Source organism: Mirounga angustirostris, unplaced genomic scaffold (assembly GCF_029215605.1).
Source record: "Mirounga angustirostris isolate CCGP_5_RB_7025 unplaced genomic scaffold, mMirAng1.0.hap1 SCAF_11, whole genome shotgun sequence".
Classification (NCBI taxonomy): domain Eukaryota; kingdom Metazoa; phylum Chordata; class Mammalia; order Carnivora; family Phocidae; genus Mirounga; species Mirounga angustirostris.
In genome coordinates, this window is record NW_026991719.1 from 108,272,543 (window position 1) to 108,416,721 (window position 144,179).

Genomic DNA, 144,179 nt, shown 5'->3' on the forward strand with positions numbered 1-144,179 from the left:
TTTCTATGGACACACAGAATTTTGTTGACCTTTCTGGCCAAAATGGTGCAGTGAGCTGAAATTGTTCCAGAAATATCTGCGACTCCTAGATCTCTTCCCTGAGCCATGAATGACAACAGTCTTATCATTTGTATGATACAGTTAGGGTTGTTTTTTTTTTTTCTTTAGAATGCTTTACCTTGCTGAGATAATCTACTGTTCATTTTTTCCCACTCCCCCAATTTTGAGAGACTTTCTTGCCATTTATGCTATGTCAGCTTGGCATTTCACAACTGAGAAGAGCTTAGTGCCAGCTACAAACACAGAAATACCACTGTGTATACCTTATGTTATACCACTTGTAACACATATAAATCTGGGACCAGAGGAGTCTTAATGCTGACACTTCTCCGTCCACAGAAGCACCCACTTTTTCTTACCCTCCATTTCTTTTTTTTAAAGATTTTATTTATTTATCAGAGAGAGAGCACAAGCAGGGGGAGGGAGAGGGAGAAGCAGGCTCCCTGCTGAGCAGGGAGCCCAATGTAGGACTCGTTCCCAGGACCCTGGGATCATGACCTGAGCCAAAGGCAGACGCTTAATGACTGAGCCACCCAGGCGCCCTTAAGTCTATGTAAATTATATCCCCTGGTTCTTCCTCATCCATATGTTATTTACTCTCTTGAGGAGCGCTAATAGATTAGTCAGACGTGATTTTCCCTCACAGAAACCCTGCTGCCTTCCTTCTGAAAGGTCATGTTTGACTATGACTTTAGATTTATTATTTAGCTATAAAACAATTGTTCAGAGAGTTCCAGATTTTGCTTTTTAAGAATTTTTTTTTTATATAATCATTAAATGTCAGTGCTGGAAAGAACCTTACAGATGGCCCAATTCTCTTCCTTTTACAATGAGGAAACTGAGGCCTAAAAAAGTTTCTGCCAAATGCATTTTCCATTTCTTGGTCTCTTAACAATTTGAGTACAATTCTTATTTTGGCTCATGCTAATATGTTTGGGGCTCGATCATACGCGGGGCACGATCACACGTGGGGCTCAATCTCACGACCGGAGCCAAAACCAAGAGTCCATCACTTAACTGACTACACCACCCAGGAGCACCTCCACAGTCCATGTTCTTAAGCACACTATATACCACCTCTCAGATTTTTTTCAATAGCAATGTTACCTGTTTCCTAATCTGATGGCGACTTTGTACTTGACCCTAACTGCACTTATTTTTGTATTTTCCCTTCGTTATATATCACCACTCCTTGCTCCAATGCATATGCACAGGCACGCACGTATACACAGGAAAAGGCTTTGATGACATAATTTCCCTGCCCTTGCCATCTCTTTTTATGCCCCTCTGTGTCCCTCAGAGGTGTCCATGGTGAGTTTCCCCATGAGACTAAAGTATATAAATCCTAACCTGAAACTCTAAGAATATTCTCATTATTAAAGAGAAAAAAAACACCCTAAAAATCCTTGCAATTAATCTCTATGGGCAGAAACCACACTGTAGGGGGCGCCTGGGTGGCTCAGTCGGTTGGGCGACGGACTCTTGACTTTGGCTCAGGTCGTGATCTCAGGGTTGTAGAATGGAGACCCTGGAGGGGCACTGGAGTCTGCTTGAGATTGTCTCCATCTCCCTCTGCCCCTCCCCCTGCTTGTGTTCTCTGTCTTTCTAAATAAATAAATAAAATCTTTAAAAAAAAAATCACACTGTAATTTTTTGTTGTAACCTAAACATGTTAGGGATTCAAAAAAAAAAAAATTACGGGATGAAGGAGAACATTTTAGGCACTCTGGATTCCAACTGACTCGACCCCTGATTGCTATGTAACTTCTGAGCAAGTGAAGATGGTTTCGTAAAGAAGCATTAGATTTTCAAAGATTCACAGGGGTTGCTGAGCACAGTGGAGGCTCTGGGGAGGAGGCAAATGGACAGGGGACGGGAAGTGCCACTATTCATGAACGGTCAGTTCTGTACCAGACAGCACAGTAGAGCAGTTTATGTTCTTCATTTCATTTAATCCTTCCTGTCAGCATTCGAAGGAGGCATTAATAACTCCCATTTTGCAGATGAAGAAAAGGAGGCCCAGACATCAAGTTCACAAAGCTAATAAGGTCTGTCTGGCTCCAAAGCCTGTGTTTATTTTGTCCCCATTAAATTGTACTACCTTTCAAAAAGTAGATGCCCCTTAGCCTGTGTTAGAGTAAAAATTTCAAAGTAAGAAGAAAATGGTGTGAGTAAACAGATCTTATATTTTTCTTTTAGAAAGCTCTTCCTGAAAGAAAGCCCTTACTCTTTATAAACAACACAAAGCTGCTTTGTGAAGGAAGAAAATTGTGTTTTGAACAACAGTACTTATCAGTTAATTCCATTCGTTATAGTGAAGCACAATTTTTCTTTAACCTCTACTATTGGAGAGCATGGAAGGAAAAATTAGTTCAAAATGTTACAAATCTTTTTACTTTTAGAACAAAAATTCTCACTAAAAATGCTGCACCCAAATGATATTAACAATCAGAGTAAATTAAAAGAAATTCAAACTTGTAGACCTGTGATCTTGCCCATGAGGTATTCATTAGTCATGATTTTTTTCAATATTCCACATAGAGAAAATGAAGCTCTCTACCCTCCATTTCTTATGATCAGTAGAAGCATAGTGGTTAAAAGCATAAATTCTGATGTCACACTCCCTTGGTTCAAATTCCAGCTCTACTCCTTAAGAACTAAATGACCTTGGCTTGAAGAGTTGTCAGATTGAGCAAGTAAAAATACAGGACAGCCAGTTAAATTTGAATTTTAGATAATGTTTTTCAGTATAAGTATGTCTCATGCAGGATTATTCATCACTTATCTAAAATCCAAGTTTAGGGGGAGCCTAGGTGGCTCAGTGGGTTGAGCGTCTTGCTTTGGCTCAGGTCATGATCCTGGGGACTTGGGATCAAGCCCCACATTGGGCTCCCTGCTCAGCAGGGAGCCTGCTTCTCCCTCTCCCTCTGCTGCTACCCCTGCTTGTGCTCTCTCTGTCAAATAAATAAATGAAATCTTTAAAAAAAATAAAATTCAAGTTTAACTGGGCATCCTATATTTTATCTGGCAATCCTACCTTGGATGAGATACTTTGTCTCTCTGTGCCTCAGTTTTGTCACCTATAAAATGGGAATGATATGATAGTAGTACCAAGCCCATGGAGTTGTGGTGAAAATGACATGGAAATATATGTAAATTGCAAGCATGCCCGACACAGAGCAAGCATTACATGAATGATAGATAGCTCTTATAATTACCTAATTTTCTAATTACATTAATACAAGTTGGGCTTGGGCTCCTGCTTTAAAAAGGACAACGAAAGAATTACTTCGTATCTCATTTACTAGGTGCAGAACTGGAGTGGAAGAGCAATACTGAAGTGTGTTGTTATGCATACTCACATGGAATACCTTACCTTTTTACTAGGAAACATATTCAATAACTCAACATTTTACAACCCAGACACCGTTTCATCTGTTATTGTTCATATAAATGACCTTTCCATACAGCAATAACCTTTTTATGCTTTGAGGGTCTGGAAAAAAATAAGAAAATATCTTTTTTTTTAAGTATATATTTCATGAACTAAATTCATCCTTCACAACATAGTAAGCACTCATTTCTCTATATTTGCATAGCAGGAATCTGTATATTGTCAGATGCAAAAGTAACATTAAAATTTAAGAGCTGGTATGTTTCAGTTTCTTGCAACACCTGAGAAAAACCCAAACACATAATAAAATGCATTGTACAAAACATTTAGAATATAATCTATTTGTATCTGCTTTCATGATTTCAGATTGTAAATGTCTACCGCTATTTTCCCAATTTATATGAAAAGCATGATTTATCTATGTTAATTTCAAGTTGGCATTTAGCCACTTGAATGCTTACCCTCACATATGGTAAACTACAGGGATGTGTGAAGTTTCATAAAAGGTCAATAGCACAGAAAGAATGGGAGAACCAGAATAGTATGAATGGTTCTGAAAAATTGGGAGAAATATTAACTAAAGTTGCTGTGCACTTTCACAGCAGGCAAATAACATGGCTTTGCCAGTCATCTGTGCTTTAGATTGCAATAAATTCTTCCTGTTTTTCTTTCCACTGTAGAAGACACTAAGTTGGCTTCATGAAACCAGGCATGCATGTCATCTCCCACCTCATTTTCTTTTGAGTGTAGGAGGGGAAATATAATACAAACTGCTCTGGTGCACAATAATCTATTTTACAGTTGCATGCAAGAAAACCATCCCAGAAAACCTGGGAACGTAGCATTCAGATCTCTTCATGTCACTCCTGTCCTTTACTCCACTCTTTTCTTGGCTGTCATTATCGCGCACTGAAAGGGCAATCTATGTATGCAGGGACACAGCAGAAATATTTAGTGATATAATATTATAGAGATGAGATTAATAATCACTACTTTGAAGAAAATGGTATGCTTTCTGCAGATAGATATGAAGTCAGTAGGCACAGGCAGCCTCTCGCTGGACCAAAACATGGGACAATTATTCAAGAAGTGACTCTCTAAATAGGAAGTGAACGGTTCCAACTTGCTTTCTACTTTTTATGTCCTTTATTGATGACTTGCCATCAGGTTACAAAGGATTCTTCTCTGCAATTCTCAATCTATATTTGCAATCTGACCTCTTGTTATTTTTAACTAGCTTCTGGACATCCACGCTTGCGTATCGGACAGACACTTCAAACTCAGCGCATCCAAACTGAACTCCTTATCTTTTCCCCAAACCTGGTCCTCCTCCCATATTCCCTGGCTCAGCTCCAGGCATCAACATTTACCCATTTCCCTAAGCTAGAGGTCTCTGGCAATTTAAACCTCTCCTTCTGGTCCTGGCCACTTCCAATCAATTGAATGCTGTTGATTCCACCCCTAAATTGCTTCTGGAATCTATCCCCTTCTTCATTCTCATAGCCATAAATTTAACTCAGTCCTTCTCCTGTACTATTACACTGGCCTCCTAGTGGCCTCTAAATAGGTCCCTCTGCCTCCAGCCTCTCCCATATCAAATCTATCCTTTATGTACTACCCAGAGAGGCGTTTTGTTTTTGTTTTTTGAACATACCAATCTGGAGCAAATTCCTCTCTTCCTTAAAACCACTCAGTACTCCTAGGAGCTTACAGGATCAAGTCCAAAGTCTTTAACAAGGCACACTAGGCTCACCGTCTGCCCCTCACTTCCCCTTCCAACCTCATTACTAGGATGCCTCATGTACTCTGTATTTTTGCCTGTTAAACCAAACTACCGGCTAGTCCTCCAAGAAAGCTTGTCATTTCTCTAAGCTAGTGATTCATAACCAAGAGGGACACATCATAATCACCCAAAGAGTTGTTCTTTTTTTTTAAGATTTGTTTATTTATGGGGGGGCAGAGGAAGAGAATCTTTCAAGCAGACTGGTCACGGGGCTCCATCCCACAACCCATGAGATCATGACCTGAGCCGAAACCAAGAGTTGTATGCTCAACCGACTGAGCCACCCAGGCGCCCTGTTTTTTTTGGGGGGGGGGTGTTGTTGTTGTTTTAATAAAACACACATGCTCTTTCTCCGCCTCAGATCTATAAAATCAGAATCTCTACAAAATGGAGCACAGTATGTAGATTTCAACTGGATCATCAGGTGATGGGGGATACGCATGCCTGGCTTAGGCATTTGTTTGTGCTGTTCTTTCTATCTGGAATGCTCTCTCTACTCCCTCTCCCATGACTTTTCCTGGCTACCTCCTACCCACTTTTCAAGGCTTAGTTCAAATGTCACCTCTTCTGTGAAGCCTTCCAGGATCTACACAGCTCTAATGTATTTCTCTCTGGTGCCTGTTGCTGTAGCATTTTTAAACGTAGTGCTATGATAATCATGTAACACTCTGAGTGTTCCTTGTTTTTTATGGTGTTCTCCTGCAAGAAAGCACACTCCTTGCATTTCTTTGTATTCCCAGCACTTAGCACAGTCCCTAGCACTGTACTCAAGAAATATGTGAGAAAGAAAAGAACGGAGGAGAAAGAAAAGAAAAAAGGGAAGGGTGGTGTGGCCTCGGCTGTCTCTGGAGCCCAAGTGCAAGTATAAAAAGACATCCTGTCTTCTATTTCTCAGCAAAAACCCCCTGCTACAGTCTACAGTTGGACCCTTGTGGTGGGCCTCATGGGATAACATACTGACTTTTTACTAATCTTAAACTTTCCATTTGGCACAGGAAAAAAAAAATGAGTAGGGTGGAAGCTTTGCTTGTCCACAGTGTTGAGTTTCTGCCCGCAGAAACTTCTGGTAGTCCCTGATAATCATCCTGCAAGGGCTGCCTGTTACTACCCTGCTCTGTTCATGTCCTCTTGAGAACAGCAGCAACAAGACTATGGGAGCTTTTACCACAGGGTGACAGAACCCCAGCAAGCAAGTTGAAGCGTGGTAATTTTACACAACTGCCTTTCTTAGAGGTCCTGGCAACGACTTCCTTTTCCTCAGTGCGAGCTGATGGCATAGTCACTTCCTATTTGGTCTCAACTGCCAGTTTTTTTCCGGTTTTTAACTGCCACCTTTGACTAGAACTGTTTTCTTGAGGAGCCTACAAATTAAAGAACAAGGGGTCAATTCAATCCATCCTAAAAAGTTAATTCAGAGGGGGAAAGTATCACCCCGACTGGTTGTTCAGCATCATTTCATGGTAACACAGGAAGGGTTATCCTGTGGCTAAAACCTGCACTCTGGAGAGCACAAAGAAGTTACCTGACTTCATTACAAAGAGCCCAGTCTCCCAAAGAATCTCTCCTAAGAAACTCCCCAGTCTTCATGTTCCCAATGGCAACACAAAACTATCGTTATGGGATGACTGGTGCCGAAAGCAGTGTCTCCGTCACCACCAAGAAGGTTGAGAGTAAGGGCATGCAGGGTTCTGAGAACCTTCGCCTTACGTCCAACCGTAAAGATCCCCAGGGGAATTCTGGAACAATTTAGACAGGCAGCACAACTGGAACCAAGAGGAAACCTCTTAACGTTCCATCTTTTGACTCCTACCTCGACATGGGAATGACATTGTCTGAGCTGCATTTACCTCTCTCAGTTCTCTAACTCATCGGTGAGGGCAAGAGGTAATGAGCTCGATGCTTTTGGTACCTAAATGCAAATATTTTGAAGTGAGTAAGCACACATGTAAAGAAATATTACAAGCAGGAAACCACTTAAGCAGCATCTGCTTCCACCCACCTCCTCTGTGGCTCTATTCCCCTCAGTAGCATCAGGAAGTAAAGCTAGCAAGAAAATTCAGCCAGGCTGAGTCTTAGACACTAGTTTTTGTTATAAGTGATACTATGGTAGAGTCCTGTGCAAGCCCCCAAAGGCTTAATGCTCCTTGACCGAGAACTGATTCTATAGGTTTTTCTCGAGATACTTTGCTGGAACAATAGTGAGGATGCAACATCTGCAAGAACTATTATGTCCTGATTTCCAGTTTGATACCCACAGAGAGCAAAGAGGAGATTTGAGGTATCACATATGTTTTTACATGTTTTTTAAAAAAGGGACCCCTGAACGTCGTCCTTCCAAATATCAGTCCAGAGTCTAGCAGCTTGAATCAAAATCTTCCTATCCCTGGATGGTGAGCTTCTGAAATTACCAAAATCATTCCCTTTCGTTCCCAATATTCAGATAATTGAAAGACATTCAGATAACTGGATCAATTTGTCCTTGCACTTCATACATTTATACACATTACACATTTCAATGTAGTTTTTTTTTTAAGATTTTATTTATTTATTTGAGAGAGAATGAGATAGAGAGCATGAGAGGGGGGAGGGTCAGAGGGAGAAGCAGATTCCCTGCTGAGCAGGGAGCCTGATGAGGGACTCGATCCCAGGACCCTGGGATCATGACCTGAGCCGAAAGCAGTCGCTTAACCAACTGAGCCACCCAGGCGCCCCCAATGTAGTTATTAAATAAGGCTCAAATTGTCAAAAGTCCAAAATGTGAAACCCTACCTCTAAATTTTGTCAAGTGGAGTAAGAGGTCAAATTTACCTCAACAAGGTCACATATTTAAAGGCTCCTAAGTAATGCCTAGTACATTACAACCTGCTCCATGATTAAATATTTTTAAGCCAATCATTAAATTTTTCTCAAAGTTATTCTCTGTTCAATATTATTTTTCATTAGGTAGTATTCACTCTTTGGAGGAAGATGATCTATGGTTTCATATAAAGGTAAAATAAAAATACTGCTTGGTTTCCAGTACCTCCCTTGATGTGGCCCAGTATCTTTGCGAGTGTTTTTTGTTGGTGGTGGCTTTTGGGGTTGGTTCTTTTGCTTTTGTTTTTTGGTTTTTTGCCCTGGCCACCACATTAAACTGAAATCCTCAGGGAACAGTGTTTCTCAAGTCTGTTTCTTGGTTAGTAACCCTTAATGCAAAGAGTACGGAGCATGATTTCTCAAACCTTGGCACCATTAGCATTTTGGGCTGGGCTGTCCTTTGTGGTGAGGCCTGTCTTGTGCCCTGGAGAATGATTAGCAGCATCCCTGGCCTCTACCCACCCCGGATAACATCCTTTCTTCCCCATTTCTGACAACCAAAATATCTCCAGGAGGTGAAATTGCCCCTCATTGAGAACCAGGACCCTAATACATTATTACCTCACTATTGCCTACATCAAAGTTTGGCCATTTCTATCTACCTACACTTCAGCTATGAACCAGTCCCCTCAGTAAATATTTATAAACATGGGTAAAGTTAAATATTTAATACTGAGGGTATGACACATGTCAGGAAATTGGAATTACAGATCGTAAATTTAAATTATCAAGTTTTGTTGGGCTCAAAGACAATGTCTAACTTGAAATTCACTGACTTTGCTTAATCTGTATACGATCTTACTTTATTTATACAGTTATTAAATATTCATAGCCACTCAGGTCACATCGATCAAGCAGGTACCAAATCCAATCTGAGGCACAATCTTGCACTCTATGGGGCTACTACCAAAGAGCATAAGATGTGGTGTCTCCCCTCAAGGAACTTTTTCCATCAAGTTGTGGGAATATATGGTAACATATTATTGGACTCTGGGCTGACATTTTGAAGTAAAATATTCAAGTGTCCTTTTTGGTGGGGAGTAACAAAAGCACACATGAATTGATTTAAATTAAGAAATATATATATATATGAAAAATCATAATCAAACCACAAGTAACTCCATGTTACAACTCAAGTGATCTCTATCAAATATAATTACAACAGATAGTTTATTTAATAGCAGCAGACCTAAACAAGGGTCGGAAAATTTACTAAGATCTCAAAAGTGGTGTTTTTAAGGAAATGTCTCAATAGTTCAGGTCTCAAAATCTAGCATTCACTCTTCCACATTCTTACATAACTCTGGCTCAGAAGGATGTCAGAGAAAGTCACTTCTCAGATAGGCGTAATTTACCTATTTATTAAAATTACAGAACTCACTCTTGGGTAGTTGAGAAATTAAAGTAACTGGAAAGAATTTAGGACACAAAAAAATTAACAGTGTAACATATAGTAAAGTGAACAACTTAAAGATTCAACAAGAGCAGTGCCCAGGAGTTTAGCCAGGCATCAATAAAACATAGAGTGTACCCATTACTTGCCTAGCACTACACTAAACTCAGTGAGCAATTCAAAGGAAATTCATTCATTCACTCATTCATTCATTCATTCAACAAATACCTACGGAGGGCTTACTATGTGCCACACACTCTTCTAGGCTCTGAGGATACAGCAGTGAACAAACCAGACAAAAATCTTGCCTGCAGAAAGCTGGCATTCTACCTAAATAATTCTTATCTAAGAGAAGCTGGAGCTCTGGCCTCAGGGAGTTAATCATCTTGTTGGGCAGACCGAACAAATGAAATCCATGCAAGAGGAGTATTGAAGGAGGGTTTGGAGCAATGAGGAAGGTTCAATGGGGCTGGGACTTGAGATTTAGACCCTTGCTACTCAAAGTGTCATCTGAGAATCACCAGTATTGGCACCACCTGGGAAACTGTTAGCAATGCAGAATCTTGGGCCCATTCCAGATGTGCTAAATCAAACTCTGCACTTTAAAAAGAATCCTAAGGAACTTCTCTCTTTTTTTTTCTTTAAGATTTTATTTATTTACTTGCGACAGAGAGAGAGAGAGAGACAAGCTTGGGGGGGGGGTGCAGAGGGAGAGGGAGAAGCAGACTCCCCACTGAGTAGGGAGTGGGATGCAGGGGCTCAATCCCAGGACCCTGAGATCATGACCTGAGCGAAAGGCAGATGCTTCACCAACTGAGCCACCCAGGTGCCCCAGGAATTCTAGGGAACTTCTAAGGACATTAAAGTTTAGGTGGCCCTGCAGGTTTCTGGCCAGGCTGGCATTGTTAAGTATGAGCTGGGCTGGTGGGAAATAAAGACTGGATTGGGGCCTACCATCAGGTTAGAGGTTGTGAGGACCTGGAGGTGGGGAACTAGGAGTAAGGAGAATGCAATTATATCCTTTATCATCTGAATGGATAATGAAATGTGATGGCTATACATGCAACGGAATATTATTCAACCATGAAAAATAAGGAAATCCTGCCATTTGTGACAATATGGATGGACTTTGAGGGCACTGTGCTGAGGGAAAGAAGTCAGAGAGAGAGAGAGACTAAATACCGTATGATCTAAAAACTACCAAACTTATAGAAACAGAGAGTAGACTGGTAGTTGGCAGGGGCAGGTGAGAGGGGACACAGGTGAAGGTGGTCTAAGGGTACAAACTTCCAGTTAAAAGATGAGTAAGCTCTGGGGATGTAATGTACAGCATGGTGGCTATAGTTCACAATACTATATTGTATCCTTGACAGTTGCTAAGAGAGTAGATCTTAAAAGTTAGAGGGACTTGGGTTTGGATTCCCAGCTCTACCACTTCTTAATTGTGTGACATTTGGGCCAGATTATTTAACCCCACCAAGGCTTTTTCATCCCCTGTAAAACGGCGGGGGGGGGGGGGGAGGGAGGCAATATGACCTCAGAGGGCCCTTGTAAAGATTCAATCAGCTAACATATATCTAGGACTTAGCAGTCCGGGCACAAAGAAAATGACACCATTAATAATAATTATATTGATAACAATAAAATGCTATCTTTTGAGAAAGATTCAAAACCAGCAAAGGAAACAAAAGAAACTTTTAGTGTCTACTAGAGCCCCAACACTGTGTTGGGTATAGACCTGTAACAACCTGCAATGTAAGGAACTTCATCCTCATCTTAAATTGGCACTTGGATATGACATTTTTAAATGTAATTAACCCTTTTGGTCCCTAAAGGTGCCTTCATGATGGGATTTCTGTAATTGTTACTATTATCATTGTTACTGCTGTTACCATTAGGGTATTCTCAAAAGAACTTGTCTCCGTGCTGGAGTGGAACTTTAGAGGGAGCGGAGGCAGGGAATGCTGAAACCACGGCTGCCTATATGCTGAGTTAAATAAGGCGTACTGCTAATGATCCAGTCTCATTTTCCATGCCTCTATCATCCTCATTAATTTTTCTGATGTACTGTTTTCCAATTTCTCTCTCTCTCTCTCTCTGTCTCTTCCACGTGCAAACTTGGGCAGAGAAGCCCCAGTCTGGCCGCCCTCCACCAACTGACAGCCCAAAAGGCAGGGGTAGCCTCAGGTTCAAGTCACCTGAAGTAGGTCTGGGGGCGGGGAATCCGGAAAGCAGGCGAGCGGCTACGGATCCGCCCAGAGGCGCCGCCCCACCCAGGGGGGACCCGACCGCGGGAATGAGTCGGGTACCGACTCGGCGGCTCTCCGTGCCCCCACCCTCGACTAGATCGGGGAACCAAGAGGGACTTCCAACCCTCCCCAAGTTTCAACTCAAGTCGTCTCTGAAGCTGCGTGTGCCCCAGCCTCGAACGCCTGCCTGCAACGTGGCCGCGTCTGGGACGCCCTCCTACCCCCGGGGTCACCCAAGCTCCTCCATTCCCTCCCCAGGCCGGGCCCTGTGCCGGGTCCCCCGGTCCCCGGCTTCTCCTCTCCGCGTGCGGGGGTGGGGGGGGAGCCCGCCCCTTCGCCGGCTCGGGCGAGCCCAGCCACAGCCCTGCACGGCGAGGAGCCTCGGCGCTCCTGACACCGCCCGGCGGCAGGGCGGGGGCAGGGCCAACGGCGGAACCGCCCCCAACCGCCTCCCGGGCCCGGCGAGCGGGCGGGCGGGTTGCTGGGGCGCCTCCACCTCCTCTTCCTAAAGCGGCGAGGCGCAGACGAGCGGCATCACTCGAGCCCAGGTCCCGGCCACCGCCACACGCTGCGCCCCGCGTTCGGGAGGAGGAGCGGCGGCGGAGGCGGCGGCAACAGCGGCGGGCGGGCGCCAGAAAGGTAGACTGAGTCCCAGGCAGCTGCGCCGCCGACCGCCCACCCCCTCCCCCCGGCCCGGGGCGACGCACCACCAGCCCCGTCACCTCACTTCTGTGTGTCCTTCCAGGCCCCGGTCGAAAAGCCTGGGAGGGCCGCCGAGCTACCCCCGGAGGAGGAGCCACTCCGAGCCCAAGGCGCCACCGCCGCAGGAGCAGCGCGGAGCAGCCGTCGCCTTCATGGCCCACTCACCGGTGGCGGTCCAAGTTCCCGGGATGCAGGTGAGGAAGCCCAGGCCGCCTCCGCCGACCACGTGACTGCCCCGGAGCCCGGTGCGCGGTCCCCGGCGACCAGAGGCGGCCCCGGGACTGCCCTGAGGGCAGGGCCGGGCGCAGGGGCCAGGTGACCCGGGAGTCGGGCTCGAAGCGTTACCCGGCGTTTAGGCTAGCTGGTGCACTGCGCGGGGAGGGTGGGGAGGGCGGGGAGGGACCGGGCGCGCGGCGAGGTGCGGGGGAGGGGGGCGAGGGAGCGTAAAAATAGGCCAGATCCAGACACCTGCGCCTGCGGAGCGTGGTCCCGCTGGGGACTGGAGGTGGGAGGTCTTAACTTGGGAGAGATGGAGGTGTCTCGGAATTTGTGGGGTAAAACGCAAGTCGTGCCCTCCCCGCCCCCCCCCCCCCCCCCGCACACACACAAGTTGGGGCGGAGCAAGACAAGGGGGTGTCGGTGGCGGCGGCATTGAATTGGGCTCTTCCTGTGTGCGTAGATCGAAGAGCGAGGTGGCTTCTTTTCCCCTTTTGGTGTTGCTTCTTAAGGGCGAAGTTCTGTCTCGCTCCCCCCCACCTGGCCCAGCCCATAGTGTGGCGTGAGAAATGCAGGGTCCTGTGTCAGAGTGGCCGAGGTGATGACTCCCCAGCCCCCTCCGCCTGCCTTTCCCACAAGACGACTGTTGCATGTGGTTAAAGGAAGCTTTTTGTCCTGGACAAGGGACTACTGCTTGGGACCCATCTTCTTACTCCAGATTTACCCAGGCCCCTCCCCCCGTTATATTTTCATTTTATTCAAGAAGAAATAAGCGATGTGTGCCTACACTTTTTAGGCGGTTAGGCTTTTAAATTGGTGCATTTCAAGCGATCTACTAAATGTTATCCAGGTCTACTAACTTTCAAGCATTCACTTTTTTTTTCCTTTGCTAGTGAGTCTAAACAACCCATTTATGAACAAATCAGAGACTAGAAACACTAAAGCCTCAGTCCCTCATTATCTTCTAAAAATGTGAAAGCAGACTTTTTCAAGTTAAGAAAAAACGTTTAGAGTAGTAAATATACAGCTTGTGTTTCTAGTAAAAATCAAAGCGCTGTGGATTGGGGCCTCAATTTACTAATTGATGCATGGAATTCATCCTTTTTGTTAGCAATGGGTCATATTTTATGCATGGTCACAAAAAAGTAACTTTAAAAATACTTTCCCACAAAAGGACTATTTGTGTTGAACATATATCAAAAATACTTTCCCACAAAAGGGCTATTTGTGTTGAACATATATCAATCCTAGGACTCCCGTGTGTACTAAGCACCAGGCCTTTTAGCTGCCTATAGGGCACATCTGTGTTGAGTCCCAGGAAGTCGGTGTGTATTTAATAAAAAAAAAAAGAGAGGAAGAAAAAGGGAAATGAGAAATGTTAGGGCTTTTTAAAAGGTTAATCCACTCAGGCTTTACAGAATGCCTCAAACTTTTTTCTCAGACCACCCCCCCCTCCCTGGCTCATTCCCCCATCCACCCTGCCCCACACCCCATTCATTCAGTCTGCCTTTGATTGTAGCAAGAGATTAGTAGTTTGCAATACTAACTCCAATTTTGCTCCGTCTGATGTGCAAAGAAGAGCGAAAAACGACTCACCGTGCTCTCCTTTCCATTATGTGGAAAGTACAACGGTACAGATGGAAAGTTTGTCTCTGAGGGTCTCCATGCTTCTGTCTCCATTGTGTGCGCGTGCGTCAGCAGAGAGAGAGAGTGTGAGAGAGAGTGTGTGCCTCGCGTTCATCAAGTTTGTGATTCTGGGGAACTCTGTGCTGAGGAGAAAATGGTTTCTGGTCCTTATTTGGTTTGTCTTTATTTGATTTATATGGTTTCTGGTCCTTATTTGATTTGTCTTTATTTGATTTATATGGTTTAGGACCTGCTTGCTGTTCAGTATTTCTTACTGCTCCCTGCTTTGTTTAATTATCGGAGTTCCCTATCTCTTGAATTTTAAAATCTTAATTAAGGTGGTTTAGAATGTGAAGCACATCTTTTAATTTACAAGTTCTGCCTTTCACTGTATGCCTTCCCAAAGTTGTGGTTACTTTGTCCCACATAATTTGGGGAGGGCAATAAACTCCATATTAGCAAAGAAGAGAGGGATATTTGTCACTTTCTCCATCTTAATGAAAGGTAAATTCTTAGCTGCCTATTTCCACTTTATTTGTAGATGTGGTTCTTAAGCATTTGATGCAACACAAAAGTTTTCCACTGTTAAAATTGTACAGTACCCTAAAAATAAATTTGATGGCATGCAGTGTGACTCTTGAGCCTAGACTACTTTTACTATTCTTTTGTTCAAAAATATTGCAGATGAGATGCAGAAATATATCACGAGCTTGTAAAATTCTCCTAGACTTTTATTCAAGAGTTAGGAGCAACTTTTAAACCCTTAGAGTAGTAAGAAAACTTGAATTAGCCATGTGTTCTTGAAATTAATGTATAGTTTTCCACAAATCAGGGTGAAGTGGTCGACCAGCCTATAACTTTTTAACAGTTTATTTTAGAGAATTATGAAGATTGATGGAAAAAATGATTTTTCCAGAAATAAAAACAAAATTACTTTATCCACAGTGTTTTTTCCCCCTGAGGAGAGACGTGAAGTAGAAGCCGAGCTACCTGTTCTATCACTTAAGACTTCCAGCATTCCTGACTTTCGAACAAAGAAATTTCTGTTGCCACTAGTTTAAAATAGAAAAGAAACTTGGAGTGATGAAAGAAAACCCAGGATTTGGTCCAGTTCAAACTCTTCCTTATGAATTAGTTATTCAAACTCATATTGTTGATGTTTCTTAATATTGTGGGAATGAACATTTTTGCCCTATTACACCAAATGTTGAGGGTATGAATTTGTTTTGTACTTAATTTGTGCTTACTTTGTTAGTGTATATACCTAAAGGAATTTTCCATACCAGGAGCTAAACTCTTGAAAAATATATAAAGCACAACTTTAAAAAAATAATAAACCAATAAACCTGTTTCTTTCCACTCAAATATTTACTCTTTAATGATTTAAAACATATTTTTTCTTTGAAGTTTTCAGTTATAAGTTATACTTAAGTTTAAGATATTTTCCTTTGGAACCTGCATTAGTATTTATTAAGACAAGTATTCTAAATTGGTTGTTAATTCTTTCATAAAATGTAAGTGGGAGAATAAAGTTAAATGTTGAATTCGAGTACTAAGTGGTATTACGTTATGCTTTATGTTAGGTCTCTTGTGAAAGTTTAAGTTTCTATTAAAGAATTTAAAAAGTAGTATTCATGTATCCTTAAGTATGATAAAGGTGGTACAGTTGGTTTTGTTTTTTTGTTTTTTGGGGTTTTTTGTTTGTTTGTTTGTTTTAAGTCATCTCCACACCCAGCGTGGAGTCAGTCCAATGCAGGGCTTGAACTCACGACCCTAATAAGATCAAGACCTGAGCTGAGATCAAGAGTCAGATGCTTAATCGACTGAACCACCCAGGTACCCCTAGGTGGTATAGTTTTTAAGTGGTTGTTATTTGAGATGTGAAATGGAAATGAAGTTTAAGAATTAATGAATACTTTATTATAAAGACTTTTATCTAAGAGGTAGAAAACAGTGCCTTGCATTGGTGAACCTCGTTATTGGATTCTGGGAAGGATACAGAATTATACTACACGATCTCTAGCACTTGAAGGTCTTAAAATGTTGGGGAGTTAAATCTAGTACATGAAATATAAAATAATGCAAAAAATATGTAGGGCTTATTCTAGAATAGAACTTTCTGACTGGAGGAGTTGAAGGCTTACAGAAGGTAAACTAACTGCTAAGGATTATTGGGGTCCATATGGGGGAGGGCATTTCCAGGCAGGGATGTACCCTGAGCAAAGGCATGTAGATGAGGACAGGCACACCCCCCACAAGTGTGCATGCACACACAATTTCTGTGAGATCAAATCATTTGGATTATGATGAATTCCTCTAAAGTAATAAGAGGTAAGATTGGAAAACATGATTGGGTCTAGATCATGGTGGTTCTTTTTTTTTTTTTCCCTAAGATTTTATTTATTTATTTGAGTGAGAGAATGAGAGACAGAGAGCACGAGAGGGAAGAGGGTCAGAGGGAGAAGCAGACCCCCCGCTGAGCAGGGAGCCGGATGTGGGACTCTATCCCGGGACTCCAGGATCATGACCTGAGCCGAAGGCAGTCGCCTAACCAACTGAGCCACCCAGGCGCCCCTAGATCATGGTGGTTCTTGAATGCTGACGAAGGACTTTGGCCTTTGGACTAGCCATGAAACATTTCTGAGTAAAGGAGGCTCAATGAACAGTTATATATAGCAAGGGAAATCTCAAGATTGGATGAACTGACGACCTGGAGGATTGAGAAGCCTTGAGGCAGTTGAATCTACTGAGGCTATTTCAATGGGATAATCATATCTGTACAGAGGCAGTCGACCTTTCATTGACTGATTGCTTTCCATATGCCCAGTACTGTGAAGAAAAAAAAATATGATTATTAGACTTAATAATTAGCTAATTACAGAAGGAGGAATCAAAGGTTTTGTGGTGTTGAATATGGGAAACTGGGAGTTATGGTTCATATGAAAGAAATTGGAAAATCATGGGGAAGAGCCAGATCTGGTGGGAAGTTAATGATTTCTGTTCCAGAATTGTGAAATTTGAGGTAACAATGAGCTGATGAAGTGAAAATGTGGAACAGTAGTCTATTACCTTGATTGTGGTGATGGTTTCACAGGCATATATGTATGTCCAAACTCATCAAATTGTATGCATTAAATATGTACAATTTTTTTGTGTGTGTAACAATATGCCTCAATAAGGCTGTTTTTAAAAATGTCCAGGGGTGCCTGGGTGGCTTAGTTGGTTAAGCAGCCGACTCTTGATTTCAGCTCAGGTCATGATCTCAGGGTCCTGGGAATGAACCCCGCATCTGGCTCCACGCCCAGCGGAGAGTCTGCTTGAGATGTTCTCTCTCCCTCTCCCTCTGCCCCTCCTCCCCTCAAAATAAATAAATAAATCTTTTTTTTTTAATGTCCAAAAAATATTTGAAGACCTAGATCTGGAGCTTTAGTCATTCATCAGGCATATACTGAGCATTTACTATATGCCAGTCTCTTTACTTGAAACTGAAGAGGAGCCACCGAGAAGGGAGAAGTTGCTAATACCAGAGAGAGTATGTGGAGGTGTGGGCCCTCACGAGACAGGAAGCCTAAGTGGAGGACTAGCTTGTAAGAAAAGGAAGGGCGACTTCAGGATGCATGGGAAGATGAGAAAATGTGTCAGCACCAAGAAGGGGTTAACTGGGGGCAATCCTTTAACTAACTCTGATCATGAAAACAATTGGAGGAGTTCAGTTTGGTGCCACAATCTAGTATGTGGAGTTCTTCCCTCCCTCACACCTTCTGAAGCTTTGCAATTTGAGGTGGAAAGAGGTTTGAAAGCATTGTCTTGCATTGATAAAGCCGAACCATTGTCCTCATTGGTGAGTGGTTGATACAGGGATGCTGAATATGCTAATGATAATGGCAGAAGACCAACTGGAACAGAATAGTCAGAAACAACTGTTAGCTGGGAGAGTTGGAGGTAGTTGAAAGGTATGGGGTTAGAGGGCTTAGGGGCTATAGGGAAAGTAAACAGGAATGGGGCATGGTAGGACGTGTGCCTTGAACACTAATGAGGGTCTGGAAATGGCACTTGAGGACAAAGGTCCATCATGTATCTCCCTTGCTTGAGTCGTAGACCATAAGAGAACATAATTTAGCTGGTACTTAGGAACCGATGAACATCATGATACTGTGGTTTTTTATTCTGCCTTTCATTTATTCAGTGACCTTGAGCAAATCATCTCCAAAATGGGGAATAATAAAAGCTGCATTTCCTTTGCTTCGGTGAGATGTTATTAGGATGAATTAACCATCATCTGTGGAGTATATTTCGAGCCCCTTTATAAAAGGTGTTATGATATATATGGGCAGTTCATCCTGCAAAACAATGCTAGGCTAATCACATGAAAACACTCTCATTATCTCATCTCTCTGCTACTTAATAACCCACATTTTTCTATTGAAATCCTGTCTCCCTCTCCTCTTCTCCACACTACCAGTACCATACCCAAAGTCCTCTGCTCAGCTTTCCAGACTTTTCTGTTATCTGGCTCTGGTCTACAGATGCAAACTTTACATTATCACTATTTCCCAGCAAGAAATCCCTTCTGTTCTACCATGCCAGTTACAATTTAGCAATCACTGGCTGACCAGATCCTACCTGATTTTCAAGGTCTGCAAACTTACTGTCTCCGTGAACTTTCCCTGAGTGGTCCAGGCTACAGAAATCTCTCGTATTTCCAAACACCTATTATATCTCTTGTCAGTAGTAGACTGACAGTCCTTGATTCATACATTGCCTTAGATTTTCTCTAACATACTTGTCTTCCAAATGAGGTTGTAAATTTCTTGAAGGCGGGGACCATGTACTTTACTTTTCTTTATACCACTAGGCATGAATTATATGTAAAAGTGTTGGCTAATGAGTCCCATATAGACTAGACTTTTCTAACTTTTTTTTTCCATTCTGTTTCTCTAAATATATTGTGTAATGCTTGAATTCTTACAGATCATGGAGGCTGATTTACGTGTGCACAATGTAGACTTTTTATACTTACGAAAAAGATTTTAATACATTATATCTAACACGTCTAACAATCTATACTTGTAACTAATCAGCTGTCCACACAAGGAAGCTCTCATTCTCTTTACCTTCCAGGGGCCTTTGAGAGAAAAAAGAGACTCATTGCGTTCCTTGTAACTAGGGCTGATTGCAGACAAATTTGTGTCTTTGTGAGAAATAACCTCTTGTCCCTTCCCTCTGTTCCCATCCCCACCCCACCCCCCCCAAAGCCAATACAAATAAATAAAAGAAACTGTTTTACTTCTCTGTCCCAACTGTCACATTAGAAAGAATCTGATAAATTTCATTCATATTAAGATGTTTTTGATTAATGGCTCAGTGAGTGACCTCTCCCACGGATGTTCACATTTTACAGGGAATAATGTCTGAAAAATAAAAAACGGAAATCCAGTAGTGGAACTTTAGATGGCTTGGTGATTGTTTTTGACTGAACTGTGTCTTCTGAATTAGTGGTGGTTTTACTCATTTTATTTGTTGCTAGAAAATGGAATTAGGAGAACAGAGTTAACAGCAGCAAATTCCTTTTCATTTCTTGTCATTGAGACCCAAACAATTTTCACCACAGGGACATGTAAAGAAATGTCTCTGGAAGAATGCCATGAGGTAACTCGCTTTTCAGAGAACAAAAATCAATAAAATAGGCACAATTAAATTTGGACTCCATCTTACGTACGTTTCTCATTTTGTCATCTGCCGTTTTAGACTACAATGTTATATGGTCAGGAGGGATCACATCTTTGAATTAATGCTTCTGAAATCAAGTATTTTTTTAAAAAATATTGACTAATTCAGGGCACCTGGGTGGCTCAGTCAGTTAAGCGTCTGCCTTCGGCTCAGGTCATGATCTTGGGGTCCTGGGATAGAGCCCCGTGTCGGGCTCCCTGCTCAACGGGGTGTCTGCTGCTCCCTTTCCCTCTGCTTCTCCCCCTCCCCCCCCCCGCTTGTGCTCTCTCTGTCTCTCTCTCAAATAAATAAATAAAATCTTTTTTAAAAGATTTAAAATATATATATATATTGACTAATTCCTCTCAACCGTCCTATGAACTAGGAGGAGCTATGCAACTGGAAAATGCCTTTACATTTGGATTTTAAAACAAAACACATTGCTAGCCAACTCTACCCACCATCCTCTTTGATGTCACTCCCCCAAATCCCATGTAATTCAGGCGGTTTAGTTGACATGCCCGTTCAGAAAAGCCAGGAAACCTAGTGCAGCCTGATCTCATCCTTCTCCTCTATTCCTGCCTGTCTCTCCCCACCACCTGTCACCAGCATTTACCTAACTGGGGATGGAGCTACACACCCCCTCAGCCTGTTCTGGACTTGTTCCAGCATTTCCCTGACTGCACCCTGCTGGCCTTTCTTTTCCTTCATTTATCATACCATCATGGATTAGAATGATCCGTGTCCTAAAATATCAGATTAGTCATTGGTATGGCATAGCTCCGGCTCTTCTAGCAGAATTAGAACAGAATTGTGGTTCATACTTCCTGAGAACTAGCGTAAGCAAAACTGTAGACAGCTTTAGGTGAAAGAGTTGAAAATATTCTTTTTTTTAAGATTGTATTTATTCATTTGGGAGAGACAGGGAGACAGAGCACAAGCAGGGGGAGGAGGAGAAGCAGACTCCCCGCTGAGATGGGAGCCCAATGCGGGACTCGATCCCTGGATCTAGAGATCATGACCTGAGCCGAAGGCAGATGCTCAACCATCTGAGCCACCCAGGCGCCCGAAAATATTCTTTTTTTAAGTGGCTACTTTCCTCCTCTTTGGTCAAGTCACTTCGAAAATGTGCTGCTAAGGAAATGGAAGACATTATGTTTTTGTCTTTTACTCACAAAAAATGTTTACCGAAAAACTTTTCAATCCTTCTTTGCGATCCTGGTAACAGATTATGTGTTCTTTGTGGTGTTTTTCTGCCCTCTCCTCCTTTCACCTGTTTAAAAAATAAGTAGGGAAAAGAAATCTGTAAAACCCTATCAATTTAAAGTGCAGAGGACAGAGAAAAGTAGTGTTCAAATCAACCACCATTGGATTTTCAGTTTGTTCATTACAGAACAATAGAGTGTCTAGCTGAAGAGTAACAGTTGCTTTGAATTATAGAAACAGCTTACCAGTATCTGCTTAACGAAGTTTTACTGGATTTGAAATCCATACCGCACTAGATATGTTAGGGAATTTCTAAGCATACTAGTGAATTACTCTACCAGGTTTCAGTAGTGCCTGGTAACACAATCCTAGGAGTGAATTTTTGGCAGGTGGAAGAAATACTTCAAGGACATCTAGACGCATCCAGATTTTTCTTTGAAAATGCATTTTTGAATTGCTCTGTTAGTGCCTTTTTATCCCCCTCCCCCCAGGTTTCCATTAAACCTTTGGCTTTGCAACTTATCACTTTACAGTATGTTATATTAAGCTAGGACTTCACTGCTTGATGCAGTATGGTATAAATAACACAGCAGTGGGTGACGGGGAAGGGATGGACGACATAGATCATCAGGTGGAGCATAAGTTGTTTTTATAAATGCAAGAAAATTTGGGGGAGCCGAGCCAATAGAAACCATAAAGTCATTATTTCTTCCCAAAGCCTCTGCCTGCTCGGTATCGCTGCCCACTAGACCTGGGAAAGTTTCTAGACTCCCTGGTCTCAATTTCCTGCTGCCTGCCTTCACTCTGAGCAGAAACACAAAAGAAACCAATCAGCAAAGCATGCACACATGCTACTAAGTATGGTGACAGAAAATAGAACTTTGACCTCTTGTGGTTAAGGAGACTACAGTCAGTGTGTCTGGCAGCCTCAGGGAAAGAAGCATTTTTCAAATGTATGCTTTTAAAGTGCTACTAACCCCATGGGAAGAACAGTTAGCAAGCTCATTAATTAGGGTCCTGTTTGCTTCTGTAGTTTTAGTTCAAATCCTTTGTTCGAACTTAACTCTGAGCTTTCCTCTGTGCTAGTCAGTAAATGGTAACGACTTTCCCAAGTTGGACACTGGGGGCGATCCAGGTTTACTGTTTTTCCGCCCTTAGTTGTCATGAAACAACTGGGTGTGATTTAAATTCGAAAATTATCAGCAACCAAGTTTGGAAGGCCTACTTTGTGTAGGACATGGTACTTGAAGCCTATCTTTGAGGTACAAAAAGTATAAAAAAGAGTCCCTGGCCTCAAGAAGTTTTTGCTGTACCTGGAAGGACTAGACGCCTACACATTTAGAAATCTAGCACAATGCAGAGCAGTGACGATGAATCACAAAGGAGAGAGACACTGACATAGAAAGGGAAGGGTCATTTATAGGATACCGTTCAAGGAGAGCGGGAGACGTGCAAGGGAAAAGGTACAAAGGGCTATGCACCAGGTTCCCTCTATCACAGAGATTTGAGGTAGGTGCTCACTGGCTTGAACCCTGAGGCCCAAATAGTGAAAGGCCTTGAATGCCAGACCGAGACATTTATTTATTTATTTATTTATTTATTTAAATCCGTCTACAACAAGGACTTTTTCAGCAAGAAAGTGAACTGATGAAAGCAGTGGTTATTTCGTTTGTTCTCTTTGTTTTGGGAAAGTTGCATTAAGCTTCCAGCCCAACAGCATGGGTTAGAGAAGGGGAAGGTTGGATATAATAAGCAGATGTTGAAATAGCCCAGGCTTTCGTTAGCAAGGGTTTGATTTCGGGCAGTGATGATCCAACTTGAGCATGCATCAGAACCACCTGGAGGGTTTGCTAGACTGCCAGGCCCCATCGCCAGAATTTCTGATTCTTTAGGTCTGCACTGGGGCCTGTGTATTTGCATTTCTAATGCATTCCTAGCTGCTCTGTTGATCTGGCGACCACTCTGAGCACCACTCAAGGAAGACTAACAGACCTTGGTGAGTAATTTGGTATGGAAAGGAGAGAAACTCTATGGGAGGAGCTGAATGCAACTTTGTGTTGGAAGTTCTACAACTTCCAAAATCTCACCGTCGCCCGTTACTTCTGTTTTCCTTGATCCAGATAGGTTTGACCCTCAGTAAATGCTCTTATCTTCAAATGCAAATACATTTCTCCAAAACATGAAACCTATTTATGCCTATAGTTGTGAAGATAAAACTTGGCTGAAGTGAAATAAAATGCCAGTATCCTAAATGCCAGCAAATGGCATTATTTCCCCCCAAAGATTGATAATCTTAAGAATTTTGATGAATTATATCAGTTTTGATTGTTCAGTATCCCTTTTTTTTTATCCTGCTATTACCCCCTCCCCCCAAAAAACCTGCTGGACTTAATAACTCTGGGCTGCTATTATGTCCAAAAATGCCCATTCCTGGTCATGACAGTCCAAAGCCAACTTGTGTTTACATATGTAAATTCCTGGAGGAGAGAGGAAGTTACTTCTGAATCCTTAAGGAAATATAAATTCCTGAATGGCCTTTCTGGGTCCAGCTATTGCTCTCTAAAATGTTCTCTCTACCTGTCAGATTAATATATTCCCATTTGCCAACAGGTACCATGTAGAAAAGCGCAGAGCTTAGTTCAAACAAGGGATTAGGAATGAAAATAAGAGAAGCAAATAGGGCCCTACTTAATGAGTTTGCCAACACCAAACAATGTGAGCAAACTTGATTGCTCACCTCATGCTCCGGCCTTGGATCTTAAATCACTTTTCAATTTCTAAAATGAACACAAGACCAACAGAAACAAAATTATCCTTCAGAATCAAAGATTTGCCCCCAGTGAGCCTGTTCAAAAGCATGTACAGAAGTGTACCTCTGAACACATTTAAAGCAATGATTGTCATGAGGATAAATTCCTTGGATCCCTAGGTAACTTGCTCCCCCTTGAGGGAATTCAATTTCTTCGGGTGTAAAAAGTCTGATATTTTTACCTTATACTTCTTACCTCTTATGTGGTAACTGTCTCTTTTCCAGGATACTCAGTTACTCTTGTGACCCATTTTTTCATTATTCTGGGCAGTAGATTAGCTTTTTTTGAAGAAAATTGATAGGGGGTGTGTATATATATATATATATATATATATATATATGCGTTCACAGTGTATATTGTGCACAAAGTATATTTTGTGTTTGAAAACACTTTTACTCTATTCAAGAAGATAAGGCTCAACGTTTGCCATGGAATTTTTAATCAGCGGTATCAGTTTTAGACATAATTGTTTTTAGAAAGTAGAAAAGTGGGGCACCTGGGTGGCTCAGTCCATTAAGCATCTGACTTCAGCTCAGGTCATGATCTCGGGGTCCTGGGATCGAGCTCTGTGTTGGACTCCCTGCTCAGCAGGGGATCTGCTTCTCCCTCTCTCTCTCCCTCTGCCCCTCCCCCTGCTCATGCTCTCTCTTTCATATAAATAAATAAAATCCTTTTTAAAAAATAATTCAGTAAAATATATGTAAAAACTATGCTCGGTAAACATGATATCCATGGATTTTGCTAAGTATTTTTATTAGATAGAAAATATATAGAATTCTTTACCATCTTTACAAATATTTACTCCAAGGTAAATACATATGTATATATGTGCCTGTGTCTAAATACAAAACAGGCTTATCAGGATGTAACACATGTTATATTTTTATCATGGCTAGTTCTTCTTTCTGCCTTTACTACTTAAACTATTATTATTCCTGAAGAAATTGGGCTCACAGCAGTCTATTCCATATAGGATACAGATCATGGGAAATGACTTTTAATGAAATCCAATACCAGTGTTAAGCTTTTTTAGTGAATTAGAATTGAATTGAACATTACAAAAGATTATATATATCAGGATTCTAATTCTCTGCTTAATTTCTCCCATAGAACAGTTTTACAGAGCATCATTGCATCAAAGGAATTGCTTTGGATAAATATAAATTGGTTTACCTGTGAGTAAAATCAGAGGCATGTGGGTAGTATACAAATGACTTCTGGTTAACAGAAACTTGCGATCATTATGTGCAAGCTCTTATTTTGAAGCTAAAATTGCTATAGGTACTTTGCACTATGATTCTGAGGGGATAGGGAATGGAGGAGACGGGGCATCGGATCCTGTTTCAGTGACAAACAAAATCTTGTACCCAGAGAGCTGCTTTTTTTTTTTTTTAGCTATTTATCTCTTCATGAAAAATGTGACTGTCACTGAAAGATCTTTTTTCCTCTGTCACAGGCTTTCCAAAGGGCACATAAAATGAAAACGTGGGATTTGACTAGTTAAATAATGAATCAATTTGGAGGTTTTAGCAGAGGTGACACCTCCATGGTCGTCTTTTTGGACCGTGATTTCTGGTAATAGCAAGTGAAAAAAAAAAAACTATTACCGCTGTTGCTATGGATCTTCTGTCTGCTGAGGTTCGGGCATCCTTTTGGAGGCTGCAGTGTAAACCCTGCTTGGGGAAGGTAGAATTTCATAATACCAGAGGATTCCTGCTGCCTCATGAGCAAACAGAAAATGTAGGTGAGGGAAAAGGTGTTGGACCTCTGGAAGAAGAGAAAGACAGTGTTTCCAAGGAAGGGGAAAAAAAGTAGCCTCTTGCTTTAAAGATTGAGAATTCTCTCTCTATTTTTGAGAATGGGAAATGTCTCTACTTTCTGCAGAGAGGAGAAAAAGCTAACAGAAAAGGAAATTGGGGAGGTAATAGTCATTCATTTCTTTCTTGTTGCTTATGAATTCTGTGATAAAAGTTGCATTTACATAATTGATTTGCTATGGCAAGGGACCGTATGTAAAGAGTCTTTTGGGTTGGGAGAAAGCTTGTGAAAGATCTGGGGGAAGAGCTGACATCATTGGGATGGGGATTTCAGCTGCTTTTCTGTTTAAGATGTGCAGTTTTGGTGGCGTGTGTACTGGGTCAATAAATTGTTTCTAGACACTTGGAGTCATTTTGCATGACTTTATTTTTTTCCTTCTGTAGGTGAAATGAATACCTTTCATTAACAAGGAAAAGCGCTAGGGCATCACTGGATTATATTTGGCTAATTTGGACTGTTATTTGCGAGGCTAAGGAGAAGGAATCTTTCTTTCAAATGACTGGGTTTAATATTATTGTTACTTTTCCAGTAGGCACTGGCCTTAAAAGTCTCCTTCAGGGAATGATTAAAACAGTTCTTTGGAGCATTGCAAGGCTGAGTAGCATCTCAGATTTACTTTAAAATAAGTTTGCTTAATGACTTTTTAGCACCACTTGATTCTGTCTTGGCTGAGAGAAGAGTCCTAAGTGGTAGGTAGTCCAATTGCTTTTTTCTAAGAACACTTACGGGTACTAAATACTACTAAATACTGTTGGCTTTTAACTTTTCAGGAGTTTAAGAGGTATAAATGTCTTCATACCTGAAAACCCAACGAAGATTGTTTTCTGCTCAGGGATTACAGCCCCCACCCTAGGTTCCCTTGTTCACCCACATGCCAGGGTTCTTTGGGAGAGTCCATCTGTATAACTAGAAGCATTTTCATTTCCCGGGTGTCTATTTTTTGAGCACAGTGTGTCAGGCAGTGATAGTGTAAGTATGATCCTGATTGAAAGCTGAAGCACCGTTGTAGACGATTTTTTTAAAAACTCCTCTAACCGGAAAGATGATCCGTATATTGTGAAGGAATAGTTTTATTTAATATGGACAAGTGGTTCCAGAGCTTGAGAATTTAATTAATTTTTTTTCTGGTAGGACACTAAGTCATTTCCTCCTAGCTACTAGAATGAAGACTGTAGTGTATTCTATTCCTCTATACTATAAAATCATGCCTGCATGCCTCTCCTCAAATGTAAAATGAGGAGATTGTAGAGGGTAACCCGTAAGCTCTGAAACTGTGAATGTGGGGGATTCTGCTCAGGAGTCTGGACTAGGTTATTGTTTACAAAAGATATAAAGCACGTATGACTATGTATATATGGAAGGGATCAAGTACCTGTTCCAAACAAATTTTGAATTAGATGTAATTAATATTCTACTAAGGTGATTAATGTATAATTACTTCTCTACTATGTGTAATTATAGTGAGGCTATAATGTTCAGCCTATGCTTTGGACAAAAGTTTCTGGAAATTGTAGATTTTAACTTCTCCGTAGTAAATATTTTTGAATGCCTGTTTTTTTAAAAAATAATAATGATCACCTTCTTCCAGTAGTGTTTTTGGACCCTTGTTAATCTATTGCAGCCTTTCTCAACCACTGTTGTCATCTGAACCACAAAACAGAGAAAAGGATTTGAGTTAATGTTTTCTCAAGCTAAGGCCATTCTAGATATATAAGAGCAGAGTTTATTTGTTACATATAATGGATTCCTTACAGCAACTGTCAGCAAACTATAGCTAAGGGCTAAGCCCTGCCTGCAGCCTGTTTGTGTGTAGCCTGCAAGCTAAAAAAATATTTTCTGTGTTTTTAAAGAGTCACTGAACAAGAAGAGGAATATGTGACAGGGGCCACAAAATGTACCTGGCCCACAAAGCTTAAGGCCTTTACTATGTGGCCCTTTACAGAATAGTTTGCGGACCGCTGTATTAGGGTATGGGACCACACTGAGAATTGCTGATCTAAATAAAGGAAACGTTTTATAGTATTTGCTCTGAGGTTAGGGATACAGTAAGATAATAGGACAGTTGCTCTTCATGAGAGTAACTGACTTATATATTGGTCCCATTACTGTGATGCTAAGTAGGTAGACATTTTTGTCTGTTTCCTAGACAGAAAGTTTAGTGGTTGAATTATATGGAAAGTTGTATTGGTAATGATAATATGATAAATTATGTGTATACAGATAGATTTTAATATTTTTCTTAGTTTCTAAAGCAAGAAAATAAAAGTGGGAGAATTTTATATAGGAACACAGTAGAAGGCACTGATTGCTTTTATCACTATTTTAAATTAAAGGGTGATATCTATTAGAGAAGGAAGGTGAATAGAGTGCTAAGTGTCAGACATAATCACATTTGTTTCCTCCTTGTACTGAATGAGTGCCTTCACCCTACAATTAACGTCTCAGGTTTGTCAGCAGTAAGGAGAATAGTACTTAATCAAAAATGCATTAAAATTATTAGATCATAGCATATGAAATAATCAGGCTCTACCAAATGCCACTTAACTACTTGACTGAGTGGGGGAGGTGCTATCAGCCATAAAACATATATTGGTAAATCACAAAATTATCAAGGGAGAAAAAGACTAGCAGGCATTATTTGTAATTTGCCGCTGATTTCTTTTATCTCCATATTCAGTTAATCATGAAGATCTATGAGGGTTCCCACCCCCCCCACCCCCGCCTGAAAGTGTCAGACATCATCTCTTCTTTTATCATGGCATTCTAGCCTTTGTCACTAAGTAGGCTTGGGGCTAGGTGCAGACATGAGGGAGCTACCTGAAACACAGACTTGATTTTTCCACTTGTCTGCTGAAAGCTTTCAGTGGCTCCCTCCTGGCCTGTCCAGAAATTCCTAGGAAAGATGAGTCAAGCCAGCCTGCTGGGATGGTCAGGAAAGGCATCACTGGGTAGCTGAGCTGGCTTTAAGACTGGATGAGAAGGGGCGCCTGGGTGGCTCAGTTGGTTAAGCGACTGCCTTCGGCTCAGGTCATGATCCTGGAGTCCCGGGATCGAGTCCCGCATCGGGCTCCCTGCTCAGCAGGGAGTCTGCTTCTCCCTCTGACCCTCCTCCCTCTCATGCTCTCTCTATCTCATTCTCTCTGTCTCAAATAAATAAATCAAATCTTTAAAAAAAAAAAAAAAAGACTGGATGAGAAGAAGAGAAAGAAAGGGAAGGAAATTCACCAAGGCAAGAAAGGACAAAGGGATTTCAAAGTTGTGTTTTTCAGAATGTTCTATGGGTCCTTTCGGGGTGGGCAGTGAGGATTTGTTTGGTGAGTGGTACTTTCTCTCTGGTTAGGGCTGTAAAATGATAGGGTACAAGTCAACTCAAGTTGTAGATCACAGATCTTTTTGGGTAGCACACTGTTCAAAGCATTTTATTTACTTTGAATTGCTCATCAACCTTATTTTGGCTATGGCAGTTCAAGAACTAATTAAGGAACTTTGTTATTTGTCTCCATCCTGAGGTTATGTTTGTTATTGCTCCTCCCCACCCCACCCCCAGCTAGAAATCACTCATTATAAAATCAAAAGCCCAAATATTTTATAAGGGTTCCTCCCAGTTCTAAAATAAAATGACCCTTTAACATTCCCAAAGAGACCATATAGCATATTTTTTTGGAGGAAAAAAATTAAGATTTTCTGTACATGTATTAAAATTTGTTACTGGATATTGATGATCCTTGTTGGAGAATCGCAGTTTTGTTGATTGATAAATCAACAAAGACTATAAATTTTAACTAATAAAATATCCTAGCCCCAGCTGTATCGAGAACACGTAAACAGCCTTATGTTTATAATGGTGTTTGTTAAAAATTAAAAGATTCATCACATATTAGTAGCTATCTCATAATGTCAGTAGCATTTCCCCTCCTTTATTTGAATATTGAATTTGTCCAACGTTGTGCTTTGGTAACGTGAACAGATTTCAGCAATGTCAGCACATATCAATGGGGGTTCAAACTGGTGAATCTGTACCTTTAGGGATAGAGATTAGTATATTCACACTTGCTATTGACAGTGGAGTGTAGGGTAGGACGCGGATGGGTTGAGAAATTTCAGTTTGGGAAAAGTTGGTAAACTTCAAGAGGAGATTAATTCACAACAAAAAGCAGAAGAGGTCTCCAAGCTGGAATTCTTTGGGGAAATTAAAATACGGGGATAATCAGGGCTTTTTTTTTGCACATGAAGTGGTACTCCCTATGCAAGGGAAAAGGAATAACAGTAAGAACATCATCAGTGAGGATGTTGAAATTCAGCCCGTTTTGTTAGTGTAACAAATTTGTTCCTGTAAGCTAATTTCTCATATATGTTGGGTGCACCATGGTGCTGAGCACAAAGCTAACTTTTATGTTCATTTGTAGTAGTTCTTCTTTCCTTAGGTTTTCAGGTACAACTATGACCCACACAGACACCCCATTTTACTTGATTCCTGAATGTATTCTTGTTTATGAATGCACTACTTCAAATCTTTTAAAGAAGTAGATAAGATGTAAAAATAACAACCAACATTATTCTTTTAGCCGTACACACACACATAAATAGATACTCTGATGATATTTTTCACTTTGGGGAACTACAGAGTGGATTGTTGAAAATATTAAAGACTATTCTTTTGAGTATTTGAGAATCTCCTCTAGGCTTTTATTTGCCAAGATTAAAATTCTTTGCTGTTGACACCATCATGCCATCAGTATCGTTTTCTTGGGATCATAGAATGTTAAAGCCAGAAGGACCTAAGAAGTAATTTTCCTTAGTCCTAAGATTCCACTGGGTAACTCCTTGCAAATACAATTTGATTAAATCCGCTCAAAGTATAGATTTGATTAAAGAGAAATGTTGGAGGGAAATTATACTGCAGCCACTTTCTCATTAAGAATGAAAAGGTAAGTCTATGTAAAATTCCACTTTTTCAATCAGTGTTAATTTTCTAAAAGAACTCATGGTGTTAATAATTTAGTGCTGTGCTTACAAGCTTCAAACCTATTGATTTTAATTGGAGTTCCCCATCTAGAAGGAAGATAGGCAGCGAGCAAATCAATTTTGTTTTAATCTGATGCATTTTAATAAGTGTGCTAATGATTCACGGTAACATTATCTGCAATAGCTCGATATTTGCTATAAGGTGTCTCTGCCTTAGATTCTATCCAAAGATGTTTATTTCTGAAAGTAATTGAATGGCATCCTTTTATTTTACCTCCAGGATGGATAGCATAAAATGAGGCTCTCAATGTCTATCATGTTAAAGTGCCCTGTGTGTGGGTTTGATTAAATAATGGCCTGAATAAATTAGGATACCTGTTTTATCATTTCTATATTAGCAGGATCTTTGTCTTCCTTTCACTGTATGGCCTCATCCCCCTTTCCAAATGAATATTTTATAGTAAGAGCTTGTTATCAATCCCAGGCCATATTTATATAACATCCTGTGTAGTCAGTAATAATCCTTTTATTTTAACATTAATGCTTATGGTTAAACCTGATCCCTGATTGAATTGTGTATTTCTATATGTGGTTAGCCTAAGTAAATTAAAAGAAATGTACAGCAGAGTGATATACCGACTGCCACTCTTCGAGACCTTTAGTTTTTGCATTAGAGTATGAAATTGTCCTAGACTCTCCAGGACACACAGTCACATGGTTCTGGTTAATAGTGATTGCAGATGTGCTTCCAGAATCATATTTGCATAGATTAGTGATCTGCATCCTTGTGGGTATAGCTACTACCAACTGTCCTTTGGGTATAGCTCCATATTACATTAAGAACTGCTATTTTGCAACCTAAAGAGCTCTCCAAGTAGAAAGAAAAACCTCTCAAAGTTGTCGCTTTGGAAAGTTTCTATTATGTTAATCACATGCGAGAATAGGGGTTGACTTAGAATTTCATACCTATTTTAACATTCTTCGGTTTATTGAATGTAATCTCCCTTGCACCAAAAGTCAGAAATCAAACTACAAATGAAAGGATAACCTCATGCCGAAGATTGCAGGTAAGTTGTAAACACCCTGCAAACATCCAAGGACTACATCCAGTATACAAAGCATTGCACTGGTGCTGTGAGGGTACCTGGTGCTTACTGAGACGGAGCTCCCTCCTTAATGTGTTTATTCATTTGAGAAAAGAACGATCATGACAATGAAAGAGAACGCAAAGATGGTAAAATGTGTACTGTGTCGGAGGCTCCAGCAAAGAGCTATGGGAGGGCAGGGAATGAAGCAATTGAGTGTTAGGTGATCAGGTTACCCTGGGGAGTTGGGAAGGTGTTTTGCTTGTTTGTTTCTTTGTTTTTTAGAGATGTAGTATTTCCAGAGATGGGGGACAGTGAGGGTATTGTTGACAGAAAAAATGGCATGACTCAAAGGCTCAAAAATAAGAAAGTAAAATTGTTCCCCAGTGGAGCATTGCCTTCAAGTTTGTATGTCCAAGCTACTACTCACTGAAGTGTTGTGTTTGGTACATGATAAGGTATTCCTGAAGTTTTCCCTTTGGGCACTTAGTTTTGTTGGGTGTTCTAGTTCTGTATATGGGCAAGGATAATTACGTTACTTTCTGAATATTACTTTAGGAATGAATTTACAATGAAAGCAGAGGAAGACCAATAGAACCTTAGGTCCTGTGTGAGCTGAACGTCTGGCTCCCCTTGGCTTCCATGGAGCAGTCACTCATCTACACTGGGCCATGGCCTGGACAGTATCTTACCCTGTTGCTCTTTATCTGTCCTTGGCTTCTCAGCCTGCTTCATTGTAGTATCAGAGAGTTGGGACTTGAATGCAGTCTGCTAGAGATTCTGAATTGCTTGCTGCGACGATGGGGTGGTGTAAACTTTCCATTTGAGCCAGTTCATCCCCTACCTTAATGATTGCTTCAAAACTAGAGTTGGCAACAAGGAGGGGGAACGAAGCGACGTGGCTTTAATCCCCCACAAATTTGCAGTGTCAAAACAGGAAGGGATTTAGAGATCATGGAACCCACCTCTTTCCCTCATTTTACAGATGGTGAAGCCGACATCTTATCGCTGACTGCTTGTCATTTCCCGGATAAGCAAAATGAAGGCCATTTTGCCGGACCTCTCTGCTTTCTTTACCTCTGTAATACTTATAAGAAACCAGACGTCCTTTTTCCTCTGGAATGGCTGTAAGGTCAGAGAGAAAGGAGCTAAATGATGCAATGGCATTTGCATCCAGCATTTATTGTGATGATAGCCTTAGACTTTTTGGTTTATTGAGAGAAGAATGTGATTGTTTGCAGGATGCCTCCTTTCCCTTACCCATGGCTATAATTAAAGGTTTAAGGGAACTTCAAATCCCAGAAAGTTAGTCAAAAAGACAAAATTAGTTATTTCCTTCCATTTAAAAGGCCTTCGCCCCGAAGATGATTTACCTGGCTGGACAAAATAATCTGATATTTCTACTTTCAATTAAAATGGCAGGAATTTCAAGATCTATCTAGGAAATAGAGCTAATAAAAGCGCCGCCAGCTAGGAATCTGTTTCTTAAGGATTTCTAAGAGAGGGGAGGTTATGGTGAAATTTCTTCTTGTGCTTTCTGCATTTAATTTTTCTTTCGAAAAATGTGGTACGTGGAGAAGTGACAATAGAATCAAAGAGATGTTTCATTCTTCTTTACCCGGCTGTAAATTGAACTGTCTTACCAACATGTTTAAAGAACTGCATTCTTCACATCCCAGAATGTGTCCTGCTTACTCCATTGTTCTTTCCCTCTGCTCTGAGCTTAAGTACAGAGAAGAAAGCACGTTAGGAGGCCAGAGGAAGCTCTTTCCTTATCCTCTCTTGAGTAGGAGGAATTCAGATGAAGGAATATTTTCAATTATTCTTTTGTTCTTAAAGGTGAAGTAGACTCACAGTTATTAGGCAGGAGAAACTCCTCAAACTGCTATGTTATTCATGCTGTTATGTCAAAACCTTTTATAATAATTTCAATGAAGTTATCCTCTGCTACAATATTTTCCAAGCATTTTTGCTAATGAGGTACATTTAAAAACAGGAATAATAAAGGAAAGATGAAAAAGTACTTATAAACTTAATTTTATTTCTGCCTTATGAACACATTTTTCTTCTTGTTGCTGTGCACAAGATTGCTGGAAGTTTAAATTGTTGCTTAAGAGTACAAAATAATACTGTATGAGACCTTTGACTTCATGCTTTGCTGGTTAAGACCAGGGCTGCCTCATCCATCTCAAAACTGCCTTTTAAGTGGTAAGTAAAGACGGGGACTCCACTGTGAGTTGATAAAATGCTGTGTGATGACCACAAGGAAGACCAGGGTTGTCGTAACTACATTTTTGACCACAGTTCACTTATTTCATTGCGTATACGTAAAACCGGGCAATTTGACATCTGTATGTTGCAAAAGCAAATTATAATAACCTTTGAGAGAGATACAAAAATGTGGCATAACAATAGGCAAACTAGGAACATTTTCTTTATGCACTTAGATAAATATTTTGAGCTCTCAGACATGGAAATACAAACTCAGACGACTGACCACCTGACGGAAATTGACCTCAAGCCCAGCTCTCCATGTTGAATATGAAACACATACAGACATACCAGCTTTACCTTAGTTCTTATTCTGTCATATACAAAATATAGTGAAGCTAAGTATTTTACTTCAGAAATCTAAATCACAGAGGTCTCTTAAGAATTCCATCAATTTTTATCAGATACTTGTAATATGAACCTGAGGTTGTACAAAGGAAAAAAATACTCTGCTAACATCACATCCTTCAAAAGTTTAGAAAAAATTGTGAGTTTGTTTTGTTCTTCTCACTATTAAAGTAATCTGAGTATTCACATGGTCATGTGAACAATTCTCTGCCCATATAAAACCTAACACAAAAATATTATTTTTATTCTTGGACAATTTCATCAACTTGAGGGTCTTTTTAAATGAACAGAACTGAAAGCCTTAGCGTTAAGGGTTACAGAAGTGTTAAGGGTTACAATAAATCACTGATAAAGCTGGAATTGGAGCTCTTGGTTTCCGGACATTGGCTCCTATGGGAATCATGGTATGGAATACCATCACTACCTTGCCTCCCACACTGCAGAGGCTAGCCCATTCCAGATTAATTATTGACATGGAAAAAAATGGGCTAAATATAGTAACCTTGCCAGAAAGTCAAGATTACATACAGGTCACTTCTCTGTGGAATTGTAGTATAAAATATTTGGTAATCATGCATATCTACAGGGATCAGTCAATTGCATAGTGATTCCAAAATTGTAAGAAATCCTATCATTTGGAGGAGAGGAAAATTCTATTTTAAGTTTTTCAAATTCTTTTAGGTTTAAAAGTTTTCAGATTCTTTAAATGTCGGGATATTCTTAAGTAGACATTGGACAGTTATGGGCTCTGTTCGTGATGGAAAAAAACTTTGGTTTTATAGCAAAAGAGTATAATTTAAGTTACAAATTGATCCAAGCTGTAGTGAAAGAACCTTATACTTAGGAGTTAGGGGACCTGGGTTCAACTTCGAGCTTTGCCGCTAGTTAACTACCTTATATCCTTGAACAATTTGGGGTTTTTTCCCCTATAAAAACAGATTTTGGATCAGATGTTTGCTAAGTTCCTATCCATCTCAAAGATCCTATAATTCTTTTAATTTCAGGATTTCTGTTCCCCTTCTTAACCTTTCCCTACCTCTGCCATCATTTTGACATAAACGGCCTTAAATTTCATAGCTTCCATTTGGTGGTATTAGCCATTAGACACAGTGGGCATACAATAAATGCTTGTTACTGATGGTGGTGATAGGGAGTTGGTCTAAATAACCTACACATTTCCTTCCAGCTATAAAAGCCTGTGACTGTTACAGTTCTATCCAGGGAGAAGTCAGTTGTGCTTAGATCATATATAGCACTTTAAAAAGATAGATAGTGTCCTGTGGTCTTGAACACAAGCAGTGCTAAGAGGTATATGGCTGTTGATTTTAAATCATTACATATATTTTTTCTGGCATCATCTTGATTAGGAGACACTCAAACTTTGGAGGCAATGTTTATAGGGCAGTTGACGAATCTTAACATAGGCAGTTATAATAGAACTAATTGCATTTGAGGCTCATGGAGCCCTAGAAAATGATTTCTATGCATTCTACTTGTTAGATGACAGGTAATAGTACAGACACGGAAGTAATCCAGAAAAGTGTTTCCTCTCTAGCTTGGGAGAACTAATCTGAGCAATTTCAACAGGTAGTTAAGTGGGTAAATCTCTAGTCTTTAGTATATTGTTAGGCCACAGTTTTTAGTTACTCTCTGTGACTGTCTGGGCATTCTGAGTTCACAGCAAGTCACTCCTGGTGTTACCACTTGAGACTTTGAGGAGAGTAAGAGGTCTTCCTTTCTAAGCCTGATATCATTAGCACATTCTTTGCTCATCATTTCCTGTATACCCCTTCTTCATGAGTGAGTCACTGGTAGGCCTCTAAACAGATCAGTCTTTGTAAAGTGCAAAAAGTATTGTATAGCCAAGAGCATCCATAGTTTGGATTTTATCAAGGTAGGGAGGCAAGTGCAAAACCTATCTTAAGGTCAGCTTTGCTCAGCTGGGTTCTTAGTTCTTGCAGGTTCTTTCACTTGAGCTCAACCCTTCCTGGTCAAATTCTCTGAGAAATCTACCTTCTCTTCCCTAAATCTGTATGGTTTTACTCTCAGCTCCAGACTGGAGGTTTTACTTTGACTACTTCAGATTCAAAGAAACTAGATTTTGTACCTTTGGTTTTTGACCACCTTTGGCTTTCCAGGTCTCCATTCTGTTAAAACCTCAAGGCTAATTCTAATTCTGTCTACAATTTTCTTGTTTCTCCTGATTCAGTTATTCCTAATGCCCCTGATGGGGTTCAGGATATGCTACCCCAAAATATAGCACCTTGGCATATTGAATATTTTAAGCTAAAGGAGTTTGAGGAAATAGAAGTAGGAAGGTCACTCTGACTGACTCTCCCCCTTCCCTTCCTCACTGCCCCTCTCCCCTGAAGCAGGTCATAAGACCCTCATGTGGGAGGTGTTCTCATAGTACCAGAAAGAAAGGAGCATCCTTATCTCCAAAGACAAAGGGATGCCAAGAAGAATCTGAACAAACAGGCCTTGCTATGTTTCCCCCAGTTTACTACATTTAGCTCATACTCTTTGCCCTTTTCCACAATTTTTTGCTCTTTGTCAAACCTAGCATTAAAACACACCAGTTTAGGGATGCCTGAGTGGCTCAGTCAGTTGAGATCCAACTTTGGTTTTGGCTCAGGTCATGATCTCAGGGTCCTGGGATTGAGCCCCACATCAGGCTCCACGCTCAGCTCGGAGTCTGCTTGTCCCTCTCCCCTCTGCTCCTCTCCTGCTCATATTCTCTCAAAGAAAGAAAGAGAGAGAGAAAGAAAGAAAGTCATTCTTTTTTAAAAAACCCACCAGTGTAGCCATTTCTGAGTCTTCATTTCTTTATGGAGGCTCTGATATCATGTAAAACTTAGATTAAATAAATGTATATGCTTTTCTTCTGTTAATCCATCTTTGTGAGTTTAATTTTCAGACCCAGCCAGGGACCTTAAGAGGGTCAAGGAAACCTTTTTTACCTTCCCTCCACCCCCCTCCACAATTTGTACCCATTTTCTACTAGCTAAACTTTTACTCTTTGCCAATGTTGACTGTTAACTCAAAACTCTCATCAATTAGATCTGAACCTATTATGTACTCTATTATTACATATACCATATTGTGTTAAAAAAAAAAAAAGTGTTCAAAGATACATACACAAAGAGTATCCTGCCTCAGTTTTGTGGCACTTCCTGGGGTCCTGGCCTCCGGGTAGTGAAGGAATAAATGGAAGTAATTACAAAAAAAAAAAAGAGAGAGAGAGAATGAGAGACAGTACGGGATACATTGTGTGTGTTTTGGTAAATATTACTTTTCTGGTCTTATTTGAGGGTAGGCACTAATTTTAGAGATGTGTCCTTAGAAGTATTATAGACTTAATTTTTTAAATACAGCTATATATATATAAATACCAAAGTGGCCTTCAGTTTACTTTTAATCTCTGAGTTGTCTACTTTTAGTGTGCACAGTTAGAAGAGAGCCACAGGCTTGCCTGGGAAAAATAGGGGTGATGAGTTCCCTATAATCAAGGATACAAATTTCAGATGTCTGCTCGGTGGTTCCCAATGCCAATGTCAAGTCTGGTGCCAAAATGACTACATAGGAAGTAGTTTGGAGTACTTTAAAACAAAAATTTATTGCTGGGCCCTAATTTCAGAAGTCCCGGATCAGTACTTGGGGGATGAGGACTAGGTATCTGCATTTTAAACGTTGTACTGGTGACTCTAATGTGTAGCCAGGACCAGAGAGCCCTTAGAGAACCCTTAAGAATCCTTCCAACCCTCTGATTCTGTGATTTAAGTGTGTAAGAAGCCTTCTTGCATCTGCCCCTGGCTTTCCACAGTAAGATGTCCCTTTTGGACATGCTAAGAGTATCTCCACACTGAAAGCTTGTTGCTACTGTTATGTTTTAGTAGTAATGGTAACTTCTAAGACTTAAATTTGTAACAGTGTGCTTAGAGCCGAAGAGTTCAAATCCAAGCACAGTCTGATGAACGTCCTGAGGTGGACCTGTGAGGTTCCCACGTGTACAGACCTGCTTTTGTGGGGCATGTATAAATCATCTACCATTAGTTGTAAATCCATGTGAAGTTAATGTAGCCATCCCTCCCATTTGCTGCTATCGAACTTAGAACTCCATCCTGCGTCAGGGCTTTGAGAAGGCAATGCAAATACGGATCTAGTAGTAAACTGGGATTTTGCAGTAAAGGTGGGAAGATTAGGAGATTTTAATATTCTTTGGAAATTCTTAATATTCTCTAATATTTTAATATTCTTAAAATTGGATTGGGATGCAGAGGGAGCTGACTTGATTTTCTTAGAGACTCTGAAGAAGAGTGATATGAACAGGTGGCCAAATCAGTTTCCTCATATAGATTGTTTCCTAGTGCATTGCTTGAGATGCTTACCATGTATTTGCTTGATTTTGCCCTTGCACAAAAACAAACAAAAAAACCAGAAAGAATACCTGTCCTAATAAAGATTTAGTGTACTTCGGTTTAAGAAGCTAGTGAGATGGTGAAGGGAAAGATAGAACTTCGGTATTATCTATCCAAGATTCAGGCCTTGGTAAACAGGGCAGGGATCTCTAGCCTTCCGGAAGTCAGGGAGGTGAGGTTCTCCTCGGGAAAAGTTGTTTTCATGATTCCCCCCACTCTAGATGTTGGGGTTCTGCATGACAAGTTTTCATCCCAAAATAAAGGAGTAGGAAGTGCAAACATTGTGTAAAAGCTTTCTCTTTTCCTTTGTCCGACTTGGTATTCCTTGATTTAAAATCAGAAACTATCATGAGTTAGGATTCACTTCAGAGCTTGTTTAAAATGCAGTGTGATTTGATGTTTAAATCTTTGTTTACATACTTTCAGGAACCCATTTTATTATAGAACAGCTGTGTTCTCCCAGGGGTTGATTGTTTCAGTGAAATCCTTTTAAAACATGAATTAAGGAGATTAGGATTTAATCTTTGTTGCTTACAACAACAAAAAATCTTATTATAAAGTTAACGAATACACTTCCTAGTCCAGAATGTGTTATCAAAGAGTGCATACTATGTGTTTTTTAATCAATGGTATACTTACAACTTTCAGATTTGTTTTGTGTTTATATCAGAAAAATGGAAAGATTTGTTCCTTTTATTTTTCCAAATCCACTGAATTTAGCAACTTACAGAGAGGTGAACCTATCACCAAGCTTTGGCGAGTATTTTTGCCACTAGGTACTAGAAAGACAAGAACCATCACCAAAAGTAGGAAGAGGTAACTGGTGGGTTAGCTACTATGTGATACTCATCACAACAAAGTATAGTGTCTTGCTAAGGGAACACCAAGGAAATCAATAATGATGGTACTCAAGTTTTAGAGAAGGTATATAATAAAATGTAAGCATTCAAGACGCATTTGCAGCCTACTGGAAATCTAAATTATTTTTAAAAGCCCGTATGGGGGGCGCCTGGGTGGCTCAGACGGTTAAGCGTCTGTCTGCCTTCGGCTCAGGTCTTGATCTCAGGGTCCTGGGATTGAGCCCCACATCGGTCTCCCTGCTGAGCAGAGAGCCTGCTTCTCCCTCTCCCTCTGCCTGCCGCTTCCCCTGCTTGTACTCTCTCTCTCTCTCTGTCAAATAAAAAATTTAAAAAAACAAAAAAAGCCCGTATGGGAAGCTCAAGATATACTTGTTCCATGTGGGTACTGGAGATGGGTGGGGATAACAAGTAGCTTGCAGTATCAAAGAGATTACTACATGGAAAGTACATCTTTTAGAAATGGAAAAAAAATCAAGGAGAATGGAGAAGCTTATAAATTAAGCAGGTCATGTACAATCTGAATTTTGGGCAGGTTGAAAAAAGAAAAATTGGTGAAATTTTTCAAAATCGGTTATAAGCTTTTAGCTACTCAAAGACCGGCAGTTTAATGGAATTGTTAGTGGATCTATTCGATGCTGTTGCTGATGCAAACAACTTAATGAGAAACAAAAATAAACTTTAATGATTTTGTTGTCTAATAGAAAATCTAAGGGAACATGCTAACTCTATAATTGTCTCCTGGAATTGTTGGTTAGGTAAAATTGTAGTAAATGAACAGATAATGTAGGTCCAATTGACAGATTAAACATATACAGCTCACCAGAACTAGATAGCATCCTTCTATTTTTTGAAGCATTAAAGTACAAATTAATAACATGCCTTTTTGGGGAGGTTTGGAAATCTTGTGTTTCTACTTGATTGGTAGTACATATTCAGCAATATGAGTTTTAAGGATATAAATATTGTCTCGTGGGAGGCAAGTTTGAATTCAAAATTGTATAAGGCAAAGGATATTTCTGAATCAGGAAGAGACAGTGAATTTATGAATATCTGAAGCATTTGTTAACCTAAAAACCTATGCTTCATTCCAGATTTTATTGTAGCAAAATGTTGACTGATTCTGGATTCCTACTGTGTGATGAGTTGTGGAAGCTCAACGTAGTACCATTTCCAAATGAGCACTAGCAATTATGATCAAGGCGGAGAATCTCATTTCAGCCATTGATGAGAACGTTACATACAGATAGGATCCCAAGTAAAGGAAAAAAAGACTCATAGATTCTTGAGTCTTTTGCGTTCTGTGTTCGCATGGTAGTTTAGGAGTATAGGTGGGGTGATTGGAATGTCAAAGCTGGAAAGAGGAGAGTGAAAAGGTAATGTTTCGCTGGCAGGATGTTAGAATTTTAAACAATTCACCTACTTACAGCTTAGGTTAGGCGGTCTCTCACCATCACTACCCTTGCATTCATGTGCAAACTGTCTAGTCAGCTGCTTTATACTAAAAAGTGCCTGCCCCCCCTTTTTTGGAGTATAATTCACATACAATGTTATATTAGTTTCAGGCTTACAACATAATGATTCATATGTTACTTAATGCTCACCACAATAAGTATAGTCACCATCAGTCACCAAACAATGTTACTGTAATGTTGTTGACTATATTCCCTGTGCTGGACTTTTCATCTCTATAACTTATTTATTTTATAACTGGAAGTTTGTATCTCTTAATTCCCCTTTGTCTATTTCGCCTGCCCCCCAAACCCCTTCTTCTCTGGCAACCATCAGTTTGTTCTCTGTATTTAAGAGTCTGTTTTGTTTTGTTTTGTTTAGATTCCACATATAAATGAAATCACATAGTATTTGTCTTTGTCTGGCTTATATCACTTAGCATTATACCCTCTAGTTTCATCTGTGTCGTCACAAATGGCAAGATCTTGCTCTTTTTTTATGGCTGAATAATATTCTATCATATATATACCACATCTTCTTTATCCATTCATCTATCAGTGAACACTTGGGCTGCTTCCATATTTTGGCTATTGTAAATAATGCTGCAATAAACATAGGGGTGCATATATCTTTTAGAATTAATGTTTTCATTTTCTTTGGGTAAAAACCAGTAGTGGAATTACTGGATCATATGATATTTCTATTTTTAATTTTTTGAGGAACCTCCATACTGTTTTCCACAGTGGCTACACCAATTTACATTCCCACCAACAGTGCACAAGGGTTCCTTTTCCTCCACCTCCTCGCCAACACTTGTTATTTTTTTGGTAGCCATTCTGACAGGTGTAAGGTGATATCTCCCATTGTGGCTTTGATTTGCATTTCCCTGATGATTAGTGATGTTGAGCATCTTTTCATGTGTCTGTTGGCCATCTGGATGCCTTTAGAAAAAATGTCTATTCAGGGGTCGCCTGGGTGGCTCAGTCAGTTAAGCATCAGACTCTTGATTTCGGCTCAAGTCATCATCTCAGGGTTCTGGGATCAGGGCCCAATCAGTGGAGAGTCTGGTTGAGATGCTCTACCTCTCCCTCTCCCTCTGCCCCTCCTACCTGTTTGTGCGCACGTGCGCACATGGTCTCTCTCTCTCTCTCTCTCATAAATAAATCTTAAAAAAGAAAAATGTCTACTCAGGTCTTTTGCCCATTTTTAAATCAGATTATTTGTTTTTTTGGTGTTCAGTTGTGTAAGGTTTTTTTTTATATAATTTAGGTATTAACCCCTTATTAGGCATATCATTTGCAAATATCTTCTGTTCAATAGGTTGCCTTTTCGTTTTGTTGATGGTTTCTTTCACTGTGCAAAGGCTTTTTATGTTGGTATAGTCCAAATAATTTATTTTTGTTTTTGTTTCCCTTGCCTAAGGAAATATATCTAGAAAAAGTGTTGCTAAGGCCGTTGTCAAAGTAAAAAGTACCTGGCCCTTTGGCAGGCAGCAGAGACAACATTTGCTCTATGGGATTGTTTGTGGTAACAAGATCAGCTAAGCCCAGTTAGTGAGTGATCCCGTAGAATATGGACTAGCTGGCTGTTTGGGATTATAATTGCTCTAACAAAGCACATGTGGAGAATCAAGGGAGTTTGTATGCTTTTAAAAATGTGTTATTGTCTTATGTGATTTATTTTCCTTTCAAGTAAAAAAAAAATTTGATGCAAAACATTTGTGTTCTTTTCTTTCTTTCTCTCTCCGGTCCCCCCTTAGAATAACATAGCTGATCCAGAAGAACTGTTCACAAAATTAGAACGCATTGGGAAAGGCTCCTTTGGAGAAGTTTTCAAAGGAATTGATAACCGTACCCAGCAAGTGGTTGCTATTAAAATCATAGACCTCGAGGAAGCTGAAGATGAAATTGAAGACATTCAGCAAGAAATAACTGTTTTGAGTCAGTGTGACAGCTCATATGTAACAAAATACTATGGATCATATTTAAAGGTAATGTGTGTGTTGTATTATTTAAGTCATAAGGTATTTCCATTATAAGTTTTTCTTTCTTTTTTTTTTAATTCTATTTTTTGAAAGGCAATGTCTTAAATTAGGATTTGGCAGTCTTTGGCCTCCAGGCAGAATCCAGCTCCATTTATAGTGCCAGATAAACTGTTTTTAGATTTAGCAGCTGTATCCTGAATGCATCCCAGCACTCGGCTGCACCGTTATTCCACACCTGAACTTTGGATTGACGGGGGAGCAGAAATGCAGCTGGTCCTTGAGCCATATCCTTTGTCAGGAAAGAGCTTTCCCCCTGGGCTTTCGCACATTATTCTCAATGGTCCAGTCTGTCTCGACCTCAGAATTGATGGAATATGTAAGTATGTCATGTATTCCATTGAGTTACGGTGCTTATTTACACATCTTTCTCTCCCTCCAGATTATGAACTCCTTGATGGCAGGGAGTTTAGCTCAACCAGTCTGGGTTTTTATATCACTTAGCACAGGACATGGCACATCTTAAGTCCATGATAAATATCTGTTGAAGTGGAGTCAAATGGAATACTATCTGTCCTCCCCCCTCCCCAACAGAAGTTGGAATTTTAGTTTCCAGGATTGTGGAATTAGCAGACACCTGAGGTCATGGCAGATGGAGATATGATTGGGTTAGTAAAACCCAAGAGTTCTTGAGTTCCAAAGTTAGAAGTCAGGATCTTGGGGTGCCTGGGTGGCTCAGTCGGTTAAGCATCTGCCTTTGGCTCAGGTCATGATCCCAGGGTCCTGGGATCGAGTCCCACCTCAGGCTCCCTGCTCAGTGGGGAGTTTGCTTCTCCCTCTCCCTCTGCTGCTCCCCCTGCTTGTGCTCTCTCTCTCTGTGTCTCAAATAAATAAATAAAACCTTAAAAAAAAAAAAGTTAGGATCTGTGTCTATTGAAATGTGAAGAATAAATAGAAAAATCTAGCTTAGGTTAGAGTTACAATTATTTTAAAATTAAAAAAGTTTTTTTAAAGATTTTATTTATTTGACAGAGAAAGACACAGCAAGACAGGGAACACAAGCAGGGGGAGTGGGAGAAGGAGAAGCAGGCTTCCCGTGGAGCAGGGAGCCTGATGTGGGGCTCGATCCCAAGACCCTGGGATCATGGCATGAGCCAAAGGCAGACGCTTAACGACTGAGCCACCTAGGCGCCCCCTAAAGTTAAAAATTTTTATCCCCATGTTGAAATTTTTCAAAGGAAGGCAGTATTAGGTCTTTGCTTTTCAGGGTTTACAAGGCGGGAAAGAGTTTTGTTTGTTTGGTTGGTTTTTTGTTCATCTATCTCTAGGCCAAAAAGGGTGTGTTTATAACTCATCAAGCTATTGGCCTGCGTAAGAATTAATGCTATCTTTTTGTATTCTGCTGACCAAATAAACCCTAGGATAATCTATCTATATTAGTTACTACTGATTTAGAAATCATAAATTTCACTGCCTTTTTTCAAAGCCTGTTTATTCTAATATTACATGAATTAGATGAATGTGGAATGAATGTATGGTAGAATAAATCCTTAAACACCTGTCACTATGTGTCATACACTGTATTAGGTGCTGGAGATATAAAAATGAATAACCTGGGTGGCTCAGTCGGTTGAGCCTCCAGCTCCTGGTTTCGACTCAGGTCATGATCCCATGGGTCGTAGGATCGAGCCCCATTGATTGAGCTCCACGCGGTCGTAGGATTGAGCCCCATTGATTGAGCTCCACGCTCAGCAGGCGTCTGCTTGGTGATTCTCTCTCTCTGCTCCTTCCTTCCCGTCCCCTCATAAATAAATAAATCTTTTTAAAAAATGAATAGCATAGAGGACATGAGGAGAAGGAAGGGAAAAATGAAGGGGGGAAATCAGAGGGGGAGACAAACCATGAGAGACTATGGACTCCGGGAAACAAACTGAGAGTTTGAGGGGAGGGGGGTGCGGGGATGAGTTAGCCCAGTGATGGGTATTAAGGAGGGCACATATTGCATGGAGCACTGGGTGTTATACACAAACAATGAATCATGGAACACTACATCAAAACCTAATGATGTACTGTATGGTGACTAACATGACATAAAAAAATAATTAAAAAATTAAAAAAGAGGGTAGAATTCATGCCAAAAAAATGAATAACTCACCCCTGCCATTAAGGAGTGCACAGTCCCACATTGCACTAAAAGGGTGCAGATTTTGTGATTAAGTATGTACAAGGTACAGATAGGGCACAAATAGGCAAGTAGTCACTTCTCTCATTTTAGGGGGAGGGCGGTGGTGTGAATGAAAGGCTTCCTAGAGGAGATGGTAATTCCTGTTCAATTTACTTCTCAGTGTTAGCCATTGCTCTCTTTAATTGTACCCACAATTATTTGATTCTTTGTGGCATATTTTGCTTTTGAATTCTTTCCTACAAAACTTATTTAGCGGGTCAGACTCTTTTTTAAGGAATCCTGAGAGGTCACTCAGTCTCAATACATTTAGGTCCCCCTCCTGATTCCCATAGCAGGCTTGGTTTGAGGCAGCCTCAGGAATTTGTTGTTGTTGTTGTTGTTGTTGTTGTTGTGTGTGTGGTTTATGCATTCTGGTTTACTCTTTCTGGCTTGAATCCTGGTAATTCCAGACCTACTCTAGAGCAAACCTAAACCTTTGCTATTCTTAGGCATCTGTAACAACAGATAAGCTCTTTTTGGTAACTGACTTAAAATATTAAATAAGCCCTATTCCAAATGGGTTATTCTATATTATATTGAAAATGGGTATCAACGTGGTATTGACTGTTTTCATTGGATGCTTATAGCCTTTCTTGATTCAGACTCAGTACTCTCTTGGGAAATGAATTATAATAGCTCTGTTTGTATTATTTATTCCTAAGATTTCATGTTTTTAAAAAATTCCCCTCATGGTGTACATGTACCAGTCACCCATAAATACTTAATATTTAAATAAATAAAACAGATTGTCTTGTCCAAATCTTGATTATAGAATGTTCTCAGACTAGTCAGTGAATCAGGGCCATTATCCATGATGTCTTCTTAAAGGATTAAACTGAATTGTTTTTTATCTCCTTTACCATCATTAATTAAAGTCCACGATATGAAAGACTACTTTGAAAAACATGTCACTTCTTGATAAAATTGTAGAAATTCACAGCTGGCTGATGTTGATTATTTGTATCCTGAATCTATTTACATTAGAGTAAATAAATGTATGTGTATTATCTCTGTATACATGTGCATATATATACACAGAAATAGCTTATGATTTTATAACCTTTTAGTATCATTTATTTAAATTACCAACTTAAATTGACCAACTTGTTTATTTTCCATTTATATTAAAACGTAGTGAGACTCTGTAGGCTTGCTTTTTTTTTAAAACTAAAATCGCATCAAATATAACAGGGTTCTGTTTAATGCAGTCAATATAACTCAAGGCTACATCCTCTAAGTACCATCAGGGACCTGCATTATCAATCGACTTATGTTTTTATTGTGGCGCATCCTTCCATTTCAGATGACATGGGAGATTTTGTGAGTCAAGTTAATTGAGTATAGTAGGATATGGGTTTTTCTCAGGTTCTCTTTACGCAGCATGTCATACATAACCAAGACCTCACTGTAAGCTGGAGGAAAAGTTATTGCATATGAGAGAAAATTATATGCTCTCTGAAACTGTATGTAGTTGTAGTGATTTCCTTGAAACATGCAAAAATGTACAAGGTATTCATTTTGACTGAGCTCACTGTATAACTTCATTTTTAAAAACAAGAGTAAAAACCAGACAAACATCAGTATGACCACAGTATTTTCCTTTAATTTTAGTTCACTGCAGATTTTCTTGAGAGACAAAGTTAGTCTTTATGAAGAATGCTAAAATAAGCAAACCCTTCCCTTCTGATCTCATAATATTGGAAAAATCTTTTATAATCTTTAAATATTTTTCTAGTTCGATGTAAATCTTAAAATGAAGCTCACTCGGGCGTTGAATAGAATTTGAATCATGCCTTTATTTTGCTGCTGAAAATCGCCTTTAGATTTCTGTTTATGTTAAGGAAATATGCCCCCCCCCTCCACATACCACCACCTTGATATTTATCAAAAAAAAAAAAAAAAAAGAATTGAATGACAGAAGTAAAATATTCCAGAATAGAGTCTGTAAAGTTTTGTGACCTTCTCACTGTTTTTCCTGAGACTTTTGTGTGTGTTTAACACTCCCAGTGTATGGTGAATGTTTCTGGAATGTTCCTTAGTTAAAAATTATATTTTGGAGTTGTCTTATAAAACTTGAAGGAAGTTGAGGAGGGAAAAATTTTTTCCTCCTCACAATGTTTTTTCCTCAAAACAAATATAGCTTTAAACTTGAGATAACACACTCTAAGGAGCCCCATATTAGATTCAGTTTAGCTGACATTTACTTATTGAGTGCCCTACTATGTATATTCCTTTCATTCTGCATATTTGCCCTGGTCAGTCTCATCCACCCTGTCATGACAACTTTTTTTTTTTTTTTAAGATTGATTGATTGATTTGAAAGGGGGGAGGGGCAGAGGGAAAGAATCTCCAGCAGACTCCATGCTGATTGTGAGCCCCATGTGGGGCTCAATCCCACAACCCTGAGGTCATGACCTGAGCTGAAATCACGAGTTGGACGCTTAACCGACTGAGCCACCCAGGCGCCCCTATCATGACAACTTCTGAATTCATGTCTTTGGTTCTAGCCTCTCTCCTTAGCCCCAGATATCTAACTTGCTTCGCATTACCCACTTAATGTGGGTACATCAAGTACAATAACCCTAACAAGGAGTAGCATTTGAACAAGAACTTGAGCATAATTTTGGTGAGGGTGGAGTATAGAGAAGCTATTCTAGTTTGGAAGAAAATGACTCAAGGGTAGTAAAGCATGTGGCAAGATGATCTCTCCTCTCCTTTCCCTTGTGATTCTATAAAATTTTACGTGCTGTTTCTTTTTTATTGCGGTAAAATATACATCATAAAATTTACCATTTTAACCATTTTAAGTGTACAGTTCTGTGGCAGAAAGGACATTTATGTTGCTGTGCAACCATCACCACCATCCCTCTCCGGAACTTTTTCATCTTCCTCAACTGAAACTCTATACCCATTAAACTATAATTCCCCATTGTCGCCTCTCCACAGTCCTTGGTAACTCCCATTCTACTTTCTGTCCCTAGGAATTTGACGACTCTGGGTTCCTTATATAAGTGGAATCAGGGGCGCCTGGGTGGCTCAGTCGTTGGGCGTGTGCCTTTGGCTCGGGTCATGATCTCAGGATCCTGGGATCGAGCCCCGCATCGGGCTCCCTCCTCAGCGGGAAGCCTGCTTCTCCCTCTGCCACTCCCCCTGCTTGTGTTCCCTCTCTCACTGTGTCTCTCTCTGTCAAATAAGTAAATAAATAAAATCTTGAAAAAATAAGTGGAATCAGACAGCAATTGTCCTTTGGTAACTGGCTGACTTTAGTTGTCCATGTTGGATTATGTGGTCAATGTCGTGATTGGCTAGGCGATTCATAGACCGGCCCATTTAATTCAACATGTATTTAATATATAGTACAATAATCATCTCTCAAATAGATATAATGGGTATTTTATTTTATTTTATTTTTAAGATTTTATTTATTTATTTGACAGAGATAGCGAGAGCAGGAACACAAGCAGGGGGAGTGGGAGAGGGAGAAGCAGGCCTCCTACTGAGCAGGGAGCCCGATGCGGGGCTCGATCCCAGGACCCTGGGATCATGACCTGAGCCAAAGGCAGACGCTTATGGACTGGGCCACTCAGGCGCCCTGATAATGGGTATTTTAAATGTTTTGTTTTTTTTTTTTCTATGAACAAATGAATTCCAAATTCCACAGTAGCCTTTCTCCCCGCTTTGGCCAAGTGTCTATTTAGCAGCAAACAGTGGGGTTCAGTGGCCTTCCTGTGGGGTGACAGGTGATACTGCGGACAGCAGTAATCTGTTGACACTAGGCTTCAAGTTCTCCCCAGTAAATAGTACGACTCTAGAATCCCTACTCTTTAGGCGTTCTGAATTTTGGAACAGAGAGCCACTTCCTAACCCCTGACCACCCATGTTGATGCAGGACTTTAAACTTACTCCTCCAACCCGTTGTGAAACTGTGTGGGTCACTTTGTAAGTGGAGAAGTGGAGTTTTTTCCTTCGGGGACTTCCTCCGCTTCAATGTGCCGGATGTACGGTTATGGTTTATAGTCCCTGGCTCTTTTGGAATTTTAAACCGGTATGTAGATACCATCTCAGCCTTTTAAATTATTTAAAAGCAAGCCAAACATACTTATTTGCATTCTCCAACACAAACATCTTTTCACAGAAATCAAAGGTAGAAGTTGTAGTCCTCCAAAAGAACATAAACATAGAGTCTAGGCTTTTCGGTTTTGTTTTGTTTGCGATTGGTGTTTTCCCTGAGACCTGCTGTGGAAAGGAGCCTGTGAGAAGAGCCTCTGTGGGTGAAGCTTCCTTGAGCAGGGAAGAGCCCCACTAGCCTGGCTTCAGCCCCCACACCTTCCAGTGAAGGCCTTCCAGTGAGGCTTATCTCCAGAAATGGCGATCAGAAGGAAGCAGGCAGGAAATCTCTCCAGCACCTCTGGTTCCTTCCCTGCCCTGTTTCCGAAGAGTCCTGATCCCACCCAATGGCTTGCTTGCAAGGAGGAAGCCGCCTTTTTCAGATCTGGAAGTTGCTTGCTCCTAACTTTAATAACATTTTAAGCTGTCCATGAATATGCTTTAGCAGAGAACAGACAGTTGGTAAGTTTCTGTTTTGAGTTGGTACCCCCCAAAAAAGGACACACATTGGGGCACCTGGGTGGCTCAGATGGTTAAGCGTCTGCCTTCGGCTCAGGTCATGATCCCAGGGTCCTGGGATCGAGCCCCACGTCTGGCTCCTGGCTCAGTGGGGAGCCTGCTTCTCCCTCTGCCTCTCCCCCACTCGTGCGCTCTCTCTCTCTCTCTCTCTCTCTCTCTGTATCTCTGTGTCTCGAATGAATAAATAAAATCTTTAAAAAAAAAGGACACACATTGTTTCAAACTCGGAAAACAGATGCTTTCCTTCACGCAGAACTAGAAAACAGATACACGTGTTTAATAAGATCTTTTCATTTGCCTTTTAAACATCAGGTGCATGGGAAGCATTCTGAGTTCATAAGGTAGAACATAGGACTTATTAGAAACAAACTTGTGGCAAAAGAAAAAATTCTCAGGATATGTGGCGTTGTGAGAAATGTTTTTTTCTTCTCTTGAAAGAAGGATAAAGACACATCAGGTTGACAAGTCTCAGGTTCCGAGGGCCTGATTTCGAGACATAAAAACAAGTTACCTGAAGCGCTCCCAGAACTTTTTCCCCTCCCCACTGTTATGGGGATGTATGTCCTCTCTTTCCTACCCTAGACACCGCCCCTGGCAAAGACTCTCAGCTCTTTTCTTTCTTCAGTTCAGGCTGTGATAGGGGAGTGGCTGTGGAGACTGGGGGGAAGGTACATTGTTTCCCTCTGCCCGCCCCCCTCCGCCGTGCATCCTACATGGTGTCAGCATCCAGAAAGGAAGGAGGAATCCTTTCATCTTAATTTAACCAAACTCTTCCTCCGTGGGCCCTAACACTAGGCTACCTCCCAGTCCCAACACATGAACATGTTCCTGGGGTCCATTCTCTTGCCATGCTGAAGCCCCAGCCTCATGGGGACACGTGGACATTTTGATTGGAACTCCTGAGTACTTCCCGGGGAGTTTAGAGTTTGACGGCTCCTGGCAGTAGCTGGAGAATCTTCATCCCACAGCTGGGGCTGTAAAGGTAAGAAATATGTCCCTGACATCCCAAGATGAAGCACAACACTGAGTGGGTTTTTCCCCTGGAAACATTGTGAGGGTGTAAATAGTAGTTTGTTTCTCTGGCTTTATTCCTGCTATACTGTGGAGACCTTCGTGTTCAACTGTCTTTTGTGGGGGACTACCCCAGGAAACTTGACATTATTTTTTATGGGAAAAATGCTTGCTTTCCAAATTTGAAACCCTTACTTAAAAATGGACTTTTAGAACACAAGCCATTCATAACTTGGCTCCTTGCCAGGATGGTAAAATCAACTGTTCCACTCATAGTCAAGTCTGTAGTCCCACAACAATGCAGAGAATAGCACTCATGAAATGATTTGGGGAGAGAAGTGTCCCCTGTATTTGAGGCTACAGCTGAAAAAAGAAAAGACTTAATGGTTTATTCCAATTTTTATCTGACATTGCTGAATGGTGTGTGTGTGTGCACCTGATTTGGAATTTATATGCATGTGTGTATGCACCTGATTTGAAATTTATATACATGTACTTGCCCCATTTCTTCCTATACAACTTAACAGTGAAGTTAATTCTGGAGTAATCAAGTAATCCTATGCTTTTCAAGCTACACACTCCCTTTCTCTTAGCCATGAACCTTGGCAGTAGGGGTATGGGGGCGAGGAGGGACAATATCCTTTCTAGGCTCCACATGTTACCAAAAATGCCCATGAATCATGGCTGATAAAAGTGGTACTGTACAGATGAATGGATAAAGAAGATGTGGTATATATATACAATGGAATATTATGCAGCCATCAAAAGGAATGAGATCTTGCCATTTGCAATGACGTGGATGGAACTGGAGGGTATTATGTTGAGCGAAATAAGTCAAACAGAGAAAGACATGTATCATATGACCTCACTGATAGGAATTCTTAATCACAGGAAACAAACTGAGGGTTGCTGGAGTGGGGGGTGGGGTGGGAGGGAGGGGGTGACTGGGTGATAGACACTGGGGAGGGTATGTGCTCTGGTAAGCGCTGTGAATTGTGCAAGACTGTTGAATCTCAGATCTGTACCTCTGAAACAAATAATGCAATACATGTTAAGAAAAAAAAAAAAGAAGAAGAAGAAGAAGGTAGCAGGAGGGGAAGAATGAAGGGGGGGAAATCGGAGGGGTAGACGAACCATGAGAGATGATGGACTCTGAAAAACAAACTGAGGGTTCTAGAGGGGAGGGGGGTGGGAGGATGGGTTAGCCTGGTGGTGGGTATTGAGGAGGGCACGTTCTGCATGGAGCACTGGGTGTTATGCACAAACAATGAATCATGGAACACTACATCTAAAACTAATGATGTAATGTATGGGGATTAACATAAGAATAAAAAAAAAGGGGTACTGTACATGAGAACAAAAGCCAAAAACTCTAATAAGGCAAACCATCCAGTGTACTCAAACTCTAAAATCACATGGGAAGTACCCAGAAGCTCCATTTAAAATTTCTACAAGTCTCCATATACCTCCTCATTCTTTAATGTAACTATCTTTTCCTTTCAAAATCTTCCAAAATAATAATTTAAGGCTATGGCTTCTTTTTTTCTGGGTTTTATAAAAATTGCTATTAGTTCAACAGTAAAAAAAATAATAATAATTTGTTCTTCATTTAGCTAGACCACAGGCTAAATAGGTTGGGAGGAAAAAAAAAAGACTCAGAACTTTACTTTTATTTGTAATGTTCTATGGAAAAAACACATGCTGGGCTTCAAACAACTAATTTGAAACTTGTATTTTAGAACCAGTATGTCAGATTTAACATTTTATGCTAGTATGTTATTTGGCTCAGGTTTATAATTATTAAATTGTTTCATGGCTTTTACAGGGTTCAAAATTATGGATAATAATGGAATACCTGGGTGGTGGTTCAGCACTGGATCTTGTAAGTATTTTTAAATAATTACACACGTACACATCTATACTTTAACTTTTTTCTTTCAACTGGAGTAAGCAGTGGCTTTTGGGCAAGCTGAATGGTTGCTGTAGTTAATATGTTCAAATTAAGCTCTTTATTCAGGACCACTACCCTCATGTAGATTGAGCTAGATTGCAGGATTGGGCATATTGCTGACACTCTTAGAGTGTGTATGAAATGCAAATAGCTTAATGAAATAAAGCTCTGCAAATTAGGACTGTATGTGACAATTGCTATCAGTTTAGAGTTTTACTTTGCAAGCGTTTCCCTGAAAAGACAGAGCGTTCTTGGATTTTTTAAAATATGTGATTCAGGTAACTGTCACTAAAACTGGTTCTTGGGTTCTCACCAAATAGGCCTATGGACCCAGTTCCCTACAGAATTCTCTCTGCCCCCCATAGGCCATTTGGAAATGTGATGGTATTTTTGGTTGTGATAATGACTTGGAATTGCTAGGGCCATTTTAGTGGGCAGAGATCAGGATACTAAAATCCTGCAATCCGGCAGGAGAAGTTTCACCCAATGAAGCAGTGATTGTACACAAAATCCCTTTGAGAAACACAGGTTGTTTTCCCCACGTTGGTGTGATTCTATCATTGCTGTTTCCCCCCTCTTTAAATCTTTATTAATATGACATTGTATTTAAAATTCAATATGCATTCATTACTAGAGGCAACTTTGTGTAGTAGGATGGCCACTGGTCTGGCCTATAGGAGTTTGAGGTTATGGGGCTAGCTATCTTCATAACTAAATCTGTGCCTATGAACCAGACACATAAATTCCTTAGACTTGGATATCCTATAAAACAAAGAAGTTACTGCTAAGTTCCCTTCTGTCTTCAATATTATATGACTTATATTTTCTTAGGATGCTTCTGCTTTTGAAATTATAGAATATGCTGTTTCTAAAAATAAAGTGTTTTGATGATTAAGATCATCAAATAATATTTTAACTCTTATTTTCAAGTGGAGATGAGTTTTCCCAACTGTGAGTGATTAAATATTTCTAAAAGGGTTTAATCCTCCCTGCCAATGACTGCAAAGTTTCAAATAATCCTATGAACAGAAATGACTGTAAGAGATTTTCTTTCCTTTAAACAGAACCATATTTAAAGCATTCTAAAGAAATGGTAATTAAACTTGATGGAGAGTCTCATCTCCTTCTAGGAATTCATCTCATTTTAATCAGTTGCTGAGTTAGGTAATCCTTCCTTGTGTCTAATCTAATTCTTATATCCTAAAGCTTGAGTTCATTTTTTCTTTCTCTCTCCTCTCTAGTGATAGAACACAACTGGTGTTTCTTTGTATAATAATCCTTCATGCTTATGGAGTCAGATCTCATTCTTTTGAAGTTAAATGACCCCATTTCCATTTGTCTTGTCACATAGTTTTATTCCACAATAGTGTTTTCATTAGCTCTACAAGAAGCCTGCCAATTGTGCCATGATCCTCCTTCTTCTACTTTTTAAATATTAAGAGCCCTTTCCAAATTGATCACAGTTCCTCTTATCTGGTCCCCCAAGGTGCTCACCATATCCCTTCCCTGTTCCACAGAAAATCAAGAGACCTAGGTCCTAGTCCTGGTTCTGCCATTGACTAACTGGCTAATATTGGACAAGCCATTGAACCTCTGTGCCTTGATTTCCTCAAATATTGAATGAAGAAATTCGATTAGTAATTGCTCGAGGTTTGTTTCTCTCGCTCACAAATTCAAGAACACTGTGATTGAATGATAAAGTTCATGTAACTGGCCTTTGTAAGGAGGGCCAATGATGAGAAAATGTGCCATACAAAAGAATGCTAGCATTTGGGGAATCTAAGAAAGGATTAGGTTGGAGGGAGGGCACTGCTATTAGGGACAAGAGAAAACAAGAAGGATGCTGGGCAGAGAGTATTTCTCACTTTAAACTGGTGCCCAACTAAAGGAGTGTGATTATGACTTGTAACTGACATCAGCATTTTAGAGTGTATACCTCAAGATTCTCTCCCATTCTTGAAAAAAACTTAGTTGTGTATGAACAGACTTTGTGCATATTGTAGGTTATTTTATGGAATTGATCATCCCTGACTTCTTTCCAGGAAGAATTGCGGTGGCTTACAACAAAAACTCATACAGTAAGGCTAATAGAATAAAATAGGGGCACCAAAGAAAAAAGTTGGAAACAATATGCTAAACATAAGTAAAGGCATAACGCAATGTGCTGCATTAGGACCGGCTGATTAGGACCGGTTGAAAGTCAAAGGAGTGGGGGGAGAGCCCCAGGCCCACAAGTATACAGTCTGTGAAAGAGCAGATGTCCCTCTCTTGCATGCTCTCGGTAGACAATAGAGGCAAATTACCCAAGGCCAGTATGCAGCCCTGGAGGCAGAGGTATTAGCTATTAGAGACACTGGCACAGTCCTCAGTCATTGAGGAGTTCAATTATGCACTCCAAGGCCAATGGACCAAGATTTCAGCATTATCTCTCCCAAGGTTGTACAGCAAATAAAAAAACAGTCTCTGTTCCATCGACTTTACCTTCGTTCTCTTTCCAACTCCCTTTTTTTCTCATCTTCTCATTCTTGTCAACATGGCCAAGGAAATATTTTAACCACAAGCCTTGAAATAGTTTTCTGTCTGATAATGAACCAGGAAAAACTCAGCTGTAGCACCCCATTCCCATTTCCCTGCCATGGAGCCTCTCCCTCTCATCCTCCCCCAGTACCCCATTCATCGAGATTGTACTTTTCCTGAATTTTAAACTGGACCTAAATATACCCGATAAGCCAGTGGGTCTACAGAACCCCTTTTTTGTGTGTTTTTACAGAAATATACTTTTTAAAAATTCTGTATTACATAATATATTGGCTTATCCAGGCCACTTTTGGAAGTCCTTCAGAATGACAAGTAGTATCCCTTACAGACCTTGCCCGATTTCTTAAGTAACTGAGGGTATACCTCCTCTGCCCCTGTCAACATGTTATGATCAGTGATACCAACTACAAATCCTTAGTATGACTTGTGTCTCTCAGTTATTTGGTAGTCCCTCAGAATTTCATTGCCAGCAATCAATAAAATGCCATTTTCACCTTTGAGAACAACTTTAATCACTCCTGTTTAAATAGAAACTTTTGGGGTGGAAGTTGATAGATTTATAAGTAAATAGATAATGTTACCTAGGAAAGGCACCTATTGAACTACGGACATCCCCAGAGTATACTGTATATCCAGGCCACAGTTAATAGTCAATGATGAGACTGAAGTACGGGGTCTATTTTAAGCTGTTAAATTTCAACATGAAAGTGCCCTTTATTCAGAATAAATACGGCATTCATGAAAGATGAAATACACAAGGTGCCAAAGAGCTGTGAATCCCTCCCAGTGTGAGGCAGAATGGGCCATGTTTGATTTTCACCACCTCTTCCCTCCTTCCAGCAAACAGAACTCTACCTCAGCTCTGACTTTAGATTCCCACCCTTTCCTGTAATATTGTACAGTCCACTGTTTGTGCTTTATGAGGTACCAGAATTTTAAAATAACCATTTATTTTAAAGAGAGATTTTCAGATATTCCATTACAAGTTCTCCTGAAACCTAATCATTGCTTTCCTTGTATTCCAGTTGGAACTATTGGCTTTGGTACAGGGATGGGGAAAGAAAGGGAAATGTGTTACATTTATTTGAAAAACCGTATCCCTTTAAGATTTGATTTTTTTTTTTTTTTTTTTTTACAATGAAAGTCTGAATAGATTAATTATCGTATTCCTGGCTAACTTTTAAATTTCGGTCTCAAAAAGGCTCTCTGCTTTCCAAAGTAATTGAGATCCAACAAATGCTAAGAACCGAACCATGCTGTGGGCTGACTGATCTCAAACATTTCTTGAATTTTGTCCCTAAAATCAGTTTAGTGTAAATAGTTAATCATTTAAATAGCCAACGCCAAAATTTAAGTAGCTAATTTCTTTTTTCCTAGCCAAAAAGAAAAGAAAGCTAATTCCGTCTTGTTTAAGCATATTTCTTAAATCTTGGATGTAAATATTTAGGAACCTCGGGACTTGGAGCTGGTACAGAGGTCACACTGCTTCTATTATCTTTCAAGATTAAATCTAATCATTTAAAAACCCTTTCAGCCCTTTGACTTAACTTGTTTACTCTCGTCCCTCACCTTTTAAATTGTTTTCCCCTTTGTTTCAATATTGGCTCAATAAGCAGAATTGCTTCATATATTTAAGTGATTCCCTTGTTTCAAAGATAATACCAAGTTTGAACTAGATTGTTCGGATGTGTGTAAAAGTGTGTGTGTTTTCCCCCCTCAGCTTCGAGCTGGTCCATTTGATGAGTTCCAGATTGCTACCATGCTGAAGGAAATTTTGAAAGGTCTGGACTATCTGCATTCCGAAAAGAAAATTCACCGAGACATAAAAGGTATACAGAAATCTTATATGAACCTGGGAAACATAGCTGCATTCTGAGGAAGCTGAGGGGTTTTTGTTTCTTTTTTCCCCACAGCTGCCAACGTCTTGCTGTCGGAACAAGGAGATGTTAAACTGGCTGACTTTGGAGTTGCTGGCCAGCTGACAGATACACAAATCAAAAGAAATACCTTTGTGGGAACACCATTTTGGATGGCTCCTGAAGTTATTCAACAGTCAGCTTATGACTCAAAAGTAAAGTGTTACCTGTACAAAGCTGTTTTGTTTTTAATAATAGGTTTTATATAGCATGCTAGTCGATGTAAAAAAACTGCCCAAATTTTCCTTCTTTTAAAAGTATTTTGAAAGCTAGTGTTATGTCAAGTGTTCCTGCTAAATCGTAAGTTCCCAGGATGCTGATTAATATTTTGACCCTATTCCCTTCAATAGCCTTCCATCCCACTTAGAATAAAATCCAAGGTCCTTACTATCACATACGTAGCTGTCTATGATCTGGCCCTTGTCTGCCTCTCCAGCCTCATCTCCTTTTATTCTCCTCTATATTCTGTCTCCTTCAACCACAGGGGCCTCACTGCTGTTCCTCAAACATATCAAGTACCACTCTGGCCTCAGGATCTTTGCACTCACCCTTCCCTCTATCTGGAATAACCTTCCTTCCAATCAGGTCTCTGCTTAAACATTACTTCACGGTAGGGGCGCCTGGGTGGTGCAGTCAGTTGGGCATCCAACTCTTAGTTTCCACTCAGGTCATGATCTCAGGGTTGTAGGATCAGCCCCATGTTGGGCTCGGTGCTCAGTGTGGAGTCTGCTTGAGATACTCTCCCTCTCCCTCTGTTGCTCCCCTCTAAAATAAATAAATCAATCTTTAAAAAAAAAAAACAAACCCATTACCTCACAGAGTAGTCTTCCCTAGCCATCCTGTGTAAAATTTGCAGCCCCTTGACCCCAGCATTCATTATTCCCTTATCCTGATTTTATTCTTTTCTTCACAGAACCTAGCACCGTCTGACATCATATTATTTATTTACTTATCTATCTCTTCTGTTGGAACACAAGCCCCTTGGCAGCAGGGATTTTTGTCTGCTTTATTCACCACCTCAATCTTCAGTGCCCAGAATGTGGTGTCTGGCAAAACGTTAAGGAATTTGATAATTTTTTTAAATAAATGAATTTAATTAATAAAAATTTATTACATTTACATTACATTTCTTGGGACACTTTATTTTTTTTTAAGATTGATTGATTGATTGATTGATTTCCTCTCTACCCCCAACATGGGGCTCAAACTCACAAGCCCAAGATCAAGAGTCACACGCTCTTCTGACTGAGCCAGCCAGGTGCCCCTCTTGAAACACTTTAATATCATGTGACACCCAGGCTGTTTCATGGCAGTCTGTTGGAATGGAATTTCGAGCTAATACTTTTTTCTCTCTCTTATTCCAGGCTGACATTTGGTCATTGGGAATCACTGCTATTGAGCTAGCCAAAGGAGAGCCCCCTAACTCTGATATGCATCCGATGAGAGTTCTGTTTCTTATTCCAAAAAACAATCCTCCAACTCTTGTTGGAGACTTTACTAAGTCCTTTAAGGAGTTTATTGATGCTTGTCTGAACAAAGATCCGTCATTTGTGAGTATATATTGCTATTACTACTATTTGTTTTTGATTATTAAATCTATATAAGCAAATGTGATTTTTCTACAGTGAGGAATACGGTGCATGTGAAAATTGTCTAAGATCCTTCTAGGAACCTGGCTCTTCTTCTCTCTTGCTAATTCTGTTCAGTCTTTAACAAGATCCTTACTTCCTTTTTCTCCTTCCTCTGTATCTTTTTCTCTTTCTCATGGTCCCTAGTTCCTTCCTTATTCTATTGATCATTTCTTATTTCAGAGGGAAAGAAATTTGAGAAATAAAGTTCCTGTTACAGGAAGTCATTATTAAAGTACACGTGTAACTACCCACAGTGATTTTTATTCAACTGTGTTTTCATTTTTCATGTAAAGTGATGTGTGCATTTCACTTCTTTAAAAATTTAATGTTGAGAAATTCCAGCATATTAAGTTGTATGCTTTTACTGAAGTCTAATAGACTCCACTCATTTACCTGGCAGATTTGATCACAGTTGCTTTACTGTTTCTAAAATAAAGCTGCCTGGTGACTTCTAGAAGCTAGAAATGTACAAGAACTAAGTTTTGATGTAACTGTTTTTAAATTGAGAATGAATATTCTGATATTAACAAAACCCTAGGGGAGAAATATCCCCCACAGCACCCGGTATTTGCATTTAGATGCACTATGAATAAATGTGTGATGGAGAAAGGATTAATCTGGGGATCATACGATGTGTGCAGATGATAATAAAGTTACAGCCTTGCTAGTTGTCATCCATTTGTCCAACTTACAGTAAATATAATAAGAGTATTTGAAAGCACTATATTGAAATGTTTTTAAATGTTAACTTATTTTCAAAATCCTGTTCTGTGTTTCTCTGCTTTTGAGAGGTCCCTGCCTGCCAGTTTGCTGGTAGGTAGGCCACCTTTTCGCCCCCTGGGCTTGAACAAATTGGTACCAAGGTAGTAAGTTCAATTTGGTTGCCTTGAGCCACTTCAAAAAGTAGAATTAGCTGTTTATTGCCCTACAGCATTTTAGTTGTCCTCGTGTTTATAGGCCTACTTTTCAGATGTACCTTTTCTGCTTAATCATTGAAATAATTTTTTACTACCCCTTGCAATCATAAAGAACCTGGAAGTATTCATGTGTCCTTCCTCTTTTTCCCTAGCGTCCTACAGCTAAAGAACTTCTGAAACACAAATTCATTGTAAAAAATTCAAAGAAGACTTCTTATCTGACCGAACTGATAGATCGCTTTAAGAGATGGAAGGCAGAAGGGCACAGTGATGATGAATCTGATTCTGAGGGCTCTGATTCGTATGTACAAATCATTCAATTTTTATGTAGGTAGCCCACTCTAATATTGCCTATCTTATAACTAGTATCCACTATGCTTTCTCTAGCATAAAATATAAACCTTATTTTAAAGTTTTACTGTAGAAACTGTGGAAATCTTTTTAAATCATAGTCTGTGGAGTACAATGAATTTGGAAACAGGTTTTTTCTTAGAAGTGAATTGCGCTATTTTTAAATGGTCTCGGTCTAACCCCTAGTGGATACTTGAGTATATTACAAAATTTTGGAACAAGATTCGATTAAAAGTGTTATATTAGTTTTCCCAAAGTGATAAGGGGCTGTGTCTTCTCATACTTTGGGCAAACCTGCAAAATCCTTCTGGAAAACTGACCTCCAGGCCTTTCCCACCCCTTGGCCACATACTAAACTGTGATCACACTGATATATTTAAATATTCATCTATATATGATTTCTACCTCCCTAAAAAAGTTCCACCAGTTTTCTAACTGCAGCATTGACATTGACATCTGAGATTCTAAGTCCCTAACTTAATGTAGACCAGGGAAGTCTGTAGGTTACACCAGAATTTACTCTTCCACTGGCTGAATCAGCACAAAGGCAACACAAAATTTCTTTTGATAATACTCTCAGAGTCCTGCATTTATGAGAAATTGCCCTACTTTAAAAAAAAAAAAATACCAGGATGATTTTTGTGCCCTGTTGTAACAGTTTGTTGGCCATGGCTGCCCATGAAAGTAGCCCGTGGAACTTTAAAAAAGAACCAAAAGCCACGCCCCAGGAGATCCTGATCCAGTCAGTGGGGAGGGGTGGGGGCAGGCCTTTATCTATATGGTAAGAGGTCTCTACCTGTGATTCTGATGCACACTTAGGAATTGAAGACCACTGCTCTTCTCCAGTAAATTGTAGTATCCACCCAAAACCAAGATCAAATGCTTTTTTTTTTTTAAAGATTTTATTTATTTATTTATTTGACAGAGAGACAGACAGCGAGAGAGGGAACAGAAGCAGGGGGAGTGGGAGAGGGAGAAGCAGGCTTCCCTCGAAGCAGGGAGCCCGATGTGGGGCTCGATCCCAGGACCCCGAGATCATGACCTGAGCCAAAGGCAGTCGCTTAACCAACTGAGCCACCCAGGTGCCCCCCGAATGCTTTTTTTTATACTCTGATTTTTTTATATATCAGAACAACTCTTCAGAGTCTGGCTGCATTGATTTGGTATCAATGATTTGATATTTTTACCAAGCTGAATTATTTAGGAACTTATATTAGTATTTTGGGCCATCTCTTTAGGGAACCCACCAGCAGAGAAAATAATACTCATCCTGAATGGAGCTTTACCACCGTGCGGAAGAAGCCTGATCCAAAGAAGCTACAGAATGGGGCTGTATGTACATGGCAGTGATCACTTCCTCTTGATAGACTCTTTTGGACTAATGGAGTGAGATTATGATGGCCAAAAATTATTAGAATTTAATACCCCTAAATGCCCGCCTATCTCACTGTGTCCATAGTATGCTTCACTTGCCATTAGTTTTGAGCTAATTAAGTAAGGATCATGGAAGTCGTTTAAGCGGCCATCGGTATGTTTTTAAATGCAATTTACCTAGACATGCGTACACCCAGTGGAATCGTGGATATCTGATGTAATCCTAGAGGTTAGAGGCCTTCTGGATGATGGATGGGTGGGAAGGAAGCATGGAGACGTGCCTTATATTGGGTCTTTTGGGAGGGAGGTTTCAAATTAGTGCTCGCTTGTTATAGAATAAGAACACCATGACTTATTATGTTCATTTCATGGGCATAATCTATATTCTTTGTTCCAAGGAGCAAGATCTTGTGCAAACCCTGAGCTGTTTGTCTATGATAATCACCCCTGCGTTTGCTGAAGTAAGTACGGATCATTAGCTTTGGATATCTATGTTAAGAAGTCTGGTAATTTTAAATGTTATTGCTATTGATCTTTCTCAGCTTAAACAGCAGGATGAGAATAACGCTAGCAGGAATCAGGCAATTGAAGAACTTGAGAAAAGTATTGCTGTGGCTGAAGCCGCCTGTCCTGGCATCACAGATAAAATGGTGAAGAAATTAATTGAAAAATTTCAAAAGTAAGCTTGAAATGTCATTTAAGAAATTATTTTGACATTTTCTGTGGGATGTTTATGATACGATATGATTACCTTGATTCAGTCATTTCAACTATTCCTAATTATTAAGTCACTTCTTAATAGTTGTATGCTTAAAACTGTTTTATTTGTCGCCCATCTTAAACACGAGCTTTTGGAATTATCTTCGGGCATTACAAGGTACTTTTCCCCCTGAAAGAAACGGCCTGTTTTGTCTTTTTCTCCTTCGCCTGCTAGTGGGGGGATAGACGAAAGGTCACAGAGCGTATTTTTATTTGGGCCCTTGTAAATACCATTTGGGAATGCTTTCATTCTTTTTTTTTTTAAAGATTTTATTTATTTATTTGACAGAGAAAGACACAGCGAGAGAGGGAACACAAGCAGGGGGAGTGGGAGAGGGAGAAGCAGACTCCCCGCCGAGCAGGGAGCCCGATGCGGGACTCGATCCCGGGACTCCAGGATCATGACCTGAGCCGAAGGCAGTCGCTCAACCAACTGAGCCACCCAGGCGCCCGGGAATACTTTCATTCTTGCCACTGCCCTCATCACACTACTATTCACATAGTTTCCAGTGCTGAAGTTCTTACGTTTAGCCCCCGTAAGAAAAGTTAAGGGAAGGATTGTAGGTAGAGGAAGTCAATACAGAGTACAGAAGATCCTGATGATTGACTTCAGTTTCCACACTGTCTCAAATTGTTGCTTTAACTTTGTTCCCATTCAATAAAGTTCATACATTTAATTTTTACATTCTCTTTTTAAACCAGACTTTTGTATGCATGCACAAACATACACACACCTCCTTAGCTCCAACAGAATAAAGCAATACTAATTCTAGTCTCAATCCTGTTATATATCGCTTCTTGGTGCATCTTTCTACTTGTTTGTCTTTGTGATGCCACTGGGATCCAGTTAGAACAAACTATACGGCCTATGAAATCACACACTCTGATAGATCTTCTATCTCATGAAGCCTATTTGTCCTCATACACTAAACTAACCCCTCTTTAAAATCCCTTAGATTTTCATGGACAACTTCCGCTCTTCCAATTTGCAAACAAGTCAGCTGGAGGTTGTCAAATCAGATATGGAAGGGATTTTGGTTTTTTTGTTTTGTTTTGTTTTGTTTTAAAGATTTTATTTATTTGACAGAGAGAGACACAGCGAGAGAGGGAACACAAGCAGGGGGAGTGGGAGAGGGAGAAGCAGGCTTCCCGGGGAGCGGGGAGCCCGATGTGGGGCTCGATCCCAGGACCCCGGGATCATGACCTGAGCCAAAGGCAGATGCTTAACGACTGGGCGACCCAGGTGCCCCGGAAGGGATTTTGTTTTTAAGTGGGCCCCACATGGAGCCTGAACTCACAACCCTGAGATCAAGACCTGAGCTGAGATCAAGAGACACTTAAACCAACTGAGCCACCCAGGCACCCCTACAGAAGAGATTTTTGAACTTCTTTATATTTTAATGTCTACCTGATGAGATTCAGTAAAAGAATTTTGTTTGCTGAATCGGTACCTTTATTGCAGAGTTCATACAGATGAGAAATATAAACATGTGTAGTTGTATATAGGTTTAAATTTTTCTTCATTTTATAGGTGTTCAGCAGATGAATCCCCCTAAGGAACTTTTATTATTGTCTTCTATTTCATACGGACCCAGAGAAACCCACCAAAGCTACTTCAAGCTTAACAATGCTTAACTCATGAGCTCCATGTGCCTTTTGGATCTTTGCAACATTGAAGATTTGGAAGAAGCTCTTCAACTATTTTGTGATGGTGTTTATCATTTTATATTTTAAAGAGATTATTTTGTAAGGAATAACTTTTAATACTATAGTTTCGCCTGTATTCTACTAAATGTTGAGATACAGTTTTGCTTTTAGGTATCATTATTACTTTATTATTACATTATTACATTATTACGGGATGAATACCTTTCATGTTTTGATCCTTAGTTAACTGTACACTCATGAAACGTACAGGTCTTTCAAAGTCATCCTAAATATTGAATGTTTGTAAATCATCAAGCCTCAAAACACTTTAAAAAAAAAAAAAAGCACAGCGTATTCTAAAAATGACTGTTGGTGGGGAGGTAGAAACAAGTCATTTCTTTTTAAAACAGAAGTTTTTTAATAAGCTCTTGGAAATGAAACCTGAAAAGTATTGACTCCCTCTACCAAGTTGGGATGATTTTCCAGGCAACTCAATGACAATCCCATTTGAGAGCCCTGTGTTTGAAGCATTTATAGGCAACATGTAGCAACAGAGGTACCTCTTGGTGTGCAGTATTGACCTTCTCTTGCAGAAGAGGCAGTTAACCCTTATTTAACATGGTTGGAAATTTAAAGCAATACTAATGAGCCAAGGATGGGTCTTTGGCAATACTGGAGGAATTTATCAGTCTTCGTTTTTAAAATCTTCAACTCATATAGCATATTATATTGCTTGGATTTGGGGAGCTTAAGTAAAAGCTGATAATCATGTGATTAAGTACCTGATCAACAGGTATGAATATAACTTACACCAGCATATTTTCGTCATGGTGGTGAGATGTCCTATAAACTATTTATACATTTTTGTTCTCCATAATTATCCAGTACATAAGCATCATTTGTTCATTTTTGAAAGGTTATTTAAATAAGCATTTTCTAGTTCATATGAAAATAACCAGAGTACAGGATGATCTGTGTCCGTACAAAAGTCAAGTTAGACTGTACAGTTATTTTCAGTTATATTTATGGTACTGTTACATGGGAAATACCTTTTTTCTTTTAAGCCCAGTATATATATTATGCCTGCCTAAGTTCCAAACTGGGGCTGTATTTCAGTAGTTGTAGAATTATTGATATTAATTAGTTTTGGTAGTTAACATTTTGTTGTTTGGATCTGCACAGTTTGGTTTTTGCACAGAAGTCATTTCTAAAAATCAGAATAATTGCCAAATATTAGAAGAAAGGTGTTCTTCAAGTAAAGAATACAGTTTTTAGTCAAAGTGGCCATTACCTCTTCTCTTTCTGTAGTAATACAGACACTTGAATAAGTCGTGGTCATGTCATATGCCAAGAAAGTTCTTGTATTTTGAAGTAATGGTTCAGTTGAAATTTTCACCTGCTATGTGACTGAAATGCAATTACAGTTTATAATTTGTAGAGGTCTAGAAATAATTTTGCAACTCGTATCATGGGTTGAATGAATATTTTTGTAAAAGCAAAAGCAATGAATTTATAAATGGATTATTTGAAACTTTAAAACACAGCTGCGTCATGGATAGGAATTATATTGCTTATTCATTAGAGTTATTAGTCCTGTAAACTGTTTCTAGGCGAAGCATACTCCAGTGTTGTGGGGGGATTGAAAAATAAATATTTAAATTTCATGGTCCTCAGTGTTTGTTTTCTCGAGGTGGGGGTATGGGGTGGAATTTTAATTGTTTCACATTTTGTCTCCTCTGCTCTTTAATTTGTTATTGGAACTTTAACACCACCGTCTCCATTGGAAACTAGAAGGTGTTCTTCAGATTTAAGCATCGATTATAGCTACCATGCATATCTGTCCCCCTGTCCTGACAGAAGTATTGGTAGAGTCCTCTTTCACTCAGAAGTGCCCTAGGTTGGACAATACGTTGTGTGGTCACCCTAACTATGGTTTTATTAGAAAATCAAATACAGATTTGAACCCTGTAGTTCTCTGGGGAGAACAAATTTCACAAAGACTTCCAGAAATTGAGATGAGAAAGAGCATGTAAGCCTAAAGGAATTTGAGTTTGTCCTAGAGAAAAGGTCAAGGATGAACTTAGTATAGCTCTGAGGATCTATAGGATTAACATATAGGTGACTGGGCTTCAATATATTATTATTATTAAATCGCTTTTTTACATTAATGTTACTGGGTAGGAGCAGGGAAGAAAGTGCTAGAATGTGGGAAAGGCTCGAGAAAGGTATATTAAAAGGAATTTTTCTGATATAAGGACTAAGAAAGTAAGAACATGATGCAAGCTATATATATACGTGTGTGTGTGTGTGTGTATACACATACATTTATGGGGCACCTGAGTGGCTCAGTCAGTTAAGTGTCTGCCTTCGGCTCAAGTCATGATCCCAGAGTCCTAGGATCAAGCCCCACATCGTTGGGCTCCCTGCTCAATGGGGAGTCTTCTTCTCCCTCTCCCTCTGCCCCTCCCCCTCTGCTTCTGCTCTCTCGTTCTCTCAAGAATAGACTCTTGGTTCATGAACTCAGTCTGGTTTTAACACTATCCTTCTCATCAGCTACCCCAATTTACCACTTCTCCCTCCCTGACTCTACATTTTCCCCTGCCTCCTTCCTTTTTCTTATTCTCTAACTGTCCCTTCCCTTGGTAATAGACCAGAACCAATCATTTCTGAAGTTGACTAAAACAAAATGAAGATCATACTTGCAACTTATTTTTTTAAATAAATGGATTTCCATCACTCTTTATTAAAATACCATTCATCTCATTTCCTTGCCTACATACATGCAACAAGAGATGGCAAAAAAATAAAGTCTTGCAGGAGAAAGTAGATAAACCAACATGTTAACTTTTATCTGTCACTACATATAATAGATAGTTAAGAGTACAGAAGTAGTAAGTCAAACATCATCATATCTTCATCGGGCATATATCTGGCTTTAGAAATTGATTAATTCATGAATTTCCAGGGTTTAGAATTCTTCCAAGTCCTAGATGCATTAAAAACTTGTATTCTGATGAGAGGATCTATGCCACGAGCTTGTTCCTGAGGTATAGGAGGGCCACGCTCCCCCTAATAAATGTTATAAAAATTGCAGTCTTTAACACACAACAGGACCATTTTTACTGGAACCTTTAGTCACAGTATGGCTTAAGAACAAAATGAACAACACAGTCACAATCTACTCATTCACTAAAGGACATCAGAGGCCAATGCTATGCCAACCCATACTGTCACCATTATTCAGTGTTGAAGAACCTGAACTTCATCGATAATGTCTCTATGGGGAAACGTATAACGGAGGTGACAAGTAGCCACCTTGCCCGACCACGGTGCTGGTGAGGAATGCATATGTTCCAGAGTCCCTTCAGAGGAAACTGAGGAGGGGAGCTTGAGGAACGAGGCAGCAGCTGGATCTTTAATAAGCTAGGTGCCCCAAAGTAGGAGATCCCCTTAATACCAGTGAATGATAACTAAGAAAATGATTTGTGCAGAACGTTCCTTATATTTTACCTAAGTTGGCAACATGGAACTGGCCCAGAAATGTTCACTGATTGCACACTTTTAAGCTAAAAAGTAATTACATGGTTTTAGCAAAGTCCTGTCTTCAGCACTTGGTGTATTGAAAGAAACACCTTCATCCTCTTCGTCAAGCTGTAGACTACCAGAAGATAAGCGGATTCTGGCCATGGGTAACCTTGTTCCTTTGCCATACAAAGAGTAGTAGTCTGGTTTAAGAATTTCTGATTCCGAATCACTGGATTCACTAGTTACGTACCTTTCTGCTGCTCCCTGATCCATTAAAACTGTTGGAAACTCCTGCTCTGCAAACATGTATGTAAAAAGGTCAGCTTTACGACTCAGAGTAGGACAAGGCCCTAAAGGTCTAAATTCGGACCCAAAAGGAAAACGGATCGTTTTCATGTCTGATTGGCTCTGGGATCGTTTTGGGGTTTGCTCTTGAATGCTATATGCAAATGCATCTTCTAAATTTGGGTCTTCCGCTTCCAGATATACGTTGATGTTGCTCCTACCACTAGTCCTGGCCGTAGGTTCTTGGAGTTCTTGAAAGTCTTGCTGAAAGCTCTTCATTGTGACATTCCTTGGGCTTCTTTTGGCTGGCTTCATTGCAGCGGGCTCTAGACAGCTGTCTGGCCTTTCCCTTTGCTCTGCCATGACTGGGGACCGTTTGGGCACCTGGGGTGGTCTGTCCACATAAAAAAAGACTTGGGGAGGCATAATATCGACCTGCTGACCCGTACAAGGAATATAGGGCACATCTGTGTAAGTTAGCTGCCTTGCTGGACTCACTTTGCTTGCAAGGCCAGAAGATGCGCTCATGTGATTGTCAGCAAACTTACAGCTTGGTTGGAAGGAGCTCAGAAGACTCCTTTCCTCAAAGTAGTCTCTGGGATCTGGGTCAGTGCTAAAGACAGGGTCTGTATAAATAAAAGGGAAAGAGGAACTGCTTTGGGACTGATGTAACAGTGTGGGATCCGCCTCTGGTTTGGAACGCTCTAGCTCGGCAGCAAACATCACCTCCACTGCTGAGTTTCTCCTCCTACGGTCTAGCACTGGCTCCGATGCGTGCACTCCATTCACATTTCGGTAATACCCACTGCCGTACGCTAGTCTCAAATCTTCCACCTTGCAAGAGAGGACATGTTGGTGAAAGAAGAGAAAAGCCATTTGTTTGGGGTGGGGGCAGGGATCTAAATGCCTTGAATTTCACAAAGGTATTTTTCGCAAGGTCATTTCGATCCATATTCTCTTCCAAGGCTGATGAATGGATACAGAATGGGAAATACCTTGTACCATATCCCAATCCATGTGTTAAAAAATACACATGACAGTCTCCTTTCTCACTGCATCCCACTCCCTGCCTCTGAGTTCTCCATGTTCTTCAGCCGGCGTGGGACTTCAGGCAGTATGGTTTAGTAGCTCATTTATAAATGAGCCAGGGGTTCTGCCTTCTGGTTCTGGCTCTGCCGTGTGACCTTAGGTGGGTCTCCTAACCTCCCTGCTCCAGCCTCCTCCCTATTCTCTGAAAAATGGTGGGAAGGAGGGCTATGCACGAGAGGGTCACATGTTAGATGGCCTTCCAGCATTGTACCTCTGTGATGCCTTTGAAATAAAAACTGCCTATGACTTGAATGAAGACATGAGAGTTTGTGAGACCTATAATTATTTTTTTTTTTTTAGGGAGAGCAAAAGCAAAATAATTACCATGGTTAATGCTTATAAAACTCAAATGAAGCCATCATCTCACGATTCCAGGAGAATAGCACTTTGTTCTTGAATTAAGTGAAAAAATTACACAGCAAGAGTACTTTAAAACGTTAACCCAAGACCTTAGAGCTTCCTCTAAGCCTTAAAATTTTTCATTAGGTTAAAAAAAAAAAAAAGAGCTTTTTAGTTTTAGAAATTCATTTGGATCTGCATTTTGCACAATGTTAGCAATACAAGTTGCAATTTAGAGATGTGCCAGATCCTTTCAGTCCATAAGGTACACACCAGTGGTGATTTATTAAATGGTCTTCTATTGGCTGGAAAGACTGAGCTGACAGACCTCCTGAGGAGGCTAGCCTAACTCAAACAGAGTCGCCTTTTTACACACCGGGACATTCTGGCAGAATCAATTCTTAAAAGCATTTGACATGTAGATGCAGTACATTTATCTAAAGAAGGGATTTTCAGAAACCTTACTTGTTTTGACACATCAGAGAGGAGGTCCGGTGAGGACCTACATTGTCGCTCGTGGTACTGAGATGGGTAATGTTTCCTGCAATCCGCAAACAGAGAAGGAATTGAAATGGTCTGCAGGCACATACAGAATACATAGAAATCTCCACATTCAGCTTAAAATCAACATGAGAGAGAGAACCATGTACCTCTCAAATGGCAAGCTCCTCAACCTCCCTTTCTTTCCATATTCCAAAAGCTGCCGTTGGGTCCTTCCACTGTGATAAAGAATGAGATAGACATTTTATTAACACCACTCAGGCTACTAAAACTCCAAAGCTTCATTTACTGTTGGAGTCAAGAGTCCCAATGAATGACATAGGCCATGAATCTGACCATCACAGTAATGATACTACCCGCTTTTTCAACTATCAGGCCTAAAGCAACCTCAACTTCTCAGAACCCAGAAAATTTTTAAAAGCTTCGGAACAAGACTATATCACAGTTAAAAATTCTGGCCTTGAAAATGAACCGACTCTCCTGTAAAGGCCTTTTCCCTACCTGCAAATTTACACACAATTTCTAATAAGGCTATGTATCCAGTTTCCCAATTCCTGACAGAAGAAAAACAGCTAACTAAACAGGAGAAGAGGTTTGCTCCAGCCAGACCATACACCAGCAAAGAAAGCCAGCTGATGGCTGGGAGAAACGCAAGAGCCAAAAAAGAAATCAGGAAAAATAATAAAACCCAAAAAGTCTGAGCCATTTATCACCCAGGTGCAGGGACTGTCGTGCCTCCCCCCACCCCCAGACCGTCGCCTCCCCTGGATAATAAGTGATGTTTATAATAGCTCCGGTCATTCAGAGAAGGGCAAAATATGCTCAGTATCATCTGTTTAAGAAGGCGGGGATTTGTAAAATACATTTTGGAAAGATTCCATCAAAAAATATGTATGTTTTTAAGATCTCAGTTCTTACTGAGGCGGGCTTCCACTATTTGAAAATCCCCTATGGAAAACATTCAATTAGAAGGTGGTTTTTTTGTTTTGTTTTTTGGTTTTTTTGTTTTAAATCTTAGCTAAGAGTTTTGAAGGCTTCTTCCAAAGAATCCCTAGGCTGGTGCGTTCACGTAAAAACGACATCATATTTTGACCTTGCTTCCATTCCTCCAAAGTGTCCCCTGCCACGAAGAGCCTCTACTACCATGCTGCTTAGCGTTCTGCCGCCCTTAGCTCCTCCAAGCCTGTCTCCCCACCCGTCTCTCACCCAACCACCACCAAACAGATGTTGTTGAGCTTTCCTTTCCATGGCTTGCAGAGAAGTTGCGATATAAGGAAAACAACAGGTTCATTAAATACATCTTCTCAAACAGCATAAGACCCCCCCCCCAATCCTTGCCAATATTCTGATCTAGCCCCTTAACTAGGGTGCTTCCCTCCTCCTGTCTCCCTGTTGGGAAATATGGACCTCATGTGTCACGCAGAGAAGGAGCAGTAAAGGGGATCACCCTTTAAGTGATTCTTCATTGCTTCTAGAATTCAACGCCTTCCACTGCCTTCCACGTTACTGAAAAGAAGTTGTGTGTACAGTTGACCTATGTGCAGTATTTCATTACCTATAGCGGAAACTGGAACCCTTGCTGCACAGTAGGGTTTTGGGCTTGGATTTGGGCTCTTCAGAAAGTCTGAAGAAAGCATGGTACTCCACACAGGTCTTCCAGAAAGCCTTGCAGGCATCTCGGCTGGCCATGGTGAACTCCAAGGTGTCCTTGCACAACACCTGTGTAAACCAATTTCCATCAAGCCAAACATCCTTCAAGACTATCAAAGAACTTCGAATCCCAGTGCTTTCCAAACTATTGGTCCAGGGGCCCGTGCAGCTTCTGATTTTCCACTTGGCTCCCTACAGGCTTCACACCTACTAAAACCAAATGATTGGCGACCTTCTGAGGAACAGACAGGGCCACTGCTCAAAAACAGAGCCTTCTCTGAGAAGCCAATCTCGCTCTGGAGCCCCCGTACCTCAAACACATCTTTACCCCCTCTTCTCTGCCAGGACCATTTTTATGAAGTTGTAAATTAGGTTAAAATGAACATCAAAGGACATCCTTTCAAGGTGACAAGAAGTTATAAATGACCAACAGGAAACAGGGGGAGGAGGCGATTTCCTTACAGATGGTAGGTAGGCTTTATAGGATAATTACATGTATAGGAGTCTTTTTAACATACCAGCTAGAAACATTTAGTCCTCCCTATGCTGCCTTGTTCTACGATGCTCTGTATTGCTCATTTAGCATATCCTAATCTGCTCTAGGGGAGCTTAGCCTTTCAGACCTAAAGTTCAAGTTTTCCCCATCCCCCCAACCCACTCTATGACCCCTATTTGTGCATGCGTGCATGCAGCCCTGTTTTCTGCTGAGCCCCCCTTCCCTCATTCCTTTACAGGTTCCCACATGCAGCCCTGGGACACTCCACAAGCTTCACACTGGAGACAGTCTCCTGAACTGCTCAAATGAACACTTTTGTGTAAGGCCACACTACTGCATCTTCTGTAGGTCATTTTTCATTTCCTTTAGAGTCACAAAAGAACATCCTTTCTAGTACCTTTGTCGTACCCTGTACAATGCAGCCTTGACCAATAAGAGCTGCTTTTGCCTAATCTATACCCCCACCCCCACCCCACCTCCGCCGCATCCTGCTTTGGCAAATAGTAGGTGTTCAGTTATTTGGCATGTACTCGGTGTTCAGTTATTTTTGTTTAAGGAAAGGAGATGAAAATATAAAATGGGGCAGATAACAGCAAATAAACATGTCCATAGCCCTAGATCTGGTCACTTCCATTTGACTTATCAGATCCCTGGAAAAAAAAAATGGTTTTTAAGGAGACTTGTCTTTCATTCCAGCCACCCCGTTTTCCCATTAGTTTATTCATTCTGAACTGCCAATAGGATTTCTTGGTGTTTTGCCTCTAGTGAAAATATGACTAACGCTCTGGTTTATTTATGTAGAGGCAAAAGAGAGAGTACATCACCCTTCAGCTTTCACCACTCACATTCAGACCATTTGCTGAAACAACCAAGAAATCCCAAGTGAACAGAAAGTAAAAGAATTTATTAGAAAGCTACTTACCAAGATGTTGGCATGAAGTTTGATGAGAAAATGCTTTCTCTTAAAACTCAACTTGCGGATTTTAGCCCAGTTGAAAGTATTGATCTTTGTATTTCCCTGTAATGACAGGCATGGCAGATTTCAAGGTGAATGTCAGCACAAGCTGGTTTGGAAGACAATGAGAACCCGCTAGAAAACGCACTTCATGCATGGGACCATCCTACCTCTTGCACAGACTGATCCTATCATACTAGGTATGACTAGGTAGAAGCTGTGGCCAAAGAAAACATTCGAGGGAGACATAAGGCTGCTCCGAAATGCAAGCAAGAAGGGGTATGCCTGGGGAAGGTTTCCAGCCAGGATAGGGAGATCATGGGAGGAAGGGATGACTGCCACCCCATTTACTCAAACACCTTCCATAGCTCCTCACTGCATGTGTCATCGAGTCTAAACACGTTTGGCTGGGGTGTCCTGCCTCAGCTGTATTGAACATCCAGCCTTCTATCCCACTGATCCTAAAAAACACCCTTCCATCCAACCCTGTACCTTCCTTCCCAGAGGGCTCCTCATTCTCCTTACCCAGAATTGCCTTCTCCATAGTCAAGCTGTCTTGCCAGTCTGGTAGCATCCCCTCTAAAATATTCTGTTATATATAGTTATACCTATATATAGGTACAACATATATATATATTTGTGTGTGTGTGTGTATATATATATATATATATTGTATATAGTTATACCTATCCATTTGTTGGTTGGTCGGTTGCTTGATATTTGTTTGTTGACATGGTCCAAAAATCAAAGGTATACAAAAAATATATACATCGAGAAGTCTCGCTCCCACCACCATCACTCCTATATCTGTCCCTCTGTACCCATCTATCCATTCTCTATGGGTAACCACATTTATTAGTTTGTTATGTATACTTGTCGTGCAACTTCAGGTAGATAGGATAGATTAGCTTTTGATTACTTATTGACTGATATTGATCACTATTTCTCTGGTCTCTCCAAATAAATTGTATCTTAATGACCGGAGCCATAGGTCATGCTTAACATTAGTTTGTTGACTGTGCCATCCTTTACCTTTCTTGGGGCCTTTGTCTGTGTGCCCTTTGTCTGGAATCCCCTCCCTCACCTGCCAACCCTATCTCTTTGATCTGGACAACTTCCTCAGGTCTTGGCTTAAAATTTTTTAAGTTTATTCATTTACTTATTTTTAGTAATCTCTACCCCAATCGTGGGGTTCGAACTCATGACCCCGAGATCAAGAGAGTCGCAAGCTCTTCCAACTGAGCCAGCCAAGGCATCCCCTTAGCTTAAATGTTAAACCCTTTTCACACGTGTTACCTTAGCACCCCATACTTCTTCGAGCACAAAAACATGGCATTTGTTTAAAATTGCTTGTTTCATTGTCCGTCTTCCACCTATTAGAATGCAAGGTCCATGGGGCACCTGGATGGCTCAGCCAGTTGAGGGTCCGACTCTTGATTTCAGCTCAGGTCATGATCTCAGGGTGCTGGGATCGAGCCCCGTGTTGGGCTCTGCACTCAGCAGGGAGTCTGCTTGAGGGTCTCTCTTCCTCTTCCTCTCCCTCTGCCCCTCCCCCTGCTCATGTTCTCTCTCTCTCTCTCTCAAATAAATAAATAAATAGATCTTTAAAAAAAAAAAAAGACTTTGTAGAATACAAGGTCCACGAAGTCAGGATCCCTCCTGTTTCCCTCTGCAGCTCTAATATCTGGCACAGGGGGCTATACAGTAACTGTACTGACGGAAGGATGAATGAAGGAATAGTTGCTGCCCGACTCTGTAAATATACTCAAACCCACTGAATTGTACAGTTAAACCGGATGAATTGTGTAGTATGCAAATTATATCTCAATAAAGCCGATTTTGTTTGAAGAATGCAATACTGAACACATACAGAGTACTCAGTACACAAGTATTCTTTGACTGGATTTGGGGTGGGACAAAATAGACTGGCTACGTCATTCCACACTGTCCACAGAAGTACTCCCGCCGGAAGAGCTCACAACTAACATGACAGCCTTGCTCCCCTCCGCTTCCCCATTTTCTCCCACGCAGTAGGACCGATGGGGGGCGGTTAGAGTGGAATGGGTAAAATTCCTTCCCGGGGGAACAGCTGTGCCTGTGGCCCATTGGGTCTTTTGCCCACCCGTGTACTCTTGTGCTGCAAAGTTTACAACCCGAAACATGAGAAGGCCAAGATTCTTCTAGCCGAGTCTGCTAGAAGACTTGCTTCGGTGCTCTAATTTGGTCCCTGCGGGTTGTTTCTGGTGGATTTGGACAAGGTGAGTGCACTTGGTGTCACAGCCGAAGCTTTTAGATGCCAAAATCCATATTCGTTTTTAGGGTCTACAAGTTCCAAAGGGCCTCTTGACTTTCTCTCTCCACCGTGCTGGCCCGATCGAATGTGTGAGCTCCTCAGAGTCACAACAGCCCGTCAGAGGCCACAAAGGGAAGCAAAGCACATCGAGGGGAGATACTCGCAAGTATCCCCTCCCTTTCTGGCTGGTGGTAAGACTGAGGGGCGAGGTCACCTCAGGAACGGACACCCACGTTGGAGCCAAGATAACCCCCAAAGCTGCAGGCCTTTAAAGTTGTTACCCGTAACACCAGTATTCCCATGTGAGCGACAGCCAGGTGGATCTGCATGCCTTCGCCGTCACTGGCGGGGTGAGGCCTGATGCCGTACATATCCAGCTTCCTTGCTATATCCAGTAGCAGAATGTCAGCTTCAGCTGGGCTCCTGCCACTGCAAAGGGAAATAATTTATGAGCCTAATAAATGCAGCAAGAAAGACACCTCCGCCCTAAGGGCTCCGTGAGGAGCTCAGTGTATTCTTGAGCCCGAAGCTTCTCTGACTTAAGGATTTGCTTTTAAGAGTCTGTCCCCAGCTTTCGTGTTCCCTGCTGGTGGAAGCTGGTGCTGGCTGAAGTACTCACACGTGCTTCTGATGAAAGTGCATGATCTTGCTCTCTAAACAGTCTTGGTTCGGTAAGTAGCGGGTTTGTGCCAGATGTTTCTTATCTGTTTCTTCATGAAAGTCTCCCAGTTCTGCTGCATGACAGAGAAATAACATTTTTCACATTAGCATTGAGGAGTTTAGGAATGGAGCACTCAGCAGACCCTCTGGCCTCCCCCAAACAGCCCTTTCTTTGCAGCCAATGTGGCCCTAGCCCCCCCGCCACGCCATGCCTTATATCAATTTATATTTTAGGATATGGGGGGGGGGGAACTGAGTCTTTTTCAGATCAGAAGCAGGGCGTTGCTCTGAAGTCTCAGTATAGTAAATCACAGGCACAGTGTATGTCTTACAGGCTCCGGGATCACAGATGACTATTTCTTTTCTTTTCTTTTTTTTTTTTTTTTTATTTATTTGACAGGGAGAGACAGCCAGAGAGAGAACACAAGCAAGGTAAGTGGGAGAGAGAGAAGCAGGCCTCCCGCCGAGCAGGGAGCCCGATGCGGGGCTCGATCCCAGGACCCCGGGACCATGACCTAAGCCAAAGGCAGATGCTTAACGACTGAGCCACCAGACACCCCCAGATGACTATTTCTTTTTTTTTTATAAGAGATTAATTTGTTTTTATTACTTTTAGTCCCCGATATTTGAGGTTGTTTCTTTTTTCTTTTTTTTTTACATTTTTTTTATTCTTATGTTAATCCCCATACATTACATCATTAGCTTTAGATGTAGTGTTCCATGATTCATTGTTTGTGCATAACACCCAGTGCTCCATGCAGAATGTGCCCTCCTCAATACCCACCACCAGGCTAACCCATCCTCCCACCCCCCTCCCCTCTAGAACCCTCAGTTTGTTTTTCAGAGTCCATCGTCTCTCATGGTTCCTCTACCCCTCCGATTTCCCCCACTTCATTCTTCCCCTCCTGCTACCTTCTTCTTCTTCTTTTTTTTTTTCTTAATATATATTGCATTATTTGTTTCAGAGGTACAGATCTGAGAGTCAACAGTCTTGCACAATTCACAGCGCTTACCAGAGCACATACCCTCCCCAGTGTCTATCACCCAGTCACCCCCCACTCCAGCAACCCTCAGTTTGTTTCCTGCGATTAAGAATTCCTCATATCAGTGAGATCATATGATACATGTCTTTCTCTGTTTGACTTATTTCGCTCAACATAATACCCTCCAGTTCCATCCATGTCGTTGCAAATGGCAAGATCTCATTCCTTTTGATGGTTGCATAATATTCCATTGTGTATATATACCACATCTTCTTTATCCATTCATCTGTCGATGGACATCTTGGCTCTTTCCACAGTTTGGCTATTGTGGACATTGCTGCTATAAACACCCAGATGACTATTTCATTAATTCCTTCCTCCACACTCTGTTTCTGATCTTTTTCTTCTCACCAGTCACCAGTCACCCAGGGTTGAACTGGGTGCCCCTCCCTCGCCCCCCCTGCCCGCCTCAAATTCTTGTGGAAGTCCTAAACCCCATACCTCAGAATGTGACTGTATTTAGAGATAGGGCCTATAAAGAAGGGATTAAGTTAAAATGAGTCCCTAAGGTGGGCCCTAATCCAATCTGACTAGTGTCCTTATAAGAAGAGGAAATTTGCCCCTGCAGAGAGACACCAGGAACAGGGGTGCACAGAGCAAAGGGTAGGTGAGGATGCATCCAGAGGGCAACAATCTGCAAGCCAAGCAGAGAGGCCCCAGAAGATACCAAAGCTGCGACACTTCAGGCTTGGATTTCCAGCCTCCAGAACTGTGAGAAAATACATTTCGGCCCTTTAAGCCCTCAGATCTCTGGTATTTTGTTATAGCAACCCTAGCAAACTCATACGGGCCCTTAATCTCACTCCACCCTGACTGTACATTATCAGAAAAGGAGACTATAAATGCCCAGTACCGCGCGAGCCAGCCACAGCCATTCATCACTCTGTACGAAACAAGTAAAATCCCAGCTATCTGGAGTCCCCAGTAAATGAATCATTCTGGAAATCATTCTGGCTTTTCCAAATCACTGGCTGCTTATCCCTGATCATAATCTACTCTTTTCTAGATGTCTCTAGTTTACTGTTATAAACATCTGGCATAGCACAATACCTACAGAGGTGATTGGGGTATACAGGAATATCTGCCCCTATAGTTAATGGCTTCAAAATGTTTCGATTTTTGAACTATTGTGTCTTCTTTATAATTTTTATGCCTTTTCCCTCTCTGTCAGATTGATATGAATCACTTCCTGGTTACTGACTTCTCCCGAAAAGGTCTCCACACTTGGTTGTAATTATGACTGCTAACTGAGAACCTAGATATCCAAAACTATTAACATTTTATGAATTGTAAGAGTAAATACATTCTCCGTGAAATCCTGTAACTAAAATACATGGACATGGGACACTGATTTTGAGTGCTGGAAACTTACTTCCTCTTTTCTCTTGATTTTTTATTACATTTTAGACAGATGACATGCTCGCTGACATGCTCATGACAAATGAGGTATGTAGTGTATATTTTTTAAAAGTCACATTATTGAAAAAATAAAAGTCACATTATAATGAAAATCCTCATGTAACAAGCTTTTTTAAAAAAGGCCAAATCAATGGCTTTTTAATTTATTTTTTGCCAAAATTGATAAACATACAAATCTCATTAAAACACAATCAGGCCCATATGATTTCACTGATTAATTCTATCAAATATTCAAAGAAGATATGAAGACCAATTCTTCACAAACTCTTCCAGAAAATAGAAGAAGAAATATTTACCAATTCATTCTATGAGGCCAGTATTACTCCGATACCCAAACCAGACAAAGTCATCACAAGGAAACTACAGATCAATGTACCTCATGAATACAGAGGCAAAAATACTAGTAAACTGAATCCAGAAACATAAAAAAAGGATTACACATCATGACCTAGTGGGATTTATCCCAGGATAGCAAGATCAGTTCAACTTGTGAAGATTAATTAATGTGATATACTATTCCAGTAGAATAAGGGACAACAAAATACATTATCATTTCAAAATGATGCAGAAAAGCTTTGGAAAAAATCCAACACCATTTCATGATTAAAAAAAAACAAAAACATGCAGGGATGCCTGGGTGGCTCAGTCGGTTAAGTGTCTGACTTTTGATTTCAGCTCAGGTCATGATTTCAGGGTCATGAGGTCGAACCCTGCATCCAGCTCCACACTGGGCGTGGAGCCTGTTTAAGATTCCTTCTCTCTGCCCCTCACCCACCCCCTGCTCTCTCTCTCTTTCAAAAAAAAAAAAAAATACAATAATAAAAAAGTTTTAAAAATCCAAGAAACAAGGAATAGAAGGGAACTTCTTCAACCTGATAAAGTTTATCTATGAAAAACCTACAGGTAACATCATATTCATACTAAATGGTGAGAAACTGAATGCTTTCTCCTATGACCAGAAACAAGACAAGGACGTCTGTTCTTGTCACTTCTATCCACCATTGTACTGGTGGCTCTAGCCAGTGCAATTAATCAACAAGAAAAAATATCAATAATTTGCACTGAAAAGGAAGAGATAATACTGTCTTTACTTGTAGTCAACCTGGTCATGTGTGTGGAAAATCCTGGGAAATCCACAAAAAACTCCTAGAATATAGGAGTTCATCAAGGTAGCAAAATAGAAGATCAATATACAAAAAGTACTTGCATTTGCATACACTAGCAGTGAGCAATCCAAAAATGAAACTAAGAAAGTTCTATTTACAATAGCATCTAAAAAAATAAAATGCTCAGGAATAAATTTAACAAAAAGAAGTATAAGGCTTGTATACTGATGATTACAAAACATTGCTGAGAGAATTTTTTAACAGATCTATATAAATGGAGAGACATTTGAGGATCATGCATTATATATTATTAAGACTCAATATTGTTAAGCTGGTAATTGTGCCAAAATTTATCTATAAATTCAATGCAATTCCCACCACTTTTTTTTAATATAAATTGATAGATGATCTTAAAACTTACATGGAAACGCATAGGATGCAAAATAGCCAAAACAATTTAGAAAAAGAATGAAGTTGGAAGATATACACTTTCCTATTTCAAAACTTAATACAAAGCTACAATAAATAAGACAGTGTAATAGTGACATAAGGACATATAGATCAATGGAACATAGTTAAGAATCCAGAAATAAACCCTTACATTAATGGTCAATTGGTTTTTTTAAAAAGATGCCAAGACAATTCAATGGGGGAAATGATAGTCTTTTCAACAAATGGGGAAAATGGACAACCACATGAAAAAAAAAAAAATGAAGTCGGATCCCTACTTCATAGCATACATCATACAAGCAGACAAAAAAAAAAAAATAACTCAAAATGTCATATATCTAAATCTAAGAGGCAAACCTGCAAAGGCTCTGGAAGAAAACAGGAGAAAATCTTTGTGCCCTTAGGTTAGGCAGAGTTCTTAGGTACACCAAAAGCACGATCCACTAAAACATATTGAGAAAGGGGAATTCTGCCAAAATTAAAAACTGCTCTACTCCAAAAGCCAGGATTAAGAAACAGAAAGTCAGGCCACCAAGCTGGAGGAAAATTTTTCAAATTACATATCTCATAAATGATTTTTAATCAGAATATATAAAAATCTGGCTGGCTCAGTTGGAAGAGCATGCGACTCTTGATCTCAGGGTCATGAGTTTGAGCCCCACGTAGAGATCACTTTAAAAAATAAATAAAATTTAAAAAGGGATATACAAAAATCTCTTAAAATTCAATAAGAAGACAACAATCCATTTTAAAATGGGCAAAAGATCTGAAAGGCATTTTGCCAACAAAAACATAGGGACTGTTAATAAACAGATGAGAAGGTGCTCCACATCATTACTCACTAGGAAAATGTGAATTATAATTGTAATAGGATATCTCTTCATATCCACTAGAATGGCCACAACCAAAAAAAAGTAGATAATACCAACTATTGGTGAAGATGTGGAGAAATTGGAAATGTGATACGTTTCTGGTTTTATCGTTACAATTTGGAAAACAGTTTGGCAGTTTCTTAACATTTTCAACATAAATTTACCTGAAGATGAGGCAATTACCCTCTTAGGAATCTATTCAAGAGATAATGAGAATGTGTCCAAACAAAGATTTGTACATGAATGTTCATAACATTATTCATATTAGCTAAGCTGGAAACAATCCAAATGTCCACAGTCAAGTACAGAGATGAACAATATGGGGCATGTCCATAAAATAGAATACTACTCAGCAAAAGAAAGGAAGAAACTGCTGCGATTCATGCTAGAACATGCATGAATTTCAAAAATCTTATGCTGAGTGAAACAAAGCCACATAGATGCAAAAGACCACATATTTTATCATTCTCACTGAAATGTCTAGAAAGGGCAAAATCTATAGAAACAGAAAGTAAATTAGTGGTTACTGGGGCTGAGTGTGGGAACAGAGTCACTGCAGATGGGCACGAGAGGTCTCTCAGTGTGATGGGAATGTTCTAAAACTGGATTGTGGTAATGGTTGTGCAACTTTGTAAATTTACTAAAAACTGCTTAGTTGTAGTCTTTAAAAGGGTGAATTTTATGATAAGTAAATTATACCTCAACAGAGCTGTTTTTGCTCCCTCGCTCTCTCTCTCTCTCTCTCTCTCTCCCAATAAAATAAAATCTTAAAAAAAAATTAGACACACACACACACACACACACACATCACCCCTACTATTTATTAAGCACAAGACCCTGACCCTATGTTGACCCTAGGAAAACACAAGAATGCATAAGACTGCTGGTTTTTCACTCCATGCAAGACTATGACAATCTAGGAGGAGACCTACAAAACACAAATGAGTAAATATCAGCAGTCAAAGAAGATAGCAAGTGTTCTGAGCATCTTCACTGTTACCACACTGGCCCAGAGTACCATCACCTCTTTCTACTGCAATGGCCTCTTCTCTGGTCTCCCCACTTCCACCATTCCCTTGGAAGGTTTTCACCCTGGCGGCCAACATGTTCCCATTAAAACCTAATTCAGATCATCTCATTCCTCTGCTTAACATTCATCAGTGGTTTCCCATCTTGTGTGGAGTTATGTTCTAGGTCTTTAATAGGCTTCTAAGGCCCTCCACGGTGACTCTCCCCCACCCCCCAGCTCCAGCCAGCCACAAAGCCTGCTTAAATGTTTCTTGAACACTCCTGGCACACTCCCACCTCAGGCCCTTTGCACAGGATGTTCTCTCTGCCTGGAACAACCTTCCAGCCGATTTCTGCAAGGCTTGCCCCTCTCACCTCCTCCAAGTCTTTGTTCACCTGTCACGTTCACAGTGAAGCCTACCCTGACTACTTTATTGAAAAATTCAGTCCCCACCCCCAGGATTCCCCATCTTCCTTCCATATGTGATTTTCTCTGATGCACTTACCACCTTCTAACATACATGATATATTTCCTTATTTCGGTTATTGTCTTGATGGTCCTCCACTGCCAAAATATGAGCTCCATGAGAGCAAGGCTTTGTGTCTGTTCACTTCACTGCCGTGTTCCCCGTGCCTATAACAGTACCTGCCGTGTGGTAGGTGCTCAATAAGTTTTTGTTGAATGAATGACAAAGAAGTTACTAAAAGCGTTCATAAAAAGGATGTGTAAGAGAGACTTAGGCAGATGAGGTCAGCATGTGGAGATTCTTGAGTGCCTAGGACATAAATATCGGACGAATGAATAAATGAGCAAATGAATGAACCTCCTGCTGATGTTCTGCACACTGCCTTAGCATCCAGTGACATGCACTGTGAGGAGTGGGACTCACTGAAACTTTAGATTTTTCCCTATGGAAAGAACTTGTATTGACAAATTATCCTCTAGAAAAACTGAAGCCCTCTGTGCTATACCTCAAATGGCCACTAGGGAATGCCCAAATCCATAATGCGCAGCTATTAAGAATGAAATTGGGCTCCCCAACATTGTTTTGTCTATCCGCCTTACCCTGTGCCCCCCACCGGCCAAGCATTCAAAGCCCATCAGTATGACGCGTAGTTTTCTGCCACCTCTCCTAAACAGACCCCATGCTTGAGCTGTACCTGAGCTGCGTCTCTGCCCATCACTACCTATCCGATTCCTACGTGCCCCTTGAAGGTCCAGCACAAAAGCCACCCCCTCCAGAAGCCTTTCCTGATTACTATTGCTCTCACCGTCCACTGCATTCCTGATATCCTGGGGCTGTTGTCACCTGTCCCAGGCAGGCATCCCTTGGTAAACACTGATTTAGATACTGTCTCTATCTATCCAAGCACTTCATTCTGGTGTTCCCAGTGAAATCAGAAGTCTACCAGCTCTGGCCTGTCAGGAAGGTCAGGGACAGAGGTCAACACTGAACTTGTGAAACAAGCCAAAAAATGACGTTAGGATCCCGCAAAAGTGGTTAAGAACAGCCTAATCTTGGAAGGCCTCTCTAGGAGAGAGAGAGAGAGTCCACCGGCCATAGGAGACGAAATACTATCTCCAGCTGCCTCGACCCCGGCCTTAGGGGTGCAGGAGAAGCCTGGCCTGCCCAGCTTCACCCCCTCCCAAGCAGGCCCCCACCGTTCCCCGGGTCTCCTTGTCCCTGCCTTCGTTATTCAGCCCTAGTCCAACTACTTGGCTGCCAGCAAATGGGGAACTCTAATAGACGCCTGGGGCCTTTTTCCCTTTTAGCCTCTTTCACCTGCTGTCCTCTGTGCTTTGTTCTCCAGACTCATGATAAAGAGCAACGCAAAAATCCCATCAAACATGACAATGTGCTGCAGAAAGCACGTACCAGAAATGCATCCTGGGGCAAGCAGAGAGAGAGTGGAGCTTGCCTGGCAAAATCCATGCTGGGACAGATTAGTCCAACCCAGCTCCAGGACAGCAAGCCCCAGGCGGGGGGGGGGGGGGGGGGGGGGGGTTACACCATGATAGCAAGAAAATCGGCATTTACTTTTAATCTACGTAACCACTCTGTGAGAAGGTACTCTTGTCACTATTGTAAAGACTAGGAACCTGAGGCACAGATAAGTGAGGGGACTTCACCCAAGCCTACAACAGCTAGAACATAGCAGGGACTGGAGTTGGAATCCAAAGCTAAGTGATTCTAATGTCCAGCCTCTTTCTACTGGCCCATGCGGATTCCGTACACCTTTTGCCCCTTTCTCTCCTCCGTAGGTCCTAACACAGGATGGACACAGGAGGGCGGGGGGGGGGGGGGGGGGCGGTGCTCCGCTCCTTTGCTCGGTTCTCTATCTGCCTGACAGGTCCCGAAGCCGACGTTTGCTACTTACATTGTAGGATGTGAGATGCCATCAACGCTGTGCAGTTCTCACTGCATGGAAGCCTTCCTAGAGCCAAATCCTTCTTTATTTGAAGAGTAAAAAGATACCTGAAAAGAAGTTGGGGGAAAATCTCTTGAGAAAGAAACAGGAACGAGAGAGAATCGTTTCCTTTCTCCCAGATCCAAGATGTTGCAAGAAAGAAACGGCACCCCAGACAGTGAGATGCCTTTTTGGGATGGTCACTAATGCATGAGCTTTGCTTCAGCCCCAAACCAGCCCCAGACCGCAGCTCGGCTGCTCCAGCATTTTGGCAGGCCCTACAGCCATTAGGAATCACCCCGGCTAAATCCTCCCGCCAGTTTGAGGGAGTTGGCCAATCACCCTCTCGTGGCTTCTGCCACTTAGCAAAGCCACATACATACCCAGCCCGAGAGGAAGGGAGATTCAGCAAGACCAAGCCCGCTCGGGCCGCTGTTTACCAAATGCTATCAAGCACTCCCTTTCAAAACAACTTAGGTTGGTGGGGCAGGAACAATCACCCGCCTTTTACAATTATAGAAAGGCAGAGGTTAGGTGATTTTGGCAAGGTCATTTTGCCCGAAGATAGTGAAACTGTGGCCAGATGTCAGGTCACGCACTGAACTGAGGCCTCCTCCTATCCAAAAGATTGTGTGGCAGGAATCAGGGACGTGATACCACGCTTCACCCGGACCACCTTCTCCATATCACCAGAGCCCGGCCCAGCACTTGGCACAGAGCAGGCAGGAAATTCCTATGTTCTGAATGGAATGAAGCCACGCTGCCCTTTTGCCCACGGAAGGCTCGTCAGGGACCCAGAAAGTGCAGGTAGGTACCAGAGCTTTGCCAAAGCGATTGCATTTGCCCCACACTTTTAAGCCCTTATCAGCAGAGAATCAACTTTTGAAAAGATGTGTAAAAAGAAGATTCTATCATTGACCGCTTTCTTCCGTGGTCCAAAATTGGTTCCAATATTTTATTTTATACACTCAAACATTCATGGAGTATCTACTGTGGGCATTTCCCAATATAAGATGTGCCTTTCTAAATAACGTTTTATCTGGACTTTTTTATTTAAATCAATTAAGCCTTGAAAGCAATGTGGTAAATCAAAATTAATTGCAGGTGATGGATAAAAATCTAGATTAGAAAAAGCAAGTAAAATTAGGAGGTGATTATTCAATTTATAAATGCGCTCTTCATTATAAACCTTCGAATTATGAGCTCCCCTAATGGGCTAGAAATGACTCAGAAAATTTATATTTGCATACCACTCTCAGAAACTCATGGATTGGCCCCAAACAAGGCAACCTTGTGAAGTCAACTATGGTTAAGTATCTTCAACCGAGGAAAAAATAAAGGAAGTCCAACCTTTGCCATTGCCTGCTTTCAAATATAGATGTAAATGAGAATAATAGGCCTCGAGTGCTAAAGGGAAAGAGAATCTCATTTTGCTCCTAGCAAGCAAGAAAGGAAACTTCTTGTCATTTGACACGTTCCTTGCTATTAAGAGGGCAGCTGCCTGCTACAAATACCAAATCCTCGCTCTGAACAGCTGATGAATCATTTATCATCGCATTGATTTTCTCATTCTCTTCTTTTTGGCGGCGGGGGGAGAGAGTTTATCTCCATTAAAATTGGTCATAATGTGAGACTCAACTGAAATGGGTTAGCAAGTGCAAACCGATACAGATACCAAGATATCAGGTTATCTGGGAAAGTGGCCTACAACTCACAAATGTGGAAAGAGGGGGCGAGCCAGTGACAGACTTGTGAAAAGTGACGTCTGCAGAGACCCTTCAGCAAACAAGGCCCCCTGTACAAAAGGGGCAAAGAAGAACTGGACTTGTTGTGGTGGGGAAGGCCCGGCCAAGTCACTCTAGCTCCCGGGACCGTTTCCTCCTCTGTGAACCAGGAGGGCTGGGCTCGATGATCGCCTATATCCCTTGTAGGGTAAGATTCTAGAGTCTAGCAAGCACATTCGGGTTTGGAGGAGTGTTAGGTTGACAATGCATTTTTGGAGAAGTAGGTTTACGTTTTGATTTTGAAGGGCATTGTGTATAAGCATAAATATACTCTTTTTTAAAATGTTTTATACTGGTGACTTTTTAACTTTTTCATTTTTACGAGTGTAAAATATTTTACCTATCTAAAATTATGAATAATGTATAATTATAAATAGTTGTTAAAATTATATAAAATTATGAATAATTTATAATTATTAAAGAATTATAAAATTATCAATGATTTATATTATACATGATAAATAATTTATTTAAATCAGTTTTTAAACTTTATTTTTTTACTTTTTAAATTTTTTATAAGTATACGTCATCATCCCTCTCTACCTATGGGATGCACACACACACATACACGTGCGCACGCCCGGTTTTCAATATCCACAGAAATTAGCTGGTATCACATTTGTGCCATCAAGCAGCCCTCTGGTTGGAACACAGATGCAATGAAGGCAAGCGCTCTTACTGTTGTAGCAATTAATGGCAGAACCCCAGGCTGGCTGCCCTGCTAGATGCCACCCTTCCTTCTCCCTGAGGTCCCCACCCTTTGGAAGATTAACACTTTGGGGACCAGCCAGGCCCATCTTCTCTCCAGCTCCTCACCATCTCCTGGAGAGTGACTGAGAGCCAAGCTTTCCAAAGAAGGCTAGAAGCCCATTCTCTGATAAATGGAGAGTAATGATTCTTAAGTAACACCATGCAGCAGACACACAGGGAAGTTACTCTACCTTGTAAGCTCTTCTCGAAGATGTCCCGGGTCCACTGGGAAAAATTTCACCATAAATTTGAAAACAACCTCCTTAGGATCTTAAAACACAATATCTCCATAAGTTTTTTTTAAATGTCCATCACAACAGTTACAGGTCTTTACATGCACGCACACACACACACACACACACACACTTCCCCTGTCCTCTTCCCCCCTCTCCCATCACTCCCTCCCTCAGACTTTTCTTTTAAATTTCAATTTTTCACATTTCTAAGATGGTGCTATCTCTGGATTGTGTCTTTATGTGGAAAGCAATAGGGAAAGTTCTCCTGCCCCCCCCTTCTACCCTCTCTCCCTCTGAGTTTCTTTTTGTAAAGCTGCGCCTCTTTCTGGGCCCTACTGGGTCCTCTAAGAAGTGTCCCGTTTAAAAAATATATACCACTTGCCACTTGGGATTCTGCATTCCTGGCTGAGAGAAGAGCCCAGCTTTAGAAGCAGGTGATTATCATCTGGCATCAAGCATCTCATAAGGGGAACTAGAAGTGGCTGGACTGCTGCTTCTTTGTTGCTTAAAATCTGCTTTAAGAAAACACATCTACTTGCCTTCACTCCTACTCGCATTTGAAAAGAAGAAAAGAAACTCTTTGCATCAAAAGCAAACGCATCCGTGCACCATTCGCAGCAGGCGTTCAGCAAATATTTGTCAAGTGCCTATTCTAGGCCAAGCATTGTCCTAGGAAGGGCAAGCCCTCATAGCCCGGTAGAAGAGGCAGCCCCGCAGACGGCTGCGAGCACTGAGTACCGAGCACTGAGTACCGGCCAAGCCCGAGAGGGAGGACAGAGGGCTCCAGTTAGATCGGAACTGTAGATGAACAAAGAGAACGCAAGGACATCCTTACACAGAGAAAATCTTTCTTTCTTAATTTGAAATTCCGGTGTAGGTGGACATCTTTTCTTTTCCCGGAGAGCCCTACGCCTGAAGGGAGTTTGCCACCGTCGGGAGAGGTTGGAATACGAAGGGCCTGCTTCTCCCTCTCCCTCTGCTGCTCCCCCCTGCTTGTGCTCTCTCTGTCTGTCTCAAATAAATAAATGAAGTCTTTAAAAACATAATAATAATAATAAATAAAATGCTGTGGGAGCAGACAGAACCAACACGGAGAGGGCAGGTAGAGCAAAGAGACAGGACAGCATTTCTCAAAGTGTTGACTGAACTCCCCCTGCATTCAGAAACACCTGTGGAATTTAACATGCAGGTTGCCTGCCCCCAAACCCAGGAACGAGGCCTGGGAATCTGCATTTGAACAAGTGATCCTAATACACACTGCAATTTCAGAACCGCCACACTAGGTGGTGAAATACGGGGTGGGGGGTGGGGGAGATTTCGTACATAGCAGGCACCCGAATGTGAACTGAAACAAATGGACAAAGTCTGTGGCATGATAAAACTAAAACATCTTCAGGCAGAAGGTGAATGGCATTGAAGATTGACATTATAAGTAACAAGGTCAGGCTGCCTAAGATGGGCCAGTGGGGCACTTAGATTATTTTAAGGAGCTCAGTGGGTTAAGTGTCTGTCTTTGGCTCAGGTCCTGTTCTAGGGGTCCTGGAATCGAGCCCCTAGTCGGGCTCCCTGCTCAGTGGGAAGTCGGCTTGTCCCTTCGGCTTTGCTCCCCTCTCCTTCTCATTCTCTCTCTCTCTCTCAGATAAATAAAATCTCTTTAAAAAGGATTGTTTTGAATTAAAAGCAATCAAAACCCAGTCAATTCAGGACATGCTCTTCACCTCCCCCTCAACTGGCTAAACTTAGGTTGGAAAGGAGAGCCTGTACCAGGAAGAGAGCAATCACCTTAGATAACTACATTCTAATATGAACTAGGTGTGGTAGACAGGGAGGGACCTCCCAAGGCCTGTTTGATCAAAGTCCTCTATGTCCCATTGTTTCTGAGCGGGGGCCCAGCCAACATTTGTTTACCAAACATTTACTTTTTCTTCTTCCTGTGAATTGCTTTCTTTCCCTTTGAAGTCCCAGACCCCTACCCCCTTCGTTCAGGATGACACATTGGCCTCATTTTGTCTGACTGTAATTTCCATGTCTGTGTGGCCTCCCCATACGTACGAGATTAAATTTGAATTTTCCCTGTTCATCTGTCTCTTGAGCCAATCCCCAGAGTGCTGTCATTACCCGAGTTCTTCCAATCTACCCGAAGACCCAGCAGCATGATTTTTTTTCATCTTGGGCAAAATTAAAATGATTTTTTTAATTGCTACATTCACTGACCCTGTGAAGGATTAAAATAATGCCTCAAAGCCCCTTTTCTCCCCTTATATTTGGTGAGGAATAGCGCAGTGTCGCTGAAATGTTTTCAAGTTGTAACTGGGAATTAGATCCCTGCAGTGATTTCCCATACTTACTTTTTACTTGCTTTGTGATGGGCTTCAGCAGTTCCAACCAGACCTGTGATAACATTAATGAAAAAAATGGGTAGAGCATGGCATTGAGTGAGGCTTTTTTTTTTTTTTTTTTTTTTGGTAACAGATAAAAGTCAGCACAAAATAAACAAATACCAAGGCTATTTAGACCCCCTTCTAAAGATAGATAGAAACAGCAGTGTCAAAGAGATGACATACCTCCACGACCCTCAATCAACTCCCTTGTATTTTTCCAGTGACAGTGAACGTTGTCGATCTATAAACTTTGTTGTTGACATTTGAATCACTGCTCCCCTGCCTAAGTAGGGTGACAAAGGTGTCACATCCAAGGCTCATTAGTTACTACAAAGACTAATGAAGGCATTTGGCTCTGCATTTGAATCCTGCAGCCCCCAAATGCCAGCTTAATAGATCTAATGAGCCTTTCTGGGAAGGTGCCAGATAACAGATATGCCAACGCAGGACACAGAGCATGTTGGGAGCTGAGAGGGGGTGGGGGGAAAGAGCCCCCTGAATCCTCACTGGTGAGGTTAAGAGTCTTCATTGTGGAGGCTGAGGTCCAGCCTCTGGGAAATCAGAACAGATAAAGCAGAGGTTGCTGTTCTCGGGGTGACAGAAGAGGAGCAGAGGGGAGAAAAGTTTGTTCGGTAAACTGAGATGATTTTATTTTATTTATTTTTATTTTTTTATTTTTTTGTGAGAGAGAATGAGAGACAGAGAGCACGAGAGGGAGGAGGGTCAGAGGGAGAAGCAGACTCCCTGCCGAGCAGGGAGCCCGATGTGGGGCTCGATCCCAGGACCCTGGGATCATGACCTGAGCCGAAGGCAGACGCTTAATGACTGAGCCACCCAGATGCCCCTTCTTTTCTCATTCTTTTTTTTTTTTTAAAGATTTTATTTATTTATTTGAGACAGAGAGAATGAGAGAGACAGAGAGTACACGAGAGGGGGGAGGGTCAGAGGGAGAAGCAGGCTCCCCGCCGAGCAGGGAGCCCGATGCGGGACTCGATCCCGGGACTCCAGGATCATGACCTGAGCCGAAGGCAGTCGCTCAACCGACTGAGCCACCCAGGCGCCCCCTGAGATGATTTTAGATAGGCGAGGAGGGAAACTTGTTATTAAATCCAGGCATCTTGCAAGGGTTTGAATGCTTTTTCATTTTTCAGTCAGGTTTGAGCCCTACATACCTAGCCGCAAACTGCATTTCAGAGGCAATTGTAGACACAAAGAACCCTATAATGAAACCAACTTACATTATTTCCAGAATGGCTACAGAATTCTAATCCGAAATACTCCTTTTCAGCGAGATTGAGGTGGCTGCAACTCAGGTTAAACAGCGCCTTCCCGGATGACTTTTGCTAAACAAAACAGAGAGAGCATAGCACAGTTTGCGTTCCCAATCTGATACTGTTAGGCAGTGTGGAAGGACGGGTAGGAGCCCCCCAACTCTCTGCAGACACTGTTTCCTGTAAGCACCATTTAGAGGTCCTGCATCCTCTCAGAGGACGATGTTTTACAGATAAATATACAGGCATCGACCTGTAGATTGTTTTAGGTGCCCCCCCTCCCCCTCTGAAAAGCCTCAGACTCTTGACAAACCCTCTTGGAAAAAGAGAGCCTTGCACTTAACTATGGCAAGATCTGCAAATCTACCCTTTCAATGGAATTCTTTAATCAATTCATCCCACAGGCAATTTGAATGATTTCCCCCAAACTGACAGTTTAATCAAGATGCAAATCTGACCTGCTTAAAACCCCTTCTGTGGCTCCCCTCAGGATAAAGTCTATACTCTGGCTCGGGAGGCTGGGCCCTCTCTGCCTCCCGTGGCCGTGCCTGCCCCTCCATCCTCTTCTCTCGCCCCTGCCCCTCGCTGGCATTTTCCTTTCTAATAATCGCAGCCCGCTCTGCCCCACACCTGTCAAGTGGTTTCACACCTCATGCTTCTGCTCCTGTCATTCCTTCTCCACAGACCGCCCTTGCCACCCTTCTTTGGCTTGGCTCACTCCTCCTCAGCTCGGATGCCGTCTTCCCTGGAGAGCTTGCCCTGATCCCGATCAGCGACAGGTTGAGTCAAGGGCAACCTCCGGGCTCCCAAGCACCCTCGCTTACCCCACACACGGCACTCTTAACCCAGGGTGTCTGTCTTCCCCCATTCCACTGAGTCCCTTCATAGCAGGGACCTCGCTTCATTTTTCTTGTGACTCACCATGGCTAACTCAGAGCCTGGCACCTACTAGGGACTCTTGAATGTCTGTCGCTCTGACATGAGACTGGCCCACTAGGTCACATGAGTTCCTTGAGTAGACTTCACTTTGCAGCCTTGCCCACCAAATCTCCCACCAATTCGTTCACATAAGGCCACACATCATTCCCGCCCCCCCCCCAAAGCCCACGGACATGGTGAGCACAAAACAGCCCCTTTTCTGGGCTTGAGCTTTGAAGTTCTCTCTCGGAAAATCTCTTTTCCAGCGGAGCGCGGCTGGGGCTGATCTCCAGCCGCCAGCGTGGCTGAACCCGAGGGTAGCTGTTGCAGGGAGGACTGTGATGGGAAAATTGGGCCCTGGCGGGTAGGCACAGAGACAGGCCGCTGAGAACCCCTAGTTAAAGCCAAGTCACGCGGTGCCCATGGTGCCGCTCAGGAAGCCGAGCAAGGGGAAATGGAGTTGGAAATCACCGACCCATAGAATTTATGGCAACCTTGAGAGGTCAGAGAGTCCAGCCACCCTCCTCCCGCCCCCTACCCTCTCCCTCAAGGCAGTGCCACGGCTGAACGGGGGGGGGGGGGGGGGGGGGGGGCCACATCTGGGATTTAATAGCTTCCAGGAAGGCGGCCTACCCCACCCCCTTCCCCCAGCGACCCCAAATCCTCCCCTCTCCCCTGGACCTCGCTCCACTTGGTTACACCGTCCAAAGCTCCACCGTCTCGAGATGCATGTGGGTTAACCAGGGTCCTATTTTAAAATGCAAATAAGCCACCGGGGGTGACACCTCCTGCATCCCCAGCACCTGGAGAGAGCCAAGGGGGGGGAGAGGGGGTTGGATTTTATGTGCGAGGTCACGTTGGAGCTATGGTCCTGGAGAAGGGGGTCAGCCCACACAGAGTTGGGGGGTGCGCAAGGGCATGAAGGGCATTGGGGGCCAGTGGAGGAGGGGGCATCTGGGAAGGAGGAGGGAAGGGGGAGTTTTTGCCTATGTGGCAACCTTGCCTAGGGCAAGTGCTGACACAGACCATTCCAGACAGATGAAATAGCTCCTATTTTTAAAGTCCTCCAGACAAGGAGCTGCCACGGGATTTTTATTATAAGAAAAAAAAAAAAGAAGAAGAAGAAGAAGAATTTCTAAAGAGAGATACGACAGCAATACTTTATCCGACACCAAGGAAACATTTCAGTCATGAGGACCAAATTCCGTCATAGACTTTCAGTTTCTTTGCAAACAATTTCAGAAACTCAGGATTTTCCTTTCTCCTCATTTTTGGATTCTTTTTTTCCATCGGAGTATTTAATCCTCCCCATCAAGGCTGCCACATTCCATGTGTTTGTATATTTAAAGGTTTCTGCTGTCCCAAAGAATATATAGCCATTCTTGTAAGGATTCCAATCAAGCCTTCCTTTTTGCTCCCTTCCATGTTTATAAGAATAATCTCCTGATTCTTCTACCCCGGCACATGTTGCCAACTGGCTCCTAAAGCCTATGCATTTAGAGGTCAGGCGCTCACGTGGCTGGGGCTCTCCACCCCCACCTCGGGAGAGGCATTTCCCTTCAGCCCTCCAGAATGTACGTCGAAATTGGCCAGGCTTGTGGAACGTGTTGCATAATAGGCAAGGTCTTGGTTCTGTCTCAGCGTGCAGGCTTTAATGTTTTTTAACCATTATAATCCAATCCCGCGATTTTTAGGTTGAGATTATTTTTCTCATAATAACTCTTTACATACAACTTTTCTAGACTTTTTTTCCCCCCCTTTCTGGACTTTTGATCCTCTTTTCCATTGCAAGTTCTTGTTTAAGCTGACACTGTCAACATTCTAATCAAGCTCTTTAGTGGATCTAAATTCTTTACTACCAGTCCTCCCACTCAAGGAATTGGAACCACAATCCTGAATCTTGTTTTACCTTTTCCCTTGGATTACAGAACAGCGTCTGCCTTAAAAAAAATACACACATACACACACAGTTGACCCTTAAGCAACACGGGTTTGAACTACATGGGTACGCTTATATGTGGATTTGTTTAGATAAATATAGTATAGTACTGCAGTATCTCACTACAAATGTATTGTCTCTTCCTTATGATTTTCTCAATAACACTTTCTTTTCTCTGGCTTTATTGTAAGAATACAGTGTAGAATACACAGAACATACAAAATCTGTATTAAGCGATTGTGTTATTGGTAAGACTTCCAGTCAACAGTAGACTAAGAGTGGTTAAATTGTGGAGGAGTCAAAAGTTATACATGGATTTTCGACCATGTGAGGGGTTAGCACCCTTAACTCTTGTGTTGTTCAAGTATTATATATATATATATATACATATATATATACAATTTAGGACTTTTTAGATTTTTCTTTTTTTTTTTTTTTAAGATTTTATTTATTTGCGAGAGAGAGAATGAGAGACAGAGAGCATGAGAGGGAGGAGGGTCAGAGGGAGAAGCAGACTCCCTGCTGAGCAGGGAGCCTGATGTGGGACTCGATCCCGGGACTCCAGGATCATGACCTGAGCCGAAGGCAGTCGCTTAACCAACTGAGCCACCCAGGCGCCCCAAATGAAGTCTTTTTTTTTTTTTTTAAAGATTTATTTATTTATTTGAGAGAGCGAGAAAGTACATGAGAGGGGGGAGGGTTAGAGGGAGAAGCAGGCTCCTCGCCGAGCAGGGAGCCCGATGCAGGGCTCCATCCCGGGACTCCAGGATCATGACCTGAGCCGAAGGCAGTCGCTCAACCAACTGAGCCACCCAGGCGCCCCTAGGACTTTTTAGAACTTCTATTTATAATCGCCAATTTACCAACTCTGTTTCAATCATAACATTGATTTCTGGACGCTCCAAACCCCTCTTCTCATGGGAACAACAAACATTCAAGGTGGTTACCTGTACAAAACAATCAACCACAGCCTTTACTCAGCTAGAGCCGTCATAGAACAATTTGTTAAATCAAGCCCGAATTGTAATCCTGCTCCACCCACTTACTAACTGGATGAATCGGGGAAAATCTTTTAGCTCACGGATTGACCTGCCTTTTGCAGGCACCTGAAAACAGAGACCATGTGTTTGAATACCTGACGGTATGTACAGTGCCCGATAAAGAGTGGACATTCAATAAATGTTTGCTGAATAAATGGATGGATGGAGCCAACAGTTAACTTGATTCCTGTGCATTAGTAAGACAGTTCTCTCAGGAGGAAGAACAAATTAGTCACCGTGTGACTTAGGGCAAATTACTGACTCTTTCTGAGCCTCAGTTTACTCATCTGTAAAATGGACATAATAGTAGTATTGTCTCATAGAGTTGTGAGAATTAAAGAAGATAATTCACATCAAAGCCTTTAGTACAGGGCCTGGCACATCATAGGACTTAAGCAATGCACATGTATAGATAAATGCGTAGAAGAGTCTGGAAAGATACACAGCAAATGTTAATAGCATTCTCCCTGGAGGGAGGATAGATTTAAAGGGGAACTTCGGGCGCCTGGGTGGCTCAGTTGGTTAAGCGACTGCCTTCGGCTCAGGTCATGATCCTGGAGTCCCGGGATCCAGTCCCGCATCGGGCTCCCTGCTCGGCGGGGAGTCTGCTTCTCCCTCTGAACCTCCCCCCTCTCATGTGCTCTCTCTCTCATTCTCTCTCTGTCAAATAAATAAAATCTTTTAAAAAAATAAAAAATAAAAAAATAAAGGGGAACTTTAACTTTTTACTTTGTGAATAGCTGGATATGTTTTTAATGAGCAAGGACAGTAGAAACTCTCTTAACCAAATTCCACTCAATCATGCACAGAGAATGCTTTACATTCCCTGTTAATTTATTTATTTTTAAGTTTTTATTTTTAAGTCATCTCTACACCCAACATGGGGCTCGAAACCACGACCCTGAGATCAAGAGTCCCACGCTCCCCCGACTGAGCCAGCCAGGCGCCCCTGCATTCCCTCTTTAAAGTACTGGCAGGGCCTATGTCATGATGAAAGCCCATGACCAGTAGGCTACTCTAATGGTTGTATGCTTCTACACCCATCAACTGAGTTCCATGCTCAATAATAATTATTTTCTGGAAAATATTTTTGATAATTCTACTTGCTATTGTAATCACACAATTAAATTGTATGTACACCAAAGAATCATGAACACTAGAAGCAAGGATTGTTTCTATGAAAACTAAGTTCATCACTTTGCAAAAACTCAGTAGGGGGGAATCCCCAAAACTGGGCCATCAAATTAGCTTTGGATATGACAGCAGTAAAATACGGGGTGGGGGGAGAAAACTCCGGAAGGATTCTGTACTCAAATTGCTTTGCAAGCACCCACATTCTTTCTCCACGTTAAGTAAGCAAATGCTGGAAATCATAGAGGATGCATTACGGGTGTGGTTTATGGAAGAAAGACAAAAGGAATCAGACAGAAGTCCTTACTCAAAAAAAGCTTTGACCCTATAGCAAAAGACTGGCAAATGAATAACAATGTATATGTTTTATGTCAAAATTAGAAGTTTAAGGGGCACCTAGCTGGCTCGATTGGTAGAGCGTGCGACTCTTGATCTCAGGGTTGTGGGCTTGAGCCCCCGCTGGGTGTAGAGATGACAAAAAAATAGAAGTTTAAGGTGTCTATGTGTGTGTACTTATTATAATTTTCTGCTTTAACAAATTTTATGGATTAACTGACCAACAACCACCTTTGACCACATTAGATAAAGGAGATTCTAATGTATTTACATCTTGACTGTGTACTTTAAAAAAATATAGACTGTCATTAAGGTTTTGGGAAAGGATGAACTGGAACCAAATACAGCATATTATTAATAATAGCATAATCGATTATTTTCACTTCTCCTGTTTCCAGTGCTGATTCCCACATTGAAAATATTTCTCATGTTCCCCGCAGGAAACTGTTCTTGAAGTCACAGATGGTTATCACTCGTTCTCCTGACTATATGGCTATGTCTTATTTTTATCCCAAAATCTGACTGGATTAGCCCCGGCTGCCACCACAAAACGCCATAGACTGGATGGCTTAAACAACAAACATTTAGTTCTCATTTAGTTCTGAAGACTGGAAGTTTGAGATCAGAGTACCAGCATGGTCAGGTTCTGTGAGACCTCTTCCTGGCTTGCAGATGGCTGCCTTCTTGCTGTGTCCTCACCTAGCGGAAAGGTAACTCTTTCCTCTTCCTCCTCCTCTTCTTCTTCTTTTTCTTCGGCCACCGGACCTATTGGATCGGAACCCTACCCTTATGATCCTATTTAACCTTAATTACTTCCTAAAAGCCCTATCTCCAAACACAACCACAGTAGTCCCATTGGGGGTTAGAGGCTCAACAGACAAATTTGGGTGGGACACGATTCGGTCCACAGCATTTACCCAGCTGGATGGCCCACTTTAGTTACCATATCTGCTCTTTATGACTTTGGCTCTTTCCAAACATTAAATCCACTCTCAAATAATGAAGATTTAGGAGGCATTTTGGAAAGAATGTGCCTGGTTACAGAAGGCCAAAACAGAGTTCCAAGACTGTGCTGAGTACCTGCAATAAATATGAGGAGGTGGCTAAGAAAGCGGGCCCTGGAGTGGGACATAGCCGGCTGTAGGTCTGCTCTCTACCTGCTAGAGGAATGATCTTGGACAGGCTATTTCATCTCTCTGAATTTCAATTTCCTTAATTGTAAAATAGGATTGTCAGAAGCCAAACACGAAAGGCCATATGTTCTATGATTCCATTTATAAGAAGTGTCCAGGGGCGCCTGGGTGGCTCAGTCTTTAAGCGTCTGCCTTTTGGTCAGGTCATGATCCCAGTGTCCTGGGATCGAGCCCCGCATCAGGCTCCCTGCTCAGCGGGAAGCCTGCTTCTCCCTCTCCCACTCTCCCTGCTTGTGTTCCCTCTCTCACTGTATCTCTCTCTGTCAAATAAATAAATAAAATCTTTAAAAAGAAAAAAAAAAAGAAGTGTCCAGAACAGGCAAATCCATAGAGACTGGCGGGGGGGGGGGGGGGGGCTTCTTTTGGGAAGAATGGAAATATTCCGGAATTAGATAGTTGTGATGTTTGCATGACACAGTGAGTATACTAAAAACCACCAAATTGTACACTTTAAAAGGATGAATCTTATGGTATGTGAATCTCGTCTCAATTTTTAAAAATTCATAGAGAGCATCTAATGAGAATATTGATGTCGAGGGCTTTACACAGTGTCAGGACCATAGGAAGAGCTCAAAAAGAAGTGTTGACTGTAGGATGACCATCGTCCAAACTGGCACATTTCTGAGGCTTGACAGGGGTACTAGTAATTATTATATTGTCACAACAGGTGTAAACCAGGACCGTCCTGGACGAACCCTGATGTATGGTCATCTAGCTGTTAGCATCCAGATCACCCAAGGGGTCTGTTTGGACAAGGGCAACATTCACTTGAATATTCAAGATCTGGAATATTAAGGATCACACACATAAGTGTAAGTGTCCCCTCATAGAAACCAGTGTGTGTGGATCAGTCCTTCATTGGCAAGTGAATGAGTTGCCTTTGGGGCGTGTTAACACTCTGACTCCACTTTTTCATAGGTCACTCTCCACATTTAACAGCCACACACAAAAAAAACAGGAAAACGCCTTCATCAGTCTTAGCCTTCTCCTTAATAAACCGTTTAAAAGCTAATCCCTCACCTCCCCTTTAGCATGTTTTTCTCCATTCTTTATTCTCTTTACCCAATTCTTTTTGTTTTTCTATTGTAATCCACCCCCCCCTTCCCCTGGCCCAAACTCCAGGCTTACTTCTGATGCCCTTGCCTTTGTCCTTCTATGTATGCCTTTACTCTTCTGTGACCTTTCTCCCTTCTCTTTGATGCAATACACATTACCGAGCACGTGCTCTGTGCCAGGTACTTTCCTGGGCTCCAGGGTTACTGGAGTGAACTGGACACAGGCATTACCATGAAGGAATACGTAGCAGGCTGGCAGGCCAAGCAGGTGCATCAACAGGTAACTGCAGTAGCTGGGGCTAAGTGCCCTTGTGGAAGCATGCAAGCAGGGGGTAATATGAGATCACATCCAACGGGCCCCAAACCCAGAAAGATGGGAAAGGGCATAGCGCAATGGATTCCAGCTTGGGCGGGGGGCGGGGGACACCTAACCCGAGACAGGAAGCAAGAGTTGGAGTTAGCCAGGTGAAGAGGAGGCTAAGAGAAGGATGTCAGAGGCGGAGATTAGAGAGCCTGGTGTGAACGACACTGCCATGAGGTGTTCCTAAGGGAGCAAATGAGATACAGGGACTGGAAAAGTGGGCGGGAGCCTTACCAAGACGGGCCTATTGTGCCCGGGAGGCCATAAGCCTGAAGGCAGGGTTTGAGGTGGGGATCGCTGAATGATTTTAAGTGAGAATTGACTTGGTCCGAGCTGGGTTTCAGGCGCGCCGTCCGGGCAGTGGTTGGGGCAGAGGCTCCCAAACTGTAAAGTGCATATGAATCACCTGGAGATCTTGTGAAAATACAGATTCCGATTCGCTGGGTGGGAGGTGGGGCCTGAGAATTGGCATTTCTCACAAGCTCCCAGGTGAGACTGGTCTGGCTGCTGGTCTGCCACCTACACCTTGCGGGACAAGGGTGTGAGGAACAGAAGGAGCAGGGGGCAAAATAGGCGACAGGTGGAGTAGGTGGGGCTCCTTCGCAGCTTGGGGGAGAGAAGATAGGTGGTGGCGTGGACTTTGGCAGACGAGGAGGTGAGGTGTGAGACACGTCTCCATGGCCAGTGCAAGGGGGCTGGGGCAGGTACGGGAGAGTGAGAGGCCTGGAGGGCCTGGTGTCCCCTTTGCTTGCCCCACTTTTGCTTTCGGCCAGGGCCAGGGTTTGCATCCACCACGGCCAAGCTTAGGCTACATTCCGCTGCCTTTTATTCACCCTTCTGCGTCGCCCTGCTCATCCTCAACATGTTTCTTCACCAGTTGGCCCACCGGCCACATGTACAATAAGGGCCTACCCCGGCAGCTTGCCTCCCTCACTTCCCACCACTCTTTGCTCCCGAATTCTTCCCATACCCACCTATCTGAGAGTGGGGATGCTTGGAACATTCCTCACCAATGTCTGCACATACCTGAGCCCCTCCTCAGACACTCCCTACCCTTTGCGTCAGTCTGGAAAGAAAATCATGGCTTGTCATATCAAAAACTTTCTGCCGACATACACTTACAAAATATCTTCTGACGCTTCGTCTCGCTCTCTTTTTTAAAGATTTAATATTTATTTATTTGACAGAGAGAGAGAGCACAAGCAGGGGGGAGCGGCAGACAGAGGGAGAGGGAGAAGCAGGCTTCCCGCGGAGCAGTGAGCCCGACACGGGCCTCGATCCCAGGACCCCAGGATCATGACGTGAGCCGAAGGTAGACGATTAACCGATGAGCCACCCAGGCGCCCCTGACACTCTGTCTCTGATGTGCTCACAGATTCCTTCTAAAAGTCACCCACTTGGAATTTTCTTTCTGGTCTTTTATGGTGCCCCTGAGAGCTTTCCTGTGTATTATCCCATTTGCAACTTGCCCCAGTCACCCACTCTGGAACTGGCCGAGAGTCAGTTCCATCCAGGATAGTATAAGCACATCGCCACACAGCATCTTTAGGTAGATGACTGTGAGCTAGTTCCTTCTGGCCAACCTGATGGCTAATTTCCATCTCTCCTTTTCGTCTTCATATACTGAACTCCGAATGGCATTTCAGAACCCAGAACCATGAAGGGCACTCTAGTGAGAGTATCTGATTTGTACTGAGTAGAATAGAGTTTGGAGCTATTTCTGCATTTTGGTACCCTTCGGTACAGTTCCAGGGTTAGAATGTTTTCAGTGACGCTGATTTAATTTCAATCATGTTGGAAAATCTTGTTCTACTTCTTGGTCTACCCTTCTTCACCTCAGTCTAGCTCTTTGTTTAGGCATACGCCTCATTTATAGAGAGTTTGGACCCCTCCGGAGGTAAGTCTTTTTGCTTCCCTGTCATCCACAGGCTAAATCCAGAAATCTCAGAACCCCTTAGGGATTAAACCCTGGGACTGCCCCTTTTAAAAGGCTGTTTCACTTTTCATTAAAAGTGCAAATATCGTTAAGCGTCTGCCTTGGGCTCAGGTCATGATCCCAGGGTCCCGGGATCGAGCCCCACATCTGGCTCCAGCCCCACATCGGGCTCCCTGCTCCGCGGGGAGCCTGCTTCTCCCTCTCCCACCCCCCACCGCTTGTGTTCCCTCTCTCGCTGTGTCTCTCTCTGTCAAATCAATAAATAAAATCTTTCAAAAAATGCAAATATCCTGGGGCGCTTGGGTGGCTCAGTTGGTTAAGCGTCTGCCTTCAGCTCAGGTCATGATCCCAGGGTCCTGGGATGGAGCCCCCCCACCGTCTGGCTCCCTCTCCCTCTGCCTGCCGTTCCCCCGCTTGTGCTCTCTATCTCTATGTCAAATAAGTAAAACCTTTTTAAAAAATGCAAATAACCTGACATTGAAAAAAAAAAAATAGGCCCATGTCTCACACATTTACCAATGGAATCAGACGCAACTAGTTTTCTAAGAAAGAAATTGAGCATGATTTCAGAGTATGCACTGGGTAAACCACCCAGGAACCTAGGAAATGGAGGTCCTTTGGGGCAAGGCAGAAGAAATCATTGGCCAAGCTGTAATCCTTCTGGGGGGCTGAACTTGTAAAAAGAAAGAACCACTGAGAGGCTGATTACCAGGTAGCAGCAGTTCATTCCAAAATGGAGCCATCTCTGCAGGCAGTCTGGTCTTTTAGCATCTGGTAGAGAGCAAGGTGCAGTTAGACACATCAAAGAACAAAGAATAAGTAGGAAGTCAACTAAGGCCCTTTCCAAGGAGCTCACAGGCTCAGCAATAAACCCTGGAGGGAAGCACAGTTTAACTGGGTACTTAAGATTTCCTGGTGGAGCTAAGTGGAGAGAACAGCCCTTGTATTTGCTTGTGCATGTGTGACATTCACACCAAGTTACAACTGGTTTTTATTTTATTTCTGAAAACACAAAGCAGTTCAAAGTACTGTGTGTGTGATAGATGGGAGGCTTAAAGTTGCTTAGGATTAACTGCTCAGAAAGATTTCCAGCCCACGTGGCTGTCCTGGGGAGTGGCGGGGGGGGGTGGGGGGAGGAGGAAGAGGGTGGGAGGAGGGGGGAGGGCCGGGTCCGGGAGAATCAAACTGAGCAGCTGCCTGACTGCCATATTGATACTGACCAAACTAAGTTCGGAAGAGAACTCTGGAATCAGAGACCTAGTCTAGCACCTGATAGATGATACTTTCTGGCAGACACCTTTTTGAGGCTACAAGGGAATTGATGGTGTCATTGCCTGAGGCCTTATGGAGGCCTGGCGATGATCTAGACAAGTTGCATCTGATTCACACTCTTTGCTGGATGGTGTCTCATTGCTCAGAGTTACCCTTCATCCTAAAGGAATAAAAAGAAAAAAAAACCCCCAAGAGTACCACCCTAATAGCAATCTTGCCCCCACTCCTGGGACACTGAAATTACCATGCCTATATTGGAAAGGCTGTTGAAAAGTGACAGGGTAATAATAGCATTCTCAAGACAGTGCTCCCAAGTCTTGTCGAAATTGCTAGCTACTCTGGGTAATTAAAACAATGATCATTGTTTGTTTCCATGTAATGCTTTAGCACTAAATCCATGTGGTGTGCATGATGCACAACCAGATTCCAAATGGTAGCTGGAGTTTTCTTTTAAACCTGAAGTCGATAAAACATTTTGTATGTATCTAGCAATACGCGACACTCAGGACACAAGAGAGACCATTAGATGTCATGTAGTCTGGCCCCTTCATTTTATAAGTGAGGGGATCCAGTGCAAGGAAGAGACTCCCCCAAAGGCTTTCAGCAGGTTAAAAGCAGAGCTGGGGCAGGGGGCGCCTGGGTGTCTCAGTCTGTTAAGCATCTGCCTTCAGCTCAGGTCATGATCCCAGGGTCCTGGGATCGAACCCCGCATCGGGCTCCCTGCTCAGGGGGGAGCCTGCTTCTCCCTCTCCCTCTGCTGCTCCCCCTGCTTGTGCTCTCTCTCTCAAGTAAATAAATAAAATCTTTAAAAAGAATAATAAAAGCAGAGCCGGGACTGAGCCCATTTCAGTACACCAGGCTGTCCTTGAATATAGAGAAAACTGACGTCCAGGTATATGAAAGGCAAGAAAGGTAAACACCTAAAACTCGTTCCTTTGATACACCCTTCCCTTTCATTGTCACTCTGTTTTTTCCTATCTTTTCTCACCTTTTGACTGTACTGTTGACTTCTATTTCTTTGCTGCTTACAACTCCAATGTCTCTCCATTCCTGTCTCTTCCTTCCTAGAATTAGTTTTATTGCCTTTAGAAGGAGTGCTCAGTATGTTGCCCAGCGGGGCTCTGAGCTGGTTGGAAGCCACTCTGTTCTGACAGGTTGTGAATTTCACAGAAACTCTATAAAGAAGCCATTAAAGAATAATGCCTTTTAAAACATCTACTTAATAAGAGGCCATGAAACACAACGTATTAGGGTTACTGTGGAGAAGCTGTGTTGACTGAACAGAGAATCTTTTTAAAATATATCCAGAAAACTCTGCCAAACTAAATGGAGTCGGGGAGGCACATGTGAAGTTTGGGGATCCATGAGAACGTGTGTATCAGTGTATAAAATATACACCAACATGTTAAAATCTAGGCGATGGGATTTTATTTGCATTTTACTTTTTTCTTTTTGTTGCCAGAATTTTCTAATCTTTCCGTAATGAATGTATGTCCTATCACGTATTAAAGCTGGGTGTGAAAATTGAAAAATAATAATGAACTTCTAAGGGCTTCTAACTGATTAGCAAGACGCGAGGTCATGTGAGCTATCACTCAGGCTAATTTCCCTGTCACCAAGTGTCTCATTCCCACACCCTGTCAACACCCCCACGTTAGCCAGGTGTGCCGGCTTGTCGACACCTGCAGACTACACCAAGGGACCAGCTCTGCCCCGCAGCAAGGAACCTATAAGGGGCTCCTGACTCAGACCCAACTTGGCTTGTTGCCAAGCTCCACCCTTGAAGAAGTCACTAAGGACCTATTCTTTTGTTCCTCTTTCCCTACCTAGACATCTGTCTGAGTGCCTGACCCTTAGTCACCTGGTTTTTTACTTCTGCGCTTCTGGATCTCACAGTAGCAGCTGGCTAGGTTCCCCCAGGCTCTGCTCTCCTCTTGATTGATCTTCACCTGCGTCTCCCACACAGGTGAGATTTGCAGAGCATGTGGCTTAGCAGTAACGCTAAACTCCGGGGCCTGCTGGCAGCATTCTGCCCCTTTCCTCCTAGTCCACCCTGCGTAGAGCCAGCCAAGTCCTGAGTGCTGACTCACACAGGTGGGCCTTGGGTGACCTGGGCTCTAACACCCCAAAGCCTGGTGGTTACATATTCTTCTCAGTCTGGCTTAGTCTGGGGCTGATACCAGGTTCGCAGACCTCTGCCATCCTCCCTCCTCCAGGCTATTTCAATATGGCAGATCTATTGTCAGGATGTGCAGCGTAACTCAAAGCGGTTGTCTGGGATTCTCTTCCTGTACTCAGGGCCAAGCACAGCCAAGCCCAAAACAATTTGTATTCATGTGGATTTTTAAATACTGTACCTCGAAAATTCTAGCATTCAGGAAAGAAAGACAAAGCATGGTTTCACTTGCAAAATGCAGAATCGGAAGGGAGTAGTGGCGGAATTGTTACTTCCTAGCAATCTTCAGTGGGAAACAGGGGTCCCAAGAGATACTAACCTTTGGGTCTTAAAATTAGTTGCATACTCCCAGATCCCACACTCCCATATCTTGCTCCTAACTTCTTAGGTGCAATTATCTGTGCAGAAGGATCTGGCGAAGCTGACTCATTCATGTTTATAAATCAAAACCAAAAATATTCCTCCCTTCTTTTTTTTTTAATCATTTTTTTTAAGATTTTATTTATTTATTTGACAGAGAGAGAATGAGAGAGAGAGAGAGAGCACATGAGAGGGGGGAGGGTCAGAGGGAGAAGCAGACTCCCTGCCGAGCAGGGAGCCTGATGCGGGACTCGATCCAGGGACTCCAGGATCATGACCTGAGCCGAAGGCAGTCGCTTAACCAACTGAGCCACCCAGGCGCCCCTATTCCTCCCTTCTGAATGTTGAATTTGACAATTGCTTGTCCCAGCTGAGGAGGCGCTACCCTACATTCCTACAAATGCGGAATCGAACAGACACGTTCACGGTGGCATCTCCAAACAGATTTGGGGAGCCTTTGTAGGCTATCAGGAGAACAGATGACCTCTCCTTTGTTGAACTTTGGGGGAGCCTGAGTCACATATTTCTCATCTCTGGCAGTCATCGAGGGTTTCCTGTGAGCACACGGTTTTACCTGGGTGCAGGTTTGGTCCAGGGAAATTTTGTTACTGTAATCCATGAAATGTTTGTGCCACATCTCCCCTAACTTAAGACTTGACTTGCTTGGCAGCTGAGAACAAAGAGAGAATTCATTCTTTCATTGCTTCAACAGCTAGTTATTGAGCATCTACTATGTTTCTGGGAAAGTGCTGACTATATACCCCGGACAGTCCCGGACTTAACCAAATTAAGAGAACTCACTGTACCCTTTTGGATGCATACCCCCCCACACACACCATTGAGCCTCAAAGAATGACCTATCCTTATTGGCCTCATGCAATTCTCAAACACCATAAACCTTCTCTCTCCAACCCTGTCCATTTGTCTGAACCATTTCCATTGTCCATCTGTCCCAGGAAAGCCCCTTCATGGCTATGTCAGGTCCTGCTCAGCCCAAGTCAGTTTCCCCTGAAACTGCTGACCTGGTTTTCTGCATCATCACTCGGAACACACACACAAGCCCTAACTGCTGAGAATGTCAATACCAAGATAACTCCAACACAGTGACTCTTGAAAGACAAGCTGTCTGAGAGTGGATATGGTGGTCAACTAAATGAGTTCTGAACCCAGAGGATCCCGTGCAAATCCTGTTTCAACCACTCGCTATACTTCTCTGCCTAGATTGCTCATCTGTCAAATGGGGATATTAATAGAACCTACTTCCCTGAGGATTTCAGTGAGCTAATACACGGAAAATACTGATAACTAGCACCTAGTATGTAATAAACATTCCTGTGATATATATTAGCTATCATCACTACTTTCTAGATCAGAAAGGAATTGAGTAGTAATTGTGGGCTAGTGACAATGGGGTTGATATTTGGAGGCAGGTGTGGGTGTGAGCAGATCGGAACACGTGGCCCAGCCATTTCGAGAGGAGTCCCCTAATTTGATTGCTTATGCAGGAAATGGACCTTATACAGCAACCACTATTATAGAAATGACGTTTCTTTCATTGTTTTGTTTTTAAGTGGGCTCCATGCCCTGCCCAACGTGGGGCTTGAACTCACCACCCTGAGATCAAGACCGAGCTGAGATCAAGAGTCGGACACTTAACTGACTGAGCCACCCAGGCGTCCCTCTTTCATTGTTTTTGAGGCTTCCCCACCCCCATTCAGAAAGCAAAATATGCTCATTTAAAAAATCAGGGTATAAAGCAGAAAAGCAAGAGGAAGAAATAAAGTGTTTATAATCTCATCCGTCAAAAGACAGACAGTATGAGGACCTTAGGGTACAGCTTTCCAGATAATTTTCAATGCATGTGATAAAATAACACTTTCTGGTGACCAGCTTTTTATTTTTTATTTTTATTTATTTATTTATTTTTTTTAAAGCCAGTTTTTTTTTTTTTTAAGATTTTATTTATTTGAGAGAGAGAGAATGAGTGAGAGAGAGCGCACACATGAGAGAGGGGAGGGTCAGAGGGAGAAGCAGACTCCCTGCTCAGTAGGGAGCCCGATGCGGGACTCGATCCCAGGACTCCAGGATCATGACATGAGCCGAAGGCAGTCGCTTAACCAACTGAGCCACCCAGGCATCCCGGTGACCAGCTTTTTAAAAAGTTAGCATTATGGGGCGCCTGGGTGGCTCAGTTGGTTAAGCGACTGCCTTCAGCTCAGGTCATGATCCCAGGGCCCTGGGATCAAGCCCTGCGTCAGGCTCCCTGCTCGGCGGGAAGCCTGCTTCTCCCTCTCCCACTCCCCCTGCTTGTGTTCCCTCTCTCGCTGTCCCTCTCTCTGTCAAATAAATAAATAAAATCTTTAAAAATATATATAAAAATAAAAAGTTAGCATTATATTATAAATATCATCATTAGTAGGGACACCTGGCTGGCTCGCTCAGTAGAGCAGGCAACTTTTGATCTCTGCGTTGTAAATTCAAGCCCCACGTTGGGTGTAGAGATTATTTAAAAATAAAATCTTAAAAAATACCATCATTAGTTACTATATAGGAAACCACCTGCATGATGGACACATACCTTGTTTTCTCCTTTTAGCTATTGCAAACACCATGAAGATAGACATCTTCTTAGCACACAAAGATGTGCTCCCATCTTGGCACATCAACCTTAATCATTACCTTAGGAGACATTTCTCCAGCATTATTAGCTTATTTATTCCTGGCTTATTTAGGTTGCATTGTTATTAGCTTATTGGCTTATTTAGGTTGCATTGTTGGCTGGTTGTCTTATTTTTGTCTGAGACTTTTAATGAAATACTAAAAAGTTTAACTTCTGTGTCAAATTTTAATTAAATACCGAAATACAAATACAAAGCGTGAAAAAGATTCATGGCAGGGATTGCCCTTGCCTGGTAAAGCGGTGAAAGCACTTTGTGAACCCAGACTTCCTGCTGGGCCTGGGAAGTCTGGAGGCAGCAGGCCGTAGGGGAAGGGAGGGCGGGCGGGCTCTGCAGTCAACACATGGACTTCAATTCCTGGCTCAAGTACCTACTTGCAGTTGTATGACCTTGGGCTCATTTTTAACCTTGTTGAACCTTAGTTTCTTCATATGAAACATCCCTTTTTATGACTTGGCCCATGCTTGTCTCTCCTATCTCATCTCTGTCTCTCACGGCTCTCAGAGAACCCTCTGCCCCCAGCTGCAAGATCCAGTCAGACAGAGCTACTCCCCGGGCCTTTCCCTGTGTTTCTCCCTTGGTCTGGCCCAACCTTCAAACTCTAGTCCAGCTCCCTCCCTGTAGCTCAGTAATTAGTACTGATCATTAGGGCTTAAGATAGACATGATCTCCCTTAAGGAAAGCTTTCAGTCTGGGTTAGTTCCTGCTGTCATTTGCACATGTTACACTGCGGTGTACATTTCTGGTTCTTCCACGAGTCTTGGAGGTCAGGCACTATTTCTTATTTTTCTCTGCATCCTCAGTAGCCAACACGGTGCGTGGACGGCAGGGAAGGCTCCCCAGAACTTGTCAACTGACTGATGAATGAACGAAGTCGTGTAATCATACCTATTCACCACACTTATTAACTCACAATTGAATGACATAATGGAAGTGGAAATTCCCGGAACACAGGTCAGGAAATGGTATCTCAGAGCACTGAAGGCAGTTGACAATATCTTTGGGACGGATCTCTTGCAATCACTTAAAATGTTCTGGTGCAAAATTCTGGAGAACGTTTGTCTTTGCTGAAGTCTGTCGAAAGGTGAATTTCGTCATCATAGAACGAATCGCAGAGGACAAAGGACCTTTTGTTTAAGACAGCTAAGCCCTGCGATTAGTGGTGAGGCGCCATGCCTAAATGCTTCCAGGGCCTGGGGTCAGCTCACCCAGACAGACCTCCCCTCTCTGGCCCCACACCTTGGACCCAGAAGAGAAGGAGGAAGTGGGTAAAGCAGAAGAGAGGGAATAGAGCAAAGGGGGCTGGGATAAGGTTCTGTGGGGGTAACTAATTGCAGCTTCTGTGGAGCAGCTGTGTTTAGAACAGACAAGTTCTACATCAGAGAGTTCCACAGCCCCCAGAGAAGTGCCCCCCTGAATGCCTGTCACTTTCCATTCTTCCTGAGCTTTGCAGATCTTCCCTGCGGTGCCTCGGTGCCTCTCCTGGGCACTTCATTGGCCAATCCCCCACTACCTCCTGAGGTGCAAATGATCTGTTAAGGGTGGATCTCTCCGCGGTAGAACCGGTCTCACCAAATGTTCTTCCAGTTCTGATGGTCTGGCACAAAAGTGCTTCGTGGCACCTGGTCTCACAAAGGCCAGCACTGCTCTCAGCAGCTGGGATGGCAGGCCCCCGGGTCCTTTTAGGAAATTGCTGGCTCAGTCGGGCCACCTCCCCGGTGATTCTGCCCCTCAGGCCATCCCCTTTTGATCCCCAGACGGCGATGGCTCAGTTTGAAGAATTTCTCGCGCTCGCTCGCTCCAGGGTGCAATTGACAACGGCCTTGTCTTAAAGCGTCAGTGGGGACTGAGCTCTTATTCGTGTAATGGGTTCCTATTTGTGACAGGCCCATGATGCAACTGCGGGGTAAAGGCATTTGAAAGAAAGAGAGAAAATCCTATAGAATTCAGGGGAATCTTGCCCTTGAGCCAGTTGCACTCAGAGGAGGGCTTTAGCTGGGGGGTGGGGGGGGCGAGGGGCGCTGGGGGGGCAGACAGTGGGCCGGGGCCCTGGCCTGATGAAGGGTAAAGGGGTGGCAAAGCCCCAACTCACTGAAACTCTTTGCAGAGATTCCCACGAGTGCAGACTTGAACGAACACCTAACCACCACCCACCCAGCTCCAGAGACAGTTCCCTGTTCCCACCCCCAGGGCCTCCAATGTTCTGGAGTTCAGGTTCCCTCCTCCTTTCAGCTGCAGGGATGGGGGGAGAGGGGCAGGGGAGCTGCGGGGGTGGGAAGGCTTGAGTCCGGGCCTCTCCTCTGAGATGGAGCATCCGGAGGGCAGGCTGGCAGCCAGGTGACAGCAGAAGGTCCAGGACCCCTAAAGGAGTGGGCCGGGCAGCACCTAAACCACACTTGGCCTGCTGCTCAGCCTGGCCCCGGGCCAGACAAAGCACAAGCACTTTCTTTTTCAGTTCAATTTATTCTCTAAACCAACAAACCTTAGGCTATGAGGGGCAAAGCAAACTCAGTAGTTTAAACAAAGGCATTCATCAGGCAGCTGGGACCCCCTGCAATGACAAATAAATCCCTGGCAAAGAAACGGCCTCCATTGGCTAGACTGGGATGCTACGACGATTGCAGGATGCTTTTTCGGACGTGGTTTAGAAGCTCCTTCTCAGAGTTCTTTGCACAGGCAGGGGGTGGTATGGGTTGAGATGGGCTGTCTGTCATCCGACGCTGATGGAGCACCTAGCGTGGGGCAGGCTGCTCGGAACTAGAGGGTACATCATGAGGTTCTGGAAAACCAGGAAGCTTCACGACATATACAGCAACCCCACTTAAGCCATAATCCACACATACAGCGACCCCACTTGAGCCGTAAACCTGCCACCTAAAGAAAGAATGACCAGCCAAGGTTTACAAGCTACACAAAGTAGGGCTTGAACCCCGGCTCACCCATTAACTTAAATAGCACTGTGACCTTGGGTAAGTTGACTTCTCTACACCTCACTTTACATGCTTGTAAATTCGAGATTTTTACTATTTTTATAGTAATAGTCCAGGCCTCATCCTCCTTCCAGGCCTTGCTGCTGCTTGGACATAAATATCAGGACATGTGTTCACCACCTAAATTTGGAGACAGATTCCATAAGGCATCGGTGTGGCAAACGCTTTTGTACCACTTACTGGTGCTGTTCTAAGTGTTTTATGTATATTAACTCATCCAACCTTTGTAGCAATTCTATGGAGGGGCTACTAATGTTCTCCTCCTTTTACAGCTGAAAAAAACCCACTGCACAGAGAGCTTATGTAACTATCCTAGACAGGGCTACTTCTTTGATTTGTGTGAAAATTACACGCAATAGTCCAAGTAAAATACACCTATAACATCGGCTGTCGATAAATCTGATCTGTGGTTATTAGTCAGTGGTACTGTTATCATTATTATTAACTACCTTAGCGTTACTATGAGTAGTTACCACAGACTAATTTAAAATGTAGGTAAACACAAAGGGTTTGGCCATTTCCCTCTGCTTCCTTAAAGGAAGCCCAGCATTATTTTAGGTAACTCTAGGCGGTTACGGACCCTCCCAGGATTAATGGCTCCAGGGGGAAGAGCAAAATCCCCCTGCCTCCCCCCGCCCCCCCCCCCCCGCCCCGGGGGCTGCTGACTAAGCAAAGGGCAAACCGCTAGAAAGGCAGGATAAATTAACCCCAGGAAGCCCCAGAGGAAGCAGACCTGGGGAAAGAGCTCTTTGCCTGGAGGTGGGCTACAAAATCAGGGTTGATCCAAAGAAACTCCAAGTTAAGGGTGAAAGATGATTTGCCAAGTGTAGAAGTAAAGAGGTCTGTAAGCAAGGGGGAAGGGAATTAACATGCTTTGACTACCTACTTTGGGTCAGGAATCTGGTCATTTCATTCATCTTCACTGCGACTTCATGAGGTAGGTGCTATGATTATCCCGATTTTAGTGATAAGGGGCACAGGCTCAGAGAGCTAAGGGGGTTCACCTGAGGTTCCCCTGCTTAAGACTGCCAGGGCTGGGACCAGAACTCTCTCCATAACCCCATCGATAAATCCAAACAGAACTCGTTATTGCCCACCGTAAACGTGCTCCTTTCATTCTGTTCTCTGTCTTGATGAATGGGGGCCACCACCCAACCGGTCACCTAAGGCAGGAATTTGAGGGTCATCTGGAAGCCTTCTCACTCATCTTCCATATCCAGACCAGCATCAATTGCTTCTAGAACGTCTACCTCATTGGCATCTCTGTATCCATCCTTCCTGTCTCCACCATTCCCTATCAGGCTGGAATACTGATAGTGGGGAGCATGAGTTTGGAGAGAGGCTGACTATCTAACAATGGCACCACTGAACTTGAAACTATCATCCAGACTCTGCCTGGCACCTCCAGCACGTAGAGAGTGAGCACAATTGGGGGGAAGGGCAGAGGGAGAGGGGGAGAGAGAAGCAGACTCCCCACTAAGCAGGCAGCCCAACATAGGGCTGGATCCCAGGACCCTGAGATCATGACCTGAGCCGAAGGCAGACGCTTAACCGACTGAGCCACCCAGGTGCCCCCCCAATCCAAGTTTTTTGAGGTGACAGAACTCAGTCTCAGGCCAAGTGGCTTGCCCAAGGCCACACAGCTTATAAGTGGCAGAGTCCAATTTACCCTGCTTTATGAGATTCCAAATGCACATTATATCATTTATATGACGCCTCACAACAACTCAGGGAGCTAAAGGGTTAAGTGACTGGCAAGATTTACACAGCTAAAACGATGCAGTTTTTGTAGCCCTAAATCCAGGTACATTCTACTTATACCTGAATAATTCTATCTCATTGGAGTTTGAGAACCTTTGCCTTATGAAGGAGTGGATCTCTATTTCACTGTTGACAGAGGTACAAAAGATCCCTCATCATTATAAATTGAAAAACCAGCTCCTAGACAAACATCCCAAAGGTAAATACCACTACCCCCCCCCCCCCAAAAAAATCCCTGGGCAGTTCTCTGCTTTCTTATTTAGCTTGAATAGTGCTCAGTCCTGGCACCGCCTCCCTTGTGACTCTTGCAGAGAATGAGGCCCAGTGGCCTTTTGAGTGGTTCCCAAGGGAAAGAGGTGAGCTGACTCATTACATTCCCTGGGTATGGGCTGGCTGGGTAAGCCACGAGATGCCCACTGCAGTGGCCAATGCTGTCACTTAGCAATCAGGTAAAATGTAAGATCTGAGAGGTTTCAAACCTCTTCTTTTGCCTTTGGGCTCTAGAAACCATCGAAACGAAGTGTGCTTTTGGAAATTCACCACCATCAGCTTTTCTTCCCCTCTGCCATGCTTCTACCAAGGCAGAACTGTGTCAGATATAGTGATGGGATTATTGCCTTGAAACTCTCCGTCTAACCTGGAGATAAACCTCCGTCTAACCTGGAGATAAACAAACAGTTTAGGCTTAAAGGAAGGTCACCCTCCAAGGACACAACTGCTCCTGGCACCTGTGGGTGTTGGGAGAATTCAGCCTCGAGCTAGACATCTAACCTCCTCTACTCTTTCTGAGAGCTCAGAAGGCCTTAGCTTTGGTCTCATCCTCCCTTTTTCTCTCACGAAGAGTCCCGGTCCTCATGTTGAAGAGGCAAAACTGAACTTACACTAAAATCTGCAATTATTACTATTATTATTTTTAAAGATTGTATTTATTTATTTGTCAGAGAGAGGGAGAGAGAGAGAGAGGGAGAGAGAAAGAACACAAGCGGGGGGGGGGGGGAGGGGGCAGCAGGCAGAGGGAAAAGCAGGCGGGGAGCCTGATGAGGGACTCCATCCCAGGACCCTGGGATCATGACCTGAGCCCAAGGCAGACACTTAACCAACTGAGCCACCCAGGCGTCCCTGCAATTATTTTTAAAAAGTAATGACCTTATTTCATTTCTCCTCTTGCCTGTCCACTCCTATCATCATTCTGTAGATAGAGTCCTTCTCTGTTTTTTAAGGATGCAGCCCAGGATCAGTGCAACACTAGGGATGGTGTTGATATTGGATAATGATCAATTTTGTTCAATAAATATGACAGCTTGAAAAGTAAGATGAGGTTTTTTTTTTTTCACTGAACACATTTTCCTCATTGGATTACATTTAGTAGGTACATCCCAGCCATTCTGAAGTCCCGTGTCTACCCTGCATCCCCCAAATACTCTTGGAAATGCATAAAGGAAAAGGCTGAACTCAGAGAGTTCATCTATAAAATCAACACATAGACTCTCTGAGTATAGATATGCAAAGAAACTTCAAAGAGCCAGGATGTCTCCCGGGCCAGCCACTTTTCCCAGTAAGCTAACTGAAGGCATTAACAAGTCAAAGACAGGTCAATAACAGAGGGAGTTTGTCAATCATACAGGGGGAGTGAAAGGAATCAATGAAGCCCAAGTTGGTATCTCCCAGCCAGCACTGCCCAGGGGAGAGTGTGCCCTTGGTCAAGAACTTTACTTCCCCATATGGTAGAGTCTACTGTGCCCAGAAGAGAGACTAAATGAATGAATGGGTGACTGGATGGTCTCAGTGACAGGGTCTTTGTGGAAATGGCTGCATTATCAGCCCATCAAATATTAGCATCACAGGTCTAATTCCTTTAAATCGGACTCTTCTGACACTTAGCGTCCGATGTAACTGAGGGGAGGCCCCTAGCGTCCCCAGTCCCACTGTAAATGGTGCCCCTAGCATCCCGATTGTAAATATCAGTCTCTGACTCCAGTTCTTGTGAAGTGCTGACAAATCAGCCTTCTGAGTCTGGAGCCCTGAGTCAGATCTTGGACACCAGCAAATTCATCAAGATAATGTTACCCGGGGTGGAGGAAAAACAGAGGGTTCTGGATGTCAATTAGTCTCACCCAGGAGACATTATTCTATCTGAGCGTGTGTCCTTTTGGTATTTCTACTACTGTACTTTCTGTAAAATCAGCACCAATGCTCAAGACTCCATTATTTCTCCCCGTGCAGCCAATTCTTTCCTTAAATTTTATCTTAAAGAACAATCCTCCCCAGGACTGATCCATGCCTCTTGAGACTTCAGTCAACTTTGCTATCAAAAGCCCTTTCATGTGGCTTTTTGTCACTGTTAATGGTTCTCTTCACTATGGGTCCAAGCGTTTCCTCATCCTGTTTAAGCTATTAGTACTAATGGGGGCACCCGGGGGGGCTCAGACTGCTAAGCCTCCGACTCTTGTTTTGCGCTCAGGTCATGATCTTGGGGGGGGGGGGAATCTGCGCTCAGCGGGGAGTCCGCTTCTCTCCCTCTCTCCCCCTCTGCCCCCCCACTCACACGTGCACTCTCTCTCTCAAATTAATAAATAAAATCTTTTAAAAAATGATATTAGTACTAACGGAAGAGGATGTTTAGGTTGCTTTTTTTTCCCCTTTCCCCATTCAAAGTCCCCCAAAGTATGGTGCTGGGGTGCATTTTAAGGAATTATTAATAGGGCTGAGGGACTTTATTTTTTTTAAGATTTTATTTTTAAGTAATCTCTACATCTAATGTGGGCTCGAACTCAAAACCCCGAGATCAAGAGTCGCACGCTCCACCGACTGAGCCAGCCAGGTGCCCCCTGAGGGACCTTTTTAAGCTTCTGAATCAATGAAAAAATTCACACCAGGGTCTCCCTGGCCTCTAGAAACCACACTCTAATAGCTCCTCACATATGGGTAAGGAAGAAAGGATCTACTAATTGGTTTACAATTGTCATCAAAGGCTCACTGTATGCCAAATTCTATGCCCTTTGAGGGCAAGAGAAAATAATGTGCATGAGCAATAATACAGGACTAGAAGGCTACCGACAGATGCGTCTTCCGGATACGATCGTACGTGGCCCAGTGGGGAAGACTTCTGGATTGGAAGTCCCAGCTCTGCAATGATCTGCTGCGTAATGTTGCACAAGTCACTTCAGCTCCCTGAGCCTTTACCTCTTAATTTGCAAAACGGGCAAAGATTAACCTTTTCCCTCCCTTCCCTCACAGGGTGGAATGCAGGGTCAGAGGAACCAGTGGATGTGAGATTGCTTTGTCCATTTTAAAGCGTTAGCCCTTAAAAAAAAATAATGAACAAAGTGTTAGCCCTTGGTGACTCCGTGCTATTGCTTGTCATCATCACCATCATCTTCATCATCATGAGCCCTCTTCCTCGTCAGTCTCCTGTCGTTAAGGAGAAGATTCTGTTGGACGAATGGATGCTAAGTTATGGTCCCACGCCCCTCGGGACGAAGCTGCCCGGGGGGTTGCCGTCAGTGCGCTTGCCCACTCCGGGTGACACCACGATTGCTACTTACGGAGCAGACTTCCCAGGGCAAAAGGGATCAGATGCTGTGACACCCGAATTGCTGGGTGTCAGATCTCTCCCATTATCTTCCCAAGGAACACAATGCGCTGCAGCTGGAAAGAGACAAACCGACTCGAAGCGAAATCAGGCTGGCTTGAAGCTGACTCCTCAGAAGGTGAATCCTACACAGCTCTGGTGCTCTGCCTCCCCCCGCCGCCCACCACCATTTAATTGGATCTGCGTTTAAGCTACACATTCAGAAAGCTCTTCTGTCACTTTTGGTCAAAGATTTCTCTTTGAGTTGCTTGAACTCTCTATTAAAAACTTAGCCTAAAGCAGTGTCTTTTGAATACCCAGCTCACTCATTCAGGTACCGGAGCACTGTGAGCCTACACCACCCGCCTGCAAATGGATAAACTACTCAAAAGATATTTTCCACCCTTTAAATAGAGTTCCAAGAAAGAATAGGAAATGCCTCATACCTCTAATGGAAGCTATTTGCTGCAAAAACAAATCATTCAGGTCCGTGGACCTAGAAATGCCTTTTGCAAATCACAAGTGAAAGAAAGAGACAGCAAAACAGCCGCTGAAGCCATGAAGTCATCGCCCACAAAGCACATGATTCAAATAAAAATGAAATACTCATTTGAAAAATGGGTTACCCACACACCCAACGGCCGTTGTTAGTTTGTGTATAAAAGAAAACAACCAGCATTTTGTATGAATTTCATAGAACATGAACTACTTGTTCCTTGTTGGTAGCTAATATAAACATCAGAGCAAATAGCATCTTTTGTTCCAATAAAATCATAGAACATTTCAAAACGGCTCCTACATAAATCCTTACATCAAAATGTACATATCTTAAGTACTGGAAGATGAGCCCCAAATGATGTGCTTAATACATTTGTTCTTCCTTGAAGAGATGAGGTATAATTGTACGCAATCATCTCGTAGCTAGGAATTATATTAAGAACCCTGAGCTATAAGTACTAAATCAGACTAAATAGTCTCTTATCCTATTTTTCTCTTCATACTTGTCATTACTTCCTCAAGTTCTCATTACGACTGCGTAATTCTACCCCCTTGCCGAAACCCCAGGTTTCCTTCAGAAAAGGAGGGTAGCCTTCCCCTTCTCCATTCCCTCACAACCATACTTTTCTCCCCACAAATGTTCATGGGGTGAGACTCACAAATTATTTCAATGAACACTAATACCTTTCTGGGCAGGACGAATAAGTTACTACTGCTTTGTTTTTTTACAAATATTTAGCGTCTCTTCCAAACTCGCTCTTGTTGTCCCTTGAGGAAAGAGAACCTGTTCTAGAAGAAAGGTTAACGTGAAAACACGAGCTACGCTGTGATATTAAGTACAGATTTCTTTTTCCAAAGCTAAAAACCACAGTCCCTCCTTCATTTGGTCCTAAAGAAGACATAACATCGCCAGCTAATGGGCTGTCCACAAATGACCACTATTGAATGAATAATAAAGGAATAATAGCAATGTGATTTCCACTTACATCAACCACAAAAATCTTCTGGGAATCATCCAAAAACTGCACTTTTAAATGTAGCATTCTCGGAGAGGCCGTTGGGCTGCAAGCAGGCTTGGAGTGCTGTGGGAGCTGTGACAGGAAGAGGGGCTTTCTCCAGCTGGATGCCGTGCGCTTGGGGGCCCCCACCCCCACCCAGCCCCCCCCATCCCAGCTGCGCGGCGCTGGTGATCAATAGCATCTGGCCAGTCTCCTATTTGGTCAACGTCAAATCCAACTGGACTCTCTCTAGCCCTCTTAAACCAGTTCCTTTCTTCAAAGGAAAAGAAAAAGAGAGAAAGCATTCGCAACCTCTGGGGATTTTCTTTATTTCACAAGAGCACAATTTGAAATCCCTAGATGAAGCTTGGATAAACTGAGAACAGCTCTTCTCCAAAGTAAAGGGATTAGGTACTCATATTAGTCTCATATGGCACTGGAAATCTCATGGCCGAACTAGGAAGCTTTATGTAGGATGATTTTAATTGTTTTGAATTTACATGATCTAGAAATGAAAACTATGTAAAAAGGAATATAAGGAAAAGCTTCACTTTTGCTTGCCCCCCTCTGTTCTGGGGGATCCCCATGCACCCCTATCAGTACCAGTTTTATTAGGGTTCTGTTGCTGTTAGTTATTTAGCCTTCAGTGTTTCTTTAAGCAAATACTGTACGAGCACATCCAAACATATTTCTCTTATGCAGGTAGCATGCTATTTCCCTGTTTCATGCCTTCCTTTTCTTCGTATATCACTTTGGCTGTGCATGGAATGCGTCCTCATTTCTTTTGGCAGCTCTGTGATTTTGCACCGTGGAGGTAAAGCATAGTTTACTCAAGTGGTTCCTTACTGGTAGACGTGGGTTGTTTCCAACCTTTGGCTATTATAAACAAGGTTGAAATGAATATCCTCATCCGTATGTCACCTTATATGTGTGCAGCCCTAGCAGTCGGATAGATTTCTGGAAGTAGGATTACTGGCCAAGAGTTACATGTTGGTAATTTTATAGCGATTTCAAAGTTTTCCTCCATAAAGCTTGTTATGGGTTGAATTGTGTCCCCCCCCCCCCCCACTTCATGTGTTGAAGTCCTAACCCCCAGTTTCTTGGAATGTGGCTGTATTTGGAGATAGGGTCTATAAAGAGATAATTGAACCGGAATGAGGCCATTAGGGTGGGCCCTAATCCAATAAGACTGGTGTCCTTCTAAGTACGGAAGATGAAGACACAGACACGCACAGGGAGAAGACCATGTAAAGACACGGGGAAGAGAAGGCGTCCACCTACGAGCCAACGAGAGAGGCCTCAGAAGGAACCAACCCTGCCAGCACCTCGATCTCAGACTTCAAGCCTCCAGGGATTGGGGGAAAATAAATTTCTGTTGTTGTAAGCCACCCTGTCTCTGACGGAAGACCTACCAGACTAGTACAAGTGTCGTACCAGGGCGCAGTCCCACCAACAATGTATGACAGGGCCTATTTTCTCCAGGCTCACTGACAGAGTGTGGTGTCAAACTTTGGGGTTTCTGCCAAAATGATAAGTGAGAAAAAGAATCTCAGTCCAGTTCTTTTTTTGTTTTGTTTTTTTCTAAGTAGGATCCATGCCCAGCGCGGAGCCCAACATGGGGCTTGAACTCACAATCCTGAGATCGAGACCTGAGCTGAGATCATGAGTTGGATGCTCAACTGACTGAGCCACCCAGGTGCCCCTCTCAGCGCAGTCCTAAGTCTGAATTTTAATTTTTCATTTCATGAAAGAAGTCCAGCATCTTTTCAGATGCTTAAGGGCCACTTAGATTTCTTTTTGGTGAACTCTCTGTTCGTGTTCCATAGCCCCTCTTTAAAATATTGGCTATTGTCCTTTTCTCTTCAGTCTCGAGCATCTATTTTAACACTAGCCCTTTGTCCGTGATATGAGTTACAAATATTGTCCCCTATTTGTCCTTTGTCTTTCAACTTTGCTTATGGTGTAGGTGTGGTGTCGTTTGCCATGGGAAGTTTTTGATTTTTGTGTTGTGAAATTTGTCTATCATTTTCTAAATGGCCTCTAGACTTTGAATCATAGTTAGAAAGGTCTTCCTCACTTCAAGGTTTTCTTTTAGTACTTTTATGGTTTCATTTTATCTTGATATATGATGTGACCTATGGATCAATTTTCACCTTTTTTCTGAATGGACACCTAGTTGTCCTGATGTCATTGATTAGAAAGTTCGTTTCTACCTGTTGATGCGAGAAGCTGCCTATATTTAAAATATATCCTGGGGCGCCTGGGTGGCTCAGTTGGTTGAGCGACTGCCTTCGGCTCAGGTCATGATCCTGGAGTCCCGGGATCGAGTCCCGCATCGGGCTCCCTGCTCGGCGGGGAGTCTGCTTCTCCCTCTGACCCTCCCCCCTCTCATGTGCTCTCTCTCTCTCTCTCATTCTCTCTGGCTCAAATAAATAAATAAAATCTTTAAAAAAATAAATAAATAAAATATATCCTATATTTTTTAAAGATTTATTTATTTATTTGAGAGAGAAAGAGAGCGCACAGAGGGAGGGGCAGAGGGAGAGGGAGAGACAATCTGGAGCAGACTCAGCGCTGAGCACGGAGTTCGACGTGGGCCTTGACCTCGAGCCCCTAATATCAGGACCTGAGCCCAAATCAAGAGTCGGATATTTAACTGACTGTGCCACCCAGGTGCCCCTTGCCTTTATCATATATTAAATTTCCATATGCATTTGGGTCTGTTTGGGGATTTTTATTCTCTTCTATTCATGTACCAATTCCACACTGTTTTAATGTTTTTCACATTGTTTTAATTTTTGAGGCTCTAGAGTGTATTTTATTTTAAAAAATTTTTTAATTAATTAATTTATTTTTAAGTAATCTCTACACCCAACTTGGGGCTCGAACTCCAGACCCTGAGACCAAGAGTCACACACTCTACCAACTGAGCCAACCAGGTGCCCTTCTAGAGTATGTTATAATATCTAGTAAGGCTGTTCCACACCACATTGATCTTCATTTACAGAGTTTTCCTGGCTTTTCTTGTTTACTTATTTTTCTATACAAGCTTGTAAAATGTGTTAAAATGATAAATTTACTTATGGAAAGTTGGTTTGTCTCAGATGGTGAGTCTTCTTATTCATGGGGCATGTATATCAATTTGCTCAACTGTACTTTTATGTCCTTCTTTTCTGGAATGTTGTACTTAATAACCATTTTCTCAAACATACACAAAACCAAAATTTTAGTACAATAAACTCCCATACACTCATCATCCAGATTAAATATTGTTATGAGATGAATTGGATTCTTCCACAATTCATATATTGAAGCTCTAACCTCTGGTTCCTCAGAATGTGACTGTATTTGAAGATAGGGCCTTTAAAGATAGTGAAGTTAGAATTGGGCCTTTAGGGTGGGTCTTAATCCAATCCGACTGGTGTCCTTATAAAAAAAAAGGAAATTTTTACACACATGTACCAGAGATGTGCATGCACAGAAGAAAGACTATGTGAGGACATAACGAGAGGGCAGCCATCTGCAAGCCAAAGAGAGAGGCCTCAGAAGAAACCAAACTTGTTGACACCTTGCTCTTGGATTTCTAGGCCTGAGAAGTGTAAGAAATAAATTTCTGTTGTTTATGCCACCTAGGTTGTGGTATTTTTTTTATGGCAGCCCTAGAAAACTAATACAAACAGTATTAAGATTTTGCCATTTCTTTCTCTCGCTCTCTACCTCCCAGGAATTATTATTATTATTATTGTTAATCTTTTTTTTAAAGATTTTATTTTTAAGTACTCTCTATACCCAACCTAGGGCTTAAACTCACAACCCTGAGATCAAGAGTCACATGTTCTACCCACTGAGCCAGCCAGGCTCTTCTCTTAGGAATTATTTTAAAGCAAATCCCAGATATCACGTCATGTCATTTCACTCCCTTCATATGCTTACTATTGATCTCTTAAAAATATGGGCATCTTCTTGTATAACCCCAAGACCATTATCACAATGAAGAAAATTTTCTTGTTGTCATATTATACCTAGTCCATGTTCAAATTTCCCCAATTGTTTCAATTTTTTTTTTTTAACGGTTGGTTTGAATCAGGATCCAAACAAGTTCCGTATGCTGTATTTAGTTGTTACATCTATTAATTTTCTTTTCATCTATAGCAGTACCCTTGCTCCCATTCAATGCCTTTGATTGAAGAAACTTAGCCAATTGTCCTACGGAATGTTCCATGTTCTGGATCTGTCTGCTTGCTTCATTGTGTTGTCGTTTTATTTGTTACCCTACTCCTCATATTCCTTATAAATGGAAGGTAGCTATAAGTGCTTGATGAGATTCACATCCAAATTTTCCTCGTAAGAGGACTTCATAGTTGGTACTGTGTACTTCATTGAAAGGCATATGTCTGGTCGTTTCTAGTGAGACTAGGATTGATTAGTGGGTTTAAGTAATGAACGTCCAAGTGTTTGAAAGCATTCCTCACATAGGTTTTGTGCATTTCTTATACATTCACTCCTAGGTATTTACACTTTGTGGTTGCTTTTTAAAATGGAGGTCTTCTCTTCTGTTCCATCTTCTAACTGGAAGCTGTTGGCACATATGAAGGGTATTTTTATATATGACTTTTCTATCTTGCTAACATACTGAACTTTCTTAAACCTTTGTAGTAGTTTTTCATCCGATTCTTGAGTTTTCAGATATCAGACAATTAGGGACACCTGGGTGGCTCAGTCAGTTAAGCGACTGCCTTCGGCTCAGGTGATGGTCCCAGGGTCCTGGGATCCAGCCCCGCATCGGGATCCCCGTTCAGCGGGGAGCCTGCTTCTCCCTCTCCCCTTGCTTGTGCTCTTTCTGTCAAATAAATAAATAAATAAATAAATAAATAAATAAATAAATAAATAAATAAATAAATAAAATCTTTAAAAAAATAGAATAAAATTCAGGTTTAACTGAATTTTAAACTTCCCTGCTCAGTGGGGAGTCTGCTTCTCCCCTCTCCCTCTGCCTGCCCCTCCCCCTGCTTGTACACACACTCTCTCTGGCAAATAAATACAATCTTATTTTTAAAAAAGGCATTAGACAATTATATGTGAACAGAAATGGTTTACCTCTTCCTTTCCAATTCTTACAACATTAATTTCTTTCTTTTCTCTAATTGGATTGGCTAACAGCTCCAGTGAAATGTGAAATCGTAGCGACAATAGTGAGCATCCTTTTCTTGCTCCTGACTTCAGTGGGAATGCTCCCAGTGTTTCCTCATTAGGTAAAACACTGGCTTTTGAAGGAGACATTTAAAAACATACATTTCAACCTGATCAGGCAAGAAGCCCCAAAACACCACCCTTTGTCTATATTGAACTAACTTATCCGATGTCACTAAATAAATAGGCTGGTAAAATTAGACCAATGAAAAGCCGTCATCTGATGGACAAGAGTATATAACTTTGGTAATACTTTGACAGCTCACAGCGCAGCCTCGACAACAGCTCCAAGTGGGGAGGCAGCTGCAAGGCTGGTGGAAAAAGCAGTAGCTTTGTGACCAAAGAATCTATTTTAAATCTTACCAGCAATGTGACCCAAGGCGGGTCACTTCTGCTCCCTGCACCTCAATTTCCTAACCTATAAAATAAGGTGACAGTTCTAATCCATAGGGTTGTGAGAAAGTGCCTGGTACACAGTTGGCACTCAGCAAATGTTTGCTGAGTGAGTGAATATTAAGGAAATAAATATGAATAAATCACTCTTTGCTGAAGTTTCAAATGGTAAATGAAGAAGGAGTTCTGTCTTTTCCTCTCCTTTTCCACCTAGACTTGATTCCTTCAGTTATTGCTGGCAACGTGTTACTAATAGACTGTGATCCAAAACAGGAAACTGTCCTAAAGGAAATTTTCAGATTCTACTTTAAAGTAAAAATCCAAAATTGAGCTCACCCTTGGAAAAATTAGCCTGGCCGGTCTGTCTTCACTTAGTTCCTCCACACATAGGGAGGGGGAGAGGAAACGCTGGGCAGGGCGCCAGAATAGGAGCAAACGGAGATTGGGGAGACTCCAGGGTTTGTGAGCTCGGATGGAAATCGAAGACTATACGATGTAGCTTTTATCATTATCGTGTTGAAATAACGAGAATAAACCAAAACCGAAAATAAAAACACCACCCAACTGTTTTCTCCTAAGATCCAAACAGTGATCTGTGGCATAACTTAAGGGATAAAAGTTAAGAGTTCTGACCAAAATTATGGCCCCAGTTCCTGTCATTTCATCATTAGTGCCTTATTTCTTTGGGATTAAGTTATTCTTCTTCAGGAGTCCCTTATTTTTTCCCAGGTTTATTGAGATATAATTGACATTTACCACTGTGTAAGTTTAAGGTGTACAACGTGATGATTTGATACACTGATATATTGCGAAATGATTACCTCAGTAGCTTTATTTAACACCTCCATTACCTCACTTAATAACCATTTCTTTTTTTGTAATGAGAACATTTAAAATCCACTCTCTTAGTAACTTTCAAGTATACAATACAGCATTGTTAGCTGTAATCACCATGCTGTACATTGGATTTCCAGAACTTAATCATTTTTTAATTGGAGGTTTGTACGTTTTGACCAACATCTCTCCATTCTCCGTGCCCCCCAGCCCCTCGCAACTACCATTCTATTCTGTTTCTGGGAATTTGGCTTTTTTAGATTCTACACATAAGCCATATTATACAGTATTCGTCGTTCTCTGTCTGGCTTATTTCACTTAGCAAAGTGTCCTCAATGTCCATCCAAGTTGTCTCAAATGGCAGGATTTTCTTCTTTCCCATGGCTGAATAATATTCCATTATATATATACAAACACAGCTTCTTTACCCATCCATCTGTAGACTGGTATAGCCATAACTTGGCTATTATGAATAACGCTGCAGGGAACATGGGGGTGCTGTGTCTCTTTGAGATCTTGATTGCATTTCCTTTGGATGTATACCCAGATATGGAATTGCTGGACCATATGGTAGGTCTACTTTTCATTCTTTGAGGAACCACCATACTGTACCAATTTGCATTTCCACCAGTAGGGCACCAGGATTCCCCTTTTGCCCACATTTCTACCAACACTTATCTCTTGTCTTTTTGATAATAACCATTCTAATAAGTGTGGGATAATATCTCACTGTGGTTTTGATGTGCATTTCCCTGATGACTAATGATATTAAGCACATTTTTATGTACCTGTTGACCATTCGTAAATCTTATTTGGAAATACGTCTACTCAGTTCCTTTGCCCATTTTTTAATTGAATTGTTTTGGGGTGTGTGTGTGTGTGTGTGTGTGTGTGTAGTGGAGGGGTTTTGCTATCGAGTTGTATGAATTCCTTATATAGTTTGTATATCAACCCCTTATCAGATATATGATTTATAAATATTTTCTTCCATTCCATAGATTGTCTGTTTGTTTTGTTAATTGTTTCTTTTGCTCTGTATGAACTTTATAGTTTGATGTAGTTTCACTTATTTATTTTCGTCTTGTTGTTTGTGCTTTTGGTGTCATATGCAAAAAATCATTGCTAAGATCTATGTCAAATAGCTTTTTCCCTATGTTTTCTCCTAGGAGTTTTATGGCTTCAGTCTTTAATTCCTGAGTCCATTTTTTAAAAAAATTTATTTATCTTAGAGAGAGAGCACAAGTGGGCGGAGGGGGAGGGGAGAGGGTAAGAGAGAATCCCAAACAGACTTCCCGCTGAGCATGGAGCCCAACGTGAGGCTTGATCCCAGGACCCTGAGATCGTGACCTGAGCAGAATTCAAGAGTTGAATGCTCACCCAACTGAGGCACCCAGGTGCCCCTGATTCCTGAATCCATTTAAAGTTAATTTTCATAAGTGGTGTAGGATAAACGTCAATTTCATTCTTGTGCATGTGATTGTCCAATTTTCACAACACCATCAAAGAAGGTATCCTTTCCCTATTGAGTATTCTTAACTCCCTTGTCAAATATTAGTTGACTGTACAGGCAAGAGATTATTTCTGGGCTTTTGATTCTGTTTTATTGGTTTATGTGTCTGTTTTTATGCCAGTATCACACTGCTTTGATCACCATAACTTTGCAGTATAGTTAAAGTAAAGAAGTGGGATGCCTCTTGCTTTGTGTTATTCAGGGTCATTTGTAGTTCCATATAAATTTTAGGATTATTTTTTCTCTTTCTGGGAAAAATGCCATTGGAATTTTGATAGGGATTGCATGGAATCTATAGATGGCTTGGGATAGTATGGCTATTTTAACAATATTAATTCTTCTAATCCATGAACATGGGGTATGTTTCCATAAATTTGTGTCCTCTTCAATTTCTTTATTCAATGTCTTATAGTTTTATGTTTTATAGAGCATTCACCTCCTTATCAAATTTATTCCTAAGTATTTTATTGTTTTAGGTGCTATTGTGAATGTGACTGTTTTCTTTATTCCTTTTTTTAGATATTTTATTGTTAGTGTATCGAAATGCAACTTTTTCTGTATGTTGAGTTCCTATTTTGCAACTTTACTGAATTTGTTGATTAGCTTGAATAGTTTTTTGGAGTCTTTAGGAGTTCTCAATATAAGATCATATCATCTGCAAAGAGTGACAATTTTACTTTTTCCATTCTGATTTGGACACTTTATTCCTTTTTCTTGCCTGATTGCTCTGGCTGGGACTTCCAGTATGATTTTGACTAAGAATATGAGAGTGGACCACTTGTCTTGTTCTTTTTTTAAAAAAATATTTTATTTATTTATTTGACAGAGACAGAGACAGCGAGAGAGGGAACACAAGCAGGGGGAGTGGGAGAGGGAGAAGCAGGCTGCCCGCTGAGCAGGGAGCCTGATGCAGGGGCTCCATCCCAGGACCCTGGGATCATGACCCGAGCTGAAGGCAGATGCTTAACGACTGAGCCACCCAGGCATCCCCACTTGTCTTGTTCTTGATCTTAGAGGAAAAGCTTTCAAACATTAACTATTGAGTATGATGCTAGCTGTGGGATTGTCATATATGGCCATTAATATGTTGTTATGGTCCTTCTATACCCAATTTGTTGAGAGTTTTTTTATCATGAAAGGATGATCTATTTTGTCAAATGCTTTTCTGCATCTATTGAGATGATCAGATAATTATTATCTTTCATTCTATTAATGTGGTGTATAACATCTATTGATTTGTATATGTTGAATCATCCTTGCATCTCAGGGATAAATTCCACTTGTACATGGCGTATGATCCTTTTATTGTGCTATTGAACTCATTCTGCTAACACTTTACTGAGATTTTTTTGCACCTATATTTATCAGGGATATTAGCCTGTAATTTTTTGTGGTGGCTATCTGCCTTTGGTATCAGGGTAATGCTAGCTTTGTGAAATGAATTTGGGAGTATTCTCTCCTCCTCAATTTTTTAAAGATTTATTTATTTGAGAGAGAGAGAGAACACACACAAGCAAGGGGAGGGGCAGACGGAGAGGGAGAGAAATCCCCAAGAAGACTCCCTACTGAGCATGGAGCCAGACATGGGGCTTGATCCCAGACCTTGAGGTCATGACCTAAGCCAAAATCAAGAGCTAGACACTCAACCAACTGGGCAACCCAGACATCCCTCTCCTCTTCAATTTTTAGAAGTGTTTAGAAAGATTGGCCTTAACTTTTCTCTAATAGTTTGGTAAAATTTCCTGGGAAACCATCTGGTCCTGGGTTTTTGTTGGGAGATTTTCGATTATGGATTGAATCTTGTTGTTTGTTATTGGTCTGTTCAGATTTTCTATTTCTTCATGATTTTGTTTTGGGGGGTTGTATTTTTCTAGGAATTATCCATTTCTTCAAGTTTATCCTATTTGTTGCTGTATAATTGTTCCTAGTAATCTCCTATGATCCTTTACATTTTTGTGTAATGTCTCTACTTTTATTTCTGATTTTAGTTTTTTGAGTTTTCTCTCTTTTCTTATTTAGTCTCACTAAGGTTTGTCAATTTTGTTTATATTTTTTTTAGGAAGAGCTTTTAGGGGCACCTGGGTGGCTCAGTCAGTTAAGCATCTGCCTTCGGCTCAGGTCATGATCCCAGGGTCCTGGGATCCGGCCCCACATTGGGCTCCCTGCTCAGCAGGGAGCCTGCTTCTCCTCTCCCTCTGCCTGCTCCTCTGTCTGCTACTCTGCCTACTTGTGCTCTCTCTCTATCAAATAAATAAATAAAATCTTAAAAAAATAAAAATAAAAAACAAAAAAGAGCTTTTAGTGGCATTGATCTTTTCTATTGTTTTTCTGGTCTCTGGATCATTTATTTCTGCTATAGTCTTTATTTCCTTCATTCTACTACATTTGGGCCTAGGTTGTTTTTTTTTTTTTTTTTTTTCCTAGTCTCTTGAGGTGTAAAGTTAGGCTGTTTGAGATCTTTCTTTTTTCTTAATGTAGGTATTTATTGCTATGAACTCTGTCTTAGAAGTGTTTTTGTAGCATCCCATAAATTTTGGCATATAATGTTTCCATTTTTGTTTGTTTCAAAATATTTTTTCTTTTGATTTCTTCTTTGACCCACTGATTGTTCAGGAGTGTGTTGAATTTCTGCATATTTGTGGACTTTCCAGTTCTCCTCCTGTTATTGATTTTTGGTTTCCTAGCATTGTGGTTGGAAAAGATACTTGGTATGATTTCAGTCTTCTTAAATTTGCTAAGACTTGTTTTGTGACCTATGATATGCTCTATCCTGGAGAATATTCCGCATGAACTTGAGAAGAACGTACTGGTGCTGTTGGATCGACTGTCCTGTGTATGTCTTTTAGGTCCATTTGGTTTAGACTATAATTTATGTCCAACGTTTCCTTATTGGTTTTCTATCTGGGTGATCTATCTACTGTTGAAAGTGGGGTATTGACATCCTCCACTATTGTTGCATTGTTGTCTATTTCTCCCTTCAGATCAGTTAGTATTTGTTTAATATATTTGCATGCTCTGAGATTGAGTGCATATATATTTATAATTGTTATATACTCTTCATGAATTGACCCTTTTATCACTATGTGACCTTCTTCGTCTCTTGTTATAGTTTTTTTCTTGAAGTCTATTTATGTGATGTAAGGATAGCCAGTCCTGCTCTCTTTTATTTCCATGGAATATCTTTTTCATCCTTTCACTTTGAGCCTATGTGTGTCCTTATAGCTGAAGTGAGTCTCTTGTAGGCATCATATTGTTGGATCTTATTTGTAACCCATTCAGCCACTGTATGACTTTTGAATGGAGAATTTAATCCATTTACATTTAGAGTAACTGTTGATAGGTAAGAACTTACTAATGCCTTCTTAATTGTTTTCTGGCTGTTTTGTATTTCCCTTGTTCCCTTGTTCCCTTGTTCAAAAGTTCCTTATAAAAGTGCCAGTAGTCCTTGATGTTAATCAACTTTACTACAGGGGTGCCTGGGTGGCTCTGTTGGTTAAGCAACTGCCTTCGGCTCAGGTCATGATCTCAGGGTCCTGGGATTGAGCCTCATATTGGGCTCCTTGCTCAGCAGGGAGCCTGCTTCTCCCTCTCCCTCTCCCTGCTACTCCACCTGCTTGTGCTCTCTCTCTCTGTCAAATAAATAAAAAATAATCTAAAAAAAAAAATCAACTTTACTACAACGGATTTAGTAGAATGTCAGAGCTGAAAGGAACTTTCTTAGGTGTATTGATTTACTCATTTCTTGTATCTCTCATGAAAATAATTTTTTATGAACATATAAAAATAAATGTTCATTTTTTCAAAGTTAAGCAACATAAACAAAGAAGGAATTAGAGCCACCTGAATTTAATTAAACAAACCTGAGATAATCACCATTAACATCTTAGTAAACCATCTTTAAAGGAATTTTGGTAGTAGTCCGGGTACTATCATTTGTCAACTGGGTAACGGTTGATATTCTCTGAACCTGTTTCCTCACCTATAAAATAGGAATAACACACACTGGGTAGCAAACATTGACAGTGTGTCAGTGCTTTGCACAGATCCCCTCAGATACCTTTTACTACTTTTGTGTACCCATCTTCCTAGCTACTATACATTTTGCTTTTAAAGGCCAGCACTTGCAGCTCTTTTTAAGAGGATGGCCCTTGGGTGACTAGCGCCACTTTCCCTAAACGTGCAGAAAATGAGAAAAGCCTAAGAGTTTACATCCCCCCAGGGCAGTCATTAGCCAGTGGCTAGTGCAGAAGTATAAAAGTCCACCTCCGATGGGTAATTTACATGCCAGAGCTCGTCTGAAGGATAAAGCTAAGGCTGGGACTTAGTCCAAAATTGCACCATTTTTGGCTTCTTCTGTATCCCATTTTCCCCATTCTTTCTGGTTCTTATAGGAGAAATTGCTTAACAAACTACATGCATGAGAAAGCTCATCTCATTGTCTTCTTGTGGCAAACCCAATCTAAAACACTCCAGTTACTTACCTCACAGGTTATTGTCAAAATAGCTCAAGATAGTGGAAGTGACTACCCTTGCTAGGTCATGGGTGCTCCTATGACCATCCTTTCTGCTTTCCTCTTCAAGGATGAGTTCTACATAGGACTGACTCTCAGGATCCATGCAGAACTACCTCTTTAGAAGTGAATCTTTGCCTCTGCTTCGAGTTGAAGAAATGACCACTTTTTCTAGCCCATTCTTTCTTTCCAGACATTTTATTAATTTATCTATTTTTAAAGATTTATTTATTCATTTGAGGGGGGAGGGGCAGAAGGAGAGGGAGAGAAAGAGAATCTCAAGCAGACTCCCTGCTGGGTGCGGAACCTAATGCCAGGCTCCATCTCACAATCCTGAGATCAAGATCTGAGCTGAAACCAAAAGTCAGACTCAACAAGCCACTCAGGTGCCCCTCTTTCCAAGCATTTTAATCCCAAGAATACTGATGGTTATAACTTATACATATTGAGCTCTTACCATAGTCAAAAGATTTGAATATGCTATCCCATTTTATCCTCACAATAGCCTCTGAAATAGGAATTCTTCTTATTATTTCTATTTTATAGATGAGAAAAAGGAGATTCAGAAAAAATAATTGTCAGCAAATACCAATACTGGGATGTTAACTCGGGTCATACATTCATGACTTCAGTGCCCAACTCTTGATTGCTACACATACTGTCTCTCACTTTTCACCTACCTTTCACTCAGGGAACTCAGGAATCCCGATTTTTGTCCCCAGAATCTCATCACTGAAAATATGCCTCCATTATATCCTGACATTCTCCCCTGATCAAGTCTCTGAATTTCTGTAGTCTCCATCCTTGATCTTTGCTTTGAGTCTTCTGTGTAAAACAGTTTATCTTTAAATGATTGTTCTGAGACTTCTGGGAAAATGAGCTTTTGTTGAGTGTTCATTATGAGTTAGATACTTTGCTAATCAGCTAATCAGCTCATTTAATTTCCACGCAAACCTATCATGAGGGTACTATTTTTATCAGATGAGGAATAAAGATTGTTTTGCAAATGAAAAAAATGAGGATCAGGGAGGTCTTACCCAAAGATCACCCAAGCAATAATTGGCAAGCCTGGAATTTGGAGCCGGTTGACTCCAATGTTTGAATTTGTTCTTTTTCCATCAGGCTGCCTGTTAACTTTATTTTTTTAGAGACATTATTTATTTATTTGACAGCGAGAACGAGAGAGAGAGAGAGAGCACAAGCAGGGGGAGTGGCAGGTGCAGGGAGAGGGAGTAGCGGACTCCCCGCCGAGCAGGGAACCTGATGCAGGGCTCGATGCGGGGCTCAATCCCAGGGTCCCAGGATCATGACCTGAGCCAAAGGCAGACACTCAACTGACTGAACCACCCAGGTGCCCCAACTTTATTTGTCCTATTCTTAAATTTAACTTGTTGGTTCCAGAGCTAAACGTGTTGCCTTGGTTCCTACTGATGCACTATCATTGAAGAGGGTGGCATGCTTTGGGGGCACATACTTGTGTTTCACCAGGAGCTCAGTCTGAATTTTGCAAGCTGTGTCATTTGCCCATAGGTTTTCGACAAGGGTGGACAGAAGTGATGAAGCCAAGTCTTTCTGCTTTCTATACAGTCAGCTCCCATTAAATGGGACACTTAAATGTCCTAGGAGAAGAATGGCAAGAGGGCTGACAGGGTAGGTGGGTGACAAAGGAGGACATGTTTCTTATCCCAGTTGGAAGTTCTTATTGTCACTCCATTTTTTCAGGGTATTAGTTAGGTAAGAGGCACTAAGATTTTCTCAGCTGCCTATTATGTGTGAGCCTTCTTCATATGCTATTCATCCATCATTCATTCAAAAATATCTGTTGAGCCCCGTTAATGTTGTAGACACTGGAAACGCATTGGTGAACAAACCAGGCAAAATATCTGCTGTTCTAGAGCTTACATTCTAGTGGAAACCAGACAGAATCTTGCTTTTCTTTCCCTCACTCCAGTCCCAACTCCAACCCCTTGCATCTTTGCTTTATTTATTTAATGTATTGGGGTTCCGGGTGAGAAGTCATTTGAAAAAGGGACCTTGCTGCCTAGATAAAAAATGAGGTTTGGGAAAAACCACTCTAAACAAATCAGATAATTAAAGCTAAAGTAGATCCATAATTCAAACACAATCCTTTAGATCTTTAGAAACTCCTTTTGTTGGAAAGAAAAATGGATGCTCTTTTCTGAGAACATCATTCCAAGTATGAATCAGTTCTGAGTAAAGGCTTTTGTCTTAGACAGCGAGAAAAAGATTTGAACCCTTTTATTGTCAAAACTGCAACAAAACCCCAAATAAATTACAATATTGTATTTTAAAATTACCGAGTAAGGGTTAATTACAGCAACATTGCTCTGTCACTTAATTTTCATTGGCACTGAATAAAGTAGCTGCTATGATTACCACATTCAGTGATAAGGAAACTAAAGCTTGGCTAGATTGAGTTACTCACTGCTATAGGAAGCAGGAGTAACAGCGCTTGGGTGGAGACGTGTCTGTGTTTCATCCACACAGCCCATATGTGGAAGAGCTGGGAGTTGAAGCTAAGTGTGTCGAACGGCAAAGCCCAGAAATTTTTCACTTGAGTAGATCCTCTGCCTTAAGCCCGACTGTACCTGTGTTTCTACTCTTTACACTGATACTAAGTCTGAGAGACTTCGCCAAAGCTTTGGCTGAGAAAGGAAGGGCAGTGTGGAAGCCACAGCCATGTGTCTCGGGTGGGCTTTTCCAGGGGTCGCTTGAACCCAGACGCCTAGGATTGACCATGCCAGGGAGGGCCTGTATTTGAAGGAAGGCAGTCTTGCCTCCTGTCAGATTTCCGGAATTGAATTTCAATCAGCTATGAAGGAAAGGACAGCCATTAATTAGTTCCTTTCCACTCCTTGAAAATTTCCTGTGATTCCTGCAAAGACGATCCAGGTTCATGGAGGCGCAATGAAACCCTTGAAGGGAAGGGACACGGGGGCATATTGTGTGGCTGAGAAAAGCCAAGAAAGCAGTATGTATCCAGCTGACTGTGTGCCAAGGGTTTAGCTTAGAAGCACGAAGCATAGTGCATTCTTCCTTATTTGCCCCTCGGCTCTGGCTTCCTCAAATACCAGTCCAGAGTCAGTGTACAGCTGAAATAGTCAGCAAGTAATGGATGCCCTCCTTTGGCAGAACACAGCCAGGTCTTTGAGAGCAGACACAGTGAAATCCAGCAGATGGTGATGTTTCCAAACAAGGTGATGTGGAGCGTGACGTGGAGCAGCCTGGGAGGTCTGAAGTGTTTACTGATGCCAAACGACAAGAAGGCTTCACATGTTGCTTAAAAGTCAAAGGGCATCTTTAAAAACCATGAAGATGATGGGTCGATGCCGAGGGAATGGAACAACTTGGGGCGGGCTGCTTGGGGCCAGAAATCAATCATTCCTCCTCTAGACAAGGAACCCTTTAGCTTACTGGGGACTGAGCATGCGCCCCCGCCCCCGGCGGGCCCCTGGTACTTTCTGTCTTGGAGGACGAGATACATGACTAAAAACTAGAGCTGATGTCAGACATTTCAGCAAGAAAGCAAGGTCTAACGTCTGTCCTAAGATCAGCCCAGATGAGGCCCCATGTCCCACATGATCTATATCAGTGGTTGGCAAACTTTCAGGAAGGGCAGGCCACAGCTTTATTTAGCCCCTCTAATTTAAGGTTGTGCATGCCAGGAATACATTTGAGCATTTGAGGTCTCTTGACTCAACCCTTCACATATGTACAGTAAATATGATTTCTTAAGTGTTCAAGGGCCTTCTTTTAAAATTCAGCAGTGAAGGCCATTTGGCCACTTTTGTGTGTTTCCCTGCCTTGACTTTTCCTTGCAGATCGCCTCCTTGGATCCTGTCATCTACCTGGACAAAATGGAGCCCCCGGCCGTCACCTTCCCCCAGCCTGTGCCCCCTGCCTTGCAGTTTCCCCGGGGAGTAGAGGATTTGTCTCCAGAGGTCAAGCCACTGGTACTCTCTTTCCCCTGGCCCCCGAGGCCCTTCTCTCTAAATTCTGGAGCACGCGCAGTCCTTCCCTGTAGCCTCAATTCCTGCTAGGAATGTGGTCCAGCAGGCTGAGCGCTCTAGACCTCCCGGAGACCACCACAGCACCGTGGGTTCGCTCACCCTCTTCCTCTTTCTCTTGGTCCTCTTCTCATTCTCCACGCCATGGCTTAAATGTCACCGCTGCAGCAGCGATGTCTTGCCTGATGACCTAAACATGCACATAAGCCCCTTTGTAGCACTAATCACAACTCTCAATTAAAAATTATTTAAATTATGGCATAATGTCTATCCCCTGTACTGGACTGTGCAATCCACGAGGACAGGGGAAGTGTCTGTTTTGTTCACCACTCTATCCCTAGTAGGTAATACGGTTAATAATCATAATATTCACTAATAAGAAGCACTCATATGTGCCAAAGATGGGTCTATGTGCTCATGTGTGTGCTGTGTGTATATTAATTCAATCAATCCATCCTTGCAACAATCCTATAAGGTGCACACTATTATTACCACTGTTTGAGAGGCGAGGACACTGAAGCATGGGGAGGTTCAGTAGCTTGCCTAAGGTCAGGTGGCTGGGAAGTTATAGAGCTGGGATTTGAACTCAAGTAACAGGACATTAGAGTCCATGTTGTTAACTGTTGCATCTGTCCCTGAGACTAATACATGAATGGAAATGAATGAAATGAAAAGATCCATCTCTACCGTATTCCCCAGTTATGATCAAAAGCACTCCTCTTCGTGGACCTCAGAAATAGCCTTTTGTAAGTAAAACTGGAAGCCATATGGAAGTAAGCACACATTTGTTGGCAATCACTGCTTAGAGGGGCCCATCCAAGTAGAATTGTCCTCTGTCAGGCCAGCCAGAGAATCCTTTGGACTCAACTTGCTTTGTATCACACATTGAAAAGTACATTTCTAAAAGTCCAACAGAGATTTAGGAAGACCATGTCTTTAACACAAGGCAGAGAAAGGCTGAGTGATACCATATTATTGGGATTAGGTTTATTATGAGCAATAGAAAACCCCCAAATAACAGAAATTCATTTCTCTTTCATGTTCAATAAATCCCAAGGTCGTCAGCGCAGGATGGGGGCATCGTGTTTCATGGTGACAGGGGCTGTGGAAGGAAATGTCAATCAGGGAGCAAGAAATAAAAGACTGCCATTTAGGTCAGAGGTGTGGGCTAGTTATACCAAATGGAAAGTCATCATCATAGAGATGGTCACCAAAACCCTAGGAGTTGGAGCCCAAGCTCTTGCTTGTCTCTCTGCCAGCTTCCATTCTGAGTTATGGTCCAAAATGACAGTTAAAGCTCCAGCCACTATTTTCTGTTCTGACCATTAGGGAAGAGAAGGGAAGAAGACCGGCATGCCCTTTAACCTTTGTACCTCTAAGGACACCTCCCAGAAGTTGCGTGTGTCACTTTTGCTTGTATCCCATTGGCCAAATGGGCCAAATCTCTCTGCAAGGGAAGCTAGGAAATGCAGTCTTTATTTCAGGCGGTCCCGTGCCCAGCTTCAGATTGCAGTTTCACTGTTAGGGAATAAGAGGAGACCTGATATTGTGCAACAAGTAGTGGTCTCAGCCATAAATACAAGAGATTCTAAACAAACGAAGCCCAAGGAGTCTAAAGGAGCAAAGGACATACATGGTTAAGGGATCAAGGAAAAGCTCGATGTACAAGTCGATGATTGAAATGGGTTTGAAGCATGGGAAGAATTTCGTTGAGGTCGATGTGTTGTCAGAAGCACATTTTGGATAGAGAGAAGAATAAAAGCACATGGAGATTGGAATGAGCAGAATGAGTTGTTTCGTTTGCCGCTTAAGGTCCAAGTTGGGGAGCAGTGGAAGGTGAGGCTGCCATGGAAAGACGGAATCATTTGGGGAAGGCTTGGAATGTTGGAGCAAAGCGTCTGTATGTAATCTGCTGGTCAGAGGGGGAGTAACTAAAGGCTTTGTGCAGAGCACTAGTGTATTCTGAATGCCCCCACAGCAACAGTGTTGCAACTTCTGAGCAGAGGAGGGATGGGATCTGAAGATGATAGCAGCACAAATATGTAATTTGGAATAGAAGAAGCAGAAACACAGTGAGGCTATAGTAATAGTCAAAGCAGATGGTAACATGAGCCTGAGTCAAGCAGGCATTGTGGGGGTGCAGAGAAGGAGCCACATACGAGGCGCAGTGGTGAGAGGAAATCTACAGAAATTTACTGTTGATTGTAGGATGGAAGATGAGTGAAAGATCATCCTGAGATTTCAAATCTAAATGGCTGGAAGAAAATAGAACCACGCATCAGTCAGAGCATAGAGAAGAAGAAGAGGTCGGGGGTAAGGCAGAGAGGGGAGATGGTGAGGTCAGTTTGAGGCATGTTGAGTTTGAAGCGCCTTTGGGATACCTCGATGAAGATGTGTATCAGGAAGTAAGCTATAAGCATCTACAGCCCAGGACAGAGGGCCGGACTACAGACACAGATTTGAACGTCTTCATTATAGAAGCATTAAGAGAAGCCCTTGGAATTGTAAGATTTCAGAATTTGAATGTCACGGGGGATGAAGATAGGCCAATATCATGAGGTTTCCAAAAGAAGAGTTTCAAGAAGGAGAAGGACGATCAATAATGTCAGCTGCTATAGAGAGCTCAGAGGATGAAGACCGGGAAAGGAACGCCAGGGGCAACTAGCTGCAAGTGCACTGGACAGTCTTGGGTGGTGAGGAGAGGAGCTATGAAAAGTGATGGGGAAAATGCGGGTGGGGAGGCTACACAAGGCAAGGAAGAAGGGGAATGACCCAGATTGCAAGGTACCAAGTGTGGGTGAATGGTCAGGAAGTTGGGGTGCAGGTTGTAGACCACACATTAAGTCTTTGATGTGTGAGCAAGTATGGTCATCAGATATGCTCACTTTTTTTTTTTAAAGATTTTTATTTATTTATTTGAGAGAGAGAATGAGAAAGAGAGAACACGAGAGGGGGGAAGGTCAGAGGGAGAAGCAGACTCCCCGCTGAGCAGGGAACCCGATGCGGGACTCGATCCTGGGACTCCAGGATCATGACCTGAGCTGAAGGCAGTTGCTTAACCAACTGAGCCACCCAGGCACCCAGATATGCTCACTTTTAAGTAAAGCATGGGATGTTAGAACTGGAAGCACCCTTAGAAACTTCATCTAATCCTCAACTGAATGGTATTAAGAACAAAATCTATGTCCACAGAGGAAAACCTAACTGCTTCTGCCCTGGGCTTTTACTAACCAAGGGACCAGACTTTCCTTGACCCCATAGGAACCCATGTGAACAGGACTTGCAAAAACACTCCTCAATCCCATTTAACAATATACGGAATATTTCCAAGGATTCAAAGTCTCACACCAGGGAATGAATTGTCAGTCTTCTCTATGGAGATACAATATCCCCTGTGGGGGCACCTATAGAGATAAATGTTTCAATTACTAATTTGGGACAAGAAAACATTATCCCAAGGCAGACAGAATTTTTGGACCCCTAGTGGCCTTGCAAACTAAAGTGGGCTCAGCTCACTTACCACAACTTACCAAAAGGCTCACTCTCCTCAGTCCTCCGATATCAGTGAGGTAGTTGAAGATAGAAACCTCTGTGGATTTCCAGGAGACACTTCCATCTAGTTCATGAATGTAGGACCTAGAGAGCAGACAAGAGCTTTGTTCTTTACATATGTTTCTTCTTGAGAAATTGCAAAAGAAAGAATCAGACCTCAAGGTCCCAGCAGACCCTGATAAAAGACCACACGTGCTCTTACAGGCTGAAATAAAGGCCACACATAAGGGAAGAGCAATGTAATTTTCTTTTTACTTCCGAAGTCTTCCACTCACCTGATTTTTTTTTTTTTATAATTTAGAAGAGTAAACATACAACCTCTATCCAATAAATTAAAAAACAACAAAAAACATAACTTCTGTGACCCCAAACAGAAGCGCTGTACCCATTAAGCAGTAACTTCCCATTGCCCCCTCACCTCAGCCTTGGTGACCTCTACTTTCCATTTCTGTAAATTTGCCCATACTAGATATTTCATATAAATGGCACCACATAATATGTGGCCTTTTGTGTCTGGGTTATTTCATTTAGCATCATGTTTTCAAGGTTCGGATGAGGGGAAGGAAGTGAAATGTGGAATGGGAGTAGGGGGTCACAGAGTGAGAGAAAGGACACACAAGACCCTAAGGAAGGTGGAAGGAGAGAGACAGAGACAGACTTCACAAAACAGAGACACACAAAGAAGAGACAGGAGGGCATTCCATCTTGGAGTTGTGGGAGGGTATAGGTCTATGGAGAGGGTGGCTAAAGATAAATGCTAGTCCTAGACTTAGCACAGATATATCAGAGTTACACTTGACCTCTGAAATACCCACAGGCTCCACAAAATTTCAAAAACCATCCTTTTCCCACTGGGAACAGACCTCTGCATTTATTTTCAAACCAAAGGTTTATTTTTTGAAATAAAACTTCATGTACCCAGGGAATTCTGAAGGTTTTCCATATTTATGTAAGAATGACTAGAAATCTCCTTTGGAATCTTAGAGGTGTCCATTTTCTAGCTTTAATCTCAAATTCTGTATTCCTGGAAAGTTTGTTTCTTAAAACAACAATGAGGTACCATGACACACCTATTAGAATGGCTAAAATCCAAAAGAGAGATAGCACCAAATGCTAACAAGGATGTGGAGCAACAGGAACTCTCGTTCACTGCTGATGGGAAAGCAAAATGCTACGAGCCACTCTGGAATATAGTCTGCAACTTCTACAAACTACACATACTTTTACCATCCTGTCCAGCAATGGCACTCCTTGGTATTTACCCCAATGAGATGAAAAGTTACATCCTCACAAAAACCTACACATAAATGTTCACAGCAGCTTTATTTATAACTGCCAAAACTTGGAAGTAAGCAAGATATCATTTGATAGGTGAATGAATAAACAAACTGTGGCACACCCAAACACTAGAATATGATTCAGCACGAATAATGAGTTATCAAGCTTCAAAAAGACATGTGTTTAAGGAACCTTAAACACATATTGCTAAGTGAAAGAAGCCAGTCTGGAAAAGCTACACACTGTATGATTCCAACTATATGAAATTCTGGAAAAGGAAAAACTATAGAGATAGTAAAAGTATCATTGGTTGCCAGGGGTTCCGGGGGAGAGAGGGACAAGTAGGTGGAGCACAGGGGATTTTTAGGGCAGTGCAATTATTCCATATGATACCAAAATGGTGGACATATGACATTACCCATTTGTTAAAACCCATGGAATTGTGCAACACATAGTGAACCCTAATGTAAACCCTAGACTTTGGTTAATAACGTATTGCTATTGGTTCATCACTTGTAACAAATGCACCACCACTAATGTAAGATGTTAATAATAGGAAAACTGGGGGCACTTGGGTGGCTCAGTCAGGTTAAGCGTCTGCCTTCGGCTCAGGTCATGATCTCAGGGTCCTGGGATCGAATGTCATGTCAGGCTCCCTGCTTAGCAGGGAGTCTGCTTCTCCCTCTCCCTCTGCCCCTCTCCCCTGCTCGTGCTCTGTGTCTCTCAAGTAAATAAATAAAATCTTTAAAAAATAATGATAATAGGGAAAACTGTGGGGGAGGGTGGTGGTGGTGGAAAGAGTGAGTATATGGGAACTCTCTGTACTTTCTGCCCAATTTTTCTGTAAACCTAAAACTGCTCTAGAAACAAAGTCTATTAATGAAAAAAGATAGGCAAATAAAAAGGTCATTCGCCCCTCCCAAAAGTTTATTTCTCCTTTACATATTTTTGTGGCTGTTGCTATTTATTATCTCGCAAGGACACTACCTCCACTGAAGGTCTGGATTTGATTGTGAGTAACTACCCAAAAAAAGACATAAATTTTGATTTCCAGTTCAAACTTTAGAAATTAGGAGGTAGCTTCAATCTCTCCAAGAGCAAAGACCATCTAAAATTCTTGGAATGGCACCCAGATTTTCCCCTCTCTTCATGGCTTATCAATTCTTCTATCGAGTAGTCAGAGGTTTGGGTCTGAACGGGATCTTTACAGCAACCCCTCTTGCGAGGGTTTATTCTCTTGACTGGAAACTTGTCCCTGGAGCAACAGTATTCTTTCATACTTGCTAACTGTATTTGTTTCTGAGGGCTTCCCTGACAAATTACCACAAACTGGGTGGCTCAGAACAACAGAAATTGATTCTCTCTTCGTTCTGGAGGCCTAGCAGGCTGAGATCAATGTGTCAGCATGGCCACACTCTCCGGAGACTCTGGGTAAAATCCTCCTTTGACTCTGCCTAGCTTCCGTTGGTGGCCACCAAGCCTCGGCGTTCCTTGAATTAAATAAAGCTGCATCATCGGATCTCTGCCTCTGTCATCAGGTGGCACTCTCTTGTCCTCTTAAAAGGACACCAATCATATTAGATGAAGGGCCTACCCTACTCCACTATGACCTCATCCTAACTTGATTACACGATCAACAACCCTATTTCCAAATAGAGTCACATCCTGAGATACTAGGGGTTAGGACATCAACATGTCTTTACAGGAAACAGTTTAACAGAATGTTGAGGTCAAGTTGTGAACAGGTTTTGGCCTTTGGCCTAAAGCAAGGCCTTCTCAGAAATGATACCTTCCACTTAGAATAGCCTTGGGACTCGAGATAGACCAAAAGTTCAACTCTTATTTTTTTTTTAAGATTTTATTTATTTATTAGAGAGCGAGTGAGAGAGAAACAGCATGAGAAGGGAGAGGGTCAGAGGGAGAAGCAGGCTCCCCTCTGAGCCGGGAGCCCGATGCGGGACTCAATCCCAGGACTCCGGGATCATGACCCGAGCCAAAGGCAGTCACTTAACCAACTGAGCCACCCAGGCGCCCAGTTCAACTCTTATTATCATGTCCAGTCATGCTTCTTCAGAAATCAGGCTGAACATTCATTCAGAGATTCCACCTAAGCCAGGAGCTCTGAAGAAGCTCTTCTCAGCCTCACTGGGCAGGACTGTGTGCCTCCTTGAAGTCATCAAGACCACCAGCTCACACAACGTAGGGAGCACCATCTAAGAACAGGCCTCCAACCCTCTAAATTATTCACAGCCTTAGTTCGGAGCTTCCTCCCCTAGCCATTCTTTCCCACTTCTTTCTGATTCTTTCAGCTTCTGATCCTTTCAGCTTCTGATCTCATGGCTCCTCTTAACGATGATGGTCACACTTGTTCTTTGGACCTGATGCTCAGCACCATGTCTCTGGCTTTGACCAATATTAACCCCCCTGGGCCCCAAATTGAACTTACCAAAGACCATATTGTCACCATGCATTGTGTGCCAAGACTCTACAATGTCCATCCGTATGTGGGCACAGTCATCCTCAGAACCAAACATCAAGCCATGACCGCTACGGTTCTAGGCCATCCCTCCGTGTTGTCATGAAAAAAAAAAAATTGGCAGGACTATCCTTTTGCCACTGGGAACACATTTCTGCACTTATTGTTACAACTGAAAGTATACATTTGAAATAAAGACGTATTTGCCCACGGAATTCTGAAGGTTTTTCATAGTTTCGAAGGAATGTCTTAGCATGTAGAAATGTCCTTCAGAAGCAGGCTTCGGCCCTCATGCCTGTCCTGGGACAACCCAGGAAAGATCCCCAGTAGGGCCTCCTAATGATTGCATTCAACTGGGTTTTCTTTCTTTTTTTTTTAAGCCTTCACTCCTCCTGAGTGCACAGTGCCTTTTGATACTACTGACCACTCTCCATTTCTCAAGAATCTGCTCTCTTGACTTAAGAGATGTAAGCTCTGCTGTTTTCTCCAACTTCAATGATCACTCCTTCCCAGTCCGCTTTGCTCTCTCCTCTTCCTCTGACCAGGCTCTCTCCTTGGCTTTGTCCTCGAGCTACACCCTCTGTGGCTGATCCCAGTTCCTAGCATGGCTCCGGTATTATGTTAATGATTACCAAATCTCTATCTCCTGCCTCAGCTTCTTTCCTGAGCTTCAGACCTGTGTTTCCAATTACGGACCGGACACCTCTATTAGGATAATCTACAGGCACCCCCAAATCAACATGTCCAAACACACCTCACTGACTGCCCCTACTGCCCACCCCAATGAAGGTAGTAGCACATAGCAATGAAGACAGGCTTGGTCCCCTCTTCCACCCCTCGCAGCCCATCTACACGTTCCGCTTCTCTTAACTGATCCTTTCTCTTTGGACTCAGTACCTTTACCCAGTTTCAGCCTTTATTATACTTTGTCTGGACTATTTTAATAGCCTCTTGCATGGTTCATCTCTCACTCCGAACCATTCTCCACCTGCCATTCAGAGTGACAATGTCACAGCATGAACCTCTGCAGCTGTTCTTTACCTACAGGATAAAGTTCAGTTTCCTTAGAGAGGCACTCAAGAGGTGGCCTTTTGCCCTTTAAACCTCATCTTTTGGTTTCTATACCTCCTCCCCAAAGCTTCCGTCACACCAAACTACTTATAGAATCCCAATGTGTATTATTTTCTATGCCCTCGCTTAAACTTCTCTCTCTGCCTGGAAGGTTCCCCCTTCTCCATCTCTGGCTACTTAGAAAAAGCGCACGGCCAGACCCGCTGTCCAAAGAGGAGATATGAAAGGTGACCTTTGTGAGAGCTGAGCCCCACGGGAAGTTCCAGCAGACACTCTGTTGGGCAATTGCTCCCTTTGCCTCTGGGCCCTGGAGCCCTACCAGAGGCTGCAGAGCAAAGACAGCTTCTGTGGTGGACGCTTCCGGATGTGTGTCAGTTCCGGGTGAGGCTTGGATCTCCTGTTGGCAGACTGACAGTTTCTCTCTGCCCTAGGTGCCAGCACTGTGAAGGTTTCTACCAGGGCCTTCCAGTTTTCCATAGTTCCACACACAGAGAGGCCTACCTTTGTCTTAGGGCCTGAATCAAGAGTAGGTGGGCCAACTGGACTGTTATCCCCATTGGCTCCTGGGCTGCCCTGTGGCTTGCTCACAGTGTCTAATCTGCCAGGGGTTCTTTCTCTAAATAACTTAGAAGCTGGTCTCAGTCTTTCTCCTCTCTCTCTCTCTCCCCCAGCATTTATTCAACCAACCAATATTTATTGTCTGTGAAGTATACACCAGGCACTCTACTAGATACCAAGAATACACACACTCACACACACACACACACTCACTGCCTTTGAGCTGACAGTCAGTGTGGGAGACTGACATTAAATACAAAGACTTACAAAGATTTCCTTACTACTGTTTGAGAAGGAAAGTACACTGAAGGGAGAGTACAGGTTCCATGAAGGTCCCGGACCTTTGTCAGCCTGGTTTGTTGTGAAGAAACGAAAGGCCTCAAATGATACAAAGCGATTGCTTTTCTCTTGAAGTTTTAAGTTTTTATCCTCTATTTGTATGAGGTTTGGATACATAAAAGCTATTAACCCCCTGTCTATCATGTCAGTTCCAGTCATTTTCCAAGTTCCTAAAATCTAGTTAAATCTAAAAGCCTGATACATTTGATTATTACAGGCCAGTTATGTAGATGGCCCCCATTTGAGTTTGTCTAATGTTTCCTCATTATTAGCCTCTGTTTATGCATTTTTGGCACAATTAACCATAGAAGGGGACACATGATTTCAATGTATTCTCTTACTGGTCATGTTCACTTCGATCACTTGGTTAAGGTGGTTTCTGCCAGTGTTCCTCACTGTGAAGTTCCTCCTTTTCCCTTTGTATTACTATCTTGTGGACCCCCGCCTCCCCCTGCGCGGACTCCAACACCCCACGCCATTTTGGCTCCAACCCCCCCCCCCCCGCCCAGCCTTCCTTGCACGCAGATGCCCGCTCTTACCTTGCTCTGGCTTTGACACTGAGTTTTCCCCCTTCGTGGAGGTCCTTGTCACCCACTTGCTTCTCACATCCTACAGCAGGTGCCCACCTCACCGATGGCCACCCTCTGTCTGGGCCCGGACAGCTCCTGCCGGGTCTTTCCCCTGCCTGGACACCCTGCCCACACTGCTCAGGCCGACACTCTGCACCTGCTTGGCATCTGACCGCACAAATGCTGGGGCCTCTTCAGGGACACCCTTCTCACTGCGCTCTGACTCTGACTTCTCACTCCAGGCTGCCTCTCCACACACCTTGCTCCATCCCCTTTTAAAGGCATGGGGACTGAACTGCTCAGGAAGGGAGGGAAAAGGGAGGAAAGAGAAGAAGCAGAGTTCTACCCACTTAAAAACTCTTCCCACTCTGTTAGCTCCAGGGCCTAAAGCCACCATCACCTCTCACCAGGATTACCTAGATTACTTCAAAAGCCTCCACCTTTTTTAAGGGTTGACTGAAATGCCATCTCTTCATGAAGCGTTTTCTTACCAATTCATCCAACTACAAGTGATCTTTCCCTTTACTTAGAACCTTCTGAACCCCACAACACTTTCATTCATTCAAGAAAAGCATTTACTGAGCCCTAACCCCGGTGCCAGGCACTGTGCTGGATGCTGAAGATACTGTGACAGGTGAGACCTCCGCTTCATGGAGCTTCCAGTGTAGTTAGGAAAACAGGCAAGCAAACAGGGACTAAGTGCTGGGTGCTTTGATGACAGAACTGCAGTCAGTAGAGCATGAAGGGGGGCGGGGAATGAGGAGAAAGAGTTAGGTGAGGCCAGACCACATAGGGCCTTTTTAGCTACTCATCCGCCACACACCGATGTAGCATTTCCTAAGTGCGGCCACGGTCCTGGACCCTGGGAATACAATTATATGAAACAGAAAACTCTGCCCTCATGTAGTTTGTATTCTGGTGAGGGGAGAAAGCTGATGAACAAACTCAATAGGTGAATTGTATAGAATATCACTTGGTTTTAAGTACTATG

At 42.2% G+C, this 144,179-nt stretch overlaps 2 protein-coding genes across 3 annotated transcripts; one reads left to right on the forward strand and one right to left on the reverse strand.

Moving 5' to 3' along the window:
- Positions 1-12,197: 12,197 nt before the first annotated feature.
- Positions 12,198-65,776, forward strand: STK26 (serine/threonine kinase 26). Of its 2 annotated transcripts, none has more exons than XM_064574580.1 (12): positions 12,198-12,374; positions 12,481-12,631; positions 42,978-43,208; positions 52,886-52,942; positions 57,270-57,378; positions 57,463-57,620; positions 58,830-59,015; positions 60,166-60,314; positions 61,603-61,696; positions 62,137-62,199; positions 62,281-62,417; positions 62,787-64,012. In XM_064574580.1, the coding sequence occupies exons 2-12, from the start codon at positions 12,590-12,592 to the stop codon at positions 62,905-62,907; spliced, it is 1,347 nt and encodes a 448-aa protein (XP_064430650.1). In that variant the 5' UTR covers positions 12,198-12,374; positions 12,481-12,589; the 3' UTR covers positions 62,908-64,012. The 2 variants fall into 2 exon arrangements, with proteins under 2 accessions (XP_064430650.1, XP_045738574.1); XM_045882618.3 differs by lacking the exon at positions 62,787-64,012 and adding an exon at positions 64,029-65,776 and having other exon boundaries at positions 12,205-12,374.
- Positions 65,777-67,405: 1,629 nt separating this feature from the next.
- On the reverse strand, positions 67,406-107,007 carry FRMD7 (FERM domain containing 7). The gene is made up of 14 exons (XM_064573623.1): positions 106,962-107,007; positions 96,662-96,795; positions 94,387-94,470; positions 90,634-90,738; positions 89,363-89,405; positions 86,970-87,048; positions 84,215-84,312; positions 75,897-76,011; positions 75,559-75,706; positions 72,952-73,047; positions 71,439-71,602; positions 70,033-70,101; positions 69,848-69,923; positions 67,406-68,788 (listed from the first exon to the last, which is right to left on the reverse strand). Exons 1-14 carry the CDS (start codon positions 107,005-107,007, stop codon positions 67,706-67,708), a joined length of 2,340 nt encoding a protein of 779 aa, XP_064429693.1. The 3' UTR covers positions 67,406-67,705.
- Positions 107,008-144,179: the final 37,172 nt, after the last annotated feature.

Coding starts and splice junctions, on each gene's coding strand:
- STK26 (XM_064574580.1), top strand. CDS start 12,590: ATGGCCCACTCACCGGTGGCGGTCCAAGTTCCCGGGATGCAG. Junction 52,943..57,269: donor GTGGTTCAGCACTGGATCTT/GTAAGTATTTTT, acceptor TTCCCCCCTCAG/CTTCGAGCTGGTCCATTTGA. Junction 57,379..57,462: donor AATTCACCGAGACATAAAAG/GTATACAGAAAT, acceptor TTTTCCCCACAG/CTGCCAACGTCTTGCTGTCG.
- FRMD7 (XM_064573623.1), bottom strand. CDS start 107,007: ATGTCTATCTTCATGGTGTTTGCAATAGCTAAAAGGAGAAAACAAG. Junction 76,012..84,214: donor GGCATCTCACATCCTACAAT/GTAAGTAGCAAA, acceptor TCTGTCATGCAG/CAGAACTGGGAGACTTTCAT. Junction 71,603..72,951: donor AACTTCATGCCAACATCTTG/GTAAGTAGCTTT, acceptor TGGTTTACACAG/GTGTTGTGCAAGGACACCTT.